At 39.9% G+C, this 144,179-nt stretch overlaps 1 protein-coding gene across 1 annotated transcript; it reads left to right on the top strand.

Moving 5' to 3' along the window:
• Positions 1-23,639: 23,639 nt before the first annotated feature.
• rbfox1 (RNA binding fox-1 homolog 1) lies at positions 23,640-140,583 on the top strand. The gene is made up of 12 exons (XM_070847298.1): positions 23,640-23,735; positions 90,518-90,811; positions 100,974-101,120; positions 101,286-101,339; positions 103,572-103,664; positions 108,806-108,866; positions 111,546-111,599; positions 114,015-114,147; positions 120,634-120,673; positions 127,141-127,205; positions 133,855-133,930; positions 140,025-140,583. The coding sequence occupies exons 1-12, from the start codon at positions 23,640-23,642 to the stop codon at positions 140,145-140,147; spliced, it is 1,236 nt and encodes a 411-aa protein (XP_070703399.1). The 3' UTR covers positions 140,148-140,583.
• The last annotated feature ends 3,596 nt before the right edge of the window (positions 140,584-144,179 follow it).

Raw genomic sequence — 144,179 nt, 5'->3', positions numbered from 1 at the left:
ACAGTGTCCCTCATTTATCAAACCTCCTTTAGAAATGAGCCCTGCTCCCAAGCTGTCAGAGAGATGTTTGAACCTCTGCCTGTCTGATTAATAAATCTCTTGCACAACATCTCAATAAGCAGTGGAGGCAGATTGATCAGTTCAGCTTTACAATGTGCTACATGAGGCCTTTATTTCTTATTTTCCCTACTTTAGAATATTGCACTGAACTGTAGTTGAGCAATCCACCAGAATGTACATTTCCATAGCACAACATAATCCTACTGTTTTCATGCACTAAATAATCACAGCTGTTCCTACTTTTTGAGTTTTTTTTATTCGCTGTCAAGCTACAGTAACTGAATTCTAACGCTTCTTGCAAGTTTCATATAAAAACATTCAGGCACATAATATCCAAAATGCAAGTTTAATTGACTGTAATATGTGACTATTGTTGTAATGATGGAATTAGTTGGAATTGACCTTGTGAACTATGCTCAAGAAGACACCATTCTTTATGCCCCACGAACAGTGCACAGTCATTATAAGGCAATAGTATGTATTACACAAGTGAGATAAATGGGATTCTTCACTTATGAAATACCTTGATATATTAATACCAGAGCAATGTCCAGTAATAACATACAGTGGGGCAAAAAAGTATTTAGTCAGCCACCAAGTGTGCAAGTTCTCCCACTTAAAAAGATGAGAGAGGCCTGTAATTTTCATCATAGGTATACCTCAACTATGAGAGACAAAATGAGAAAAAAAAAAAATCCAGAAAATCACATTGTCTGACTTTTAAAGAATTTATTTGCAAATTATGGTGGAAAATAAGTATTTGGTCAATAACAAAAGTTCATCTCAATACTTTGTTATATACCCTTTGTTGGCAATGACAGAGGTCAAACGTTTTCTGTAAGTCTTCACAAGGTTTTCACACACTGTTGCTGGTATTTTGGCCCATTCCTCCATGCAGATCTCCTCTAGAGCAGTGATGTTTTGGGGTTGTCGCTGGGCAACACGGACTTTCAACTTCCTCCAAAGATTTTCTATGGGGTTGAGATCTGGAGACTGGCTAGGCCACTCCAGGACCTTGAAATGCTTCTTACAAAGCCACTCCTTCGTTGCCCGGGCGGTGTGTTTGGGATCATTGTCATGCTGAAAGACCCAGCCACATTTCATCTTCAATCCCTTTGCTGATGGAAGGAGGTTTTCACTCAAAATCTCACGATACATGGCCCCATTCATTCTTTCCTTTACACGGATCAGTCGTCCTGGTCCCTTTGCAGAAAAACAGCCCTAAAGCATGATGTTTCCACCCCCATGCTTCACAGTAGGTATGGTGTTCTTTGGATGCAACTCAGCATTCTTTCTCCTCCAAACACGACAAGTTGAGTTTTTACCAAAAAGTTCTATTTTGGTTTCATCTGACTATATGACATTCTCCCAATCCTCTTCTGGATCATCCAAATGCTCTCTAGTAAACTTCAGATGGGCCTGGACATGTACTGGCTTAAGCAGGGGGACACGTCTGGCACTGCAGGATTTGAGTCCCTGGCGGCGTAGTGTGTTACTGATGGTAGCCTTTGTTACTTTGGTCCCAGCTCTCTGCAGGTCATTCACTAGGTCCCCCCGTGTGGTTCTGCGATTTTTGCTCAGCGTTCTTGTTATCATTTTGACCCCACGGGGTGAGATCTTGCGTGGAGCCCCAGATTGAGGGAGATTATCAGTGGTCTTGTATGTGTTCCATTTTCTAATAATTGCTCCCACAGTTGATTTCTTCACACCAAGCTGCTTACCTATTGCAGATTCAGTCTTCCCAGCCTGGTGCAGGTCTACAATTTTGTTTCTGGTGTCCTTTGACAGCTCTTTGGTCTTGGCCATAGTGGAGTTTGGAGTGTGACTGTTTGAGGTTGTGGACAGGTGTCTTTTATACTGATAACGAGTTCAAACAGGTGCCATTAATACAGGTAACGAGTGGAGGACAGAGGAGCCTCTTAAAGAAGCAGTTACAGGTCTGTGAGAGCCAGAAATCTTGCTTGTTTGTAGGTGACCAAATACTTATTTTACCGAGGAATTTATCAATTAATTCATTAAAAATCCTACAATGTGATTTCCTGGATTCTTTCCCTCCATTCTGTCTCTCATAGTTGAAGTGTACCTATGATGAAAATTACAGGCCTGTCTCATCTTTTTAAGTGGGAGAATTTGCACAATTGGTGGCTGACTAAATACTTTTTTGCCCCACTGTATATGTGTGCGGCACCACTGTTGCCTTTACTCCCCACATATTTTCTAGCTCCTCAGTCAGCCTTTTGGTAGTTTTCAAGCTTTTCATGTTCCTTCATACTGATGTTGGTGTCGCTCAGGCTTGTTACGTCCATCACCACTACCTTATGTTGCTTGTCCGGTTGGTTAGTCTGGATCTCGAAGTCCCAGAGGATCTTAGCTCGGTCTTTCTCAACCACTTTGGGAGGTGTCTTCCATTCTGACTGTAGGACTTCCAGCCCATACTTAGTGCAGATGTTCCTTTACACTAAGCCAACTACTTGGTTATGGCATCCCATGTACACAGTTCCTGCCTGCATCTTCCACCGTGCTATTATATGTCCAGGACGTCCAGGATGAAACAAACACGATCCAGGAATACATCAGAAAGATGGCCCCTGGGGATGAGCTGCTCAGTGAATACCTCAGGCAGAAATAATGATAATGCAGAAGAGGATGAACTAGCTTAACCAGCTTGTTCAGTGTGATGTCCTCAGCAGGCTTGATGCCACCACCCCAGCATACCACAGCAAAGAACAGAGAATTGGCTACTACAGCCTGATTGGGGATCTTCAGAAGTCTGTTGCACATGCTGAGGGACCTGAGTCTTTGTCAGGAAGAGCAGCCTGTTCTTCTTTTTTTCCTTTTTCTCATGTAGCAATTGGGACTACAACTTGCTGTAGAATGACAAATAAATAAACCATTTACTTTGTGTTGTGAGACCAGTCCAGTTATTGATTTGGACCTCAGGATACTGGTATGAGTCCACGCTCTTCACTTCCACTCCTTTGATGATTGCTAGGACATGGGAGCTCCTTTTCCTCTGGTAGTACACCTTTTTGGTCTTACTGATATTGATGGATGGATGGTGCTGAAAGCAGTGGAGAAAAAGAACATGAGTGTTACAGTACCTCCCTGCTTCTCCAAGTGCATAAGTGCCTTGTGTGTGATGAGAAAGCTAGCATGGTCACATGTGATGCAAGTGCCACCGGTCGATAGTCATTGAGAGTGACATCCTTTCTTTGGCAGTGGGATGATGCAGGAGGTACAATATAATCAATGGTTTAGGCACCTTCCTCACCCTTAAGGAAGCATTGGAAAGATGCTGGAAGGCTGCTGCAAGCTACCTAGCACACATTTCAAGTTACCTGGAGTTGATCTTGTGTGGCACACTTGCTTCTTTATTCTGAGCCTGGAGAATTCCCTCCACCTTGCTGGGGTATGGGATGGGTTGGGGAGGGTATAGTGAGTTATGACAAGCTGATCTCATACTGACACTTTTTTATGCCCCTTAGGCCCTTTGCACCAGCCACAGACTGTCTAAAATTGCCACAGGCATTCCCTTTGTGATCATAGTAACAATAATAAACATGTGAGTAAAATTATGAGTTACAGTTTCATTTGGTTTAGGCACCAAAGCTATGTGTTTAGGTTTAGGAAAATATGATGCTTTGGATTAAAATACGCACGTTAAGTATTACTAAGTGAAATATTACTTAATTTATGGCGGTTTCACTTTTGGTTTCACACAGGACATGAACAGCAGCCTTCTGGGTGAAAGTCCTGTGTTTGACCAGTCCACCCACTTTATTTATATGGCACCTTTTAACACAGTTTACAAAGTGCTTTACATCACATCAAGGTACCTTGTGTGCAGATGCCAAAGTGGGGTGAGAGAGCGTCGTATTTGACAACCTGGGAATGAGAATGGTCTGGTTGTGGTCCAGCAGAGATTGATATGTCATGGAGGGGGATGGGCATTATCATTCAGCCCCCTGATACAGTGTCCTCAAACAGTTTCTTAGTACAGTGCTTTGGAAATTGCAATAGTAAGCTAATTAATTTGTGATGTAGTTTTTGATGTCCCCACTGAAGCCCAGGTCAGTTGAATACAGCAGGTCAGCAGCTGGCTTTTTCTCCATATTGAGTCAGTGACGGACATTTCCCCAGTCGCACACGCACTGTGCTTTTACATTATTTCATAGCTCAAGGTCTCAGCCTTTGCTGCTGACATTTGAGTTCCACAAGCAGAGTGAATGACTGTTGCCGCTAGTGTTCAATTGCTTTGCTCTGCCATGCATGGCAGGTAAAAGACCACATGGCCACAAATGCTCGTACGTTCACACTTTCAATACACTAAAGACACAGTTGCACATATACAGTACACAGTCACTCTGAAACTGCACTCTGCATTGCAGAGGAAAGTCACTGTCTGTGGCACAAATACAAATAGTGGAAAGATTGTGTCAGCATTTCAGTATAGTGATAATAACCTCAAAAATCAAATAGAAACTCCCCAATAAAACGTAGGTATTCAAATGATGGTTGGCCTGAATGATTAAAGACTGGGAAAAATTACACATTGAGATAAGTGTGAAATTATTAAACTCAGAATCTTTAACAGCATTAAATCCACAACAGGGCCATGTCATACTCACACACTACACATACACACTAGGGTAAGTAAATTCCTGCCAGGACCAGGAGGGGCTGCGCCCTTTAAGGGCTAGAAGGCTTTTGATGTGAAATATACCTGCAGAGTATTGTGTTTCAATATAGCAACGGGTGGATAATTAGTGAATGAGAACAGTATTTGTGTTAAAAGGAGAAACTCCTTTTAAGCAGAGTGGTGACATGAGACTGTTGTTGCACTGAAGGAATTACTGATGTAAATTATTACTAAAATATAATAGAATATACATAGAAAACAAGGAGAATTAGAAATAATAGTCTTTAAAACAAACTAGTGAGGTTAAATGCCACTATTATGAGAACATTGACCTGTGCAGTGCAGCAGATTTTTGAGACTACTGAGCTGAAACCAATAAATAGATAAATAAATAGATAAATGATTGATTGATTTTATTTGATTGATTCCAGTATAGCTGGAGACTTATCAAGTGTCCTAAAGTGGCCTCTAGAGGCTAAGGTATTCATTACAGTGGTCATTCAGTCTGATGTCATTTTTTTTATAAAACCCTGAGAATGTTCAAATGCCATAAAGGTCATATGCACATCTTTGAATAGACATTACTCAGCATTATCCTCCATATCTGATTTCCAGGAACACAGTTAGACAGTTAGATTCGTAACAAGATTAGTAATTTGTTTGTTTGTGTGAGAGTCGGTGAACATTGTGTGTTATGTGAGACGGCTCTGGCTTTTTGATTGGCTGACTCAGCTGCACATCAACGCTCATCAACGCTCTCTCTAAATGTCACATCCCTAAAGGAGGAGCCAGGGCCTGCACACACACACATGTGTACACACACAAACACATGCACACCGAGACTCAAGAGTACACACCTTTTAAAGAAGCTTCGTGGATTAAACTCAAAGTGATGATGATTTTCCTCTACATCAAACTCACCAGCGCTGGTTGCTCCTCTAAAGGTAGCAAAGCAACATATACACATACAACAAAAACACACACAGGACCTGAACCTTCATGTTCTAATATGTTGAGAAGATGTGAAAATTAGACCCTCTATGTCTGACATTTACCTGGCTAACTTTACAGCAAAGCAGCTGCAGAGGGGGCCATGAATAAAACCTCTTATTTCTCAAAACGCAGACGAGGTGGAATGTGTATCAAGTCGGTATGGCCAAACATAAATTCTTATCCGAGGGCATCACATACTTCTCCTTTGGCTTTCCATACCAACATACAGGCACACAAGGCCATCAAATACTGATGCCATCTATATAAAGGTTGCAATATATAGTTTGAGTAAATTAAGTTTCACTTTCATTTTCCTATCACTCCTCCACCTTCTTGTACTTGATGCTTTCACGGGGATCGTGGCTGTCCACATTTTCTAACAACACGGACATGGACTAGGTGGAGAAAACAGTCAACTTTGAGGAGCTGCTGGTGACAGAAGTGAGAAACCAAAAGAAACCTGTACCAAGTAAAAAAAGCTCCAAATGAATCCTTGCCAGGGTTCCACGTCAGTTCATGTCCATGTGACCATCCATGTGGAAAGCATAACTGAGGCTTTGCGGACTTTCTTGTTCTGAAAAGGTGTCTAGTGAATCAGTCTCAAACGGCAAAGGGGGTAAAAAAAAGTGTTGATATGGGATGCCCCGGTAATGAGAGCAGATTGGGCCAAATAAACCAAGAGGACCACTAAAGGGTATGTAAATAGTTTGTGTCTGTACTTACCGAAGTAAAACATTTTGCATGGATCATTATGGGCGGTTTAGTTTATATTTACATTATATTTTTTATGTGTGGTAAAATTTTTGTTCTTTTCTTTGTGAAGACAGACATTAAGCACAGGGAGAGAGAGGGGTATGATAGTCAGAAAGGGTCCACGGCTGGAATGGAGCAGGTGACATTTTTATTATGCGATATAGGGTACACCCCCATCATCTTATTGTGTTTCACTGAAATACATGAAAGATCACTGAAACCTATGTATTTTTTACACTTCCTGTCATAACTTGCAGCACTTCTACTCACCGTGAAAGCTTTGTCATGTCTGATCATCAATCACTCCCTACTGCAGGAGTTAACAAACTTCCTCTTTCCACTGATATCCCTCATGTTCATTGAGTATCAGAGTAAAAGCATCACTTCAAAAATCACATAGAAACCAGATTTAAGAGCTGGGAAGGAAACAGAGGTTTGCTCAGTGTCTTTTAGTCTCCACTCAGCCCTCGCAAATTAGATTATCAAGTACTTCAACCAGCTTAAATAACTGCCGATATTTACCCAATGTATACACACATACACACACACACATGCCACGCTGCTTCGCTCATTACGTAGTGCCGTATTTATTTTGCTGGGAGAGTGCTGCTCCTTAGGTCTGCTTTACAAAAAGAGGGCAGTCCTTATCCCTGCTGCACTGTTGTTTAATTGAAGGAACAGACTCTTTCCCTCCTCTAATTACAAACCGTCAGGCAGGCAGAGGAAAACCCTGAGATATGGCCACTTTCTCTCTGCACAGACAGCCAATTATGGGAGTAAATTGGAATAGCTAGGTTGAAATGTTTGCTGGCTCTGCACAGTGGAAGCTCAGTGTCCAACACTTTTCTACCATTTATTTTGGCTTTTAAAAGTCTACCTCTGCAATGGGAACAAGCACCAAGCAGCTTATGTGTAGGCTTAATTATCTAGAAGATTATTTACTTAACATTCACTTAACTTACATTAGATATGAAGAGCTGTGTGTATTGTACAAGCATGCATTGTATTATGTTGCTTAGTGGTTTATCTGTAAATAAGAAAGATACATACAGGCAATGTTCTTCATGAAAAAAAAAAACATACTCAATTAATGATGCCCTGACCCTTCGCTGTCATGGTAACACTACTTGGTTAGGACTAGGAAAGGTTTAGGTTAAAATAAGTACACAACTTATGTAAGTAAAGTTTCACTTTTGGTTTCAAGTTGCACATGAGCTCCAGTCTCCTGGGTCTGATCCATCTGAGCATGCCAGCATCCTCCCTCCATGGACCTTCCTGCTCTTTATGTAATATTGCCATTTAGCATCTCATACAGATGCGAGAGGGTGCCCTGTTTGTCTGTATCAGACCACTGTGCAACCATATTTGAAGACTTGCCTTGCATGATAATTCTCTGGAGAAGGAGCAAGAATTTTGTGAGATTTCATGGTTGGCATGGCCAATACCTATCAATAATATATAAGGCTATTTGATCCACATGGTTTGTGGTTTCATTCAAGTTTAATTCACGAAAATGTTAGCGAAGGGTAAGAAGAAGAACGTAGTATAGTAGTACTACAGAAGACAAAAACTTACATAACATAGATTTCGTGGTGTCAGTAGTCAAAAGGAGCAGGAAAAAGTTAGAAAATATTAATACAGCAGCCAATGATGTGACATCAGAGTGGTGCTGTACCATGACAGACGTAGATAGACAATAGAATACTACACAGTAGGTGATTTAACACTATCGGTGCAACTGTCATGGTAGAGGTGATCCTGAGCAGATGATTTGCTGATAGACCTAGGGAGTTTAATCACCACTGAACCTTATGGCTGTAACAGCTGGCCACAACATGACCTGAAAGCCTTGGATGACACTCAACAAGAAACAGATGCAGGCCTTATTTGAACCCCAAATCAGCTCGACTAGCTGTCACCAGGTAGTCTACTCGCTCTCTGCAGTGTTTCTCACTCGAATGTGTGGTTGTGGCCAGTTCCTCCTCTTGTTTTAGCAAGCCTGCAATGACCTCAGTGTTGGTTTCAGTTCATTTAGGCATCTCTCGCCCCATATATCAGGAGGGATTGACTTCAGCACCCCCGACCCTGAAGGATAAGCAGTATGGTTAACAAATTAATGAATATCTTCTGGTGCCGTAGGAGTGGCACCCAGCAACAGTTGTTCTTGGTCTCTTTCTGCCCTTTTGTAAATTATTCTCATTTATAGTTTGTTTGTAGCTTAGTTGTGTGTTTGGTTTGTTCAGTAAGAAAGTCACAGAATGTTGTGGAGTTTTCAGTGTTCTTTGTCATTAGAACAGTTTTGTTAAACCATGTTTCCATTGTCACTTAACAATGGAGTGGGATGTACTCTGTAATTCACATGGAGAGGACATTGATGATCTGATGGATTGTATAACAATTCCTGCATAGATGATGCTTTTCCGACAAAGACTGTATGCTGTTTCCCAAACAATAAACCTTGGATAACCAAAGACATCACAGTGTTTTTGAATAACACCTTCAGAGATGGTGACAGGGCAAGCACAAGGCACATTCCGCAGCAGATAATACCACCTCCGTGTTGGTGAAAGTCTTCGCTGCTACTCATAGCGATGTTGCGCAACACTGCTGTAACATTATCTTCAATTTGATACAAACACAAAGGATCGTTGGAGGTGTTAACCTTCCTGCCTTTATTCACACACAATCTGTAACCTACATTCCACATTTACTGCTAAACTAACAACTCGACTGCCTCATTCTCTGCCTGCTCGCTGTCTCTCACTCACTCAACCAACCACACACTCACTGCACACACACCTTCCACATCGCTTTAAACCTGAAAGGAGCTGTGGCACTCTTCCAGCACAGGGATTGTGTTCTTGTCTGAACTTCGTCATTCACTGTAGATGTAAGGTTTTTAAAATTAATGTCCGATGTCGCGCAAGTGACAATTCTAGTGGCGTTTCTCTCTAACCAATCAGTGGTCTGCAGTGTTTTTACTCAACCTTTTAAAAACAGCTCAGCTCACTTGGAAGTTTGATGAAGGGGATACCAAAAAATACACTTGGAACCAGGTTCTATCCACAACTTTTGCCAATGGCAAACCAAAGCATGTGAGTAGAATGGAGCCTAGTGAGCACCGTGAACAAATCTGTTCATTGGAGTGGTTCTTGCATGAGGCCCCTTATATCTTTTCATACAAAGGGATGAAGAGGCCACATATGCACTGTCAGGCCTTCTATAAGAATGTAATGAGATACGATGCAGATTTACTACAATAAAAGTTATGGGGGCTCATTGGATGCTACTGAGATGTTTTTGTGAGGGCTGATTTTTCCATTCATTACACTGAGAGAGTGCTGCAGTCTAAGGAAAGCTGAAAGCTGGCCAAAGCATTTAGAGCATTAGTCATCAGGTTACGGCTAAACTCATGAGTCAGCCAAACACATGCAGCTCTGCTTAGTGCGGATCATTTGAGTTTTCTGAGAGTAAGTGACCAAAGCCTTACGTCCATTATATCCCACAGAAGTTACACCTTTCAGCTTACGTGATTGCTACGGCAGTAAAGGTTCGCTGTGGCATTGGCATTAGCTGCAGTCTGTACCACCAACCACTGGGTGACACATCTGAGCAGTCCAGGGTACATGATTTGGATTGTGATATTAAATACTGTAAATAATGTGAAATGGAACATGATGCTGCGTAACACACGGATTTTTAAAGGACAGCCAAGCCATTGCTATTAAATAAATTTGTGTCTGAATAGTTTAAATAAAATGTTGACACACAAATGTTTATAAAAAATATGTATGTGTTTATTTGCATATAGAGTGGCGAACTGGGATCCGATCGCAAGTTGCCACTTGAGATGCATGTGGGGATGCATTCTAATACCATGTGTGGACTGACGTACTTACAGCTGTCCACTTGTGATCAGACCACTCAAGGCGCATGTTAATGCCAGCTCCAAACAGGGCCTCAGCAACAGTCAGCGGGGGACTACTATGTCCAAGCAGGGTGAAGGCAGAGGACACAGAGTGTTTGATACCCCAGAACTGTGCTGTTATTAGATCGTACTGTGTTCAGTCATCATGTGATAGCTAGCTATGCTGTGTCACTCCAGAGCGCTCATGAGAATGAGAATCAATAACCCAATTATTAATTAATCGTCCAAAGGCTAGGCAACCCCATCCCTCCTGAAAGGTATTGTACTTAAAACTAGATTAATTTTATATAAGTTCAGTTAAATAAGCAATTATTTTGTTTCTCCAGAACACACTGGGACAAATTCACACATGAATCGGCTGTATTCACAAACATCTGCTGCTTGGCTTGGCAGATGATTCATCAACAACTGTACAGTAATTGTTATCAAAGATCCTAAAACCTCATAGAAGAGTGTTTATGCTATTATCATCATCACCATCATTAATCATCAACATTGTATCTGAACTACATGGCTAATGATAAACCAAAAGCAAAAAGCTGTGGTATGGGTCGAAACTGATGGCTTATAGCATACTTTCAAATGAAAAAGGAGAAAAGTCTACAGTATGTCCAAAAACAAAGAGAGGTGGATTTCCTCTCCTGCACCTGCAGGGGAACAGACTTTTTTTTCCTGAGCTGGGGAGATGCTGTTTTGTAGTTTGTGATGCTTGTGATGACGGACTCTCCCTGAATTTAATTTTATTGATAATAAAAGTTGACATGAGAATTAAAATATGCTCATGTAATGAAGAACATTTCTAATAAATGAGGAAAGCTGTTTATGTTTCTTTTGTTGTTCAGACCTCCAATTCACTCAGATTTTTAACTAGTTTGTTAATCAATAAATAAAAACAAAACATAAAACTTGAGTTTAATGTGATACCTTGAGAGGTCTTTAAATCATCTAAAAAACATATTTCTATTATTTCTCATTTAACTCCTAAACATTAATGTTTGCATTGATTACAGAACATTATAAACTAAATTAACTTACAAATGAAGCTCAAATTAAACTAGTGACATCTTTAAACAAATTAAATAAGTGACATCTTTTAATTACTATTAAAGGTAGCTATGAACCGTAGTAACAGCCTCTCTAAACCTCTGTTTGTTAGAGAGAAACAGTGAACCCTCTCTGAGCCCCCGAGCTGTATGCCTCTGTGTGTGTGTGTGTGTGTGTGTGTGTGTCTCTCTCCCTTGTCCTTTCTTTTAACTCCGGCTTTTCTGTTCTGGACCGTCAGTCGTCCCGGGACCTCTCTTTCCCCTGCCTCATTCCAGATGTTTTGGATGTGGATCTTTGTCCACCAGGAGATTCAGCCTCTCCTCTTGCCCCTCTCTCCCTTGTGTGTGTGTTGTCCTTGTCTCTCTCTCTCTCTCTCTCTCTCTCTGTGTTCTTGTTTCTTTTCTCCTGTCTGTATGAATGCTTGGGCTTTGCCACTTGCGATTTTGTGTAGTCTGTCCTCATCCATGTTTCCAGATGTAGCCCAGATTCTGTCTGACTTCACCTGGAAGTTTTTTGACATCTTCCATAGATGCATATTCTTCGTATATCTTTAGATATATCTACATATATATATATATAATAATATCTAAAACATGTCACCATGATAGTGTAATTTCACTAGGTGGGTGTATTCTGTGCACACATTTACTGCATATCTGTCTGCACTGAAGACGGATTCCTTCTCTACTGCTCAGGTTTGGTAAATTTTTTAGGGGAGTTTAAGAGTCTAAGGCCTGACGGTGTCATATGCTCCTCAGATTCCACAGCCCCTTAGGCAAATAAATGATTTGTGAGGAGATTAACTTTACTTGGCATCATTTACTTTTGAAACAGGGAAATTAGAAATAATGGACTGTTATTCAAATATACTTCCTTAATATACATCAAGCTTTTTCAAAAAAAAAAAAAAAAGCTTAATTCTCTCTGCAGTCAGGAAAAATAAAGGCTGGCCATTATTTGAGAAACTGCATTTATCATTAGCTACAAATAATAGACCTATGACATCATGTAATGTAGTAAGCAACCAAAAAGTAATCAGATTTGCCAGCAACAAGGATATTACAGACTGCATGTAAATTAAAACAATCACAATATGCACTTTTTAAATAGGTAGCTCCATTCTCTCTCCTAGTAGAATTCCCCTCTGCACAAGACAAGACCACAAGAGTAACTAATAATACAGAATCAGACGTGACAGAGATTCAACTTTTGTGCCCCATATTCTCAAACAACTTCACCGTAACTCAAATTATCAAAAAACAATTGGAATGCAGGGAACATGGGACATTTTGTACAGACTGACTGACTCTCAGTTAATCTGAATGCAGAATCTGTCAGCATGGGACAAGATTTTTGTATTTTTTAGTACTCCGTTTGTAGTCTGAGTGGTATTGACCAACTATGTTTGAGCGGGCTTTGGTTGCATCCCAGTAAACATGCAGACTGTTGTCTGACTACGCTTTTTATTTGCTATTTTAGTTTATCTGCATTCATATGGATTAAACACTAATTGGCACACAGAAAAGGAGGTATTGACCCACATATTTGTTATCCATTACATCTACTGGCAACGCCAGATGTCCAGAAACTTTGGCCCTTGCCCCCAGAAGTGAAATCATCGTCAGATGATAGCCGATGCAATAGCCATCAATTTCGAGTTCCAAAATTGACACACAGTTCACCCTGTCTACGGAATGTAGGACTGAATTTATCATTATGAATGTTTAACAGTGGGTCAAGTTGTTTTCTGTATAAATGTCAATCGGGTAGCATTGTATGTTGAGTTACAAAATGTCAGTGTGGACTAACTGAAACTTTTTTAATTGCTCAATAAAGGATTGTTAAAACTCTGCTCCAAACTTTATCTCACTCTCTCTATCTCCCTTTGTTTCCTTCACCCAGGGACTTATTAGCTGACTGTTTGCCCCCGAGACATCATGCCGCAATAACCCTTAGCAGGCTGCAGCCTCAACACACGCTTGCTCGCACCACGGTGTGCACACACACTTAAACACTAATGTGTACTCACACGCTAGTTACACAGAGAAACACACAGCACAATTTCCATCAATCACTGTCAGCTCCGATGGGGAAATGAGCTGTCAGAAACATGGTGCTTCAGAACTGATGGCGTGATTACACTTGAACTTCAGATGCAGATATGAGGGGGGGGAAGACAAATCTACTATATCACCACAGATACCTCTTACACTCTCAGCCTTTTCTCTTTGCATTTATATCACATTATAGTCACACATGCTCAACAGTGCAATCTAAACAAAAACTGCTTTGTGATAGTTTTGTACAAATAACTACCAATAATCTTGTGAACATTTTTTAGCTCCACATTCAAACCAAAATTAGCAATGTTATACAGAAACTATATCAAATGCGCAGTGTGAGCTTTCTGTCGTGTAATGAGAAATGTGACATATGGAGCAGGTGACATGTCTTTGCCCCCTGTGTTGAATATGAGTTTCATCATTTTTTTCTTTGGGTCTACACTCAGTGCCAAGTCAAACATACCCACAATGGTGCGTGACTAACAGTACATGCTGGGTCTGGCTAAAATCCACACAGTGGACTCTCAAGCAGTGACGTCTTCATTTACAGAGAAACATCTATCTTTACTGAGGCGTGTAAGGCCTTTCTGTTGTTTTTGACAGTCCCCCAATGTGATGGCTCAAACCTCAAAACACTGAGAAGCGTAGTGAGACGGAGAGCTTCAGTGGACTAGTTACATTTTGCATTGAGAATAAATGAACAAAGTTGAATGTAGACAAATGCTTTGATGGATGTAACTCCAAAGTTACATCCATCAATGCAAACAGCCATTGCAAACAACCACTGAAGTGTTGTGTCTGCATTATGCAGTGTGCATAAATTGTGCACGCTCTCTCTTTGCTGTAGTGTTTGTGTTTGTAGACTGCAGCTATTGTGGAGTTCAGATCGTCCGAACCTCTCAGTGCTGTTGGTGATGCTTTATTCTGCTGTTGAAGTGGCAGGTTATTTAATGTATGTAGCCTAATAATGCTTTTGTGTCCATTAATCTCAACTATTTCTGTGTGATTGTCTGAGCTCTGTCCTCTTTCTGATTAATTCTATTTCTGCTACACTCAGGAAAGTGGCCGTGTAACAATAATATAATATATGTATTAAAACATATCATAGCTTTTGCTCAGTAAAAATTCAACTGACCTAGTTTGAACTTTTTTTCTGAGTACATTTTTTTTACATTTAGAATGTACCAGCAGAGATCTTAAGGTGTTGTCTCAGTGACTCTGGTTAGATGTGTCGCATGAATAAGAAGAAAGTGTCTTAAGTCATTTTGTGGGTTATCACAATGCACATTTTGCTTTTTGCACGTCATTTCACTCCACTTAGTCTCTTCTGACCTATGCTGTGCAAAGACGGCTTGTCACTTAATGTGCAAACATTATTTTAAGTTATTTAACTTAACATCACGCAACGCAATGCGACTCTTATAACTAACATATTTGTTTGAATCCAAATCATCATCTTTTCCTAAATGTGAACGTGGAGTTTTTTACATAGTTTACATGCCTAAATGAAATTGCGACAGTCACCACAAACGTTCCTCAGCAAGCTTTATTTTGAAACTTTAACCAGACGTTGCATATTTATTATTGCTAATTTGACCACAGAATGCGAATGTTTGACTTGGCATGAAATGACACACATAAAGCTGAAACTGTGTAGACATGGCACGCAAAATGTCCTTGCTGTTGTAAGTGGTGGTGAAAGCTGAAATGGAGGTACTGATCTGATTGGGGGGATTTCCTGTGTACAAGGTCTTAATACACACTTCACATGAACAAGTGTCTAGCTTACCACTCTGCTCCTGTGTACAAATTAACCTGTCGTCTGGTTTAATTGGTGTTTTTGGTGAAGCTGAAAGCTTGTGAGCCATTGCTTAAACTGATGCAGTGTGTTCAGCCCAGCCCAGGGGGGATCCTGCCTCTCACCCACTGTCAGCTTGGACTGACTCCAGTCTACTCACAATCCTCTAAGGATAAGTAGTGGATGGATGGATGGATGTTGTGGTAGCTGCCTTAGATCTGAAGTAAGTCATATGAAAGCACATGTATTTGATTTCAATTGAGGTGATTGTCACTAGTTCCAAGAGTTGGGTTGGATACTTTTCAGATTAAGCTCAGTTTTAACCAACAACCGACTAACTTTAGAATCCGAATGAATTTCTGCTGTATGTGTTGGTGAGTTAGTTGTTGTTGGTTGCCTGAATGATTAATGATTCAACTCTCAGATGATCACTTGAAGGTCAAAACTTTAGCGGTTTGAATAGTTTCACAGTCAGGTTCCCCACGCGGCTGCTGAGCTCAGTTTGTTGTAATATTACTGGAGTTGTATTTTAAATGTTGTGGCTAAAACCGTAGTCCTGTAAAATCTTGATGTAAAATTGAACAATAACACAGACCAGATAAATCGATCTTTATCCTCCAGCAGTCTGCAGCTCCATATTTTATTGTTTGGCCTCTTGGTTTTCATTCATTGTAGAATTATACAAAGTAACGCTGCCTTTCCCTCTTTTTGTTAAGAACATGGTCGTTGTTCTTTGAATAAAAATGTAACATACAAGATTGATGAGAAAAAAACAACAACACGTTTGTGAATTTTGCAAGTTTTATCCCTTTAAGTAACACCAGTGTTATTTACATTACTGCTGAGCATTCTCAGAAGGACACCATAGGTGGAGGTTATTGCTTGGACAGTATGATATATTGTTTTTAATTTTATTTATTTATCCATTTATTATTAATTCTTGGGCTGAGAGAGAGAAAGAAATAAAGGAAGACAGAGATGTGAGCCAGAAACCTTGCGGTTCATTGCTGGAACCTTTAGCGGCACCCAAGTATGATCCTGTAATATGTCATATTTAATAATTAGATTTAATTAAGCTAATTATGATTTAGGTGAGTGTGATGAGCGTGATATACACATACCTCAGGGGTGGAGGGAAGTTATGCAATCCACATGGCTACAAAAAACATGTGAACCCAGGCAGAAACAGCATGTAAATTGTTATGGCATTGTATTGTATCTGCAACACTTAGGTCTGTCTGTCTGTCTGTCTGTCTGTCTGTCTGTCTGCCTGCTTGGTACATTTGCCAAAAACTGGAAACCAGACTACAGATGTTGTAAAGTAAACACTACTGAACATAATATCCTCACAGGAGCGCAGGGACTGCTGGGAAAAGAGCGGGACATCACACCGGCTTATATGACACACAAACACATGACAATGAATGAGAAATTTCTGCACTGACTGAACTAAATAGTTTGGTTAAATACATGGAAGATAATGAGATAATAATTAGGAGCAGCTGAGGCGGGAGAAGAAAACACGAGGGACATCTCGTGGACTGTGTGAGAAAGGCAGAATGTGGAGGGTCCAGAGTGTGTGTGTGACGTCACTTTCTGAGAGGACCCACTGAAGTCAGCATCTTAGAGTTACTGGTGGCTATTTCTGTCAGGTTCAGAAACCAGAAAATCCTAATTTGGGCAAAGAGGACAGGGAGCCTGAGTGGAGTAGAGGTGTGAAGGGAGAGTGGCTACCAGCACAGCTGACTGCGATAGGATGTGCAGTCTGTAGAACATGTTTCATGCCCCCCCGCCCCAAGACATCATATTTTTAAAAGTTGCAGCCATATAGTCTACAGTGAAATATGCCTGGATTACTGACATAACTTGTCAACTGGGCATTCTTTAGACACCGATTAGAATAAATAGTTGAAAACCACTGACCAGACCATTGAGTCTTCTTAGTGGAAAACTACAGTTAATATAAGTTAATAAGCCTGTCAGCTAGTTCAGACAGCCATCCAGCTTTCTTCACTACACTCACATGACATACTCCTCTCACTGAAACATGCATCCAACGCATTCTTCTAATCATGGCAGAGTAGTTGAGCGTACCAAGTAAGTCATATCATAGATGTATGAAGAAAAAAACTGCGTGGCTAAACTGTGTGCAGTCAGCAGGTATTGGTTCTGTAAACTCTGACCGATGTTTGCAGTGGAAAGTTTGGGTAATGGCAGTGCGTGATGTGTATCAAAGGACCACAGTTGCACCTCAGATCACAACATCCCAGTTGGCGTACCTTGAGTACATCTTCTGCCCAGCCGTCACATCATCTGCTACTTACGACACTCCTGGACTTGCTTCAGCAGTTCAGAGCAGTAGATGTACTATCTATGATGACCATGACCCATGGTCACTGGACTACTTCTTCACTTACAGCTACATCAGTGGGCTTTTGCTTTTAGCCAAGGCAGTTGGCTCTTTGTCCCAAAGTTAAAGATAGGTGAGAAGGTTGGTTCAGTTGCCGAGACACACTGTGAGGAAAGGGGCAGACCGAGTGAAGGACCGTGCTACATTGTCTAACACAGTGTCTTTTTTGATACTGCTATTTCCACAAAATAAGAAATGTTCAAAGCCTATAATGCAGTGTTTGTAGTCACATGGTTCCAAGGAATGGGTGACATTGAGACTGAGGGCAGGAAGTGAAAAGCAGAATGGATGAGATGCAGGAAAGCCTTGCCGGCTAGGCTGTAGATATAGATATATAAAAAACCTTTTCCTACAGACATTCTTCTACTCAAGAAAACAAATGGAAGCATATAAAAGTAAGGAGGTACACAAGTGCTTTGTTAGCAGCTGGTTCCACCACCTTGGTACTAAGATACTCCAGAATAACTGTTATTTGGTTTTTGCTAGGATGAGTGGCTTGTCTTTTATTACCCTGTGGATAAAGCCAGTAACACTGAATGCTGTGGCACCTCTCAGTGTTAATGTTATCACTCTCACCACTCAAAGGTCCAGCGAAATGCCACAAAAGACGTGGATCACAGCGAAAAGAAGACAGAAGTCATTGCAGCTTATTGCAACATTGTTTTTCTAAGGAAAACAAGGGAAACTGTTATTAAATGCTTGTACTAATGAGGTTGCACCCTGAATTGTTATTCAGTTACAGGGGTGCAAACTCCAACAAAGCAAAGAAAAAAAAGAATCTTTGACGTCACAGCATTCGGAAACAGTAATCTACATAAAAATACCCACATAAGTTACGTGACTTGTGACGAAGGGGTCACCTCACACACAAGCATGATTCCACTCTTCAGACTGCGGTGTACAAGCCACTGTGCAAGTGTTTTTTGGTCCGTTTCAACAGCAGCTTTTGGTACTTGATAAGAGCTCTTCATGGATTCTCTGTTTGATGGAATTGGTCAACCGTAAATGACACAATCCATTGGCATTTTGACAGTTTGTGACAGCGCTTCCAATTAAGTGAAATCATTTCCTGTCCTCCATCTGCAGTTGGTGCCATAGCAATGGTGTGATATCATGTCATATGCAAACAAGCTATTAGAAATTTTACAGAAGCACAGTGGTTGTAGGTTAAGCAAACATAATGACTCACTGACTGCCATAGCCAACCCGACCCACAGCTGCCTTTATAATATGTGTGCACACTAAGGTAATATTGTGATTAAATTAGGACATCAGAACGTTTCCTTAGGGCCTCAGCAAGCTTAGTGAACCATTTTTTTTAAAGGGAGTTGACAGATAGCATACTGAACTAGTAGGCATGCAGAGTGGATTATAACTAAAAGGCAATATCATCTGACACACATATGCTTAAACCATATGCAGTCATTTTAAAAGCTGATTGTGTGTGTGTGTGTGTGTGTTTGTGTGTGAGTGTGTGGTATTGAGAGAGCATTTAAGTCTACGTCCCCATGACTTCAGGTTGTATCCATTTCCTCATTTGCTACTAAATAAACACAAAATACCATCTTTGCCCCGTGGAACTATCCACTTTATTGGAGACATTGCTTTGCTTGCTCATTTCTCTTTTCAACATGCAATGATTCTTTCTGTGAGCCAGCCATTCCACTTTTGAATAAGAGTTTTGTAATCATCAACCATAGCACATTAGTGCCACATTTCAAAGGGCAAGAAATGCATAATTTAAAGCTGGGTAAAAATAATCTTTATTCAGTTTTAGAATATCAGGGTAATTTATGGTTTAATTTTGTTTGTATTTGTCTACCATTCATTTTCAAAATGTATTTTTTAAAATAGAAATTAGAAATAAATTAAATGTATATAATATATATCAAATATACGATTGTGAATTCGACATGTCAAAATGAACAATTGGATAATAACATAGATGTTGCTGACTACAGCCGAATCAGTAAATGGTCTCTACTGCAGAGAGAAACAGGACTTTGTTTACAGCTGCCTTATATAACAGATAAGATTCATTTCTAATGTCCCTTGCCTCATGTCTTAGTAGTAAAAGTTTCTGTTCTTCAGCAGAAATATTTCACACCTCTGATTTGCATTTTGCTAAAAGCTGCTAAGTTTCTGTCAGTTAAACTCATTTTCTGTACATGTGTTTCAGTTTAAAAGCCTCTCAGTGGGCATCATCCCTCCCATTTCTGTTTTTATGTTTCACTGACAGTAACTTAACAACAAAAAGTAGAAGCTATCACATTAATGAATAAAAAACATATTTCTGTTGAAAAGAGAAGCTGAGTATGGCATGACTGCCGTTCTGATGGAAGCAGTGCATTTAGCAGCATTTTAGTAGTGAATGTCCCATGTGAGTGATTAGACCACAGGCTTGAACACCACCTTAGCTGTAACGTCTGTTTCTGTCAATTCCTTATTTCATTTTTCCAATTGTTATGAAATGTGTTTTATTGAAAATTCTCATTGTAATAGGGAAATACTGAATAGTGGTGAAGGTGTTTGTGTGGATAAGAGCTCTGCCAATTGCTCTACAAGCTTGGCTAATAGCATGTGTGTGTGGTAGCAAAATAAAGATGTGCCCAAAGGATGGAGGTGGAAGAAAAAAGCAAAGAGTAGAAAAAAGGGAGCGTGTCTTTGGTCGAACGAATGGATAAAAGGCAGCTCCTGGCCTGCAGCCATGCAGTTGCAGTGTTCTGCTTCATCCAATAATACTCTCCGTTTGCCTCTCTCTCTCTCTCTCTCTCTCATACACACAGACATGCACTCACACATATGCACTTGCATTTCACCATGCACCACAGCAACGGCAAACACACGGATACTGTATCTATCTAGTTATCTAGCTATTTAGCTGTCAGCTTGGGCCATACTGATATCTTAGTTTGCTGTTTGCAAATATAAAAGGATTATATTTGCCTTTAAAACATTCAGCTCACCCAAATGACAAAAATGCCACAGCACAGGGTGTGGTGTTGCAATTCCTGCAGTGTACTGGACTCAAGAATAAGAGCGTCTGGCGTGGTTCACCGGCCGCCTGCTTGAAGCAGGTGAACAGCACTTGTGTTCTTTAATACTTTGGTCACTTTACTTGGTGAGGGCACACCCATGGAAAACCTCTCATGCAAACCTCTTTATTTATGTTTTGCTCACCTTTACACTTTACATACATAGAAAATATACCAAATAAACCCCAAAAATAAGAATGTGTTCAGATCTTGGCATTAATACAACAGCATATAAGGGCCACTGCATTGTGCATAAAAAAAGAAAGGAATAATGTAGCTGGTGGATGGAGATAATGTCTGAGAAAAAAGTCAGAATTTCCTTGCTTAAAGTTGTAAAAAAAACACCCATGTAACCTCTAACAAACCTCTTTATTCATATTTTGCTCACCTTCCCAGTTTCATTCTATGTATTTCTTTATGTCTGTGGCAATATTAGACAGTCAGGGGCATCAGTATTTGATGAACGGGAATGGGAAGCGTTTTAGAATGAAAGTACGGCTGGAACAGCTCCTCTGAGTGTCTTATATTGATGCAGCAAGGAGCCGTGTGCGTCGGTATCAGGTGCCAAAGGAGGTGATAAAGTGCTGGTATTTGACACCCTGGGAATGAGAATGGGTTGGAGCCACATTGTTGCACTTTGCAAAGCAGGATCAGCCTCATCGGCAATATCTCTTCAAAGTCCACATGTGTATGATCATAAGGTAGTATGGTGATAAGGTAGCAGGTGGGAAAGTATTTCATTTGATGAGGTCATCCACTGCAGCATAACACAGGCGTCGTTGTCTATGGGGTGATTAACTTGATCCAAAAAGCGAGTGATTCCTTCATGACAAAAACATTTACTGAGTTTTTAATTTTTTTCTCATAAATCTGTGACTTTTTTTTTGTGACTTTATTTCAGTTTTTCTCTCTGAAATATAATTTTTTTCTTATAAATTTATGAATTTAATCTTGGATATGTACAGTATTACTCTCCTCCTCCAACTCCTTATTTATTTATTTCAAATTACAAGGGCCCTAATATGCCATCATACATAAATGCCAGAGACAGGCTGGGGATTAATAAGTGCTTGTCAGCAGCTCTCTAACCCCGGAGAGTCTCCTCACAGCCATGAAAGCATCAGCTAACTGTTCCATCTGCACTCTAACTGGAGAGATGTTGCGCACCACTCTTTATTGTAAAAAACAGACTGAGGAGTCTCTCGCCACAGAAACAATCCAGTTGATCTCATTAGAACATTTTGAGCCACGTCGTTTGGAGTGGAAACGTCCAGCGGCTGCCAGATAATGACCGCGGTTGGAATGTTTGGAGCGCCACTTTTACACATAAAGGTCAGTTTACTTGTCTCGGTGAGTGTTATTTAGCCTGGGATATCGTGTCGTCTGTGGCTCTGGAGGAGTTTTCTCAAGTCTGGGAAAATGACCCTGATGATGTCATAGTGATGCCATCAGGGTTATCGTGGCTTGGAATTAGAAACTATTAATTTGTAAAAGAAATCCTGGCTACAAACTTGAAGCACGGAGTTTGAAATATGTTTGTGTTGACCAGTTAAGGATGGTAAGGATGGTAAGGATGAAGAGTTGCATCATGGGAAGTGTAGTATCCAGTAATTTTGGTGCTTGACCAAAAATAGGGACTTAGGTCAGGATATCATAGTCGCTGCCTCTTCATTTCTTTCATCTATTTTTTCTTTTTGTTTCCAATCTGTCTCTTAATCTTAAGGGTGTGTAATAATAATTCACTGTAGTGTACCTTTAAGTACATCATATCATTGTTCTAATAGCTCTGAGTAAGGGCTGCACAATCTAATGCTGAGAAGCAGCCCATCTTCTTTATATCATATATATATTCGCTATCATAAAGTGCCATTATCATCTCCATTTTTTCATTGTAGTTAAGAAATAAAGCTGTTGTCAGTAAACATAATGCATTCATCCATAAATACAGTGGGCACCTTTTATTTATAGCAATATCATTTTATTTATATGTCATAGAGACAAGATGAGTTTTTCCCGTTTGGTGTTTTGCATGACTCAAAAAGTTTTGCTAGCAAATGATGAGAGAGAGAGAGAGAGAGGGGGAGAGAGGAAGAGAAAGAGAGAGAGAAGAAGAGAGAGAGGGGGGGGTTGTGTTGTGGCTGCAGTCAGCATCCTCGATCGCCTCCAGTAACACATGTCAGAGAACTTCAATTCATCAACAGAATGAGAGAGAGGGAGAGAGAGAGAGAGAGAGAGATAGAGATAGATCAGCATTTTTGCAAGAAACAACACATGCACATACACACAGCTGGACTCTCTCTCTCTCTCTCTCTCTCTCTCTCTCTCTCACACACACACACACACACACACACCACATTAGAAGCACACAGACAATTTTCTGCCTCCCTCACGCTCCAACGATCGCAGTCACACTGACTGCTGGCTTGCCTCCACTCACACACACACACACGCGCACACTCTCTCTCTCTCTCTCTCTCTCTCTGTCACACACACACACACACACACACACACACACACACACGTACTGAGTCAGACTCACACTGACTCTCTCTCACACTCTCTGAGTCACACACACTGCAGCAGAGCGCTCCCGCTCTCTCTCTCTCCCTCTCTCTCTCCCTCTCTCTCTCTCTCTCTCACGCTCGTCCCGCCTTCTTGCGAGCAGAAAACACTCGGGTCTCCATCGTACGGGACCGGCTGCCGCTTCCTTTGAAGCTCCATCTCTCTGCTCACTCTCTCCCAATCATTCTTTCATTCTTTCTTTCTTTCTGCCTCTCTCTCTCTGTGTGTCTCTCTCTCTCTCTCTCTCTCTCTCTCTCTCTGCTCATCCTGCTGCTCGCTCCACTTCTCCGCTCAGACCAGGGCTGTGTATTGTCGGGGTTGAGGGGGTTTGTGTTGTCAGCCAGAGGAGGGAACATGCAGCATCCTGGAGGAACATGCGTGGCGTTACCCAACGTGGACGCCTGTCCTCAGCTGTCCTGCGCTGCCCTCACCTTCATGTATTTACAGCAGGTGAGTGTGTGTGTGTGTGTGTGTGTGTGTGTAAGTGTGTGTGTGTGTGTGTAATTGTATCTACATGAATTTACATCCTGTTTACATGCCATTGGCTGCTGCTACTGCTGCTGCTGCTGCCGGACATGAGGAGTGGAGTGGAACAGAATAAGTGTGTGTTCCCACTCACGGGGCAACACGAGAGAAACACAAAGAGTGTGTGTGGATAATGTGGCGTCTGTAAATGCGTAGTGTCAGTTTGTGCCAGTTTGAGAGGCATCAGTCCAGCTTGCTCCCCGTACAGCTGATACTGGGGCTCTCTCCTGTGTTCCTCTGAAGATGAAGCAGGTGGAAGTCTGCTTCCACAGAAGGTTCAGTGATGTGGACATCTGTTTGTTGGAGAGGCCACAGATCAGGAGCATCCTGCTCCACATTCTACTTTGTTTGTATCCTCTAAAACAGAAGGCTCAGCGCCATCTTAACAGTGTGTGTCTGGTGGGTTCTTTGGGAAAAGTTTGAGATATTGGAAATTGTAATGTATGTTTTTCTTACCTAATCATAATGAATACTGGCTTCTTTTACTGCAGGGTGTTAGAATGCAAACAAACCTTTAACAGCATTAGGAAACATGCATGAGTTGGACTTGGACAGACTGTTGTCCAGTCAGCTCTGGAGTCTCCGTAGGTTCCAGTCAGGGGTGAGAGGAGTGGTGCTGTGGGATTTTAGGCTGCTTGACTGTAAGGTTGGATACAATTATTTTTAGGTTAATATTCAAGTTAGGGTTAGGCCTAACAGTTTTCATTTAGATTGACTTTATAACCAGTAGACTTTGACAGATTTTGCAAAAGAGCTCTGACTTTTTTCTAAATTCCATTACAAATTAGACAAATCAGACTTTCAAACTCAAATATAAAAGTTAGTTTCCTTTACAGGTGTAGGTTGCATACTTAATACCAACTTGAAATAAAGAAATTGTGCAGTTATAATTCAGAATTGGACATTTAAAAAATGAAATAAAAAATAAATTGAATTTACAAAAAAAAGACCTTGATTCATGTATCATTACAAGATAATGCGTTTAGCAACTGTACGCTGCTTCAATCAAACAACATTTCATCTTAAAACATTCGCAAAAATGATATTGTTAATCAAACTGTAAAATTTTCTAAAAATTAACCACACAAGAAGGAAGCAGCCATCTTGAATTTCGTGAATAAGAGACCTCTACTTCCTGCATTGCACTTAAGCCACCACAGGCCAGTTAACGTGCCAGGGTGTGATGTCTCAGAAACTCATGTGTCAAATCTGATACAAACTGCCTTACAGGGTTGAGTGATATAATTCTAATAACGGGAGCCACAAACTTCCAGAAAGGAATGAGTGTGTCTGTGGTTTCATACATATAGTGAGGAAAACATTGCACTTTTTAAATGTAAGCACTAATTTCCTGTCAGATCAGGCTTGTTCATAGTAGCTGCATTCACCGAAGCATTACTGCAAGGGCACCTTAATTAGAAGGAAATAATTTAAATACTATTGCAGAGAGACTCAAGAAGAGCTTTTTTTCTTACATTTTGTGAACTAGTGCCATAAAGCTTGAACATATGAGAGTATAAAACAGTCAAGTCAGTGGTGGTGCAGGTATCGGGTAACATTTTGAAATGATTATTTTTAATTGATGGTTATATCAGAAATACATTTTTTCCTTTACATTTTGTTTACTGACACTTCCACATGTAAACAAGGCTGTGTTCAGTTCGCCTTTTTAGAGTTTCTAAGTGTCTGCATCTGCGTTTGTGTGCAGAAGGACGACTTTACAAGCAGCGTTTCTCCGACTGAAGAAACATGATGGTGTTTGCAGGAGCAGTGCTTCCACCCTGCAGGCTGCTGCAGCTGTACGCTGGCCTCATGTTCCTCCATCATGACACAAGCCACAGATCAATCATGAACTGTTATTAGTCCCAGTAGATGGCGCTACACTGTTACACATCCATCATGTGTGTTCCACACGGTATCAGACTTTTAGCAGGGACTTATTACATAACATCACCTGCACAAAATTAGCGTGTTTGCTCATGCAGGTCCAGTGCAGTTACACATTATATAGACTATATACACATTATGTACACTGCACTGCAGTGAAACAAAAAGCCAAACACTAGTTGGTTCCTTTTATGTAGTGTGAAAAAAAATGATGAGGAAAAATGTCTAAAAAATATATATATATAATAAAATCAAATCTTCATAATGAAATTAAAATTTAAGTGTAGCCTACTTGGATACTTTACAGAATTAAATGAGAGCAGAGAACAAAGGTGAGAAAAATCAAAAATACACATAATGATGAACCGGGTGGATCCAGGGTGGTCTAGAACATGAGAATGTGGGTTAATAAAGAGAAAAATACTCAGAGAAAAATACAGATTCAGGTTTCAGGTCCTGGGGATCCGAAAGAGTCTGGCAACCTTAGACGACCTAAGGTGGGGGCAGTGAACTAGTGCAGGGGATAATAGACGGACTGTAGTAATTGTGGGTGGTGAGAAAGACTTTGTAGTTAATACAGAATTTGCTGTTGCAGTAATGGAGCCTGGATGGAATAATAGCATGATAGTCTGGGTGGAAATCAATGCTGCAGAGATCGAAGATGGCAGCTTTTTTTTTTATCTGATTTAATTAGACTGTAATGACTTGAAATGTTCTACAGAAATGTACATTAGTTTAGCATTCACATATTGTAGATGAAATAACTGGGAAGGCCATCAGAGTTACTAATTATACTGAGCTTTAAAAAGGTGATCATGTGATGTAAAACAGATATATATTGTACAAGCTTTACATTATCCTGATATTTAGCAGTAAATATAAAAATGAACAAGTTTATATCTTTATATATCCTCCATTATTATTGTATCATTTCCTGTTTTTGTGTTTTCTTTTTTTTCACTTGTTTCATTATTCCCTTCTGTTGGCGTGCAAGATTTTCAAATGGCCTGTGAATATATGAATGCAAAAATTGCATAAGAAATAAACCCACATTGAGGAGGTAGGCGGACTTTCTCATATCAGTAGATTGGTAACTACGTTTGTGAATACAGCCGCACACTGGCCTCTGACTGAGGCTGCACTCCTAAACAACATTGCAAGAGTGCTTTTACACACAGTCGTGTCTGTTTTTTCTACTTGTGAGTGACAGCTCTGCTCTGTAAGGCTCAGGACAGCTGGACTTGAAACGGAGTCTTGGAACTGTTGGTTGAATTGAGTTCTAAGTTATGATGTTGGAGAGTTAAGTTGCTGTTTGTCCTGTCATCCTGTCTGAATATCTAGCTGCACCTGTTTACTCAGAGTGCTAATGATATTTTCAGTTAATTCAATCAGTTTAATGTGTGCACACGTTATTTCTTGTCATCACTGTGTAATTAATAACCTTGAATTTAAAAAGGTTACAGTAATCTCCAGTCTGCCATTGGTCTCTGTTTATCCTGTGTCACATATAGTCCTGGATATTGTCTTACTGAGACTTTAAAAAAAAATCTAATCTGAAATATGTGCAGGTGAGCAGATTATAGTTGTAGTGCAAGTAAAGAAGCTGAAAGCTTAACATTTTTTAATTTTATTCCCCTCTGACAAACGTACAAATGCCAACACCATAAATAGCTGATGATAATGATATAATAAGAGGAGCTTCCTCACACACAAAGTATACAGAAGAATACACTTGACACATCACATTTGCTTCCACCATGCAATGAAAGAAACTTTCTTTTTTGTCTGTCATACAGTGTTTGCAGTCAGAATGTATGGAGCTGGTGAGCATACCGATGTTTTTATGACCCAGTTTTCGAGCACTTCGGCATTGTGGGCCCTCTGCCGCGGCGTCTGGGAAGCAGAGCGAGAGAAAAACAAAATACAAGGGAGTGAGTAAGAAGAAAATGAAAGTGTGACCGAGCAAAAGCCTGAAGCACAGGAATATTTTAACGGCGCTCCGGGATGAAAGAGCTAAATGACGAGCAGAGAAAATGGCTTCTGCAATCTGACAATTTGTCATTAAGCAACTTTCCTCCATTAGTCTCATTCCTTTATCCAGCTCTTTCATCCTTCACTACACGCTGTGAGAGTGTGTGTGTGTGTGTGTGTAAGTATGTGTATGTGTGAAACAGAGAGAGAGAGCTTTTGTTTTCAGATTGCACTGTTCAAGTATTCCAGATTTTGCTAATGTGTTGGCATGTTATGCCACAGCATATTGTGTGTGTGTGTGTGTGTGTCTGTGTTTGTGTGTGTATGTCTGCTTTGCCTACATAGGGAATCTAGGTCTTTGAAGCTATATATAGTCGAGCCATGTAAGACATTTTGAATACATCTGAAGGCCTTTGGGGATTCTGTGTGTGTGTGTGTGTGCGTGCGTGCGTGCGTGGATATATTTTCTGGCAGTACCGCACATTAATTATTTCTTGATGTACACCCTTCAATGATTTCTCAACTTATTTGAACACATGCGTTACGCGTTTTTGTTCTTTCCAAAGAGCTCAATAGTCTATCACAGAAATGTGTGACAGAGTGGATTCATTAAGCACACACAGTCGATGCAGTCAATCTTGAATCATGCACACGCCATGTTCCTGCGCTCATGTGTGTATGAATGCGGTTGAGGAAAATCAATTGTGGGTATAAGCTTTCAGGCAGCAGGAGAGGGAAGACCAAAAGACTGCATGAGAAGAACTATGACTTTTCTGAAATATTAGCGATGGTGTCGTAAGAGTAACTGCACTGTGTTGTAGCTGTTATTGTTCCATAGGATGTTCCCAAGACTTGCAAAAAGCATGATAGGAAGAATTTTAGTATTGAAAAAATGGCTGTGTTTTAAATAAAAGATGGTCAGCAACAACAGAACAAATAAAGGTCAGCCTGTAATAATAGTCTCATAAGAAATAATGAGGAGGGTGAAACCTGCGCCTGTACTATTACAGCTCGCATGATGAATTTCACCTTCTCCTTTGAACAAAAATTATGTTTATTTTCATTTAGTATTTCCAGTTGTTTCTGCTTTGTTCTTTTTTTTCCCACATCAAGCTGCTATCAGTAAAACTCAGCACATGTAGAGGATTCACATCAAGAGCCTACCTGGAAATGGGACTATTTGCTTTGAGCTGCTGGAAGGATTTTAATGTGAAACACTACGGATACTTCACAGTCTTCAGGGAGAGAGCCAAATGAAGGAAAAACAAAGGGCTCCTGATTTTAAAATCAAGCCTTGTCCATTATTAGATCACAAAAATGTTGTGTTGTTGTGATTCATCATTGAACTCTATATACACATCACTCCACGACTTTCAATCCAATATATTAAGGTTAGCTATGATTTGTAATATCACCTGTGATGCAGAAGTGAGCTGGGAGGAAGACTGGTCACTGGGGTTTGTTAATGAGCAGAATCTCCAAGGAAATCATCTTGAATGTTCACCATGAAAGCCGGCTGCAAACTAGACTGCGCTGGGGGCCCTACACCCTCAGGGGCCCATAACGGCTACAGATTCAATTTGGCAGTTAGTTTGTGCTAATTTAATTAATTGTAATTTTGTTTGTCGATATATGCACCACTGAAGCACACTCTAAACTAAATGATAGGGGCCTGACAGGAGCACTGGTTTGCATGTTTAATCCGAATAACTACCATCCCCATTACCTTTTGTAATGTTTTGCTTAATTGTTTAAAATGCCAGTAATGATACTGTTAGATAGTGATTATTATTATCATCACCATCTATAATCATCAACATTATCTAATGATAACAGGATTGATAATAACAGTTATAACAGTAATAGCAACAATGACCATAATATTACAGTATGTGTTTATTAAACCAAAGTGAAAGTGTTTTGCTAGAGATGGACCCAATGGATGCAGTTAATTTTTCCATTGTAATGTGTTCTGTAAAGAGGTGCTTCCATATCCATGTGATGCTTTTCCAGGTTAAGAGGATGGTCATGTTGGTGACAGAGTGATGAGTACCACTTTTATGTCGTGGTTTAGAGCTGTGACTGATGATAAGTCAGCTAACAAGCAGAGTGAAATCGTAGCTGCTGAATAGGAAAAACAGTTTATCGGGGATGTCTCTCCAAAATGGTTGCATGGGTAGGCAGCACCAGATTGCAGATGTAATATTCTCAGGTGTCAGGGGGGCAGAGTGAGCAGTCACTTGATTCTGGTGCATTTGATGCATCAGTTTGAGTGTGAGGTGATGTAACTAAAGCCGACTGTAAAAAAAAAAAAAACAACTCTACCCATTTGGTGAAACCACTAGCAGCCGTGTTAACTCTCTCTGCAGTCACTAGCAGTGTCTTTGGTGGCCCACTGATGGTACACAAATCAATAAAATATAATAAAATAATAAAGGAACAGATACCATTTGAACAATATGTGGTATAGCCAAAATAATAGAGCATGATTGTATTTGTTCATTTAAGACAGAAATATCCAATAAATACTGAAATCTTAACATGATTTGACACTCGCAAAAACATGCACCAGAACAAGATTGAAAACCTATGCTTTTGTATAAAAAATGAAATGTATTCATCACACATGTACCCTACTAAGCCTCTAGCAGTCACACAGTCTTGGCGCTGATGTGGCACTCCTGATGATTTGTACAATGACATTTTTGGGTATGTCCTGCCAGTCTTTAATGAAGTCATTGCCAAGGCTCTGAACATTATCTGGAGGATGTTCTCCGCCTCTATCATGCCTGGATAGCATGTTCCAGACATCCTTGGGTTTAGGTCTGAAGACCTGGCCAGCCAGTCCATCACGGAGGTACCTTCGTCGTCAAGAAAGGTCATCAACACACGAGCGGTGTGGGGATGGGCATTAGCTTGCATTAAAGATGAAGTCATCGCCAGCAGCACTTCCTTCGTTACGGAGTCAATGCCGATTGTATTTCAACAACACAAAGTGATGATAGAGCGGTCTTGTCTATCGTGGTGCTGTCATGCAAACGACCTTGTCTCCTGCTGTACTACCCAGTCTCCTGGTAACGTCTCCACAGTCAGCTGACCACACTTGGAGTTACATCAAACTGATGAGCTTTGGCCCGAACACCTTCAGCTCCGGCAACTTCAGTCTGGTTCAAATGTCGTCTGACACTACCTGCAGCCATCAGGAGACGTCCAGCAGTCAGAACCCATACAGAAAACATCAACCTGCCCATAGAATGGATAATTAGCTATTGAGAGTAACACAATTTCCATTCCTTATATAGGGGTGCGTTCACACAGCCACTCATATTGGCATTGTCCTCAGAACATTCTAACATAAACTGTTCTGTAGCTAAATTAATCTCCTAATCACACATTCTGGTAGACCAGAGATGTTTTTTGTGGACAGTTTAGTTCTAGTTTTTCGTCTTTCCAGTACATTTTTTGTTGTTGAACCCAGTGAGTTGAACCATATGGGAGGTAAGTCTACTGGAATCGTGAAGAAAATCATTTTTTGTAGTGTTCTTCATCAGTCTAATGAGATTAGTTAATGCATCCATCTATTTGTGTCATTTGCTTTGATGAGCGGGTTGAAACTTAAGGGTACCAGCTCTCACAGCTTGGGGGAAATATTGACATCCAATGGCCTGCGATACAGAAATAACAGACTGTAGAATGCCATTATTGAACAATCAGAATTGAGTATTCAACAATGCTATGTAATGACACTTAATAATCCCTGCACAATCCAGAAAGAAATGGGCAGTTTTGTGTGTTACATTCAAAGTTTAGTAGAGGCACAACTGAATAAGTGTGAGGATTTTGAATTGTCAAAATCATTTGCCTTTGTTGCATCCGTCTCTCCTACTTAGTTTTACTCTTGTAATTAACCTATATGCTTTGTATGTTTTTATTCTTCTGTGTTTTGTAGTATTTTGATGTCTCTAACTGTTTTTTCATCATATTTGTTTTTCTTTTCTTTTTTTCCCTCCTTAAGCTATTCAACACAGCATTCCAGCCAGTTCAGGAACAAGTGGCTTTTCAGCCAGTCTCTTCACTGCAAGTGGGCTGTGTATGCTTTTCACAGAGCTGCATGTTGTTGTACGGGAAAGTGAGCCCTTGTTGAGAGGCAGCTCTTGTTCAAAGAGTGGATTAAAAGTACTATCGTCAGACCTGTAGAGAGAAAGAGAGAGAGAGAGAGAGCACAGGGTGAGAGACAGGGAGATAGTGCCTGTTACGATTTGCAGCAAAAGGCTCTACATGTTTTTTGTCTTCTTTTTAGGATTTCTTCTCTTAAGCTGAATTCCAACCGTTTATCAGTCAGACTGTCAGTTCCCTTCTTTACAACCCAATGCAGTGTGTTGTGGGACCGTATGAAAATAATTGTCTTTACCCAAAGAGAGCAACATATTCTTGGCTCAGTCATTCACACCACTATGTTCGGATCATTACAGATCAGGAAAAAGTCAAATAAAGTTATGATATACTTTATGTTAAGTTCAGCATTATTATTACAGTGGCTATGGCTGTTTACAGTTATAAAAATTATGGTTTTATCAGTTTTTTAAGGGTTTAGGCCATTAGTATTTTAAATGTTTCGTCTTGTAAACAATCCCATCAAAAGCCAGATACTGTATATCGTATCATAGAGGACAATTTTGGTAAAAATGACAGTGGCCAGCTAAATTAGCGAGATTATTTCAGACACATAAGACGCAAAAGTTCATTATGGCCTCATGCTTAAAAACCAAATGCTGTACGCAAAATCAGGGCTCCCACAGAGCAGGAGTGCAGGGCTACACACTGCTTCCTCCCTCTCTTTTGCATGTCAGCAAGCACATGACTGTCATCTCCTAATGATAATTAATGTGTTGTGATATTCTGGAGATGGATTTCAAACAAATTTCTCTACAACATCATCAGACCAAATTCACATTATTTTGTATTAGTGTTAGAGCTTTCCATATAGTGGCGATTGGTAACTCCACTTCCAAATGTTGTGAAAATGATTATTCTGTTGACATTATATATTCTTAACATTAGAATTAGGGTACACCTTCTTAAAGTCTCGTTATTAATATAAATAGTGCACATTGGTAGGTTTAGATTGGTATTTTCTTTTAGAATAGTTGTTTTTGCACGTGGAGTGAAATAATAATGGGAGGGATTTTGTAGAGGGAAATCTGAAATGCCATGTAGCCATTTTATAATATTTAATTAGAGATTTATTCCTCCAAATGAAATTGTGTAGCAATTATTGCATGTGTGTATGTGTCACTGATGCGGCTGAATGAGTGTGTATGTCCCGCTTTGAGGTGCTGTGTCATTTACTGAACATTGCACATGCCCATTTCATCTCACTCTCTTTCTCTCTCTCTCTCTCTCCCTCTCCCGTACACACACACACACACACACACACGCACGCACGCATGCACGCACACACACACACACACACACACACACACACACACACACACACACACACACACACACACACAGACAGTCCATAGTCGTGTTCATGTAACGACACGCGAGCACTGTACGGATGAATGGAGTGGAAGATGGAAAGAGAGAGAGCGGGGGGAGAGAGAGCCATGAAAGGAAGGGATGAAGAAAGCGGATTAGAAAAGAGAGAGAATAGAGAAGTAGGCCAAAGGCAACCATCTTCAGTTTTCTCTGTTCAAAAATGCATTTCCATGTGGTGTTTAAAAAGGCAGGTAGATAGCTGTGGAGAGTCGCTAGGCCACAGTGTCGCTAGAACAAACACAATGTTTTCTTCCCGTTGGATGCTGCTATCATACTCAGAGACCCTTTACATGGCAAATTACAGCCTTTACAATTAGTTACATACACTTAAAAAAAAAAACACAGTCCTCTGTACCAATGTGCAGCTCAGCACAGCATCCAAAATACACTAACACACCCACAACGCTTACACATCCCAGACTGACAGTTGTACCAGAACACTGGCGTTTGTCTTGAAGAAAACTTTATCAATCAGAACAGAATGACCTAAAAACACAACTGGCTTTTTGATTTGTTTAATTTATTTATGTATTTATTAGATAAAGATTCAGTTACATCGAAAGCATGGACTGTCCTGCCTCACAGTGTTTCTTACACAGTCTAAAGCAGCAGTATGCTTCAGAAGGCTTTACTTTCCTAAACTAAAGTCATCTCAGTAATTCAATACAAGAAAAAATGTCTTTATACATATAGATATATAGCAATGCTGTATTTATAGACAATGTTACAGTTTGTTCCAGGTATATAACATATACCCAGAACATATTGAATTTCACAATATCTTCTGGACAATGATTAATAATAACTCGTATGCCAGCAGACGGGTATGAAACACTTCAAACATGTAATTTATCTGAACATGTAACGTTATCAGTTATAGTGTTAGAGTTCAGTTGAAGAGAATATACGATCTAAGCGTATGGTGAAAGTTCTGCTACAGTGTGCCTCCACACATGTCTGTAGTGCTGGTCCTGTGTGTGAGCTCAGATGATGCTTATGATAGAACGTTACTGATGTTTGTGTTTATTGCATGCATTATTCATTTTTTGTTATTGACATTATGCCAGTGTTTTAACAAACTACATCCTTCAAAATGGCCGTAGAGTTGAATGGACACATTTCTGAACCAGTGCAAAGACAAGCTGAACATTAGGATTTATTGCAGGACTGTTGGGTCAGACTGCATTAGTTTTAGCTCGGTGGATCTAATAAATTGGCAACTGAGTGTAATTACTCTTTGCTGAGTCCCTCCCTAGAATGGCACCAGTATGGTAGGTTTGGTAAGGTTTGCTTTTTTTTGGTGTGTGGACGTCAGCTGATTTGGGCCGCCAATCAGACGAGAGGCGCTCAGGCCAGCTTTGGGTCAGTGTCGACACCCGTAATTGGGCCAATGTATCTGGTTTGAAACACATGAATCCGGAATGGGTCACACAGGCAGGTGTTCTGGATTTATCCAGCTGGGCCGACATAAGCACACACTGTGGGTTGTTTTCATTTTTTATTTCAGGTGCAGTTATCCCCAACCTGTTCCAAGTATACTATTGTATTCTATGTTTCTATGTGTCTGTGTGTGCGTACTCAACTGTTATATTTTTGGTTGGATGCCTAAAATCCATCTACCTGCACATCTCCCATCCCCCTCCCTCCACTGGGGTCTGCTAATATGTGGGTCAGACTTAAAAAGCATATGCACACACACACACACACACACACTCACATGCACGCACACAGAGACACACTCTCACACACAGGGAGGTTTTGCAAACGTGAAAACTGTAAAAAGAATAATACCACCTAGCGTGTGTGTGTTACATGTGTGTTTCTGTGTGTGTGAGGGGGTTTTCCTCACGGTGTGTCAGAACATCACCTCTGGACTGCATTTAGTGTGTGTGTGTGTGTGTGTGTGTGTGTGTGTGTGTGTGTGTGTGTGTATGCCCTGTTACTTTGCTGTGTATCCTTCTTGGACAAACAGTTAAACAGATTAAAAGCTGTTACAGCCACTGGTCTCCTGTCTGTTCAGTGATGAGGTAAAATGAAATCATGTGAGCATCATTTTTAGCTTCTAGCAGCTTTAGAAGGAACCTTTAAAAACTCTAACACCAAAAATCTTATTTTTTATGTACAAGCAAGACACAGCATGCTAATTAGTGAGCTTTAGAGGTGCTGCTAGGTATATTTTTGAATTTTGGACAGAGCCAGACTAACCGTCTCTCCTCTCTGTAAGACTTTGCAAGACATCCATCACCAGGGAACACGTCACCTCTCTGTCTCACAAAACAGATACACACACATTGTGAAAAACACATTTCTATCACACACACACACACACACACACACACACACAAACACACCGTAAGAAATAATTATTTTCATTCTCTCTCTCTATTTCTGCCACTCACAAATGCACCAACACTCTCCCAGAAACCTTCACACAGACATATGTGCTATGATAGACTAATTTCTCTCGCACACACTTTCACATGTAATTACCTCTCTCTCTCTGTTTCCCCACCCGACTCGCTCTGCACACACTTGCTTTTATGCTCTTGCTGACCTTATTATCTTGTGCCTTGCTGCAGAAAAAGGGATTTTTCTACAAAAGCGGATAGAGGGCAGTCGGGGAGGTGTTAGAGGAGGAGTTGAAGAACAGCAGCAGGTGTTGTCCTGCGTACATGGAAGAAAAGACCATCCTGCTCATCTTCAGATTCCAACCCTCTTTCCCATTAAACACTTTTTTTAATATCCTAATTGAGGCTCCAAGAAGAGAGGCTGTCCGAGGCAAATCGACATAAATAAAAGTGACCTGACTTCTCTTGCACATGTCTGGAAATAGAAATAGTCACATACAACCAGACATTCTTCTAGCAGGAGAAAGAGGATGTACAGTATAGCCTGATGTTGTCAGCAAAATTAAAAAAAAGTCTACTTAATGAGTATTTGATTATCTGCTTCAGGCGTACATCACACTGTGAGCTATTAACACTCCGGCAGAATACATATTCAAGCACGAGGCCATGGCCAATTAAAATCATGTGACAAATAACAGGTTGTTACAGGGCTGCTCTTTGGTCCTGTGTTGTTGTGGTGCTGAATGGACAGCTCCTTCGAACTGACCTCATATGCATTTATTCATTTGCTGCTGTGTTCATTACTGCTGACACTGAAGTGTTTTCATTGTCCCAGCTATTACTACTATTAGTGTTTCTCTCTCTGCATGTGTCTCTCTACCTCTGTGCGTATCTGATAAGACAGTGCTGTGCATATACCTACTATTCCAGACAGTTATCTTTGCCGCAGCCTACAGTCTGCAGTGATAAATCAGGTGCAATGGTTACTTGTATAGATTTATGCTCTTTCCTTCAAAGACAAGTCTAAGACTAATGAAAACAAGTAAGGCTGTTGAGTGGGTTAAGAAGATACATTGGCACTTCCAATGAGTGCTATGAATAATGGACAAAAAATTGTCAAGAAATTTAAATATTTTTTAGAATATTGTTCAAATATTTAAATTTCTTGACATATTTAACCCAGATCATCATCTTTCCCTATACAGAACCATGTGGTTTTGTTGCCTAAACCTAACCGAGTAGCTTTTTTGTGCTTCACCTTCACCACATAACATAATTAACATACAACACATAATTAATTTGGGTGCTCAGAAGTAATTAAATTGTGAGCGTTCCCTGAAACGTTTCTCAGCAAGCTTTTATTTTGACAGTGTAACCAGATGTTGTATATCTAATATTACTAGTTTGGCCACAGAATGAGAATGGCATAAAAAGTGTCAAATGCAATATATGTATGTTTTTTTTAACAACAAAGCCTTCGATACACTGGGTGCAAGAAATGTGTAAGCTGTGCACACCAACAAAAATATCAGTTGCATCAAGGGAAATGTAGGATCCACCATTGTTGGAGCGTGCTCCATATTAGGGACCAACAGTCAGGGTGTCTCAGCCTTTGCTGCTTCCATTCTGATCATTCTTTTGAGTGTTTTGTGAGTCCCCCAACTCAATGTGATATAAAGTAGCACCGGAGCTCGATGGCACATAGGAATACAATGTTTCAAGCTTTGATATACACACAATGTTTGGGTCTGCACATGGGATTTGTTTAAAATAAGAAAAAATATAGAATATCAGCAGACTTCTACACCACCTGCTTTTGAAAGAGAAAATGCAAGAAGAAGACAGAGCGGAGGATTGGAGCGAGATAGAGATGAAGAAAAAGGGGGGTGGGGGAGTGGTAGACTCCACAACCTCATTATGTCTGTTGGCATTTTAACTCCTTTTGATGATTTAGTAAGAAGAGGGGATGGAGGAGGAGGGGAGGAGGAGATGTGTTCTCTCCTCCGTCCATGACACCGTTTCAATCCTCCACTCACACATCCCTCGCTCTGCTCTACCCACGATGGAGAGGAGAGAGAAGAAAGAGAAGTGAGTGTCTTTAATTTAGAGGGATCCCGAATGCGTGAAATCCTTTATGCTATCTGGGTCACAGTGTGCCTTACAGGCTGAAGAAATACACGCGCACACACACACACACACACACACACACACACACACTAACCAGCCTGCTGGTTCGCTCATTTTGTGAGTGTCCCTCTCCGTTCCATGGGGTGCTTAGTATGTATTGTGTAGGTAGAAGTATTGTGCTTATTCACCAGCCAGTATGGTGCGTGTCAATCGAACCATCCGGCACTACAGCGGAGTGTTTAGGCAAGTTCATCAGTATCATTCTGTTTTGCCCATAAAAATCATTTTACTCTACACTTTCTGGCAGTATCATATACACTACATGGACAAAAGCATGTGAACGCCGAAAGAAAGTATGTGGACACCCAAATGCTACACCATGAACCATGAGAATTACTCCACTGCCATAACAGCCTCCACTCAGCTGGGAAGGCTTTCCGCAAGATTTTAGGACCTGGCTTCAGGGATTAACTCCCATTGAGAAAACCAATTTCAGACAGGAATTGTTGACATTGTGCGTGACTTACATTTGTGACTCTTCTCTATTCTGTAGCTGTTACACTATGTTTTAGCAAGTATATACCATAAAATGTACATAGATATATGTTGTTTCATGCTTTTGGTCCCATTCTCAGTCTCACTCAAGTCACCTAGTGGTACAGATTTTGAGTTTGAAATTTCTGAAAGTTAAAAAAAAAAAAAAGATCGCCACAGCTGGCAGCCACAACAAGGCTACAATGGCTGCAGCGTGATCCTTTAGGGCAACTGAAATCATAAAGTAAGTCCACTAAAAGTGCTTGTTTGTGCCAATGAAAGGTTCAGATTGCTATTCTAAGTGTTTTGTTCGACCAGAAAAAGTGGTTATGTTACCTCTTTTCAAAGCTACCAGACTCCATTAAAAAACATTTTACCCTGCAGAACACGGGAGTTGTTAGTCTACCACTGCCTCGATCCATTCGTTTCTTTGTGTTTTGTATGACTTCAGTGTTTTAAGGGGTTAGTTTGGATCCAATCATTTGTATGATAATTTGTAATATTTGTGTGAAACAACTACACGAACAAACCAACTGATCAAGGCATCAGGAAACCAGCAACTCCTGTGTTGTTAGAGGTAAAATTACTGTTTTTGTCAATGGAATCTGACTTGTAACCCATTAGCAGTCTTTTTGTTCCTACCAGTCATTTCACACACAGAATATGTTAAAATAGGGCAAAATGGCAGCACGAAGGAGCGCTCATCTTAGTTTGTGATATGGACCAAGAATTTCCCCCACTTCTTGACAGCAAAAGAATGGGTAAAGTGTCCGTGGCGGTCATCTAGAATTCAAAAACTGTTGAAACAACTCTCAATTTTGGTTCATTTAATGGTCACTATGAGAGCTACCATTAAAAAAAAATTTCATTAAAATGCAAAATATTATCTTGATTGCAGTAACATGTTACTCAGTAATGTCGTACATCCCCCCAACACTGGGAAAGAGAAGGTTAAAAAAAGACTTCTTAGACCTCCACTAATGGAAAGAAAATTTAATTAGTCAGGCTCTCTTTTTCAGACTCTTTTTTGTCTTTCTCTCTCGTGCTCTCTCTTTTTCTCTCTCTTCCACTTTCTCTCTCTTCTAGCGCGCACACACACACACACACACACACACACACACACACTCTCAGACAGGCACCACTGTGGTCATCTCCACTCTCTTTGATCAAATTATTTTTGCAGTTGTTGTCACATTATGTAAATTTGCTTTACTTTTTGATGCACTGGTACAGTTTATATCACTGTGAGTCAGTCAACCACTGATGCTGGTTGAGAGTAAAGGCTTCCAAAGGTCCACTCCATACTGGGCCGACTAAAGAGCTCTAGTCCAGTGGCTAAAGTTTAGTGCTGTACTAATGATGTTGGCATTTTCTTGATATTTCAAGGGGATTTTTGTGTTTTTGTGTTTTCTTGCTCAGCACACTGTGCATGGTGCAAAAGTGAGAGGAAGTTTTAGACAAATATGGCAGCATGTAGTGGCATTTCAACAACTGGCTACTAGATAGTGTGTTGAGAGTACACATACATTTACAGAGGGAACACTTGGTAAAGTTCCAAGTATAGCCTACTACCCAGCATGTTTTGTGCTCCAAAACACAGTTTTTCAATTGAAAACAGAAAGCTCAGTTTACCTGCATCATGCGTTTCTGTTGTTTATGTATTAATCACAGCATGTAGGTTAAGTCTCCAAAAAAGCAAAGGCGTGGCCAGCATGAACAAATGCAAGCCAGTCGCTAATACAGACCGGTTAACAACAAGAACACTGAAGAGGTGAAATGACCTGAAACCAACAGCAACAGTCCAGCAGGATATACATTTCCACATTTCCATTTCTAATATATACAAAAACTAAATCATGTCATATTCACCATTCACCACGTCAGTGAAAATCAAGGTTTCCTGCAGCTTTTTTTTTCTAGAAGAATGGAATACTGCTTGTCTAACTGTGGTCTAATGAAAACCTTCAGTGGTCAAAACATGTTGGCTTTTTAAATGATTTAGCAATTACAAAAACAAGGTTTTTAGCTCCTTACTAGTTGCATTTTTCTATTTGGAGTGCCTGGGTTGTATTCTTTTTTTTGTGCCTGCAGAGAGTGTTGAGATCCATTGACCTAAGCTTAACATTGGTCAGGCAAATGGAAAAATGAAAGGGCTGCAATTCACTGGTGAATGGCAACTGCATTTCTGTTTTGCAAAAGTGAGAGCAGCACAGAGATGAGTGCAATGTGACTCTGTTGTTGCACAGATGGAATTAGTGCTGTGGAAATACAGACAATAGCAACATAGTGGAAGTCATGAGTCTGCATTAACTGGGAAACAGGTGAAATTAGGAATGATTGTCCCTACAGTAAGCTTGGTCTGAGGTAAAGATTTAACCATTTGACAATATTTGACAATATTTGACTATTGAACACATCTACTCCATGAGAAGCTATCTTGCCAGAACTAGCAGGTTACATTTGATACTAAAATTATAAGGAATGAATTTATGGATGTTTAACCTCAATGGACATGGGAGCTCTAGCCGACAGAATGTGTCAGCTGACAGGTTAAAGATCTTACAAATATCACTGTACAACACACAGGCACATTATCTGATCATACAGTGTCAGTACTGAATTACATCTCTAGTCAAAGTTCTCTGTGCTGCTAGCTCAGGCAAGATGCTTAATCCCTCTCAGCCTCAGGATGCTGTTTTGAAGCTCAGTCTGACCTTTGACCTCCCTGTGAAGAGAGAGAAAAAAAATCAATGCGGCATCACATCATTTCTTGATATTATTTAAAGAAATTCAGAGCTCTGAAGCATGCTTTCAATTGAAATCCCGCTCTCCTCAATCGATCAGTGCACAGTTTCCGTCATCCCTCTTCACACACACAGACACACACACACCCTACAGCTTGGTGCACACAGATTCTGTGTGTGTGTGTGTGTGTGTGTTTGTTGGGCGACACTCGATACTTGACATTCAGTGATGGAAGAGCACTTAAAGCAATAATTGGAAATGTTCTTTGAGACAGAGCAGAGTAGTTTTAATGTGATTTGAGGGTATGGTGTGTGTGTGTGTGTGTGTGTGTGTGTGTGTTGGATGCGTAGGTGTGTGTGCAGCATATGCGAGACAGAGTGATATCTATAGAGTGAGCTGATACACACAAATATACACACAAACTCACAGGGGGAAATCACAGAGACGGATGACCCTCATGGGTGTATTGACATCTCTCACGGCTGAACAAATGGCGCAGTTGAGTTGCGTTCACTGACATCGATCTGAAAACTGTTTAACATTCCGTCTGTGGCCTCACCTGGGTTAGCCATGTAGCACAGGGATATTCTCTCTCTCTCTCTCTCTCTCTCTGCCTCACATGTACTGTCGTTAATTACATTTTAGCTGCTAAACAATAGCTTTCTCCTGTGATTGCTGATGTTTTTGACAATCGTTAGTGACGTTGATGACAGTGGCAACGATGGCAGTGATAAGATTAAGTTGTAAATGATTAGTCCATGATAATGTTTATGATAAGATGATAATGATAATGCTTAGCTCTCTGTAGGTGTTTCTGATGACTGTGATGGCGCTGTTGATGAGGATGTCTGTCAGCCAGGGACAGGGGGGGAAAGTAACAAAGTCAAGATTGTCTCTGTCAAGTCTTGTGTGTGTGTATCAAAGCCTGATATATCTTCTTCCTCTGGGCCCAAAATCTATCAAAAAAATCAGTGAGCCTCACTGTTGCACTGGCTGACATGTTCCTTCATCACACACACTGTAGTCTATTTTGAATCAATCCAACATACACCGTCCTGCTGCACCAAAGACTCATGAGCATCAAATGTGGCTTAAATCCACCTTTTTAAATCCAAATTTGCTCTAAACAAACGCACCATTCAGTCCTGTTTGTGTAATATCACCACACTTATATTTTAAGTATTTCTAAAGAGGATTTGTAGGATGTTTTTGTTCTGATACCTGTCAGTTTTATTGAAGGATGGAAAGAGGATGACTGCGATGAGGTTAACAAATTAAAAGTTTGGGCGATACTTTTCTGCCAAAATAGTGGTTTGGATCTCATTTGGGATAAATGGATGAATTATCTGAACAACTATTGGATGGAATACCATGCAATTTGGAGCAAATATCCATGTTCCCCTGAGGGTGAAATAACGGTTTTGAACCTCAGACTTTTTTATCTTACGCCATCAGCAGGTCAGGAACACTTTAATTGGAACAGCTCAATAGCAGGTTTAGCAGTTTCATAACTGAAGCTGTTGAAAAGCAGCATGCAGAAGGTGGATGCTAATGGCTCCAAAGTCAACAAATATATTTGACTCCTGTTCATGTGCTTTTGTCTTTTTCTGTCTCCCTCACACACACACACACACACACACACACACACACACACAGACAAAAATACGCAAAAACACCAGCAGGCAATTAACAATATCTGCCAAACCTGCTGACATGACACAATGCAAATTTGATGTTGTTATGGTCTTTGAGTAATGGCTTTGAGGCTGCCATACATCCTCTGCTGCTTTCCTACAGCTTTCCTTGATTTTAATTCATTTCTTTCTCTACCCATCAGTTTCTTTTCGTTTTCCCTCTATTGTTTCCTCTCATTGTATTCTGTTTCCTTTCCTTTACTGTCTTTTCTTTTGTTTTGTCTCACTCCCTTTCATTTCTTCTCCGTGCCCAGATAGTCCTTAACATGAAGGTGTTTGAGCAATTGTTTGAACAGATTGACTGTTTAAATGAAATCCTATACAGGTTTCTCTCTCTCTCTCTCTCTCTCTCTCAGTCTCTCTCTCTCTCCAGTCGATGGAGGGATCAGGAGTTCTCTGTCTACTTTCTGACTCTATGTCAAAGCACATCGATCTAGACATACTGCTTTACCTACTCATGTGGTGGATTAACACATGCATACATACACACATATGATCCTGCCTGTGTGTGTGTGTGTGTGTGTGTGTGTGTATTATTAGATGGTTGATGCAGATTTGCTGCTCCACCTGGTCAGAGTTTATGACAGATATACAGGACCAAGTTTGGACACACCTTCTCATTCAATGGTTTCTCTTTATCTTCATGATTTTCTACATTGTAAATTAATATTGAAGATCTCAGAACTATGAAGGAAAACATATGGAATGGCCACCTTTTGCTTTGATGTTATCTTTCCCCACCCTCGGCCTTCTCTCAATCAGCTTCATGAGGAGGAAATGGTTTTCAGTTAATTTGTGGAATTTCTTGCCTTCTTAATGTCTTTGACACGCTACGGTGAAACTGGCTGTTATGAGGACCACCTCAGGAGAGGAAGACCAAGTGTTTCCTCTGCTGCAGAGGATACGTTCATTAGCGTTACCAGCCTCAGAAACTTGACAAATGAACAGCACCTCAGATTAGAGTCCACATAGATGCTTCACGAGTTCAAGTATTGGGATGGTTTGGAATGAGTTGGACCGCAGAGTGAAAGGAAAGAATCCAACGACTCCTCAGCACCTCTGGGAACTCCTTCAAGACCGTTAGAAAACCATTGAAGGTGACGACCTCATGAAGCTGATTTAGAATAAAGGCACACACAGTGTGTGAAAAAGATGGCTACTTTAAAGAATCAAAAATATAAAATATATTCTGTTCTGTTTACTATGTAATTCTGTATGTGTTCCTTCATAGTTGTGATGTCTTCAGTAGTAATCTACCATGTGAACAAAATAAAAATAAAGACAAAACATTGAATGAGAAGGTGTGTCCAAACTTTTGAGTGGTACTGTATGTGTCTTGACAGGTGCGGAATTAGGTAAATAGGAATTTGTATTTAATGATTTAATGATGATTTAAAGACATCATGTTGATGATGGGGGTTAGCACTGTTACCTCACAGAAAGAAGGCTCCAGGTTCAAATCCAGGGGTCCAGGCTGAACCAGGTCCAGGTTCCCACAGTACAAAAGACATGCTAGGTTGGTGACCTAGGAGTGTGAGTGTGTGAATGGTTGTGTCTGTGGGTTGGACCTGTGATTGACTATCAGCTGGGATTGGCTCCAGCCCCTGACGCATAAGCGGCATAGAGAGTGGATGGATGGATGTCATGTATTTTGTTTTGGAAAAATACATGATATGCACTCACAACTGATCACTGCCATTACATGGGGTGATAACATTTGAATCAGGTGGTATAATAGACAAATGTTCATTCATTGTGATAGAAAACTTTATCATAGAAGAAAGGAGATGCTTAAAATGTCCCCATGAAAAATAAACTAAAAATAAAATGGTAGTAATCCCAGCTCTTAAAAATGGAATTAATGCACTGAGGACTTTCAGTATGGCCACCAGAAGGAGTGATAGAAGATGGAAAAAGGGAGACCTTGAATAGACTACAGCTTGGACCTTAATGGACCTTAAATAGCCGGGAATTAAATAACAATTGATTTGTAGCATTGCTTTTCTTATTACTGTTCAGACAGCGAAGCTCCTCTGAACACAGGTCACACGCACATATTCCTGAATTACAAATGGTGGACCACTATTTCTACTTATGCTGACAAAACAGAAATGAAATAGAACAGTTATAGTAAAGGTCTTTTTTTATAAGTGCAAAAATGTTTTTTGCCCCTGGCCAGCTGATATGTTAACTATGTCTGCAAATACAATGATCAAAAAGAATATTAAGGAATTGTAATAATAAGAATTCATTGTTATAATTTAATATAAATGATTATAGATGATTTACCTTGTTAGCTGGTGAAAACTGACATATCCAAGTAACTGCTCTGAAAATCTTAATTGTAATGTGACGGCAGAATGTGTATGATATGTGAGTATTACTTATTACGTATTACTCAGTAGGATCATTCACTTGGCTTGTGTTCTTTCCTGTCCAACTACGTGTCACTATATGCTACTGACATCCATTATTATTTAAAAGTCCCATATTATGCTCATTTTCAGGGTACTGAAAATATATGCTCATATTTAAGGGCGTTACTAGTCTTACTAGAATAGGTTTACATGGTTTAATGTTCAAAAGACACTTTTTCTCATAATGGGCATGGCAATTACAGCCCTTTTCAGCCTCTCAGAAACCTGTCTTGGTCAGTTCCCACGAGCCTGAGCAAGTACTGCCACCGTGTTTCTGAAACCACAGAGCCAGGTATCTGACTGTAGCTGCAGTTATGCCCTGAATATCGCCGCAATAACCGCCTCTAAACCAAAAACTTAACCGCCGCACATGCTTGTGCAGGAATATTAACAACCGTGGAAAAATGACCAACTTCAGCGTTCAAGACGATGCTTCTCCATGACGCTTGCCTCAGGTACATACTGCTAAAGTTATTCATGTCTCTCTGTCACATGATGCCAATTAAGTATTTATGTCTTAACTCTCTAAACCCCCAACCATAAAACTCAAAGCATGAAAAACTGCAGGGGGTATCAATAAATCAGTGGAGACCAATTTCATGAAATTGAAACATATATGTTCCGTGACTAAGAAGCTCCTATAAATGCTATCGGACACACACACACACACACACACACACACATTAGTATTACAGTGAGGCTAAGTGTGCTATATGTGGCTTGACTTTAGACTCACTGTCCAGCTCCACTCAGAATACGGCACACACACACACACACACACACACACACACACACACACACACACAAACACATACCTGCGAGCATAATGAAGTAAAACAGGCTTCTGTATAACAGCCAAGCTACTGCTAGCTCACAGCTAGTGCTGCAATGTGACGCTCCACAGAAGGAAACGACTGTCTCAATATTACAATATTAACCGCTAAGTCCAACATTGCTCGAGCCGATGCAACACACGCTAACCAAATTAGCTGTGCAACATGCTAACACCAAGTTCAATGGATAAACCTACTAAATAGAATCGGTATACATCCATCCTTGAGCCTCAGTTTTGTTGCGTGTCCTGCTTTATATTGGCCCTCATTCTGAAAACAATCTGAAGTGAAATGGTTCGTGCAAACATGCAGCTGTTTTCCCGTCCTTGTGGGGACATTTCGATTAAAAATAAAGTTAATCCACTGGGTCTTGACTTCCTCAGATGTTGGGATTACGTGAATTTTGCACAATATGGGCCCTTTAACAGTGGACATCAGACTTTTTCAAAACAATTTATTGTCATTCAAATAATGCCTGTAATTTAAATGAAAAGACTAAATATCAATAGCCCAATTATATTTCATATAGTAATATATAACAGTCATTGTGTTTGCTCACTACACCCCCTTATTCAATAATGACAGCCCTGCTTGTGTCATTTTACTAAAAATAGAAAAACACCTCATGTTCTTAGTATTGAGTGATGCTAGATTAAAGCTTCACAAATTCACACATATGATCAATCATAAAGGGACGACTTTTCTCTGTTATATGCATCAACAAATTGCACTTCTACAGTTTTAAAAGTCTAATAAAAGTCTGAAATGTTTTTGGGTGATTAATTTAAAGGAATCTTATGGCTGACCCTTTTATTTCTATTTCCTGTCATAAAATTCATAAATGTAGTCATAAATGTAGTCGTAAATACTTATTATGTCCCTGCCTTCACACACATGACTGACACCAAGTCATGTTAAAGGTGCTTGGTTCCTTCAGCATATAGCCTGCTGAATAGCCCCCTTGTAGTACAGGGGGTGTGTCAGCAAGTTGTTCATATCCCTACTTCAGCCTGGAGGGACAGTGCTGTGTATGGAACACACACACGTATATACAAACACACACACACACACACACAATGAAGCATATAATATTGCCCTTGTGCATTTGGTGTTTATTCTGAATTACTTCATTGCGAGCAGTAACGATGTGCTGGTTCTTCTGGATGATCCACAGATCTCACTTTTATCCCCTCAATGCTTTCATTGGAACTAGTTTCTCATGAAAAAACAGTCCCTATGAAAACTGTTGACAGCATGTTGACACCTTGTCTGCTAACACTCTGCTGGAAAGCTGGAGGGAATTAATGCCTGAATTAATGACAACACTCACTTCACTTAGACTTGGTATTTCCAGAAAAATAATGTGTGCAAGTGCCACAACCTGATCTCACATAAATACATGAAATGACCAGGACCCCCTAACATCACATTATCCCATAGTCTGGGTGAATACTGATATTCTGGTTCTGTGGTCTGGTAGAGAGAGATTGAGAGAGAGCGAGAGAGAGAGAGAGAGAGGTGTAGCCATAAGTAGGAGAGAGAGAGAGAAGAGCTCAGGCTTTGGGCATTACTGGAGCTGGAGCCAAGGGCTCGAATTGATAACAGCAAATTCAGGGGATTCTGGAGGGGAAAAGTACTCCTCCTCAAAGGAGCCCTCTGGACGATTGGTGCCTTACAATTGCACGTCCATTTTTCTCTGACCATGCGATCATATCACTGCACAACTCCTGCCTCGCGCAACCACACCCCCTTGCCCCTTGCCCCGTCAGCCCATTGTCCGCTTTTTAGCTTTTTTCAAAATGATGCAGTGGGCAGAGTAAGGCTAAGGCTAGGGGTGAATTTAAATATTTCATTTACAGTTGTTATTCTGCAAGAATTTCTAGAATCAGTCAAAGACAGCAGTAAAGCACAGGATGTCCTGCTTTCAAAGATTCTGCAGATGTCACAGAGTTTCACTTTACAATTGACATTTGTCTCTCATCCATTTGTGAATCTATATATACCGTATTTTTCCCCTTGTCTGTTTGTGTCTGGGACAGACAACAGTGTTAGCAACAGCAGCTCCTCCAGTAGCTCCCACTGTGGCTCAAGATCTGCTAAAATTCAACTTACCCCATTTGTCTGGCTAAAATATGGAATATTTACCTCTCACTGGACACAGACGGCCTCTCAAAGGCTGTGTGTGTATGTGTGCGTGTGTGTGCGTGTGTGTGTGTGTGTGTGTGTGTGTTCAAAGGCGACTGAGGTGAGGACAGATGGGGAGCAGAGCTGAGCCACTCCAACTCTTTCATCCCTCATCAAACTATTAATTCATCCTCACTCACACACACACACACACACACTGCAACCATGTCCTAAAGCTTTTAGAGGGGAATATTGTTTTACAAATGTGCACAATAGCACCTGGCAGTTAGACATGATCTAGTGGTAAATCTGGTGTGATATTCAGTAATAATATACAGTAAAGTGATACTACATTACTTTTCTTTTTTCCTCTCATTCCCCTCGCACGTGTGTGTGTGTGTGTGTGTGTGTGTGTGGATGTCTGTGTGAACGACACAGGATAATCAGCACATTAAAGGAAGGGCCAGAACCATATGTTAATTATGTAAATGATTGACTTTAATCAGACTCAGCCATGTAGCAAGTTAGTGGGGAAGGAGATCCAGCACAGTCCCAATTAATATTCATCTGGAACTCTGTGTGTGTGTGTGTGTGTGTGTGTGTGTGTGTGGTCGGTTGGAAGGTAAGTAAGTAGTAACGACCCACTCTGCTACAGTGATGAGAGTATTTCCAAAGGTGGTTTAAATATGAAAGTACAAAAGGCAGCCAGTACACAGGACGAGTAGTGCCTTCAGTGTGCCAACCTCCTAAACCTTTCCTACATTTCACATTTTTGCAGCCTGAATTTAAAGGGGAGGTGAAAACGCCACTGTCATCAAATGTGTCATTATGAAATAAAAAGAAATTTATATTAAACTAGTTTCATTTTGTCAGCAAAATAATGTTTCATAATAATGAGTTGACATTTATATTACTATTTTTCTTTTATTACTATTTATCTACTTTTTTATCTATTTATTTATTTTTTTTTGGTTGTTTTTTTTTTAACTCTTCAGTTCTCAGTTTAAACTCTGCTGCAATGCCAGTGGTGGCTTTGGGCCTACCGAAACATGCATCTTGCCAATGCAAAAAGTTTGGGAAAAAAAAGTTAATCCAATAGAACAATAGCACAGGAAATAGTATCTTTTTAACTTCTAGTGGGCATCCTATAGCCCTCCGCCAAAGTCGCCCACTGCCCAGCCTCTGTTGTGTTCATGTTCAGGCACAATCGCAGAGAGCAGCCCATCTGTCTGCTGCACAGAATAGGTTTGCATGAGATAAACTGCAGCTTGCAGAAAATAGACGACGGAGGTTACAGAAAGCCTGCGGTCAAACAGCTCATAGTCGGCTGACTTGACTTGCAATGGCTGAAGTAGCATTAGCACTCTGATCCCACTGTTATTTTATGAAGATGAACATGGTGAATGCTGTCCATGGAGATAATTACTAGCAATACATGTAACGGTATTATACCTTGTCCTCACTATACAGGTCACTTCATTTGTGCAAGAAACATTTGACAGTATTCGGTGTAAACAATTACAGTTCTGAGGCCAATTGTAATGATTGATTGTAATAATATGGTTGAACCTTAAGGGTACATCAGAAATGCTATGAGTCACACCTCACTGTGTGTGCTCATTGGAAAACAAATGAATACTATGGGTACATACTGCAATAAAAGGCACAACATCTTACTTTGCCTTTTCTAATCAATTTTGGTCAATGTTTTGGACCAACGTTCTGATTTTGCCGTGTTGGATAAAAGGCCTATACTATGTACGGTCTACCTTCTGCTGTTGTGAATATTGGTTATGGTGAGAAGTCTCACTGGATTTTTATTTTTATTTGAGTACTAAGAAACCAGGACATGTTATGGGGTTGATTAAGGTAAAATTAGGATGAGAGACTTTATTATTATTTTAGGGTCAATGAATCTGCCTTCCACTGACTCAAATCATAGGGTAGAAGCAAACTTAGAAATGCTGCTTCACCACCTTCCTATTTATCTGCTTCAGGCTGCTTTTTATATATTAGAATACTTTTATTTATCACCTTTGGGGAAATGAATATTTTGCATTTAACCATCCAAACACCCCATACATAAACACACAGCAATAAGCTAAAGAGGCCTACAAGCCTAATGACAGGAGCAGCTGTCATTTTGCCAGATTTTGTGTCATCTGGCCAAGGATTCAAACCAGCGTACAGCTTACAGTTTGTTTTTGAACAGCGCACTGGACCTTTTTTATTCACAATGGGTGAAATTATGAACTGAATGACTTCTGTTTTCCGAAGTAAAACCATGGATGTATCACAGGGGTACTCCTGAAACTTTTTACTACTTCACTTCCAATGACAGATTTTAAAAAAGAATTTTTAAAGCCGAAACAGCAGAGGTCGAGATATGCTGACTTTTATTCCCTAGTATGGGCCAGCACTAAAAATGCTGAATCCTACATTTCCCTTAACGGAACTCTAGAGTATGCTTTTACTCTTCCTGCCTGATACTTGCCCATGTCTTTCAAGGTCTGTACCCACGGGTGCAGATCAACCTGATGACATCACTATAAGTGTTTCTCAGACTTGCTAAAACTCATACAGACCCACAGCTGAAAGTTTATATTGCAAGACAACATGGAAATTGCTTTTTACTTAAATTTCAACACAGAGTGAATCTTTATTTTGGGAGCAAATCAATCAATCAATCTTTATTTATATAGCACCAATTCATAACAGCGTTATCTCAAGACACTTTCCATAAAGAGCAAATGACTGATGATGTAGCTCAGGGGATGAAGGACCTACTGCTGGCCTGCAGTTACAGTTATTACTGTATCTGATTGAAAAGAAAAAACACCTCTGTAAAATATTAATGTTAATTAAACTGATTCAGAGTTGCATCACTCCCATTAGCAGAAATTTCACAGATTATCTGCAGTGCAATTGCAATCAGCCTCACATTACAAGATTAGAAAGCAACAATAATCACTACAACTACACACTGTTATCATTTATTAGCTCCTCTAGCTTTCCCTCTTACACACTTATCTCTCCCTCTCTGTCTGTCTTGCTCTTACAGGAAATGTCAGAGAATCCATCACAATTAGCAGAGATTCTGTGTTGATCATCAGCACTGACCAAGGCCCTTCCTACAATCTGAGCTTCCCTTAGAGCAAACTTAGACTTCAAAAGAAGGTTCTGGTTACTATTGTGATGTGTCTGTGACAGTTGTACTGGAATAATACGCCAGTGGCAAATGAAAGGAGGTCTTTGTGTTGCATATGCTGGATTTAAAGAAACATTTTGACACACCAAAGCCTTTGCACCTTGTGTATCCTCTTGGAAGTGTCATGACACGTGATGTCACAGAGTCAGTGTGAGGTCTCACAAAGGGTGTCGTGCTATGGTCACAAAATCTTCATAAAAAAGAAATGGCTGCCCATAAAGACACAATTCTAATAAATCTGACACAGCTTCTTGATTTATTGCCCCTGCACAGCACACACCTGAGAGCCAGTGAGGAGGTCCATCGAGAAAATGCATTATTCAGTCAGTGTATTATTCAGTCCGTCCACTCTTCTGCTGCTAGCCGCACAGATCTCCATACATATACTGTATAATGGCTGTGGTGTTTGGTTTGGTTTTATTTGATCATAAAACAGCCTACACATAACGCACCTACCACACACTTTCTCTGTCTGTGAGAGGAGACTGGGTGCCTTTGTCCACGGTGCTGACCTGGACTATTGTTCGTAATGTAAGGGGCAGTTCAGTGCACCTCAGTGCCCTTCCTGCTCAGTCAATGCATGTATGCATGTACTCTCGTTTTCCTCCAGGCCCTCTGCGTTGTGCTCCTGTCTCTGTACATTCATGAATTGAGCTCCAGTTGTATAACTGTACTCAAAAGTTTTGCTGCGCATTGCATAATGCAGCTGAGAGGCAGCATTCTGCCAGTTTGCGTGCGAGTGAACAGAAGGATGTTCTGTCGCGTGAGTGAGGACCATGATAAAAAAAAAAACCCCAGAGCACAGTGATGACTACATTTCTGACTCCATCCTTTGGGTTCTGCACAGGCACCTCACCTAAGTGAGAATCACTAATATGCGGCAGATGGGTACCAAAGATGTTCTAGGCAGTTTTAATCACCACCTGCAGAGTCATGGGTTTCCTTAAGAAATACAGATGTTTCTGATCCTATTATATCAATGATAAATTATCATTATTATTATTATTATTACCTCACATGTATTTACGTTTTTTGTCATTTCTACTTTCTTGGCAATAATGGGCCTCCGTAGGATGGACTTATTTATGTGCCAAAGCAACTGTGATGTGAACACACAGATGAGAATTTTCAGGTCATTTGCATTCATTAGCTGAGAGACAGTAGAGAGGAGGAGGGTGCAGGTGTGCATCACTTTAACTCTCTGTGTTTGAGTGGGTGTGTGCACACAGAGTGATCATTTTTCTGCAGCTGAATATTGACTGTCTCATAAGGATCTGTGTGTGTGTGTGTATGTGTGTGTGTGTGTGTGTGTGTGTGTGTGCGTGCGTGTGTGTGCGTGTGTGTGCGTGTGCGTGTGTGGTACTGCTGTTGCAAAAGTGCTTGCATCGGCAGGTTCATCCTGAGAGCCTCTCAAATCAAATGACCAAGAATAATGTAGAGAAAAATGCTGAGGTCGGCAAGACTGCACACACACACACATTCATGCAGTTGCACAGTTAGTTAGGGTTAGTATGTATTTTTAAATGAAAGTGTTTCAGTAATTTTTCTGTCTTTCCTTTGTTCTTGCATTTTCTCCTATTTTGTAAATTTCCCCATCGTGGGACTAATAAAGGAATGTCTTATCTTATCTTTTCTTTTTCTGTCATCCTTTCATTCTTCTTCCCTTTCTTTTTTTCTTCCCCTTTTCCACTCTGACCATGCAGCATCTGCAGCATTTTTTGTACTGCAACATCAGTTTAAAGGTGCACAATCAAACAAATCATACAAAATCAAATTAAGATTAGGGATGATAGACGGTTGAAATGGGGATGCAAGATAAACCAAAGTTATCAAATTAGCCCATGTTTTGAATCTCTTCGTGACCATAATTTAAGAAAAAGTCTAAACATGATGATATGGTGTCTGTTCAACTGCTGCAGAAAAACAGTACTGTTTTACAATGAAAATATCTTCTAGACAAACATTAGCTAAAACTTGATTTGATAGCACCATGCTTTTTACAGTATGTATACTCCAAGGGGTTTAGCATTAACAACAAGACTGAGTGCACAATGAATGCAGCATTGTGGAAGCAGTATAACAAATAGGACCCTTCAACCTAAAAGGGCAGAGGGGAAGAGAGAGAGAGAGAGAGACCCTTACGCTGAGCTAAGGTGCTGATAACAATGCTTTGTCCCACCAGACTGAAGCAGTGTGTTTGGATGCTGGATGCAGGATGCTGTGTGTGGAGGAAGAATAATTAGGAGCAGCGCAACACATTAGACCACAGACACACACAAACAGACACGATACAGAAAGGGAATTAGAGAGATCATAGTAAGAGGGAGGGAAATACATGCTGAGAGGGGAGCAGATGTTGTTCATATCTTCAGTATCTCTGCTAAATGAAACTTATGAGTCATTACAGGAAGAACACAGACTTTGTAAGTCTGGCTCCATGCACCACTGGCCAACAGTTATCTGCAACCACAGTGTAGTTTGATACATAAGCAGAGCACTTTTTTCGGGCATCAACAGCAACACCAGGTCTAACTGAGCAAATGAAGTGAAGTTTACACAAGAAATTTGTCTTAGTGTTTTGGTACATAAAATACACACATTAAGGGAAAATAGAAAGTACACATAGAAACATTTACCACTAGAAGGTCACTTGAATAGCACAGACCTCCACCAAGGCTTATAGTCAAGAACAGCTTTTAATTGCTTGTTTAATTGACTTGAATTCAAATTGGTTCCAAAATGTAATGGGTTCCTCCTTGGCGCACTCTACACCCTTCCACCATGTTTCATGAAAATTGGGCCAGTTGTTTTTCTGTTATCCTGCTGATGACCAGATAAAACAGACAAACACCAAAATCATAACTTCCTTGGCTGGGGTAACAAGAAAACTATAATAATATATATATATATATATATTAAGAATATGTAAAATACATCAATTTCTAAAATGAAAAAGCTGCACAGAATAAATGCAATATGTGAGGACACATATTGCAGATATTCCAGAAACATGTGCATCACTGTAATGCATTGAGACGGATGTGGAGACTGTATGTTAATGTAACGCGTAGTGTCTGTGGGGGTATGATAAGAGTCCATAACCAGGGGGTCCCAGGCCTTGTTGATGAAGCCAGCTGCAGACAGGAAGAAACTGTTCTTCTAACATTAGGTTTTGAACTGCAGCCTTGCGCTGGGGGGTACTGTCTGAATCAGTTTGTGTCCAGGGTGGGAGGGGCCAGCCACAGTCTTTCCTGCACACCTCAGGGCCCTGGAAGTCCTGGAGAGATGGCAGGTTGCAGCCAAACATCTTCTCAGCAAAAACAACAGCATACCAGATCCTGTTGGAGAAGGTGAGGGTGTGTAGAAGCGCACCAACATTCTCTTTGGCAGAACTTCTTCAGCTGCTGTAGGGTGTAGCTGCTGCATCCTCTGTTAAGCTTTTATGATGATGGAGCTGATACTCAGCTCCCACTTGATCACGTGCGCATAGGAAGCAGAAGAGCTCCACAGTGTTGACTTGAGAGGTTAGTGGGTTTGGGTTCTTACTGAAATCTACAACCCTCTACACTTTCTTCACAGCGTTAAGCTCAAAGTTGCTCTGTCCATACCAGGTCATGAAAAGGTCAATCAGCTACCTTTAGGTGGACTGATCCTTACTAGAGGTGAGCCCATTGAGGATTGTGCCATCTACGACCTTCAGGAGCTTGACTGGTGACTGGAGGGGTGTAGCTGTGTACATGGAGAAGAGCACAGGGAAAAGGACTCAGTCTCGAAAGTGTTAAAATATCTGTGAACACCAGAGACAGGTGAGCACCACAGGGCTTCAGGGTGGATGGAAAGATTGAGTCTTGACCATCTGCATTGGGTTCCATCTCTTGAAGAGAATCTATCTTGTGGTGGGGCAGGAGGGGACCTCTGAGCTGGGCAGCTGTGGTCCATGCCACTTCTGTGCACACAGTATGTGCTGTGCCTCCTGCAGGTCGGCCTGCGTTGGATTGTAAACTCCGACTAGAATGAATGAAGTGAACTCATGAAGGGAGCAAAAGGGTTTACAGTAAGGAAGATTCCACATCAGGAGAACAGTGCTGTAGGATCAGTGCCACATCATTACACCTTCAACTGTTCATGTTGAAGCAGATTCCTCCACATCTGTCTTGCTTTAACCCTTTATCAGCCGAGGGACCATATTTGGTAACTTAAGTGGGAGTTCAAAATGCCGGCCCTTGCCTCACCATGAGGCAGTAGAACTACAAGATTTCTCCAAGCCAATCAGCAACAATCAGGCTACATGACAGACCAGCAAGAAACCATATATGGTAACTTCATTGGCCTTGATTTTCACCATAAAATTTAAATTTTTTTGAAAAACTCTCAAAAGTAAAAAAGTCTTGTAATGACCACCAGTAATGGTCTAGGGTTATATTCAATGAGTGCCCTATAAAGGGTTAAAGTTGCATGTGGAGATCTGTTCTGAAGAGTCAGATGCCTGCAAGCTGCAGCGCAGATCCCAGTATCAAGTTCATCCAGTCCACAGTGAAGATTTGGCAGTGATGCACAAGTGCACCAGCATGTTCCCCTCTCTCCAGGCATTTCACTGTGTGTACAAAGGTGAGGGCCCCTTTGAGCAGAGTGTTCAGTAATTCCACAGATGTGGTGATAAAAGTGGGAAATAAATCAGCTGTTGTTGTTTATGAGCTCTTCTCTGGTGAAAGAGCTCTCAGTGTTGTAGCAAAACAAAGAGTAGGACAAAACAGAGAAGTTCAGGGTAGTAGAGGCAGATGTACATTGGTACACACTATTTTATAATACAATAGTTCTCAAGGTTATTTTTATTTCACTTCTTATCATGCTTCTTTCAAGGACAAAGAATGGCAACACTGGTATTGGTAACATCCACCCAGCAACATATCAGACTGCCATGAAATAGATATTTATACTACTCAAAGCAGACTACTGGGCCTAATACCTGTTCACACAGGACCTGAGTCCAGAGTCAAATAAAGTTGTCTGAATCTGAGTCTCACTGCTGGATCTCAGAGTCATACAGTACAAGAACTAATATAAATGTATCTGCTAGACAGTGGATATTCAGTTCATTAAAAGTGTTTGCTGCAGTGAAAAGTGGCAGACAGTATATACATAGAATGCTTATGAAAAGTTAATACAGAAACAGAGACTCAGAGCAGAAACGTTAGTTGAGAAGGGCATTTGCTGACAATATAAAGGGTTACAGCAGGACTTTACAATGGACATGCAATTTACATTTTCACTACACTAATTTCATCAGTACAACAGCAGAGTCAGAGTCAGTGTGAGCACCACTTTGCTGCTCTGACTTTTTTTTTTTTTTTTTTTTTTTTTAGAGTGCAGTGGCCATTAATTTGGAATACATGCTGCCCGTTTGGGGCAGGCTGATGGCTTGGCTCCCAGAATTGCTGCTTGCAGTGCCATGGAGGACTGCATTATGGTTGCGTGCAGTGTTCTCGAGAACCACTGACTTGATCGACTTCACACCCTACATTGCACTCCCTTGGGTCCTTAGCAGTACACCCACCAAGTGTGAAGTTGATAGGATGAATGATTCTTAAGATAATAACTAAGAATCCGTTTACGCTCAATCACTTTGTGACTCTTGGGCAGATCAGATATCTATTTGACCTCAATCAAGCTTAATCAACTGTAAATTCATCCCAGAACCATTCAAGAGAAAGGAAATTTGGAAGTTCAAACCACTTCTGGTGACACTCTTCTCATGAACATACATGTAATTATACAGCTTGTAAGTTTAACTGCATCAGTAAGCACCGTCTTTCCCCTACACTAATGTTTAGTCATGAATCTGCCTAACTTATCAAAGCTGATCATAAAGAAAGTGCACCAAGCTGTTGTAGCATTTATCTGATATTGATCATTTTGACCACTGAATTATCTGCATTGATGATGTTCTGAAAAGGTAAGACAGCACTGATCTGTATGGGTGACGGAGGATTGATCTGTATTGGCGAGAGGACATTTATCTGAACAGGTTAATGCTCAGAAACAGCAGAAATAGTCTTTATTTAAAGTATTTATGTTAGAATAGACATAGACTACATGCTGAAACGATGGTGAAACATTGCAATAAACAACCTGTAACTAAGCAGCAGTATCTAATAAATCTATTTGAAATCAGGATAAAGCTGACAATGTAGTGGTCCACAATGGCAGGAGCATCTGCAGCAGGGATGGTCACGCCCATCTAATTAGCTCCAACTCTGTATGCAAATGTGCGTTTACTAATTTACATGGATGCATGGCAGATGGACACATTTAAATATTATCAGAAGAAAATGTAGGATTCTGCATCACTACTTTCATGCTTTTTGTATCGTACAGTAGCTTGTGAAATAAAACAGTGGTGTTTGTCTCGTGTGTGTGTGTGTACATGCAAAAGTAATGTGTTTTAGTAATGTATAGGATGAGGGAGGGCTGGCTTTGTGCAAGCCAATCAATCAGTCTGAAGAAAGTAAATACACACACATGCACACACTTGATGAGAGAAATCAATCAGTGAAGGAGATAGTCCGAGTCTGTCACTCTCTCTCTTTGTTTGTGTATCTCTGTCTATGTCTCTCGCTCTCTGCTTGCTGTGATAAGTGGGTTAAGCTCCTCTGGGTTAATTAGACTGTTTCAGATGTGACTAATTTGCTGGCTGCAGGCACCACAATATGCTAAATACCCTGCAAGTGTGTTTGTGTGTGTGTGTGTGTTTGGGCAGGGCAGGGCATCCTTCATAATGGACACTTTGACATGTGTATATAAGATAACACATTATGAAGCTGTAAGCTCTACATTGTTAAATGTTCAGTATGTTTGTGTCCTCATCCATCTTATTTGTGTTTAATACTGCGCCCCATCATTTCCAGTCTTCTTTAACATCGTGTGACGCAACAATTTTACATTTTCTTGATTTCCAACATCTTCCCACAGAGTGGGGCTCACTGCTTCTACCTGGTTGAATCATGCTTGTCAATAAGATCCAACAGAAGCCTGACGTCACCAGTCATTTATATAACAATGACTTGTTGAAATGCTCATGCTGTATGTATGAAAACATGATTGGATGGGAGGACATTCTTTTAGTAAATGTCAAAAACCTCAACTTCCCACACTTTCAGTTCTTTCTTAGTGCAGTGTGGTTCCTTTTGAAACAAGATGGCTGAAAGCTTTCTTGTTACTTTGCAGATCAAGTTTTAACTTCTAAAATATGATGCAGAGTTGTAGACTGAACTACACACCACTGTGCAAGTGAATTTAGCTTCACTTCAACCACCTAAAGCGTTAAAATGCTGCTTACATGATAATACATCAGTCCATAGTATATCCCTCTGACGGGGGGGATTTCAGCCACCTGATGAGTTCTAGTACAATTCTGATTGTGCCACTTGTTTTGTAATGGAGTATTTTATAATATGGTATTGCTTAAGCAAAAGATCTCCAAACTTTATCCACTAACTTCACCACTGAAGTGCAGCAAGGAAATGTCCTCTCCATGAAGTACCAGTTTCCTAGTAAGTCTGTACTTTCAAATGCAGGCAGTTTTATTTTTTCCAGGCCAATGGCTGGTCTTCATTCTTTTCTGTGGTTTTTAAAATTCAAAAAGCATCGTAGTAACCAAGCCAATGTGGTATCTACTATCTACGTTCATATGTGCAGATGTTGGTTATTTCATGCCATAGCAGGAGTCACTTTGTGAGAATTTATTTCAAAATAAGTTATATTTACAGTAATTTTTTTGTTCCTCCTTTCTCGTTTCCTCTCTCTCTCTCTCTCTCTCTCTCTCTCTCTGCTTGGCTGAGTGCCAGTAGAGGAGGCCGAGGTTAACAGTCTTTTGAGCAAAGCATGCACTCTATCATGTGTCATTCTGAAGGCTCCAACACACACACACACACATGCACGCCAGCACACACACACACACAGACACACACACGTAGAGGTAGGGTTTTGAGTCAGGGTGTGTGATCGCATAGCAGTAGATTTAGTATGACAGGGTCACTGCATCATTCAGGGCATTAATATACACTTACAGAGAGAGAGAGAGGGAGTGAGAGTTCTTACATACAGTGACATTAGAGTGATTCAAGTTGATTTTAATCCACGTCATGCTTTACAACACTGGCCTGATACAAACAAAAAAGATACCAACAAACGACTATCTACTGCACAACTCGATGGTACTTGATAATAAGGGCGATAATCTATATTTAGTCTTATCCAAAGCTGGGTCTAACTTGTAGGTCTAACTCTTTCCTGTTGTTATTGGCTTTGAAATCACATCTGATGTTTGTGTTTTTGTGCTTGACCATATCAATCACATGCTGAAAATGCTATCTGAATGACATAAAAGCTGAAGTGAATGTTCTATTATGGTCACTGGTAAGCAGAACAATAACCTGTGTGTAAAGATTAATGCTTATGTTTCTTCTCTCTCTCTCTCTCTCTCTTTCCCTGCTGGACGTGATGAATGCATTCGACTCCATAAAGGTATGACCAAAAGTATTTTCTACTTCACATTTCCCACTGTTTGTCACACATCATGTCACCACTGGGCTTTAATTTTGTCTGACAGCTGACTTATTGATTGACTGACTGGTTAATGACTATGTTTCAGTGGTAACAGACTGCTTTGATGACAGATGCTGGATTGATATACGATAAGACCGACTGATTTGTTACATAGATAGTTTGGCTTGACGGTCGACACCTCAGTCGTTGAACATGTCAACCACGAACCCGGAAGCTCCCCATCTTTCTGTTTCTAATTGTGCATGTGTGTCCTAAATACAGGAAAAGTCATTATATTGTTAAACACAATGTGGGGTCCTAGAGTTTACAGAAGTGGGCTACTGATTGAAAAGTCGCAGATTTGAGGACCAGCAGGATTAATCACCAACATATCTGCCCTGCTGTCCCACGGCAGAAAATACACTGTGGATTCTTTTTTATTGAAGAAATGCTGTAAGCAAATCTGAAAGCTGCAACATGTTGATACTAAATGCATTAGTACATTTTCACTGACAACATATTCATTTGTTTTTTTTACAATATCAAGTCATAGTGCCGAGAGCATGATTTAACGTTTTAATGTTTATGGTTTGGCATTCACAGGGTTTGATTAAGTTTAGGAAGAGAGCACGGCTTTGGTTTATTACAGAAAATGTTTCACAATCATTTGAAGCACAACTTTGAATATGTTTTCTGTAAACGCATTCAATCAAAACAACACCAGAGGTGTTGGTAAATTCTAGTCTGTGAAAGTTTGTTGGGAAAATGAGTTAGTAGTATAGGAGACAGGCTTGGACTCCAATTTGGCGGCTGGCCAGTGATGCACTGTTTGAAAAATTGAGCATTCCTTATTATAGTGACGTGTCATCACTTGGGTTAATATCTTATGACATTAGAGACTCCAACCTGCTCTCATGCACTGTGTTAATGTGATTGTATCCTCGTCTGTGTCAGTTGTAACCAGAAACTTCAGATTAAAAACTCAATGGTTGCCTTTGTTGATTGATAGACTGACAGAAAAGTAATGCCCAGGTTAGGCTCCACACTGATGTCATTTCTAGACACTGGCTCTAATGTCTGGAGTGGTACCTCTGAACAAATGATCTTTTCTCTTATTACACCAAGTGATGGAGCATGACAAGGACTGAGACTAAAGGAGAACAGTGCTCCGGGCTGCCTCAGAAAAGAACACATTTAGCCTTTTTCTTTAGCAATAAGAGTGGGATTAGAATGTTGTTTCATGCAGCATGAAGGAGCAGAGAGAAACTAATGCTGCACATGTACAAGTAAAATAGTAACAGACTGACTGCTTTACTGACTGACTTGCTCTTGTTCAGCCGTTTTGTGAGCATTGCTTTGTGTGTGTGTGTGTGTGTGTGTGTGTGTGTGTGTGTGTGTCTGAGGCCTCCTCAGCATCGTGTTAGACAAAATGTGAAGTGACAGATTCACTAAAGGATAATGTGGCCAGTGCAGAGGCTGATATTACTACACACACACACATACTCACACACATGCATACACACAGCATCTTTTACAGCATGGGTGATCCATTTCTATATATTGATCTGTGTCGCCTTCATTTTATCAAATAGGACTCCTGTGTTATCAAGCTGTGACTGCTGTTTGTTTTATATGTGTGCATGTCTGTGTATGTATGTATGATTGCATGGAAAAGTAGAACCTCATTAGCTTTTAGCTTACTGTTTGGCTAGTGGTCATGCTCAGAGGGTAGTTATGACTTTAATGCTGTTATAATATGATATTATATATGTGTCATAAGCATGCAATGGGACATTTTGAGCACAGTCAGTGCTCAATAATATAGCATCCACATGAGTGTAGTCCTGTGACCAAGGGTTCCACTGCAATGTCTGATTTACTGATGTTCCACAACATCTTGTAAAATTTCAGATCTTTTCCGAGCAGTTGATTAAACTCATGTAGTCATAGATACAGTCTCTGATTTGAGAGAAGGGCTGTGCATAATGGAGATGGCACAGCAGCAACAACGTCATTAATTATGAATATCTCTCGATGCAGTGCCGGGATGGTCTGGATCTAAAGGTGATTAATGTTCTGTGTCGTACTGAAAAGCTTTTACTCAGAACAGTCAAATCTTCTGGAGCAACACGGCTCATGGCTCAGGATGCTGTTGGGGTAATCAACGGCAGGAGATAATAAATGATGATGTTTTTAGACTAAATAAAAGCTCACTGATACGTGCAGATTGTGGAGGCAGGAACACATCCATGTTTTTAGTGGATTATGTTTGCTTGTGTTTCCTTTTGCTCAGAACGGCAGAGGCACACTCTTACACCTCTCCAAAGTCCTCCATGGCTTCAGTCACGGTTGGCAAAGTGGGGAGAACTTCATTAATTAGATTAAATCGCTTTGTATTTTTTTTTAACACTAACTAGGAAATCAACTATCCAAATCAAATCCAAGTAATTTGCCTTTGTTTGTGTTAGACACTGTTCCATTTGTATTTTCCTTTTTCCACTGGGTAAAGAAGGACCGATATATTACAAAGAGACTTGTTTATGTTCATTGGGCTTTAAAGCAAGAACCGCATACTCTAAACGTATTAATTAGCCCGTTGGTTGTTTGCAGCAGCTGCAGCACCAACACACTTTGTCAACACCTGTCTGCTGATGTATTATAATATTTGGGGTGTCGTGTATTTTTTTAATTTTGGAACTTCTGGTGCTTCATACAGATTGATTTATTTTTTCTCTCTCTCAGAGACCTCGGCTTCTCTACTCGTCTTTCACCTGTCACTGACACTTGTCCATTAGTTCATTCTGTATTCCTCTTACTTATAATGCATTCAGCCTCTCCTCCATGCTGTGCCCAGCCTGGTCTGTCTGCTGGCCATGCCCATTCATTTTTGTGCCTGCACCCTATTGTATTTCAGGAAAATAGAGCCCAGAATGTTCTTGGCTCTTCAGCTGTCATCTGTGTCAAAAATATGCACTGTAGCACCATCAGGTGTCAAATGTTCACACAAGTTCAGGTTATAAAGAGGTACTACACAGACAGGGATCACAACATATAAGTATAAGTATTAAATATTCAGAAGTGAATGACTTACCAGGGAAGGACAACACCTACAAACTATTATTTTGAATGTTACACATTATTTGTATTGCAAGTGATGTAATCTGCAGATACTCCAGTTCAAGTCCAGACCAAACTTTTCTATGGATGTCAGTCTTTGAGCCATGACAAAGACCGTCTAGGTAAGGCGTCAACCTGACATAGTTGTTGATGACTTGTGGCCCCTACTGGTCAGTGAAGGGAGGGGGGGATGTCAGCAGACAATAACAATATAAAACAATGAATGAAACAGTTTTTTCAAAACTTGTGAATCATTGCAGCTGTGAGAGGCTGTTCAGCATACCGGCATTAAGGTGCACAAAAAATATCAGGGTAATCTATCCATTATTTTCGGAGATTAGCAGCAGACAGACAAATGCACACCCACACACACACACACACACACACACACACACAGAGGACCAAACACATGATCACTGCCAGGTTTACACCTCGTGGGGATAATTAGTACAAAGGTGATAGAAACAAATAACACAAATAATATAAAATAAACAAATATTCATAGGTCGTCCACAGGATCACATCAGTCCTGTGCTGTTGCGGTCATAATTCTACTGTATTTCATATTGCAAATGGTTACATCATATATTAAAATCTGACACTGTTGCATTTGCTTCCGAATGCATCTCAGGAATAAAACATGGAATGCTTAATTCAAAAAGGAGAAAGGAAGAAAGGAGGCTGTGATGCACAGGTTTAATGAGCTAACCGACCAGCCTGCCGTTGTTTGCACATGATTTAATGAAGGTAAACACGGTGTATAATGGCACTGCGCTCTACTGCGGCACTTCTTGAATTAGAGGCTGCAGATTTATCAACATATGTGTCCTGCTGCCTTCAGATGGCTGCAGGGATTTAATGACCTAAAGTTAGCTGATTAACTGATTAGTTTGATCAGCAGAAAATGAATCTATGACTGCTTCCATGACAAATTAATCATCAAGCATTGCTGGTTACAGCCATGGCCGAAAAAGTGCTAGTGGCCCAGGGGCACAAATGAGCTGCTGGGCCCTGTTAACCCCCTCATTCCTCTCAGTCTCTGTGCAGTATGTAGGTCTATAATTGGACACTGCCTGGTCCCAGGTTTTCTGTGTGGTGTTTCATTAGACACACATTCATTTAGGACTGACCCCCCTTCAAGACCTATCATGTTCTATCATGTCAAGTGATTTATGCTTTAGCATTTCATACTATTTCACCAAATTTTCAATTACATTAGTACAAACCAGTTGACGCGCAGTAAACCAGGACGTTAATGTGCAACTCAGGGGAACTGGGTCTGTCGCACTCTGTGCCCGGTCGGTAATCCAGCCTTGGTTCTGCTTTGAAAATGTGACAATTGACTGCTTCTCCCCATACGTGTGTGTGTGTGTGTGTGTGTGTGTGTGAGGCTGATTGCATGGGGACGCTGGACTTAATGACAGCTAATTGGAGCAGCCGGAGAGTTCTTGTTGTTGTTGTTTTTTGGTACGGCTGTGGCCGCTTGCTTACATTGATGACGGGCTTTAATGATGATAATGACATTTGCATTGTAAATGTGCCTCTTCAGCAAACAACAACTGCACAGAAATCACAGGGATAATTGGTATAGTTGTATTAATATGGTGGAGTTATTTAGCCTGCTGGGGTAAATAAGCATCGGAACTGAACTGCACACACACTCGTTATTGGTTGACTTTATTCTGTCATTCATTACATAGATTTTAAAGCTGTAATGTCACAGTAGTCATGTAGCACATAAAGTCATAATATTAAAAATACTAAATACATACATGGTGTATGTATAGCACAACACACATTTAAATGATCTTCTGAATCATACAAAGACGTAGAATAAATATATGTGACCATCAGTCACGGGAACAGTCTCTCCCTCTTTTATTTCCCTTAAGAAGCTTTAGAAATTCAGTTGATTGGGTTGTATGTTGTGGCACTAGCCATCAGTTTTATCAGTTATGATAACAAGGAGAGGTAAGAAACACGAGCAGTCAGACAATCAGACAGGGTGTAAACAAACAGTAAAAACTGTTCAGCCACATTAGCAACCCTTTATTATAAAAGTAGAGCTAATTGTAACACATAAAAATATCACCAATTACAGTAAGTGCAGTTCTCCCTGTTCATATTAGCTTTAACATACCTATTGGCTAATCGGTTCACAAGTTGACGACTCAAAATACAGGCACACGTAGGTCAGATCACTCAAACCACATTTGGAGGTGGTCTAGACGCACATAAACACTGTGAATGTGTCCTAGGCCACACTGAAGGTGCACCTACTCAACTGGCATCCTGTGGGAATGCAGAACTACGTGCGGTGTACTATGTGCATGTCGAAAGCAACAAGAATAACAAGAGGAGAATGAATTCTGGTGGAAAGAGTACACATGAAGTACGCTGTCTGATTTCCATTTGGGCTGAGAGAGTCAGTACAACAGAAACTGGAATATTCATATCACAACCAGGCTTCTGCCCAACACTCTCTTGGGCATGTGCCCTCTTTTCCCTTGTATCAGCCACCGCCAGCGCTACTGTCACAGTCTGTCCCCCCCGGTCCAAAACCCTCACCAAAACATTTTATATACACATATTCACATATAGAGCAGGGAATCACCCAAGATGCATGTGGTGGTGCATTCTAATGCCAGGTGTGGACTGATGGACACATGGCTTGGGCCACGCTGGCCAAAGTTGATAATCTAACTGCTCGTTTCTGGCTGTGCTGGATGTGTTTGTAGCGATGTGGCCTCCCTGTCTCTTACCAACAGTGCTTTTATTCCCTAACCTTAACTGGGCTGTTTTAGTTGCTTTAACCTAAACCAAATTCTAACTGCAGTGATGGCAGATGAGATGCGTCTGTGAATCATTGTTTTGAGTCCTTCATGGAATGGAAGAACGGGGTTGTTTTCTACTCCACCCAAACAGGTGAAAGAACTTCAGACAAGAAAAGACAAAAAAAAGAAGAGAGTTGTTGTGGCCAACAGCTTCCCAATTCTCTATGGTTCAACCTTAATAAGCTAAGACAATGCATGGAAACACAACATTCAGAGATGAACTCCTTTGTCATGTGGCCGTATCTTAGCAACATGAGAAAATAACTGTCCAAGCATGGCTGAGTATGGAACACAAATACACCTGCTTGTTTGCACATATGTGAACACAACATTAGGTATTAGAACACTACAGTCTTAGAATACTAAAATCTGATCATGTCATTTGTTCCAGCCAACACATTTGAATTGTGTGCAACTAGCCACCTGCTATTTCTGCTAATGCTATACTAAATGTAAGCTGATCATCAATAGTCACTATTGTCAGCAACTAATGCAAGGAATTACACAATAAGGCACATCTGAGTTACTTTACACACACTACTGATTTACAGACAGTATGTCTACTGAGAATGTTTGTATGTAAAGTTTTGTGTTGATACTACAAGTTGGATGTTAATGCAGCCTCCCGTTCTGTTTTCTTGTGCTTTGTATTGAGTCTACTGTAGGCCACAGACACCTCGTGATATTCTAATACAGATACACGGCTCTGTTTTGTTTATTCTCCTGATCTGAATTTATTAGTTTTGTCAGCTTGTGAACGTCAGGCAGTTGACACGAGAATTTTAGCCGTCCAGATATTCATACCAGCACATGACCACACCAGACAGACACAGAGAGTTAATGCTACACATTACATTGTCAAGTAGACAAGAGAGGTTCCAGGCACAAAACTGAAATGATTGTGACTTACTTTGCTCAGGGCTACTAACCTGCTGTACAGATGTAGAATATTAAACCATTCACAAAGATGTGCTTGAATATAGAGTTCTATACTTGTTATCTTATTTTTGTAATCTGGTACATTTACATTTTTATCTGCAAAAAAGTTTTGTGCATACTTGTAAATTCAGTCTAATACTTAAAAGTGTAATTTGAGTAACATCTCCATAAATTTGTTAAGAAATCATATCAAAAACACTTCCTCCGATCTTCAGATCTCATCAGATCAGTCATGAATAGCAGATTCAAACTTCAGTACCAGACTGATCCAGGTGGTTTTTGTCTGCACTGCATCGGCATGAACTGCTAGCAGCCAACGCAGCAGACCTTTCATGACACAGATGTGCCAGCATATGAGGTTTAAGACATAGAGCCATGCTCACCCTCAATAACTTTTCATCAGTTTTCACCAGATTAGTTGTGCAGTGCAGTAGAAAGCTGACTGATGCTCAACAGGTGTTATTTTTCCCCCAGGATCTGATAAAGTGAATGCTAATGGACCAAGAGCGCCTTTCAAATTCCTCCCAAAATCCTTCCATTCCTTCGATTCAATAGAGCCTCATGAGCTAATATGGCTTGGTTTTTTTTCCACCAGTCACATAGACCTACACAACCTCCAGATTTTAAAGAACATGTAACATGGTTCAAAGCAATTCTTATTAATTTCTTAGCAACTAACGCCCTGTTATATTTTCCATTTTTAATTTCTACTGGGATATTAACTGTGTCTAAATAAAGGTTATGAAACAGTTATATATATGTGTGTATGTGTGTATGTATATGTGTGTGTATTTATATATACACACACAAATGTTATATATACAAATTTCATATGTATTTTATATATATTTTTTGTTGTTTTAAATTGTATCATTATGTTGTAAAATGAATCATTTATTTGGGTATGTGGTGTAAATATTTTTAATAATTGTTGTTAGCTTGACACACACACACACACATATATATTAATCACAAATTAGTAGTGTAGATTGTTTTGGAATAACAAGTAAAAATGATCATCTACAGTTGTTAAAGGTGAGCCCGCTGTGTGAAACTAAAATAGAAAAACAAGACTTAACCACAAGAGCCAGAGTTGTTTTTCTGACTACAGGTTTCAATTATTCAATATTCGGCCGACTATAGCGAATCCTGGACTGCATTCTTTTAAATGTAAAAAGGTCACATATGTGCATTTAGATGATTGAGAATAGAAAATAATGTTCGCCTGGAGTCTGCCTGTAAGAGAATCTGCTGGAACATTCTACACATATTCTCCAAGTCTGTTTGAAACGCTGTATCCCAAATTATATGGTTTTGTTTCCAAGACGACTCATTTTAAAAAAGCAGGGAGGCTGTGTGTGCGTGCGTTCTTGTCCTGACATGCATTATTTACAGCCTGCCTGCGCTGCTTGGGAACCCTGCTATTTTCCGTGGGCGTTCAGCGTGCACGCGGGGCGCAGCTCAGCTCTGTTCATCACAGCCGTTGCATAACGTTTCTAGTCCCGCGTGACTTCAGGGCTGTGGCTGTGTGCTGCTAACATTGCTGGCTTTCTGCTGCAACACAAATCCTCCTGATGTCTGCTGATGTATTGCGGCTATGCAGAGATGAACACTGTGTGTGTGTGTGTGTATGTTTGTGTGTGTGCGTTATTATTCAAAGCTGCATTCCGCAAGATTTTATTGGCAGTGGTGAAGTGGTGAAGCCGAGTCTTAAGTAGTCATTTGTCAAATGGCCTCTAGATGTTAAGATAAAAAGCAAACTGTGTTGATAATAGTTTATTTATATTATTGAGGAGGGATTATAGAATTATTACTGTAGGGTGTGTTTTCTTGATTGATTGCTGCACCGCCTCAACAGTCTTGTTCGTGCCATGACGCTGCTTCCTGTGACGCCCATAGAGATTTCTATGAAATCGATATCTGCTGTTTTTTCGACCTTCCTCATTGTTTATCTGTTTAAATCCGTTCATTCTCTGATTTCTCAGTCTCTGATACATATATTTCAAACTGGCTTTTCAAAGCAGTCAACCCAACTTCGATCACCAGTGTTAGGATGGCTTGTGGTGACTGCTCTGCTTATCGAAAACAGCTCCGATTCGCTGCAGTGGAAAGTGAAAAATACCTGTTACCTGTTTCTGTTTCTTGCAAGGAGTCAGGACACCTGCTGACAGTAAACCTAATTTGTGAAATGTCCCAGAAAGCACCTGATCTCACACCTGGCTCACAAAACAAAATGTCACTACTACATCTCTTCATCGTAACATATGTAGGCCACCAAAATCATATACTAATAATAGAATCTTAGAAGCCCTACTGATCGGCCGATTACTGAAAACTTCAACGACACCCTCAAGTTTGGTTTTACATCTGGTTCTGGATGGATTGCATAATCTGGATATGATTATCACATCTGAAACATGCCTGACCATACTGGGCCCCATCTTGCTTGGGCCACTAAACAGGGTTGAGGTGTTGCCCTAATCTATAAACTACTTAACCACCAAATACATATATACCTCTGTAGCCAATGCAGTCCCAACTCCCAATTTTTTTAAGAATTTGGAGATTTTATTTTAGGTCTTGTTACTTATTCTGATTAGTCTGTTGATGAGCCTACTCACAGGAACGGTATCGTGTGGCTCTCCTCTCCTCTGGGATACAGGTGTCGGCCCTGACGTCTCTTCTGTCTCATCTGTGGTGTCAGACCGCTGTCTATATAAATCTGAAGTGACACCACACACCACATTGGCCGGGCAACTTTAACTGCACTTAGTGAGGTCCTGACTAAGGTCCTGACTCCTTTCAGGACAGCGACAGAGCCAGAGGATAAAACAATAACTTAAACTCAGTCCTCTCTGCCCTCCTGGATTCATTTGCACGTCTTTCTACTAAAGCTATATGATTAAAGAGCTCTGCACGCTGGTTTATAGATGAAGCATGTCATCTCAAACAAATAGGTTGCGTTGTCGTGATTATGCGATACCACAATACTCCGATACCCGGATACTGACAATCCAACCGCAGTGGATATCAAGCAACTGCACTGCAGGAAGAGGTGGTGCTCACCTGCAGCGGCTTGAGGGCTGTAGCCAGCAGGGGCACACAGGGGGCCTTCAGACATATACACTCCCCTCCAAAAGTGTTGGAACAGTGAGGCCAATTCCTTTATTTTTGCTGTAGACTGAAAACATTTGGGGTTGACATCAAAAGATGAATATGAGACAAGAGATCAACATTTCAGCTTTATTACCAGGTGTTTACATCTGGATCTGATACACAACTTAGAAGTTAGCACCGTTTGTTTGAACCCACCCATTTTTCATGTGAGCAAAAGTATTGGAACATGTGACTGACAGGTGTGTTTTGTTGCCCTGGTGTGTCCTGTTACATTGATTATTCAAACAATAAATAGCGCTGAATGTCTGCGTTCAGTTTCAGATTTGGGTTTTGCCTGTGCAGACTGCATTTATAGTTAGAGGTGTGACCAACATGAAAGCCAGAGAGCTGTCCATGGGTGAAAAACAAGCAATTGTGAAGCTGAGAGAAGATGGAAAATCAATCAGAGTCATTGCACAAACATTGGCCATAGCCAGTACAACCATTTGGAATGTCCTGAAGAAGAAAGAAACCACTGGTGTACTAAGTAACAGACGTCGAACGGGTAGACCAAGGAAAACAGCAGCAGCTGACAACAGAAACATTGTGAGAGCTGTAAAGAAAGACCCTAAAACAACTGTTGACATCAGCATCAACCTCCAGAGAGCAGGAGAGAAGGTGTCACAGTCTACTGTTCGCAGAAGACTTCATGAACAAAAGTACAGAGGCCACACCAGAAGATGCAAACCACTCATTAGCAAGAAGAATAGGAAGGCCAGGCTGGAATTTGCCAAAAAGTCCAGAGACAAGCCTAAAAATTCTGGGACAAAGTTTTATGGACTGATGAGACAAAGATGAACCTTTACCAAAGTGATGGAAAGGCTAAAGTTAGGAGAAAGAGAGGATCTGCTCATGATCCCAAACATACAAGCTCATCTGTGAAGCACAGTGGCACATGGCTTCTTATCTATTTTAAGTCTATCTGTTCCAATACTTTTGCTCACCTAAAAATTTGGTGTCCCGTTACCAATAATGCTATCTTCTAAGTTGTGTATCACATCCAGATGTAAATACCTGGAAATAAAAGCTGAAATGTTGATCTCTTGTCTCATATTCATCTTTTGATGTCAAACCCGAATGTTTTCAGTCTACAGCAAAAATAAAGGAACCGGCCTCACTGTTCCAATACTTTTGGAGGGGAGTGTATTAGTGATTGTTAAATATATGGAGGCGAGCCAGGGTCAGCACAGCACAATAACAGAAGCCCATGTAGCAGTAAAATCAAAGGTGATTACTGAGGAGCTCCTACTTACTGTACGACAAGAAAACACTGATGTAGGCACGTCTGCGTCTGTGCAACTTTGTCATCTTTGTCAGTTCAAAAGCAACAATATATCAGCTATTTTATTAAGTTCCCTTTCAGCGAAAGGCTCTGAGTGTTATTGTCTCTGCAGCCAGGTTCACCTGATTGTTATTTCAGCCCTGACTGTGTGTTCACGTGCTTGCGGCTCAGGTGTGTCTCTGTAGCCATTATCGCTTACTCAGGAGGCTCCATGTTATTATCTTGATCATAGCCGCAAGTCATAACCCTCGGCAAAATTTAATAACAACTAACAATTAAAGCTTATTTATATATCACTAGAATCTGAATAAATGGAGTCATTTGCGGTGGAAATTCCGTCACTGTGCGAGCCATGCCCATAGGAGATTGGGATGTTAATGGTATGAATCAAAACACGACCTGAGATTCCTTTTTGACTCAGTAGCTGAACTTTGTCGAAAGCTGCCATCTGTCAGCTGTGCACTCTTTTTGGCTCATGGTTTCCCAGACTTTCTCTATAATAGTATAAATAGGATTCGATAAATTACCTCCTCATCTCGAGCTACTTCTGCAAATTCACTCATAAAATATTCACATGTTGATATCACGTTAGTCTTAGTTAGGCTCATTTTCGATTATTTCTCTTGAGACATTATCTCTTCTGGTTTCCACTTCAAAATCAACTACCTGCCTCCTTGACCCCCTGTCATCTCTCGACCTACAATGCTGTCTACTCTTTCTGTCTTTCTTTCATTGTGTGACGTGCTCTTCTCGGTCTCCATGTTGGGCTCTGGTCCACAGTGGTGCTTTCTTAAAAACACGTACATTAGAGACCTACCATGATATCATTTTGAATGGCTTCTGTCTGTTAAGAATTTTAAGGACAGAACATATTTCTTAAAATTTTCTGTCACTTATGCCATATTCTTATCAGTCCCATCAGGAAGAACAGATTGTTCATACATGTGATTACCATCTATGGATGTTCCGTCATAACTGTGTAGTATTTGAACATTAACGATTCTAAAACCAGGTCCTGAAACCTGCCTATAGGGAGATTACCTCTAACAGCTGGACTGTGGGGAAACAGTAGACTGTGGTGGATTGTGGGATACATTTAGCTCCCTCTGTTAGCAGGTCCACTAAGTGCAGCACTTGACTCAGTCACTTGTTTATTAAAAATCTATAATTTCTCACGACTCCCCGGCCGGCGGACTTGTGGACGGTCTCCCATCTGGTCGCTAGCGGACGGCCCGTTCGATGGGAATGACATGGGGCACCTTTAGGGAGGTTTGCTACTGACATGTCATTGCGTATTTTCCATTGGTTGTTTAAGGGGGATGCGGTTGCCACATTTTGAGACATTGCTGTGGAGTAAAGTTTGTCAGCCCTCGGGGGCCCCCTAACCTGGGGCTCCATGCAGTTGCCTGCCTTGCCTGTCCACAAGCTGTATGTCTGTGTGGATGTTGGGACAGACCCAGACAATACCTGATAACACACACACACACACACACACACACACACACACACACACACACACACACACACACACACATACATACATACATGTTACAGACAAGATATGAAGAGACCGCAGTACAAAGGCCACAACACCCAATAACCACATGCAGACACACACACATACACACACACTCTGGCTCATCTACGCACAGTGAAGGAATATCCCTCGTTTGCATGCGAGAGCTGCTGCAGTGGAGAGAAAAGCCTGTTTTTGTAGATTATGGAAATTACGTATGGAGATGAAGTCTCTATGTTTGTATGTGTGTGTGTATGTGTGTGTGTGACTGTGTGTCTGTGTGTGTTGCTGTTGCGGACAAGCTGTGTTGTGTTGACAAAGCAGTTCCCAATGAACCAAGTCCCTGGTTACACAGTGGCTAGCTGAGTGTGTGCCAGAATGTCAGCTTTCTTTGTGCGTGTGTTTATTTTAGAACAAAAAAGCTTGAGTGTGTGCATGTGTGTGTGTGTGAAGGAATACATATGTTCCTGCTTGTTCACATATGTATCTTCACTTCTTTTGTGAATGTGTACACAGAGATGGGCTGTATTTTTGCTGAATTTATTTGAAATACACATTTTGAATACAAAATGATATATTGTAATTTGTATTTGGTGGACTTGATAGAAATGGTTTTGTATTTTCTATCAACCGATTTGAGTAGTCCGTATTTTTGTATTTCAGAAATACTGAAAATACTTTCCCCAAACAGGACGTCTACATGTATCAGCAAGTTAAACTGAGAACATATTAAGATTTAATATTAATAATTTAAAACTCTTTAATTAAATTTAGATGAAGAAGAGTCACACTCCCCTGCGTAAATACATATGCTGTCAGTTCAAAATGATTAGTAGAGCAAAACAACAAGAACTGGTTGAGTTAAAGGAACATTTGTCAAAATATGTTTGTGGGTCTTTTGTCCAAATATCGGTAGAGTTGGACAATTATTTACTGGCGGTTATTATTTACATTGTTCCGTGTGTTTAGACCCTGAACATGTAAATCACCAGGTCAGGCTGATGGGAGCGTTGACATGAAGGAGACTCTGAAACGCTGGATATTTATGGCTGAATGAAGCCCTGCAGAGAAAGGGCCAGTGACAGGTAATTTAACCAGCTAACACCAATAAACCTATAAACGCACATTACATACAGCGTTCAGTGGAGCCAAATTGAATTCAGCTCTTCAACTGATTTTCAATGTTCAGACATTTTGTTAAATGATAAATACACATTTAAGACCTTCCCAAACAGAAGCTTGGACTATTCAATACTTTTTAAAGGCCTTTTATTAGTTCATGTGAATTTAACACATTTTAAGACTTTCTGTATGATGATGTCACATATATGCAAATTCATGCATTGACAATTGGACAGTGTGCCCATTAATTTGCCCAGGCCTGTCTAGAGACATGACAATGGAGTTGAAATGGTAAACTAAGCTGTCCTCAAAGCTAACATAAAGCTAACATTAGCTTTCATAAACTTCGGTCAGGTGATTTACCCAGGCAAGAAGAGAAAAGCCATTTCAGAATTGTTGTATAGTAACTTTAGAATGCCACAGGAGTGCATAATTTGTTTAACGCATACATGTATTGGGCTGCATTGTCAATGAAATGTAGACAATTTAGGCTTGTGTGAGATGAGTGGAGACTTGCCTAAAAAAGTACACAAGAGTAGCTGATTACAGTTGGGAGACATTCTATGTTCCTGATTAATTTGATGCAATTGAAGCTCCATTACTATTGTATGGAGATGGACATGATGAACATGTTTCAATGAAGGTCATTGCTGTCATACGGTCAGTACTGAACTTCTGTAGGTCATCTCACACAGGCTTAACGTCGTTTTATGGTTACCAAACAAATCAGTTTATTTAAACAGCGCAGTGGCCCATAGTATCACTTGGAAATGCATGCTGCAAATATCGCTTTCCTGCATTTAGCCTCTGGTAAGCTAAGAGGAGAAATGGACACAGGCAGAAAAGGAGGGTAATGAGAGAGAGATGGGGCAAGTTAGAGGAGAGAAGGGCAGAAAAACAAGAAGAGAGGTCAGGGGTTTAAGATCAAGTGAGCTTGCATACTCAGAAAACGCAAATGAAAAAAAATTTAAAATCAACGAGTAGAGCAATAGCAGTGGCTAGATATGTTTTGTAGCCATTCCATTCTGAAAAGTGCACTTTGGTGCCAGAATACTGCCCAGGTAAAGTCAGCTAAAATATCTTTTACATATCTTTAGGAATTGATCCTGAAGTACTTAAGCTTCCCACTATATTTTCTGTTTTTAACTGGACAAGAGGAGAGGTGTGGTTATGAAATCTGTGTTCCTCAGGCCATCTCACAAGATCTAAATAACTTCAAGGAAAACAAAATAACTGTGTAATAAAAGTGTAGTTTATTGATATTATGATACGACATGAACATGGACAACATGTGAATAAAATGACTGATGCTATATCATTTGTTTTGAATAGTTTAATATTCTTGTGTACACACAGTAAACGTGTGTGTGATGCCCTGTTTGAAATGTCCTTTTGTAATTTTCAAATAGAAAAAAATTATACTTTATTTTGAAACATTGCATGGTTGCTATGCATTTTGTAATTTAATTAGATACAGTTGTTGTTATAATTTGATGGGTTTTTTTGCCCCTTGTGTGTCTATGTGTGTGTGTGTGTGTGTGTGTGTGTGTGTGTGTGTGTGCTGTTGGAGTTATAACAATAAAAATAGCAGGTCAAGGTAAGGTAGAATGTCAAAATAAAGCAAAGTAGATGCCTTGTGTGTGAAGCGTGTGTGTGTGTGTGTGTGTGTGTGTGCGCGCGTGTGTGTGTGTGCAGCAAGGATTATGTATAATGGAGAAAAATGCAAATCATGCAATTACAAGCCCCAAAGCCATGTATTAGAATTAATGCCTGCAGCAGATGTGATGGAAATGAAGTAAATTTCTGATGTGAAATTAGCATACTGTACTGTATGACAACCCCCTCTCCCACCCCCCTTCCCCACATATACATACACACACAAAGAGGGCTTATTGTCCCTTTATCACCTTCATCACATTTTACACTTATGTATACATAAATTAAAGGCCTCAGCTTTGTGTGTGTGTGTCTCTCTGTCTGTGTAAATCAGTGGAGGTGGCACCAGCCAGTGCTGTGTGTGTGTATTTAGTGTTAAAAAATGTTTTATGGTCCAGACCCATGCCAGTGGCCCCCAAAGGCTACACTGTTCACTGTACCACACACTGTCTGTATTGGAGCTTAAGATATGGAGTTCATCCTGAAGGTGGCAATATAGGAAAAGCAAAAGTGCCCATTATAATTATAATGGTGATCATGAGCATGAATGTGCTCCGTAAAACTAGTTAGAAGGTTAGGATTATTATTATCATTATTATTATTAGTAGTAGTATGTAGTGCAGTGTAAGTGTTTTCCATCAACTTGAATTAAAATGCATGCCAATCAAAATTAAATTAAATCATGAATTCAAATGTTTTCAGTAAAATGTAATAAAACTAAGGACTCATACTTGATTAAGGATCTTAAGATGTTCGGGCTGTTCCTCTCCAGACTTGTTTGTCTTAACTGTTGGTACACTGAAAGCTGGAGTATTTGATGACCTAAGGAGCAGGGAGGAGTTAGATAAATATAGAGGAAATAACCACCACGAGCTTTGGAAACAAAACTTTTAAATCAATTCTAGAACAAACAGGAAGACATCGTAAAGTTGCTAAAATGGGTGCGGTATGGTATATTTACTTGATTTGGTTTAAACTCTGGCAACTGCATTTTACATAAGATGAAATCTTTTCTTCTGGTAATCCAGTTAAAGGAGCATTGCAATACTGCAAATGAGGGGAAAGTATGATGCAGTCAGCATGTTTATTAAGCTACTATGCTACTATTGTTCATGGTGACACCCGGAGTCTGTTAAATGTTAATAATCATAGTGTTTTTTTTCTTTCAGTTCAGCATCAATAGGTATGATTTTTGTTTTGTCCTCATTTGCAATCCCACAGAATTTCAGTAAAATAAATGTCTGTTAAGTCACTAAATTAGTTAACGCAATGACAATGACAATGACAGTCTTTGCATTTACAGTCTTCTTTGGTATTACAAACTGCGCGTTGAGTCATTCTTAGGAGAAACAAAAAAACATCTGTCACCCAGACCTCCACTGGAGGTAACTAGTCTTATATAATGTATGAAAATGTACTGCCCTGTAAGATGATATGGGTTTATTTTTCCTTTTTCTACTTTCTGCTGAGTCTTGTAGTGTAGTACTTTGTGTTTTCTCTTTTCCCTCAGAAAAACATCTAATGTAATGAACATGTAAAGCACATACATAATTACATTCAGCTGTTTTCCCGTAAATGGGCCCATTTGTAGAATTCCCAACCATTCCCTGATAGTCGCACATTTATTAGATTCCATGATCCTCCAGGAATTCGTTGTATCTGTCAGTATCTGCAGAAATTCCTTCAGCTCAACTCCTTCTCTCAAAGTGTTTGGATTTGTCTATTTTTATTCTCCTGCTCTCACTCACCAACTCATACATACTCTCTCTTTCACACACACACACACACACACACACACACAGAATTGGGTTTTGGATCAGTTTAAAGCATTGGCCATGATGCTTTTGAGCAAAGTGAGTGGAAGCTCATCTCCATGTTGCCTTGGAAACGTTGTAGGAAGAAAATGTTTGATATGTCCTTGGAGGACCTATAATGTGTGTCTGTGTGTGTGTGTTTGAGCGTGCCTTGTGTTTATGTGCATGCATGGTTGTTTACATGTATCTGTCAGTTGTACTGTGTGTGTGTGTGTGTGTGTGAGCATGTGTGTGTGGAGGGGGAGTTATGTTTCCAGCTTTGTTGCATAGATTTCCTCTTATATGCAGTATATTATATTTATGCTCATCCTTTGAAAAGATACTACACAGTAACAGATTATGTTTTGAGCCACACGTATGTGAAAAAAGTCGTTTTTTTTTCAGTGACAGCACACAGATCCATTACAGATCCCTTACGTTACAGGTCATGAATGGGGAAATGCATGTTCAATATTATGTCAAATGTTAGATTTTAATTGATTCTCTGTCTGCGTAAATGGAGAAATTTGTTACATACAGCAAATCAAATAATTAATTTACAATTTTAAATTGTATTGTCATCAAGCAGTAACACCACTGTTCATCCTCTTATCTTTAGACGGTAGGTTTCAGTGTTATGCTGCCTTGGTATTCCCAGGTCCTACCCTCTAAAGTTATCCAATATTCTGTCCATATACTGTATTGAGCCTACAGTGGGGCAAAAAAGTATTTAGTCAGCCACCAATTGTGCAAGTTCTCTCACTTTAAAAGATGAGAGAGGCCTGTAATTTTCATCATAGGTATACTTCAACTATGAGAGACAGAATGAGAAAAAAAAAATCCAGAAAATCACATTGTCTGATTTTTAAAGAAATTATTTGCAAATTATGGTGGAAAATAAGTATTTGGTCAATAAGAAAAGTTCATCTCAATACTTTGTTATATACCCTTTGTTGGCAATGACAGAGGTTAAACGTTTTCTGTAAGTCTTCACAAGGTTTTCACACACTGTTGCTGGTATTTTGGCCCATTCCTCCATGCAGATCTCCTCTAGAGCAGTGATGTTTTGGGGCTGTCGCTGGGCAACACGGACTTTCAACTCCCTCCAAAGATTTTCTATGGGGTTGAGATCTGGAGACTGGCTAGGCCACTCCAGGACCTTGAAATGCTTCTTACGAAGCCACTCCTTCGTTGCCCGGGCAGTGTGTTTGGGATCATTGTCATGCTGAAAGACCCAGCCACGTTTCATCTTCAATGCCCTTGCTGATGGAAGGAAGTTTTCACTCAAAATCCCACGATACATGGCCCCATTCATTCTTTCCTTTACACGGATCAGTCGTCCTGGTCCCTTTGCAGAAAAACAGCCCCAAAGCATGATGTTTCCACCCCCATGCTTCACAGTAGGTATGGTGTTCTTTGGATGCAACTCAGCATTCTTTCTCCTCCAAACACGACAAGTTGAGTTTTTACCAAAAAGTTCTATTTTGGTTTCATCTGACCATATGACATTCTCCCAATCCTCTTCTGGATCATCCAAATGCTCTCTAGCAAACTTCAGACGGGCCTGGACATGTACTGGCTTAAGCAGGGGGACACGTCTGGCACTGCAGGATTTGAGTCCCTGGCGGCGTAGTGTGTTACTGATGGTAGCCTTTGTTACTTTGGTCCCAGCTCTCTGCAGGTCATTCACTAGGTCCCCCCGTGTGGTTCTGGGATTTTTGCTCACCGTTCTTGTGATCATTTTGACCCCACGGGGTGAGATCTTGCGTGGAGCCCCAGATCAAGGGAGATTATCAGTGGTCTTGTATGTCTTCCATTTTCTAATAATTGCTCCCACAGTTGATTTCTTCACACCAAGCTGCTTACCTATTGCAGATTCAGTCTTCCCAGCCTGGTGCAGGTCTACAATTTTGTTTCTGGTGTCCTTTGACAGCTCTTTGGTCTTGGCCATAGTGGAGTTTGGAGTGTGACTGTTTGAGGTTGTGGACAGGTGTCTTTTATACTGATAACGAGTTCAAACAAGTGCCATTAATACAGGTAACGAGTGGAGGACAGAGGAGCCTCTTAAAGAAGAAGTTACAGGTCTGTGAGAGCCAGAAATCTTGCTTGTTTGTAGGTGACCAAATACTTATTTTACCGAGGAATTTACCAATTAATTCATTAAAAATCCTACAATGTGATTTCCTGGATTCTTTCCCCCCATTCTGTCTCTCATAGTTGAAGTATACCTATGATGAAAATTACAGACCTCTCTCATCTTTTTAAGTGGGAGAACTTGCACAATTGGTGGCTGACTAAATACTTTTTTGCCCCACTGTATGTATTGCACACTTGCCAGGCCACAAAAGTGCAGACTGTCGTGATATGTATATATCGAGTGGAAGACTTATCCCGTCAAAATATCAGGCTGTAGCTGTAGGTTACATAAAGCTGATGGCATATAATATCATGTGTTTTTTTTAACATACTGTGATAGTTGTGTTAATGCTATGTAATTCTTTAAGTATATGGACAGTAGATGAATGAAAATTGACCCTTTGGTATGTTTGTTTTATCACAACATCAGCAAAAATAAGAAAACAATTATGAGCCAATTAAATTCAGGATTCTTGAATCCTGAATGTTGAATTCCTGAATCGTTGGGTCTCTCTCTTAATCAAAGAGTTTGGTCTACACCTGCTCTTTAAAGTAAAGCGTCTTGAGATATCGCTGTTATGAATTGACGCTATATAAATAAAGATTGATTGATTGAGTACAGGTTGCAGGTCAGCACGAATTGGATCCACGAAGGACAACAAGTACGTGTGAGAGTTGGTATCGGCAGCAGCTGTTGAGTCAAGCCAAGTTTGTCCTGAATGGTTTTAGCAAATACAGTGAACCCAGAGGGGAAAACCTGTCATTCAGTCACACATGCACTGCTTAAAGCCAAACTTTGTCATGTATTACTGAGTGAGTTTGAAACACAGTCTGTTTCAGGCTGTAATGCTGCCATTTATGACTGGCTGTTAACAATATATAACAAAAAAATAAAAAACAGTGAGTAGAAGAAGGCAAGTGCCTTTGTCAGGTTGTGAACTAAAGAAGATCATACAAACCGGGACAGAATCAAAATCCCAAAAGAATCAGTAGCAAACACTTATTTGACTAACATTGCTCTATTGACTTACATTGTAGTGTCACTCATAGGACTAGTTAGTGGGGATGGCTACACTCTGGTCACCCCCAGCGGTCCTCTTATTGTGTTGATGGCCAGGCACTGAGCTCAGACTATTTCAGTTCATCTAGGTAAACAATTACACTTCGACAACAAAATGAAACCAAAAGACCTCAGGGGTGAGGGTTGTATTCATTGTCCATCACGGTCTCAGTGATAAGTTGCTCTGTCAAGCATCCCCATTCTGCTCTCTACTCACTCACCTTTTCCCCCTTCTGTCTGTCTTCTGGTAAATGGAAACCTGTGATTGTGACATTTAGACCCAAGGTGAACCAGTAGAAAAAGAGCAGGGCCCCCAGGAGGTACAGTTCCAATAGTGGCACTTTGTTAGCAGGAATGCTAACACAGATTTTATGTGGCGTTAATGTCATGTTGCTTTTAAGGCCCGGTGCCAATCATAAAACTAGCCAAATATTGTTTGGTATTTCAAATGTGAATGATGACACAATATTTCCTTCAATAAAAAAGAAAATATTGAACGGTGTATTAGCTAACTAACATTTAAAGTTTAGTAAGTAAGGAAGTCACTACAGATACTACAGAGGTCTAGTCGGTCCCTACTTACACCTACCCTACATGAGCTGTGGGTGTGCAAAGCTGATGTCAGCTGTAGCACATTGAACAGCTTTAAAATGTACCTACAAATATCAACATCAGTCAATTTAGATGTTAAACAGTGAGGTATAGCACTACTAACAAAACACTGTCAGTGTCACTGTCAGTCACTGTCTTTTGAGTTACAGTTGGCCATCCAAGTTTGTTTACATGCTCTTGCAGGATGAGTTGTCAATCAAACACATACACAGGAACACCCGCTCTGAAGCTTGGAGGTTAAAGTAGCATTTCTAATCAACCTCCAAAGAGCTTTTTCCTATTTTAAGTAATAAAAAATAATAACATAAATTGAATCTCTTTGACATCAGTTTGACTAAGGACATACAATACACACTTGCCCAGTCCCACAAAGAGTGACAGTGTGATGCCCCCAGTAGGGTCTGTCTGACTGGAGAATGAATTAGTGAATAGATGAAGTACTTGGTAGTTGAAAATCCTCAAATGACCCAACTAAAATACCCTCTCTCTCTCTCACACACACACACACAACACAGCCCAGAGAGTCTATTGTACAAAGTGTGTATATATGTGTGTGTGTGTGTGTGTGTGTGTGTGTGTGTGTGTGTGTGTGGGCGTGTTCAGGCCCATCTGCATGGCAGTTGTTGCAGTCAGCCAAGGTCACACCACAGTTTATGACAGGGCTCTCTGTCAGAAATCAAATTTTAAATGGGTGAGATGAACCTTGAAAACAGGCCCACACATTCTGAACAGACTGAAAAGAACTTCAGCCATGTCCTGGAGTATCAGAGAAAAGCACGGGCTGCAAAATACTGACTGACTTGTTCTGCATGGGCCTATTTCTAATACTGCACTATGTAAATGGCTCTATATACACACGTCTATAGACAAGGTGGTCATTGCAAACGCATTGTTCATCCTGCATGTTTGCCCTACCTTCAGTACCAAAGAAGGTATTAGTACACCATTCATCAAAATAAAACAAGTGGATTGCTGTTAGAGTTCATGTGTACAGACACAAACAGTAGATGTGTTGACTGTATAGACATTAGCTATAGCTATTAATCACAGCTACCAATGCCAATAAAAGCTAGTCACTGACTGATCTAGGACCTTTAAAGGAACTCTCAAGAAGTTCTTCAAACTAAGCAATAACCTTTGAGACTGCTTTTGTATTTTGTCAGAAACAGTTACCATTACAAATGTGATTCATGAGCATTTTCTGAGCTGCCACCACTGTGGTTACAGATTGGTTAGGTTTAGACAAAAATGGTAATGGTAATGTTTAGGGAATAATTGTGGTCATTGTTGAAAACCACAAGATGGACTGTTGGTAGGAGACAGGTAGTAAACAGCACCCTCCCTTGGCAAACTTTCACTTTCCCACTACAGGAACTTAACCTGTAACAATTCATCTGTAACATGGCAAACTAATAAAGCAGGACGTGTTCAGATAAGCACTGCAAGGACGTGTGTTTCAATAAAGAGGCGGATATGATTCATATAGTATGCAGTGTTATTGCTAAAACAGGGTGGTAAGGAGGCAGAGCCTACTGGTTCAGACTATAGGAAGCTTGTGGTTATAGGTCATTACATGGCTGTAGCAGAAATGAGCTATTTGATGCTTTCTCAGTAGCTCGTCTGATGAACTTTAAAAAGAAAATCTGATTCTCACAAATTTGATAAAACAAATCATACTGTATCTTCAGGACACTCTGAGAAAGTGGAATGCAGAGAAGATTTCCAATTAAGTCCACTTCTGGGACATTGTGTAAAAACCACCAAATCTGTTTTGCCTTTTAGTGACAGAATGGATTTTGCAAATGGAAAACTGCAATTATTTGATGCAGTTTCAAGAAAATCCTGAGAATTTTAGAAGAAGTTTTAATGGCGCCATCCCACTCTTAATGTTCAAACAAGAGAAAAACATACAACTGTGGCTGCAAGGCGAGTTGGGCCATCTGTCACATTGCTTTTGATTCAGTAAGATGTACTTTGAATTATGTTTTTATAATAGTAGGAATTTTAATTGCAGCTTTATAGCCCACAGTGCAATACATATGTCTTTCTGTAGTACTGTGGTGTTATACATGCATTACTTGAAAGTAATGTTGAATAATAAAATGTTACCTAACTATACTGGCTGGTCATAAAATGTGAAAACAAAACAGAGCAAAAAAAAAAAAACATTTACGTGAGGTGATTTATCAGGATTGTTCACAGTTTTGTGTATGAGATATAAACACTTCTCTCCCAATGACAACACCCAACAGATGGGTCTATATTACTGAGCCATCATCTGTGTTTTCACAACCACTCGCTCTCACTCAGCTCACCGTATGTGTCAGCGTAATGGCCTTCAGTTACTACAAAGTGCAAACATCGGTGCCGACAACAGAACAACATCTGTGGGCTTGTTAGGCAAATGAACAAGTGATGAACACCAAGAAAGAGAAGCTGATATAACACTGACAGACTCTAAAGTTGCAAAGTCATACACACAAATTCATGAAGAAAGTAATATGAACAATGTTAAGCAATACACACATCCTCCCTGTGAGACACCTCAGATCAACACACTCATCCACCTTTAATTAGAGCCTTCAGTTCTGATAGAAAACTTAATAGGGTCAGTAAAGAGTAACACTGTGGTAGCATTTATCCATCCATCCATCCATCCATTGCAAGGTTGAATGTTTAAGTTATATGCTTTACGGGCATCATGTTTTTTTCTGCCCTATAATTCCAGTAGTCTGTGTCCACTGCAATTTATCACATTTTTATCGATACACCGACTTTTACGTGCCCACCAAACATTTTGTGCTATATTGTAACTTAAGCAAGCAGGACTGAACTCCTGAAATGGATGAAATAATCAGTTTGGAGCTGTCCAAATAGTGAGTGTTAAAAGACATGCCTACCATTAGAGCTTGATCGTAGAAGGATAAGGTTTAATCTGCATTCTGGATGGGCCCGGACAAGCCAGTTGCTACCGTCACTTTAGACCTTAACAATTGCTTTTGCTTTAGATTTCTTCCACCCAGACAAAGGTGGACACAAAGTTCATATTAAACAGTACACAGTAACAATCATAGATAAATACATATTGTGACTGATGGTGGGAGCCTGGCTGACTCATGACTGAGATGAAGTTCTGTCTCAACGACTGAATGAACGAACAACCGAATGAACGTCTGGCCTCGAGTGACTGAGCAGATCTGCCAACCAGCCCAGCAATGCTGTGTGTGTGTGTGTGTGTGTTTTCATCCTGCCTCAGCGGTGTTGCTTCGGTCACACCCTGCCTCACATCGCCCCAAACCATCTGTCAACTACATGACCAGGACACACACACATTCACACACACATCTGGTTGGAACTCACCCTACCATACTCTGTCATCCAGCTTCTCCTTTCACACACTCCAAGTCCTTGTGTGTGTCTGGGCGATCAAACAGCTAGAGGGCCATGGCCGCTTAGCAAACTATTGATCTGTAGATGATACACTGTCTGTGTATTTGTGCGTATTTGCGTGTGTGTGTGTGTGTGTATGTGTGTGTGTGTGTATGCGTCTTTCATTTCTTTCTTTCTCTGTGTTGTGATTCATGGTTGACTGATAGGATTTCCTATGAAAGCCACAGCATCACAGAGAGGCTGAGACAGATGTATTCAGTTTTTCACAAAGAGAGAACCTGGCATTACATAAGAAGAGTGGGGGGGGGCATGGACCAGCCACTAAAATGATCTAATGATTATCATTTTCAATAGGAAAGTGAAGCAAACATTGTCTTTTTTATTTGATGAGAAAAAATGTAATGTATTTTCTAGCATTTTGGGGGCTCGATACCACAGTTATCATCAGCTAATGGATGGTTCAGGTGTCATCACGTGACCTAGGTATGGGACTTTAGGACATTAGGACAGGTTGTTGTTGTATATGAACGGAGATAGTAACCTCTGTCTCTGTCTGAGATGCTCTAGTGTCAGATATGAATGTCCTATTGGATGTTTTGCTATATTACTGTAGCACAATTGAATACAGGCCTTTATTTGATTTTCTTTTTTGACTGAACATCCTGCCAAAAAACATAGACAACAGTATTGTCATTAAGACGTTTCTGTGCTGCTTTTTCACTAAGTACTGCACTACAATCAGTGAAAAAGTCTGTTCATAGTTTCCCCATTTGAACTACTTATCAGTTGAAATAAAATATTCCTGTTGTTGTTTTCACTGCTGCATATTTTACTGTTATATGCAAAGTAAAGCAAGTGCAGGCTTATGTTGTAGCTACTATCTTAACCTGGCAACAATTTAATGGGAAATCCTGTATTCAGTAAAACACAAATATCTATCTATCTATCTATCTATCTATCTATCTATCTATCTATCTATCTATCTATCTATCTATCTATCTATCTATCTATCTATCTATCTATCTATCTATCTATCTATCTATCTATCTATCTATCTATCTATCTGTATCTATCTACCGATATATACAGTGTGCTTATATTGTATGCTGTGGTGTGTTTCCCTTCACTGAAGCTAAAGGGCCTAAACCAAGAAAAACAGACATACACTGCACAAAAAGCATGTGGACGGGGGTGTTCATATACTTTTGCCTGTAGAATTTAATTGTGCAAATTAAAAAAAAGGGAACAAAAATGAGGTACGAGTAAAGGAGAGGAAAAGGACTGTGAAAGAGGACAGAGTCGTGAAAATGTTTTTGGGGAATGCTGCTCTCATTCACAGTGGCACCTCCTCCTCTTCCTCCTCCTCCTCCTCCTCTTTCCCCCACTACACACACATACACACACAAAGTCATCCATAATTGATGCTAGCTGTAGGCAGACACTGGCGGGCTGGACTTGCAACTTAGCGCAGCTGGATGTGCATGGAGGAAGGAAGGCTGAGGCAAGATGGTAGAGCAGGTACTTCTGAAACACTGTCTTTCCCCTCTCTCTCTCTCTCTCTCTCTCTCTCTTTCTCTCTTTCTCTCTCTCTCTCTCTCTCCACCCTCTCTCTCTGCCTTTCTCTCTCCTTATTGTCACTTCTGCACTCGCTCTCTCACGCTGCACTGTATGTTTGCAGCATGCTGCATGCCCCTTTTGTGGGCTGTGTGTGTGCTTATGAATTGTATGTGAGTGTGTGTGTGTGTGCTTATGCAGTATATGTGGGTTTGCAGGGCTGCGTGCTCTGTTTATATGGGTGTCGGTATGTCTGCATGCACTCTTTTTTTTATACCTCATCCATGGTAGGAGCTAGCAAGCAAGCGAGATGAATTCACGCATTAGAGAGAGAGGGGGGGGGCTGCTTTGGAAATGACACCAAGAAAGCCTGTACACTGAAAAAGGTTAGCTGTGTTTGTTCAGTAGTGAAAGGAAGAGGAACTAAGGACATTGAAGGAGAGAGAAAGAGATAGGGAAATATTACTATTCATATGATTTCAGATGTAAGGGAACATGCACAGTATTAAACATGCACTATATCAATTGGTATATTGTCTGTTTTATTACAGTACTCAAATGTATGTTCAGAGACCTGTACTTAACTCACTGTAATTACCCCTGTACTCATACTTGCCATAGGGGTCCTTGCAAGACTTCATTGTAAAATATGGGGGGAAAGATACCCCAAAGTTTAGTAAACTGTAACATCCAGGTTCTGTTCCAGAAAAAACAGGAAACAACGTGGATCCTCACTAAGCCTTAGCTTCTACCTTTAAGGCACTGAGGACCTGCAGCTCTGTACTGTATGTCATCTGGTAACATGTTCCACTAGAACTGTGCCTTTCACAATGCAGTGCAACAGAAGTCTGCGGCACAATCTCTGGTTGAAGTCAAGTCAATCTAAGATTTGGTGGAGTTCTCAGGAGTAAGTCGAAGAGTTAATAGATGGAGGAAGGATCAAGTCATTAAACATTTACTACACAAGACACACATTTGATTCGAATCACCAATTTGCTTTTGAGAAATAGTGAGATAGTTCTAGAGTAAACATGAAGAGTAATTTGTTCTATCTCTATGCGCTTATTCAGAATTTTAATTGTATTTCTTCAGTCGTGTGTGTGTGTGTGTGTGTGTGTGTGTGTGTGTGTGTGTGTGTGTGAGTGACTGTGCCTGTGTGGATGGGGGGTGCAGTACTCTGCCACGTAAAGCATATTTCAGCCTTCTAAATGTGGTTCTCATTACACAGCAGAGCATTTAGCCAAGACTCACTGTCTGCATCCCTTTCTCTCTCTCTCTCTTTCTCTCTCTCTCTCTCTCTCTCGTCCCTCGCTCACCCTCTCTTTCTTTTTCCTACATATTGCTACACCTCTCTCTCTCTCTCTCTCTCTCTCTCTCTCTGTGTGTGTAATGGCTGAGATATAAATGTCCCACAGGAGTAACCTCTCTCACATACTCTCACACATACTTACACACCACACTCTTTAAGTGTTTGGGGGCACATTCACTTTCTGTCCTTCACTTTTTCTGTTATTGTTTTGTGAATTGCAGCTACAGCCAGCTGCAACCACATTTCTAAAACACATAATTCTCTCCGAAATTCTTTTTTGCTGTTTGTCTTGAACAGTCATTGCTGTATTCAATAGTTTGGATCTGTGTTTGGTTGTGATATGTGGGGTTTGTTGTTAAGGTATAGTTTCCTCCTCTTACTACAAATATGGGATTGCTAGAATCTAAATACTGGCCATATACTGGCTTCACGTCCCCTACGTGTATGTCATCATATTTTGCAAAATTCCTGTCTTAAGTCGAGGGACTTTGCATCTAAAAATACCTACACCTTACTACATCTTATAAATCGTGATAAATGCTACCATTGTATAAAGGGAAACCATTGTTGTACTGATTTCTACGAGCATCTGATCTCAGGTCTGTGAATTAGGTCTATGAGCTGGCACACTTATCAACAAACATGACACTTCCCAGATGAAGAGAAGTGTTGCTGCTGTATGGGCTCAAATGATTCTCCTTTCACAGAGAAAGGGCTTCGCTGTAGAGTTTTGATGAGCAGCTTGCGATAAGGTGAGGTGGAATTAGATGACCTTTCAACTCGTTTGATGGATTATGTTCTGAAGAATGTAGCTTAACTGTACAGATGTCACTTACAAGTATTTGCAAACCCAGACATCTGATCATTGGGCTTTGGCATTTATTCTTGATTCTTGCCACATTGTGATCAGATATGCAAAAGGGGTAGGCCTGGCTGGCTGGCTAGCTAACAAGCATGGGATCGCCATAACATGAATGCAAAGGGTCACATGACAGAGGAAGTCAGATAAAGGCATTTTCAGTAGTCTTGCTAACTAAGCTAATATTGCATATACTTTAAGAAGGTAATCTGGGCTGATGGAGAAGCTGGAGAACATTAGCCTTACATCCATAAAGTGTTGTGGCTGTGTGAGCTCTGATTATTTTCCCTTCGAAAGAAGAGTTTGCTTTTAAATTAATATTGTGCACTAGCAAGGAGCTAGATGACCTTTCAGAATTGCTGGTTGTATGTGGATACATTTTCCATATCCAGAAAAGATATCACAACAAGTCCTATAAACTAAATCATATTGTACCATTGTAATTGCTTTCAATTGCATACATATACACCTATCTATAATAAATGAAATGTAGTTTAGCCCAGAGAAGTTCAACAAAGCATATTTATTGTATATTACAGTAGCAGCTTGCCATACTAATGTTCTGAATAATCAAGTGGATAAACCAGCTCTCTCGGTGATGGATAAATTGGTTCTTATTACGGAGCAGCAGCTCTAACAGTGTGTGTCTAGAAGTGTGTTTTCCTCTATATAGAGTAGACTACTGTGTGAATGTGTGTGTGCACGTGTGTCCTGATGGTTCAGTTTATTGTCTTATGACAGTCAGAAGTAGGGGACTTTACATACAACAAGACTATTGAGGGTTACAATAAACTAATATTCCTAAGGATGAAAACTTTTTTAGTAAATATACAGTATGGTTGATGTATCCATCTATAGTTGGATGTGTTAAAAATTATGCTAAACAGGTATTTAGCTTGAGAACAAAGTGTTGGATAGGCAGAACAACCAAACTCCCAACCCAAAAGACCTGCAGCAAGACTTGGTGGCAGCAGGCACTGAGGTTTCAGTTTCTACGGTAAGGCTCATACGGTAAAGCCGCCCACATTGAGCCTGGGTCTGTTCCAGGTTTCTTCCCGTTAAAGGGGAGTTCTTCCTGCCACTGTTGCTCAATATAATATCTGATGCTGCTCATGTGGGGATTCTTGAATCCTTAATTTTGAATTCCTGAATCGTTGGGTCTCTCTGTAATTAAAGAGTTTGGTCTAGACCTGCTCTTCATGGAAAGCGTCTTGAGATAACGCTGTTATGAATTGGCGCTATATAAATAAAGATTGATTGATTGATTGATTGATACTTATCGCTGACTGCCTCTACGCCTGAATTCCAAGACGTTCACCACTACTGACTCAAAAGCACAACACAAGTTAGCTCCAATATGTTTCAAACCATATAAATAAGCCACAGAAGATTTGGGATTTTCTTCTGTGGAGCAGTGAAACACAACTGGTCTATGGATCAACGGTATGTCTGATACACTGAAAAGAACCCCCTGCCTACAGTGAAGCATGGCTTTGGCTCAGTGATGCACTGGAAACCTGCAGCATTTGGAGGGCAAGATGGATTCAATCAAGTATCAGGAAATCCTAGGAGAATCCATCATGCCGTCTGTGAGGAAGCTGAAGCTTGGTCGTCACTGGACCTTCTAACACGACAATGATCCCAAGACCTCATACTCCACCAAGACTTGGCTTTAGAGAAAGTCCTGGAAGATACTAGAGTGTCTGTCAGAGTCGCCTAATATAAATCCCATAGAAAATCTTTGGTGGGATTTGAAGAAGGCTGTTGTAGCACACAAAGCCAAGAATATTAGAGAGCTGAGATTCCTGAGGAACACTGTCAGAACCTGGTGTCTGGCTATGCATTACATTTTCAGCAGTTCATAATTGATACCACAGTAGTCATTAAAAGTGGCATATTGTTTGGAATTTGAAGAAACCACATGTAATATTAGTTGTATTGAGCTATTTCAATTGTTCTTGTTTGAGCTGTTCTTTACACTACTGCCAGATGCAAGATAAGATAAGATGAAGATGAAGAAAACACTACTGAACACTACTTTTGAACACTACTTCCAGTACACCTAATTTGCAATGTTGGATGAATAATAATAAAGAATGCAACTGTACATATACCAGATTTAATCTGGTAAGATCTGTCCAGTAGTTGTGAAGTTATTTCACTCTGAATGAAATTTCTTGGTGGTAATTCTAGATTGAAAGTCTGGGAGTCACCAATCATTAGGATTCATCCTCTGGGGACTGTACAGAATTTAATTGTAATTGCAGCCAGAGTCTTGCCACTAGCATGACAAAACAATAAAAGAAGATGGAATTTTTGAAAAACCATATTCAAGTGATGTTGGAATCTTTGCATGGTCCTCTAAATTAATTAAGTGTATCTCTTCGTCCATACAGGGTAACCAGGACACACCGGCACCCCCGGATCCATCCATGGCACAGGCTTACCCATCAGCCCAGTTTGCCCCTCCTCCCCAGAACAGCATTCCAGCTGAGTTCACAGCTTCACACCCCCATCCACATCCACACTCCCACCCACATCCACACCAGCACCCAGCAGCACCACAGGACTTCGCCGGGGTCCAGGCTTCCGTCAGCGAGCATCCACTCAACATGTACCAGTCCTCACAGAGCCACAATGAGCAGAGCGGGTCAGACTCCGGCAGTCAGACGGTCACCGGCACAGCCACAGTAAGTCAGCATGGAAGAGGTTGATGTTAAAGTTGGCAATAACTGGGTTTTAGAGTTAAATGTTTCCGTGCTGTGTATTTATTTAATTATTATTTCTTTTGGATATCTAAATGCTATCGTATATACATGTTGTAACTTGTTTATTTAACATGAGAATTTGTTCAATTGTAATTAAGCCTCCACATAGAGGCTTGAACGTTTGGTTGTGACTTTTAGAGGGGTTTCGGCTTGCTTCTAGTATTAATGCTAAGCTAGGTTAAACATTCCCATACCTACAGTATCTTACTGGACACACGGATATCTTTGAGTTTGATGATGAAGATGTTCCTTTGAGAAACTTGAAGAAATTTGGTTCTTACAAATAGAGTGCAAGCTTCTAAGATATTAATAATAGTGTGCTTTGAAAGGCAAGCAAACATGGATAAAACACTGAGACCTGAAGACATAGGAATGCAAGACTGGACCACAGCCTCTAGGTCTAGTAAAATGTAAGATTGGATCATGAGCAAAGGGCTTTGTGGAATTGATCATGATCTGAAAGTATGGTTGATGTGGGCTTGTAGGACTGAATCCTTGAATTTTGAAAAGTGGAAAAGGATACTTAAGGTCGGTTTCTCACCCATAGTCTGATTCAGTTAGTTAAGACAAAATGACTTGCTGTTATTACTTTCTACATTTACATACACAAAATATTGGCTTTTGCCCTTATTCTCAAAAAGACAATATTGCTACTAAGCTGTTTATATGGCTAATGAAAATCAATACTACTAATATTCACATTTACATGCAGCTGTGCATACTCCTATTAGCATACATTTCCCCCATGATGTATGTCCTACAGCTACAATATCCTGATATCCAAGTCTTTCAAAATGTCTTTCAAAATGTTTAAAAGTCTGTGTGTTTCTACCTCCAAATTTTTGGCTAGTTGGTGTGTTCACATTGCACAGAGCTGACCGTAACTGGCCAGAGGCTGTGTCACAAAATGCCAGTTGAGATGTATGTTCCAAATGCGTCATATACATGTCCAAAGAATGCTCCTAAAACTCAAAATAATATCAGCATTCCCCGTCAATCCGAGAATGCTATGTTCAGAATAACATCTAATTCAGAATATCCAAATGGAATATGTTGTTTACATGGCATGTATTACATTTAGAATATAGATATTATTAGAATAGTATATTCAGACATGATTACCAGATTATCTTGAATAATTCTATAGATCACTTCAAATCACATACAAATCACCTTTTCATGATAGATTTAATAGTCAATAAACGTTTTTTAATTTATGTTAAAATCATGTATCTAATATAAAAAATATATAATGGGTGTTTCAATGCACTATTGTGCCTTTCATAACCTTTCGTAGTCAGTATCAGTGGCTGCTGATGTCTGTTATGTTTTTCTACAGTCCATGGTTTACATCAATCAATATCTGTCTGAAAAATGTCCCATTTAAAACCATTGCTCATCTAACTATGCTGAGATCACCATTTGCAGGGCAGGTGATGGTGAAATCTGCTCCAACTCCCTTCCAATCCCCTCTATTGTGTATTTGTTCAGCTGTATAGTGCAACTAGAAACCAGACCCCACAGTATTTTTTTCTGAGTGTAATCTGATTATCACTCGACACTCCAGCTCCCCCAAGACAATTGCCAGTGATCTGTGGGGGCCATTTTTGAGTTACTGTTCTAATAGAATTCATATGATTTTTAATGCTGCATATGCAAGTGCAGCCTCGCAGGCGACAAAACTTCTGCTAGTCATTTGTTCTCTGGATTTATAACTCAGTTCATTTTCATAAATATTTATGATGCCATTGGCCTTAAGTGTCATAAAGACGGGTATTATTTTGCATAGTAATAATATGTTCCCTCAGCACTGGAAAAAAATGCTTAGTTTTCTTTTTCTTTTTCGGCTGGACTTTCAAACTTAATAAATATTTATCTGAGTCAGAGATTAAGTTCCATTGATAAATGCACATATATACAGTATATATGAAGGAGGAATACATATAGAGTTGACTATGATATCTAAACAAAAACACAACTAACATTAGCAACACAACACAGGATTTTCTATGACTTATGACTTATGTCTTACAGAAATAAAACAATGAATTTAGCAGTATTTCCACACAGATCCGGTGAAATAGTAGGGGCAGAGTGACCTGAAACTTACTGAACTTGTGTTCAGTTCAGCCATTCCAGACACTCCATGGCTGGGGTGTCTGGGGATTCTCCCCCATGAGATTTTGAGTGTCAGACACTTTATTGCCAGCATTCTGGTGATTTTTATGCACCAATTTATGTGTAAATGCATAAATTTCAAAGTCCTCTGCTACTCTCAAAATGAATGTAAAAGAGGCTGAACAGAATGTGTTGAATCTAAGCTCGGAGACATCCTTATTTACATGTTAAAAAGAAAATGTTCCGAGAGTTCAAACCCTGTCTGGATTTAATGCAGTGATAGAGAACAGATAACTTCACAGCATAACAAGAAGACCTGACCTCACCTGAAAGTACCACAGCACCCATTATTACATTTGTACCCAGTATTACATTAGCAGTTAGCGTTTACAGCTGGTCATTGATAATTGATTACAAAACTGGAAAATCACTTTTCCAGCTTTCCTTTAATCTTTCCGAACTTTCATAATTTGCTTTATCAGAAACGCAGGTCTTGTTTGTGTGCTAAGAGTGTAGTGTGAGGATTTCTTCGCTGAAAACCCTAAATTCTTCTATGGTAGAAATGAGTGAGAGAGAAAGAAAGCATGTTGGCAGCAAGAGGTCGGCATTTCTTACATCTGGAAGTCTCATCAGTTCTCCCTCTTGGTCAGTCTGTCTCCTGCACTCCTTCCCCCACATCACCGAACCTTCTTTTCACTGCTCTCCTCCTTTTAGCCACGTCTACTCTGTGTCTCTCAGTGTTTCTCTTACTCCTGCATGCTTCAGCTGTTCGCCACAACACCAGTGCTGGAAAGTTATTAAGTACGTTTAGTTTCAATACTTATGTACTAAGTTGAGGCTCTACTTTACTATAGTAGAGGCCTATATATTTTCTGCTATTTCGGACTTCCACTGAAAATAATGCACTTTTTAATCCACTACATTTATTTGACAGCTTTAGCAACTAGTTACTTTACAGATTTGGATTAACAATAGGCTACAAAACATAATATAACGTGTCAATAATTCAGATTTTACTTTTAGTACTTTCGTACTATCTTCAATGGTGGACTTTTACTTGTAGCAGACTATTTCTGCAGTGCATTATTCCATGGACTGTTATGGATCTGCTCCTACTGCATCTATTACTATTATTGGTCATTACCCATTATTGTGTGTGTGTGTTTGTAGGCAATTCATTGTCTCTCAGATTGTAGCATGTTGATACACACTGCTGTCTCTCTGTAGAATCAGTTCTGAGGTTCTCTGCAAATTAAAGAGTATGGTCTTGAGATGCTCTACATGAAAAGTGTCTTTAGAAAATATCCCAGAATTTCCCCCCCGAGGATAAATAAAGTAATGTACATAAAATCATATTATTATATTCAGATACTTATTGGGCATCTACATGAGACATGGCTATTTTTCAGTTTATTGTATGCTTGCAATCCATTACAGGGCAGACATCATGATTAAATGTGGTTCTAATCAAAATGTTTAGGATAACAGTGAGCTTCACAGCCAATCGTGGAGGTCCTGATGACACATGATGATGTGAATGGTGAAAGCACAGTTATTAAAATACAGTGCATAAGGACAATTTAGTGTTAATTGTACTACACTTGAGGATTCCCATTTAGATGACTGACAGCACTGACTGGCTGTCAATTACTCGACAAGTACCATCAATAACACTGACGTTTTATCTCGACAACACTATTGCTTTTTTTGAATGGGAAAACACACAGTGCACTCCCATATGTTTCCAAATGTCAAAATGTAGCAGAGTGGTGTTCCTCCCGAGACGAGCCATCTTTGGCCATCGGAAAGCATACAGATACAGATATGCAGGCAGCATTTTCACAGTTTAAGTTTACAGTCGCACCATTAAATAGCTACAGCTGTGTAAAATATGCCTGTGATAGTTTTAACATTTAGTCAGTGATACGTCTTAAATTTGTCTTTGTTAAGGCATTGATGCAACTTTTTATTTTGTTATTTATCTTAACTTTATTATTGAATTTACTTCATGTGTACGAAATACACAACTCAAAACAGTCATGGATACAACAGTTCTAACAATTAGGGTACTGGTTAAGGATGACAATAACATTTATTAAATCAATCCCATATCAGTGGAATCCTAATGTAATATAATGATCATTCATGTAATCATTTTACTCATTTCTGCTGGCAAAGTAAAAATATAAAGTTTTGTATTTACAGTCCATGTTATTCACACCACCCTGTTATTTATGTGTGGATTTTCACTGATTTATCTGATTCAGTATATTATAATTGCAATCAGCCTGCGAATTAGAGGTTCTTGGACTCCATAACAGTTTTGGACAACAATGTAACAGGTCATAAAAACATATTCATTGGTTAAAAATATTTTGCACGGCAAGCATATTTTGTCACAGTAATGAAAGCAGCTGAATAACACTGTGCGTGCTGCATCACAAACGTTTAAAAAAAGTGAACCCATTATTGGGAAAAGCTTCTAACAGACCTTTGACTTGTTGGTGTAATGTCTTGTAGCTGAAGGTGGGCATCTTTCGGCCTCTCTCTTTCTCTACTAGTGTGAGCTGTGTGCTGTGTTTGCATCGTGGAGGAATGACCTCATCTGGTCTTAGTGTTTATAGAGCAGCGTCAGCCTCCTCTCTCCTCACTGTGAGCCCCAAGTGTGTGCAGTGAAACAAAGTGAGGGAGTTGAGAGAGAGAAGAATAATGGGAAAGTCATTTTATTCTTTGTTGAAGAATCTTGACAGAAAAATTTCTGCCTATTCTGCTGTTATGATGGATCTGCACTGTTCCATATGTCAGAGAACCCAATGGACTAATTGCCCTTTACTGAAAACATTCATGTTCCCCAAAGGATGAGCCTTTTTACATTTTGTACCCAAAATGTAAACTTTTCACAGTATATATCATAATTTAATGGGCAGATTATCTGACTATGCATGTTTCATACCGGATTAACCACATCTAAATTTAATAATTCCACACTTCTTTGCCCCACTAGTGTTGAGACTGTACATTAGATGGCATTACATTTATTTAGCTGGCAATCCAAAATGACTTACAGTAAGAAGAGTTTCTGTTCTGCAAGCAGTGGTGATTTTGTTGAGCGACTGCAGCCCCCCCCCTCGTAGTGAGAAAATAGAAGATATTTGACTGTAGCAGAGTGTCATGGAGGGGCTGGGATGTTTGGTTTGACCATGTCCTGATTGTAGCATCGCACTGAGCCATTTACAGTATGGTAGACTTGTACCAGTCTCTTGAATCAAATTCAAAGACTGGCTGTTGGGATAGTATTGACCATTGGTCATTTGGTCCACCCCTGTGGTCCAAACCCAAATATCTGATGAAGTACCATGTTTGGTACGGATATTCATAGTCCCCAGAAGACATGACTGTGGTGGTCCTCTTTTCCACTAGCACATTCAGGAGGTCAAAGTTTTCACTTACCAAATGAAATATGTCCACAATGTACAGAATGCACAAAATGTGTTACATTCATGGTACCCAGAAGATAAATCCAAAAGACACTGGTGATCCTGACTTTTGTTTTGCACAGGTCAAAATTTTAATGGCTTCAATACTTACAAAATACTTAAGTTTAGTGCTGATTAGTAAACATTAAAACCATGGTGAACATCACTATAGTACATAAGTACAGCCTCTTGAAGCTGTTGCCATTGTGGCAGGCTTTTAGACATCCCCTAATTTAATGGACGGACTACGATCAAATGTATATTCACTGAAATATCAGTTCAATTTAGAATCAATAAAATCAAAACGGCTCTTCCCTTTTTGAGATGAATGATTCTGTGGTGCCATTCTCAGCACACTTTTAGCTCCTTCCTCTACAAATTGTGAAATCAATATGTTTTGACAAGAAAATCTTAACTGAAGGTCCAATTACCTAATTTTTCCAGAGCTTGGCATGATGTGCGGTCTGTTCAATATGTTAATATACTTAACACTGAGTCAAAAGCTCTTGTGAGGCTTTTGTTTCAGCGTTATGCTCTTTTGTTCTGCTTTTCTTCCTTTCTTCTGTTTCTGAACAACAGGTGCTAACGTCAACAATTACTTTCAAACTAAATGTTTTGAGCCAGCCTTTTAACCGCACTGTTTCTCCAGGTTCCACTTTAATGTCTCCTCTCTGAGAACCTGATGTTAGCCATCATCTCTGTTATATCCAATATGTCTGAAACCACTCTACATTCAGTCTGGCCTCGCCTCACATATCAATTTCTGGTGCCAAAAGGGATGAAATGAGATGCTTTGTCTCACAGTTTGTTTGTTTTATGTCTTCACTGCAAGTGTAGGTGGATGTCGCCACCGACGAGGAGCTTTGCACAGATGGCAGTTGCTGCTGTGTGTGTGTACACTCCTTTCCATATGTGCCAGTATATACCTGGGCGTTGCGTGGAAGACTTGCAGTCTGTTGGCCTTATGCTGCTTCTTTTCAAACTCACACACCCACACACACACACACGCACGCACACACACATACACACACGTATTTTTAGCTGGCTTGGAGGTTGGGACTATTTGTGAGCAAAATAGAGAACGGAGGAACAGAAAACGCTGTCTATCTTGTAGGATCATGATTTCGGTATGTTACACATGTCTATGACAGCAGTCTCCATGTTCAATAAATTTTTGGTACAGCCACCACCCTCCCTACAAAATAACGTCACATTTATGTCACACTCTGCAGTGAATAATCAACACCTCTTTGGAGCAACACCTTTTTTCACGGTGTGAGATGTGTTGCTTCAATTAAACTGTTACTTTTTGAGGCCAGTTTGAGGTGTTTTCAATGGGATTATCCTCCCATGTCTCTAGATGAGGGTATTAATTGATTAACAGACTTGCTCATAAATGAATTAGCCCTATTGCCAGCAAAGAGACACACCAACAGTTTTTGTAACACACACACTTGCAATGTAACAGGAGACTGTGGAGTCCTCTCTTGTGTTTAACGGACATTGATCTCACTCACACTGAGAGATAAAGGACAAACACAGACTGCTGCTGGTACTCTGTCTATGTGTGCATGAGCATCTATTACGTTTGCATATTTTAACTCTTTCCTGTGCAAACACCTTTTTGTCTCTTGCACCATTCATGACTTCTTTCTAATTCATGGGCTTCAATCCAGAATCCATGGCCTCAGGTCTGTAACTGTGTATGGTAGAACTAGCTTGATATTAAAGAGCAACGTCACAGACCACTTTTGCTTGAACATGCCCTCTAAATAGATTCAAAAATGCATTCAGTGTGCGATCAAATCTCACTTTCTCTTTTCAAATCACACTCAGAATGAGAGTTATATTTATTTCACTGGAAAAGGGTAAAGAATTGGAAAAGAATTGCTATTACAATGGAAATTATAAGATGTGATCAATGTACAGTGGTGTGAAAAAGTATTTGCCCCCTTACAGATTTCTTCTGTTTTTGCTTTATTGTCACACTTACATGTTTCAGATCATCAAACAAATTTTAATATCAGACAAAGATGACCTGAGTAAACACAAAAAGTAGTTTTTGAATGATGATTTCATTTATTAAGGGAAAAAAGCTATCCAAACCAACCTGGCCCTATGTGAAAAAGTAATTGCCCCCTTCTTGTTAAATCATGAATTAACTGTGATTAACCACGTTTTTGAAAGCTGAGTTCAATTTCACTTGCCACACCCAGGCCTGATTACTGCCAGAGCTGTAGAATCAAGAAATCACTTAAATAGACAACATGAAGTAGGCTGAAAGATCTCAAAATGCAACACATCATGCCCCGATCTAAAGCAATTCAAGAACAGACAAGAAACAAAGTCATTGACATCTATCAGTCTGGAAAGGGTTACAAAGCCATTTCTAAGGCTTTGGGACTCCAGAGAACAACAGTGAGAGCCATTATCCCCGAATGGAGAAAACATGGAGCAGTGGTGAACCTTCCCAGGACTACCGGCCTACCAAAATGACTCCAGGAGTGCATCAACGTCTCATGCAGGAGGTCACAAAAGAACCCCAAACAACATCTAAAGCACTGCAGGCCTCACTTGCCTCAGTTAAGGTCAGTGTCCATGATTCAACAATAAGAAAGAGACGGGGCAAAAATGGCCTCCATGAGAGAGTTCCAAGGTGAAAACCACTGCTGACCAAAAAGAACACAAAGGCACATCTCACACTTGCTAAAAAACATCTTGATGATCCCCCACACTTTTGGGAAAATATTCTGTGGACTGACGAGACAACAGTGGAACTTTTTGGAAGGTGTGTGTCCCGTTACATCTGGCATAAAACTAACACAGCATCTGGGAGAAAGAACATCATACCGACAGTCAAACATGGTGGTAGTGTGATGGTCTGGGGCTGCTTTGCTGCTTCAGGACCTTGACAACTTGCCGTAATTGATGGAACCATGAATTCTGCCAGAAAATCCTGAAGGAGAATGTCCGGCCATCAGTTCGTGACCTTAAGCACAAGTGCACTTGGGTTCTGCAGCAGGACAATGATCCGAAGCACACCAGCAAGTCCACCTCTGAATAGCTCAAAAAAAAACAAAGTGAAGGTTTTCGAGTGACCTAGTCCAAGTCCGGACTTAAATCCAATTGAGATGCTGTGGCATGACCTTAAACAGGCCGTTCATGCTCGAAAACCCTCCAATGTGGCTGAATTAAGACAATTCTGCAAAGAAGAGTGGACCAAAATTCCCCCACAGCAATGTGAAAGACTCATCGCCAGTTACTGCAAACGCTTGATTGCAGTTGTTGCCGCCACAACCAGTTATTAGGTTTAGGGGGCAATTACTTTTTCACATAGGGCCAGGTTGGTTTGGATAGCTTTTTTCCCTTAATAAATGAAATCATCATTTAAAAACTGCTTTTTGTGTTTACTCAGGTCATCTTTGTCTGATATTAAAATTGGTTTGATGATCTGAAACATGTAAGTGTGACAAAAAAGCAAAAACAGAAGAAATCTGTAAGGGGGCAAATACTTTTTCACACCACTGTATATAATTACTGTGAACATAATTTGCTCCTTTTCGTCCAAACTGCGGCATAAGTGAGATTATTCATCCTCTGCAGAGCATTGCACACAATATATTTCATGGCAATCCGTCCATAATTTTGTGATATTTCTTTATTTGATTTAAAATTGGTCTAATCCTGGTTCAAGGGAAAGGGCAGGGTCATCTTTTGGGAATCTTGAGTAACAATCTGAAGCGCATGAGGACCATACATTTCCAGGGTTTGATTCCTGGTGGTGCTTTCTGTGGCCTGGTTGTGCATTACAATGAATACGGTGGGCCATTGAATGTACAAGTTCACTCTTGACAGTAGGAGTGGTAATTTGGAAAAATAATCATAATTCACGTGCACTTACCAGCTTTTTCAAGAGCTTTCAACTGCCTCTCAATGACTTTATCAGTGAATGGATTTTTCAAGTCACAAGGTCAGCACTTACCACAAGCCATTCACCACTTTAAGATTCTGCTGGAAGACATAAAATCTGGTTTTGTCTCTAAAATTCCAGTTGCTATTGCTGCTATGGTGAATACAACCAAAAAGCTGCAGTCCTTATCTGTTCACACAGCCTACTATACATTTGTAAACATTAGGAATATACATCCTCATTCATGAGGATATGAAGTCTGGTGCACAGTTATGTTCACCATTAATATACAACTAGCTCAACTAGCTCACTTTGTGTTAAAGCAGCGGCTTGATGAACAGCCAAAAGATGTAATAGAGTTATTAACATTATTCGCATTTGATGCATTTGCATCAGATATTTGATCAAATTCAGCTAAAGGTGATCACAGGCAGCGAGACAAACAAATATTTTAAATAAAACATACAGATGCTAAACTGGATTTATAGTTTTATTTCACAGACTGTCACAAATGCATTCACAGTTGCTGGAAGTGCCTTTGTTAATCTGTCATTTGTGTCCTTTATTCTGTGTTTTTCAGCAGACAGATGATGCCGCCCAGACGGACAGTCAGCCGCCAACACAGACTGTACCTGAAAGCACAGACAGCAAGGCCCAACCCAAGAGACTTCATGTTTCCAACATCCCCTTCAGGTTCAGAGACCCAGACCTCAGGCAAATGTTTGGCGTAAGTACAACGATATCTGACCTATATGACAAGAATAATTGGGTGAACAAAAAGAAAAAAAAAGTTGGGTTTTGAATTGCTATTGAACTGAACTAAAAAAGAATATGTCAAGAAATGTAAAAATCAGTCACTCAACATTCACTTTCTTTGTGTGTTTCTTTACAGCAATTTGGCAAAATCTTAGATGTGGAAATCATCTTCAATGAGCGTGGTTCTAAGGTACATGGTGTTTCTCTTTTTCCTAAGTGTGTTTCTAAATAAATTCTATTTAATTTTCCATACTTTTGTAATAACTGTTACAGACTCATCTGGTCTGGAAGAATCTATCAGCACTCATGTTTGCAGAGTTCATTCTGCTTCTTGGTGTTTGATGGAACCTTGTCCTTTCTGTGTGCGACCATACGTAGAGAGCTGGAATTAATATTGCTTTTTTCATTGTGCTTCTAGTAAAAGGCGAATTACTAATTGGAATGTCCCTTTTATGTCTCACTATTGGATCAGCATAATTGATTCATTATGCCTGATTCATCAGTGCATTCACAAAATGTATTAGGCCTTTGTCAATATAGTTTTTGCAAAGTTTGAAGTTATGCCCTTGGGAGTTTGATCTTTGCAAGTTGAACTTGGGTGTCCAAAGTCACAAAAGCAGAGGGACGCACTACCCTCAATGTGCAATGCAGACAAGACCATTCTTGCTGACATCACCAGCTCAGCTAGGCTGAGCTATGTACTTGGACGTCCTCCACCATGTACAGTAAACAGAATACTTGTCTATCCAAAGTTCACACAAGTCGTGTCTCAAAGTATCATCGAACAACTGTTCAAAGCAAGAACATCTTAGGGCGTCTACATCATACATGGCTAAATGCAGATCTTGAATTGGGACTGCACTTAAACCCCGACTAATGACTTTCACAAGTGCAGACACATTTGCTGATTGAGAAATACTTGATATGTTAATGTGCAAATAAAAATGCTGAGCTACACCGCAACAAAATATTTGCAGTCAATGATATACTCAATGATAATCTACATTAATGAGGGAAAATATAAGTTTGATATCGATGAAAATGTTGTAGACTGATGTTCAAAGTTAATTAAGTATCTTTCCACTCTATTTCATTAACACACCAAAGAGTCATGGCTGATCAATACTGATATATTAATATGCCCTCCTTAGAACAACATCCTCCTCTTATTCTGAGGTAGACTATTGTTTATCAAAGATGATTTTCCTTTTAAAGTCCCATAGTTTTTTGAGATTTTTACAACAGAATGTACTGTTTTCATGTTCTTAGTTTTTGGCTGATATGCTTTGCTTCCTGTTACTACTGTAGTCCATTGTCTTTTCTTATTGCTGATGCCATGCCATAAATGAAGTTCATTTTCCTTTCATTCTTTTGGTAGATTTAATATTCTCTATTATGACTTCATCAGAGGAATCTATTTGCCGTACCACCTTGCAATATGGGAACATTCTAGTCTATGATTTGTGTCTGTCTACATTGTATGCAATTGTCATACACCCCTGCTATAAAAGCAGTCATTTATTATTGAGGCCGTTATTAACCCTTGAAGCCTGAATTTACTGGAACAGTGTTGGTAATGAATGGAAGAAAACAGTGGACAATTGCAATAACCAACAGTTGTGAATAAAATGTGTTACACACAGTATTTTCATTGTTAAAAAAAAACGTTGTTTTCTTTTTTAACTTACACTTATTTGTGTTAATTGACGTTCTATATGAATTCGAATGACTATTCACTAAACCCCTCCCCCCAACAGTGATTGTCCAATCTTAGGAAATTTAGCAACCTGCCGAGCAACTGTAACATGGGATGGCAGGCCTGTCAAGCTTTGGATTTCTGAACATGACAAAACAGTACAATACATTGTACATTACTCTCTGCAGTAGTACCCCTGCACTATTTCTAAGGCTAACATAATTTGTTGCCTATATCATTTTGTGTTTGTCATACGGGTAAAACTCCTAGACAGAGTTTTCAATCAACTTGCACAACTTCCAGGCAGCAAAATTATGTTCACTAATTAAGAATGAGATGCTTGCTTTTGCCTATCCGTCCTCTTTTGCCTATATATTTTGCCTAGCCTGAAATCTGCCTAAGCAGGCACCAAGTGTAGTAGAAACAGTAGTCTGTGCAGGGCCCTTTCATTAGAACTGATACGTGCCATGAAGGAATGGAAAGCTTGACAGGCATAGCCAAGGGACAAGGCTTTGCGAAGGGTCAGTTTCCTCTAATCAATGGATTAGACTTTTTTTCCAGACCTGTTATATTTCTAGATATTTGTTAATATAAAATACTGAAATGTTAGCAGAAAATTGTGCTATCCACTCCTATTGACGCAAGCCATTGTTAAGCGTAATGTTGATTATAATATGTAAAAAATAATGTGCATGTTGTTCTTGCCTCTTTCCATCCTGCATGCAGGGTTTTGGGTTCGTAACGTTCGAGCATAGCGTGGACGCCGACAGGGCCAGAGAGAAATTACACGGCACCGTGGTAGAAGGCCGTAAAATAGAGGTGCATGTTCTTAAATATTTATTCCGATTTGTTCCTTCTCCCTGTCCTCCTTTTCCTATTTGTGGGTATGTGTGTTTGTGTATTTATATGTGTGTTTGTGCGTGAGAGCGTTTGGCATTCTACTGTCACATCCCACCTTGCCATCCTTCTCATGACATCAAACTGTCAGGTCATCCAAGACTCATCATTTCCCTTTCCTTGTGCAGTTTAATTAACCCCAAACACCAGTAAATGTAGACTTATAACTAGTCCATTATTGTATGTGAGAGACTTTGCTTGTTTTATTTTTTTGTTTCATTTTTTTTTGTTCTTTGTTTCTGTTTTATTTTTAATTTTTTACTGTCAAGAAAATTGACCTTATCAAAGACTGAAAAGTAAAAATCCACTCTGCCCAGCATTATAAGTAAACATATTTGTGTTTTAAGAAGTTGCAAATATTTCTTTGGAGTTTGGCCATAAATGTTCAAAAGAAACCATGTTTATATATGTTTAATGAAGAAAGGAGCTTTCCCCCAGATAAAGGCCTCAAATCTTGCTTATCCATGGACAGAGGAAGTACTTAGGAATTTGATGACACCTGGAGAGCGAAATGCAAGGTTCACAATTAACCTGATTCAGTAGCATGACAATAGCTAAGTGCTTTTTCAATGTCTTGTGTCCACTCAGAGGAACAACAGCTAGAGACCACCAGCCTTGAAGCATAACTCTTTCCATTTTTTGACCGAGTATTAGCATGGCAGTATCTAAACCTGTTTTACCTACAACTATAAAAATCATCTATTTCTCTGATTGTACCTTGACAAAGGCTATAATACTCTGGCACCACAGCAAGGTTACGGATGCAACCATTCATCCACCCATCCATCCATCTATCCACTCTCAATCTTATCTGATTCTTATTATGGTCATAGTGGCAGCATTCCTAACTAACCACATCCTACAGCTCTTCCTGCCCTCCAGGCAGATACAGAACCACCTAAACTAACTATATTTGATGCAAAGGAGAAGCCCTACTGCTCTGAACTCCCTGCCGAATTCTTTCAAGGATGAACTCAGCCGCCCTGCAAAGTCAACTCATTCTTTTATTACCCAAAGCTCATGACCATAGGTGAGGTTTGGAATGTAGACTGAGTGACAAATGGAGAGCTTTGCCTTCAGGCTCAGCTTACTCTTCACCACAGCTATCTTTTTTAGTTTAGTTTATTTGAAAGGGGACAATACAATTTCATAAAACACATGATTAGCCAGAAGGCTAGTTTTCATCTGTATGTAGTCCCCCTTCATTTGCAGATGCAGCATCAATCCATCAACTGGTCTTGTGCTTCATCTTAGGTTCTCTTATTAACGAGAGCATGACACACTTGAACTTCCTCAGGTAGTAAGCCATAATAAAAAGCAGTCAAGTTTCTACAAGACCTTCCAGAGTTGGATGGAGCATATACTGCATCTTTGGGAGGAAGCCTTCTCCACAGCTGCCCCCTCCCTCTGGAACTCTCCCCTGACACTGTTGATACATGCAATTCCAAAACGTTGTCATGACACACAGGTAATCCACCCCACTGCCATCGAATCTAATTGCCTCTTTGAAAAATCGAAGTAATCAAATATACTGTCAGTTACTGGATTGTAGCTCATTTTTAGTGAATCATATTTTTAAACCAGATTAATTCAATTCTTCACAGCGTCCAAAAATGTGTTCCTCACATTTCCAGGTTAGAGAAAAGATTACTTATAAAGGGCAACCAACAATACCTGTCCCAGACCGTCAGCCTCTCTTAAGAACACTGCTTCATCATCAGTCATTTTAAAGCAACAAACAGTCATGTGGGGCCCATACAGGGACCATCTTCACACCCCTGAGCCTACTCCATCGCCCTTCTCTTGATTTTTATTTCTGGATAACCCTGTGAACACATGAAAAATCTATGTTCACAAGATAGACAGATCGCAAGAGATTTGCTCTCATTTCTATATCCACTGTATTTTCAGTCATTCTGGCACGTCTTTGACACTTTGTTTCTTCTCCCCTAAAAATTGCAAAGATCTCGTCACCATCTAGCCACAGTGGTTCATCCCAGCTTCCTTGTTTCACACGCTGGACCATTTTTTCCTTACCTCAATTCTTCTTCTATCCTTCCCAACACCATACAGTTTATGTTGTGGCTCTAGGAGCTCATCGCCTTTATTATTCCTTAGCCACAGCAGTACCGTCCAGCTCTCGCAATACAACCTGTGTTTTGCCTGCACTATGACGCTTCATTCTTTTAAACAGTTCTACAGACCTTACAAAGCCATTTCAGTCCCTCACATCCTTCTTAAATACCACCGAAGTACAGACCAACTAAAGCTAAATTCAGTTCTGCCACAATTTACCACCATGATCCAATCGACTCACATCCTCAGAATTCACTTTTAAAATCCCCCTCTGACACTTTGCTCTCAGTATATCTAGGCCCACTGAAGAGCCAAAAACTGCACTTGGCAATTATCTCTCCATCAGGCTTTACACTTCAAAAGTACAGCATTCTGCTTTAACCATTTTCCACAGCAGGAAGCAACCACTAGAGCAAAGAACATTCTGCATTCCAAGGTTTAGTGTAAGATCTGGTACCTTATCTTTTCACTTCAATCTTTCCCTTTCTCTCCACATAGTATTTGTCCTTGACAAAATATGTAGTACGGAGCTGAAACAACGGCCAGTCACATTCTCAAAATCTGTTGCAGTTCAAATGCACCTCCTTTGGACAAAAACATTTACAGAAGCACAGCTGACCACACACCTTGGTGATTATCACCCATCTATTATAATGCCCCCACATCAACTCATCACTAGAATCTATGTTCTTCCTGCTTAATATATGATCTGTGTCTGGATCAAGAAAAAACATGCTGAAGCAAGGTGAATAGACACACAAAACACACAGACTGACAAACAAACGAATGCTATCGCACAGACCACATCTCCACCTTTTCCTGCTGTATCAAGCTGCCTGTTGAGAAGGTACGCATGTGCGCTTCCACTGCAAAGGAAAAGTAACCAAAGCCCTTATAGCAACATCACTTATAGAGTATTCAGACAGTCCTGTGTTAAAACAAAGCACAGATCTTTGTTGGTGGGGGTGTGTTGCTTCAGCTACCAGTGAGACAATGCTGACAAACAAAACTGCTCAACTTTTTTGCCTGACAACCCAGCATTGTTTTGTCAGAACCCTCTACATTGGCAACTCTGCTGTGTCGTCAGACTGGCCTCTTTCAAATAAATGACGAGGCTGTTTTTTTTAAGGACAGCTGAAGATCGTCTGAAGTTGTTGCTGCCTCTGCTGCCAGATCAGGAATCTCAGATACAAAACCACAAAACCATCTGAATTCTGCCTTGTTTTTTAAAACAAAGCATCACAATAGCAAATATTTCCTTCAGATCAGTAAAGTTCAATCATATTATCATATTATTATCTAACATTGCTCAGTGGAGTCTTGACTTTGGCTTGCTCAAAGCTGAAAATTTAAGTCAACCGTCATCAACACCCACTCCTCTCAGCCAACTGCAATACAAAACATTTATGCTTGTATTTTATCTTAACTAGTTTTCACTTTCCTACTGAGGGAATACCATGATCTGACAGCTTTAGATTTTAAACTGTATCCGTGTAGCAGTAAAGTAGTATGTCAATACAACGCTGCTTCAACAAAGAAATGCTGAAGGAAGAAATATTATCTTAGATGATATTCATTTCTCAGTACAGATCAATGAAGCTATGTGTTGAAAAAGGAGAAAAAAAACGTGCTCTGGGTGCCTTCAGAGTGTTCACTGGTTCTCCAGGACTCTATTTGATAGCTGAACCAATATGTAGTTATGTCCATAGTGAAGCAAATGAGATGTTTTTGGTCTAACTCAATCAGTATGATGGATGAAGACAGTTTGCCGGGACAAAATGGTCAAAGTTATGCTTTAAGAAACCATCTAGCTGCTTGTAGAGAGAGAGCTGAAAGAGAGAGTTTGTGCAGTGGAATGATTGCAAAGTTTTCTTGGCCACTTGAGTAAGATGCTGCTTATTCCTTTCTCATCCCCTCCTCCCCCACCATCTTTCCAACGGTAGCTTGTTTAGGGCCCCATCCAACACAGTTACAACGGTAACAGTACACAAACAAGTGGGCGGGGCCAAAAGGTTTGGGAATGGTAAGTGTGGGCGAGCAAGCCATTCTGCCAGCATTTCCTCTCTCTCTTCCTCTCTCTTTGGAACGTTTGCAACGCTAAAACTCACGTGACATTTCTTTTTGAATTGTGGTTGAGTTGATGCTGTATATTGACATACATATTTTCTTGCGTGTCGGCGTGCGTGTCCATTCACTAAGTGTTCTCCTGAAGCTACGTGTGCGAGCGATACTGACTGAGATATGAATTCGTTTGCACATCTATCTGAGATTGTTGGAAACCCATTTATTAATTTGTTTTATTTTACTTTAGAAAACAATGCACTCTTCTTTTAATTTACCCCGTTAGCTGTCGTTTGAATTGGGAATGATTTAATTGGTTGATTGATTGACTTGGTTGATTTGTTTGAGTTCATCTGTTTTCTTTGGTTGTTGATCTTAATAACTATTCTTGCTATGAATTAGAGAGGCTGTTGTCTGAGTGTGAATGCTTTGTGTTGCTTTCATCACAACAGTTCTTCTCACATTTTAAGGTTGACTTGATGTTGCATAATGCTCCCAACATATTCTCTTCTCCCCTTCCTCCAATGACATTTTCTTTGTCGTTTATTCTCCTCCTCCCCCTCCCCACCGCATGCATCTACACATTTCCAAAACATAATTTTGCCAAGTGCATCTGATGTTTCTTTACTTTTGTCTGTATGTTATTGAAATGTCACTATAATTGGGGAGAGCATGCTGGAAAACGTCATAAGATAGAAAATATGCAAATGAGAAAGAAAACTGATTTGTTTTGGATGTGTTTTTAAGTGTTTCTGAATGCAATTTCGAAAACACACAAATGACATGGGTGTTTGCCATGATACAGTGTACTGCTTTCTTCGTTTACAACATTTGGAAATTATGCATGCAGATTTATTCTTTCAAGTATAGCCCTTACTAGTAACGATATGTATCATAACTCAGGGGCCTCTCTTCATCTGCTGTAGGTCAACAATGCAACAGCCCGAGTAATGACAAATAAGAAGACTGTCAACCCATATGCAAATGGTAAGGTCAAGTCAATATTTACATTTTTCTACTTTTTGAAAATCTGGGTTGAGGAAATAAAAAGATTGTGGCCACTATTCATGCAGGATGTCACACAGGTGATGGTTCCAGTGATGATTCGCTCTGACCAATCAGTGGTCTGCGGTGTTTTCACTCCATCTTTTAGTACCGGCTCAGCTCGATTGGAACCTCCAAAGGAGGTGAGAGTAAAAATATACCACACACCAGGTACTATCTGCTACTTTTGTGAAGGAAAACTAAAGAAGGAACTGTTAAGAGCGAGCAGAGTGGAGTCACGTCGAGCTGAGCTGAACCACGCAGTGAAAAAGAGGAATAAGTAGGCCTTTTCTAAAGGCTGGTCACTTACATTCCTCGTTCAGCCTGACAGAGCTTTAACAGCTTTGTAAAGAAGAATGTGGAGCAGTGTCTGCTATCAATGCTGCAATTGCTGCCAAAGGTGCATCTACGAAATACTGACTTAAATTAAGATTTAATATTTATAATCAGTTGAGACTTTATAGAGATCTGTTTTCACGTTGATATTAAAGGGTCCATTTCTATAGACCAGTTTTGGAAAAGCCACATGAACTCTATTTTGATTCAATGTAGATTTTAGATGTTAGACATAATAATGTCATTTTATATCCCATTTGGGAGTAAAAAATGTTCCAAGTGCTGTGATGAATTACAAATGAAAGCTTGCGTCCAACTGTGGATTTCAGGCCTATTGACATCAAGTCACACATAGACCATAGTAATTCCTGGATGTTGCATCTGTGACATCACACAAAGCTTTCTGAAATGTCATTTGGAAGCTTGGATTTTAATTTACTGTAGCCTGGTTCCAGCCTCCTGAATCACAGTTCACTTCAGTTCAGTTGAGTCCAGATCTTAACAAGAGGATTTTTTGCAGCATGAAAGCATAAAAACACAACATGAAGCATAAACACAATAAGATGGCGTACGGCAACACGAGGAATAAAGATTAGAGAAATAAAAGGCTGTCTGAGGGACTTTAAAGAGGACTATTAAGAGCGCTCATTGCACATGAGATTAATTAAAACTTGAACCTGTTACACCTAATTTTTGGAAATCTGCATCTTTGACTTAAGGGAAAGGTGTCAGGCTCTTTAAAGAGATGATAGACTGGATTTGATATGCCGGATTTAGCTTTCCATGTGCCTTGGTTGGATCTATGAAGGATCTGTTAAATAACACCAGGTGTCTGTCAGCAATGAAAAACAAAATCCTATTTTGCAAATTGCCTCAATGTTCACATCACATCAGAATGTCCACATTTGAAATTTCTTGGGCAATTACAATCAATTACATCTTGTGTTGTGCTTGTTTGGAAGAAAAACTGAGCCACTTCGGGGATTAAAAGTTGGGACATCATCTTTCTGGATCAGAGTCAGATAAATAGTGACAGACAAATGGCCACAAGGCAGCAAGCATGGATCAGATCGACAGCAATGTCAGACTAGATAATGAGGTGGAGAAAAAATTCAGTCAGGCAGTCCAGTCTCATTATCAGGCTATGTTAACCACACCCGGGCATTTTTAATATGTACTAGAGCCAAATATCCTAATTTGTGCAAAGGGGAAGAAGTAAAGAAAGCCTCTGAGGAAGCAAGATGAATGGGCCAAAGTGGATGAATTATAATTATTTTTTTATTCTAATTGTTGATTTAGGTCAAAAATGTAATTTGTCTAAATCTGTCTGATTCTGGTTTGATAATATAAATTCTAAAACCTGCAAAACTAATGTCATTCCCATCAGACTCAGCTAGACTCTGTTTAGTGCTAATTAGTGCATTTGAACATACTAAAACATCTAACTAAGGTAGTGAACCGCTACATGGTGATACATGGTAAGTATTATACCTGTTTAATATATGTATGTTAGCATTGCCATTGTGAGTATGTTGCCATGCTAGTGTTAGCATTTAACTTAAAGAGCTGCTGTACCTTGGCACAGTCACATATAGCCACAATATTACATCCTCTGCTGATTCAATTTTTGAATGTGTCTCTCAAAAGTTGCCCAATTTTATGGAACTGTAATACTAAATCTCTGGAGTACCCCTTTAACCAGACTGATTCTACAGAAATGACCAAGACTGCTTAACAACGTTGCATTGTGGTGGCACCCAGGAGACAGCTGTCTGTGTTCCATTTGAAACCATAAGCAAGTGCTGACTTATTTGAACTTACATAACATACTCTAACACACTTACTTCAACCCAAGCTATTATAATATATAATATTTTCCTACGCCTAACCAAGTAGTTCTGGTATCATATTTAATGTTTCTGTGGTGCTGGCACATGAATTTAACACACCTCTGCGTAATACGGTGTTAAGAGGCCATGGTCATTTCACTTACCTCTGTAAGAGCAGATTGCCTTTAAAGTGCTCGGAATTGCCTTTACTTAGCCAACAGATATGTTCGATATAAACACGGGGAATATTTTCTAGCATTTAACTGTTGTGACAATACGAAATGGCTCGGCGACTGACATGTCAAGGGAGTAGAAACTCAAAGTGGTTTGGTCTGTTGATTAAACGTTGATGTGACCTCAGTGTGTTCTAAATATCTGAATACATTACTAATCCTATTAAAAAGCTGTTCTCTGTCTCTTTCTCTTCATCTCTGTCTGTCTCTTTGTTTTATGTCAGGCTGGAAGTTAAATCCAGTGGTCAGCGCTGTCTACAGCCCAGAATTCTATGCAGGTAGGAGGACATGCCCTTCTCCATCTGTCACCATCTCCTTTGTCGTTATCTTCCTCCTCCTCATTCGTTTTTTCTTCAGTTACTTTGACATCTTCATTTTCTCCTTCTCCTCTTCCCACTCCCCCACCCCCCCCATTTATTTTAACCTTCGTCACCTCTCCCTCCTCTGCTTTCCTTCCAAGCAACATGCAACCATGCAAAGTCTGTTTATAGCCTGAGAACTATGCTGAGTCGTACAAATGCAACAACAGACTGTCATCTCTCCTGCAAAACAAACACACATTGTGCAACCCCCACTGCCACCCACAAGCCATCTTCAATCTCAGCCATCCTAGCATTCACCTCCCCCCCAATCTTCGACTGCCCACCCCCACTCCCTTACCCCACCCTGTCATTAGACTTGGCCATTAAGGTGAAAAATACCTGGATTTTGTGATAAGAGGAACAGAGACAGATAAAACAGTGTGACAGAGGAGAGGTGGAGTGAAGGAAAGCAAAGGACAAGAGAGAAGAAAATTTAATTGTCCATTTCTGCAAGGACATTAAAAGGTATGAAATATATTTTGTAAATTAAAATCAATATTTTCAATTTCTCCAGGCAGTCGTTTGCCTAATTCACCCCCACGTTCTTTTAATTACAAAATGGCTATGTATTGATTTACCTTTGTTTCACTTTCAAGTACCCAAAGCGCCATTGGGGCGTGTGTGCGTGTTTTGCGTGTATGTGCACTTGTGCAAAGAGCGTACAAGCTTTTCAGGCTTTTCCTGTATTACTAATTTGTGCTATTATGGTTAATGGGTTATGATTGCAGTCGTTCAGGAAAGAAGCCAGGGTCTGTGCTGCTGGATAATTGGTTCAGAAGTTTTGATAGCATACAAGATTAAAATTCACAAAGCAATGTTTAAGACTCATTAAATTACCACAGCAGATTTCTTTGTCAAAAGTCCAAACTCTTTCAGAACAGAATGCGCGAATAGCATCAGATTTTGTTTGCTGACTTTTATAAACTCTAATAGATCATAGGGTAATCAAGCATGATATATGCAGGGACAGATGCACTGATGGAATTGCAGCGTCTTTGCCAGCAAACTTTCAAAGGCAGGAATCTACTGAATAAATAATGAATTGACCACATACTTTATGTTCACATTTGTAAATGTATTATTTGTTGTCGATGTTTTAAAAAACACTATTAAAAATAACATTTTTCTCTTTAAGTACCGCGTCACGTTGTGGCTTCTGCCTTTTCCATAAAGCAGCAAATTGTTATTTCTGTAAATTATTTATTACCAAAGCGTTCATCAGTAATAGTAAGATGGAAAAAAATATATGAATATGAATGAATTTAAGTGATGCTCCAACATTCTGTGCTGGTGATCCTAAAATTTCAGTAGGGTGCACCAGAGCTTCTACAGGGAAAAGTCCTGGATGGAGTCCTGATCTGGCAAGCACTTTGGTACATATTAAGTCCTTAAGTTAAAAAACCAACAAAAACTCAGAGAGAACAATGTTCGTATAGTCAGTAATCAGATTTACATTTTGAGCCTTGTGAGTGGACTTGGACTTGCCCCCCAGCTCTGGCATTAACCCAAATGTGCAATGTCAGTCTTTTTTTCCAACACAATACATTGGTGCAGCCCCTCCTCAGTATACAGTATTGCTTCTTCTTCGCAATTTCGAATGAGTCCTAAGTTGTTAGTAGTGTAATGTAAGTAGTTCCCTATCTGTGTATCCTAAGCATTCCTTTTCATTTACGCCATATGAACAGCAGAGTGGAGTAGTGTTGGGCAGAGTCATCAGTGTGACTTTAAGGGCAGCCAGGCCACTCGGTTCTAAAATCAAGGTGACAAAAGATGAATAGGAACAATTACCAGCCTCACTCCTCTCCTTGTCTCTCTTTGAGAAACTCTTATCCTTTGGCTCAAACCTTCCATTTTTCATCAGGTCAATGAATGATTCACTGTTTCTATTAGCATTTTATTAGATCTCCTTTTTGAAGAGATGTATAATTAGGGTTGGAAATGGCACCTCGATCTCCTTCTCAACCTTCACTCACCCCAGCTCTCAAATTAAGCTTTGTGTCAGTCGTTCCCCATTAAGATTAATGATAAGTTAATAACAATACCACTGCAATAGCTCCACTCCACTGACACTCTCTCTCTCTTTGTTCTTTCTTTCTCCTCACATTTTTCTTTCCACAACTGGAAATTGGAGAGCACTTTGCACATTTTCTCCAGGATTCAAATGCTAATGTTGGCTACAGGTGTACAGCTCTTTGTGCTATACCACATATATTTATATATTTACAGTATCTAAACAATTTACCTTGAATAGAAATTATGTGTGCTTTTCTTTTCTTTGGGACATTGTGACATCAGTGAAGGCGTGCATCACTTTCTCTTCTCTGTCTCCAGTACCAGGTTTTCCCTACCCAGCAGCCAGTGCAGCAGCAGCATACAGAGGAGCCCACCTACGAGGTCGAGGACGGACCGTGTACAACACATTCAGAGCAGCTGCTCCGCCTCCCCACATTCCAGCTTATGGAGGGTGAGCATCCTCTCTTGCTCTTGTCCTCTTGTCATTTTCTTTCTCTTTGGTCTCGCCTTCTCTCTTTCCCTTATCCAATGGCAAGTCCTAAATCTCAGAGTCAGTGGAGCGGTGCATGCCAGCCTCGCCTCACAGTGATGACACACTCCCCCACTTCCACAGCATGCTAAATCAACCAACAGGCATGCTCCAAGACATGTGCCTTTGCACGGATTCATGGGAAATAACTGTCAATTTGGCCTTGTACTGTGGTGGCATTGAGTGAGGCTGTGTTCGTGGTGGAATGGGAGGTCCCTCAATTAAACAGCAGTTTACCCAGTTTCCAAAAGCTGAAAGAAGTAGGAAAAGAAAACATTTCTTCTTCTTCTCCTCTGGCTGACCCTCCATGGCTGAATTATCTGGAGACAAGCCAAGCAGAGCTGTGCATTGTGGGCAGTCAGATCTGATTTGCCATTATCCTGTCAGATCTTTTCATTTATTTTGCTCTTTATAACTGCAAGCAAATGGACACTAAGGAGGCTGGCTGGGAGTCTACTTACAAATAATTTTTTACCTAATTTCCAAAAAAATGCAAAAGAAAATGCAATTTAATTTTTGATACATTACTGTTGTGCAAATACTAGAAGTATGTGGACAGTGCGTGGAGCTAATTCTCCGATCTGGTGCTATTAAACTAACACAGGAGAAAAAGGAGTAACGAGATGATGTAATTAAAAGTCAAATTATGAAAAAACATGTGGGAAACATGACATTTCTTGAGCTCGAGTAATGTCAGTGATTATGTGGCTTCATCTGTCCTTATTTGGTCTGTTTCCATTGCACTTTGTCGCATTTTGTTTTTATTCATACATATCCTTGAAAAAGCTCATACAAATAGTTAGAAACACACAGTTTGACCGCAATTTATTTTGATATTCAATTTATTTAACAGCGTTACAAGCTACAGCAATTTTACCTCAACACAGACCATTCTTATTCACAGGGCATCAAATACCACTACATTGTCATTCCCTTTGGCATCTGCTATCAATAAGCAAAGCACCCTTTAGTGCCTGTAGGACTTAGTAGAAAGTATTAGGTGTATAAGTTGAAGGGCAATGTAGTTTAAAGAGTGAAAAAGGCTGCCAAGGGAGAAGGTCGAGTAGACAGATGGTTTAAAAACAGGACTTTCTTCTGCAGTTCCTGTTTTGTGTTAAACTGAAAGTGAAACTCAATTTACATCACTAATGTACTTATTTTAACCCAAACCATCATCATTTCCTAAACCTAACCTAGGCAGTTTTGTTGCCCTGTGCATTGCTATCAGATGTGATCAAATACTACTATTATACTATAACTAATACTACTAGTATTATAATACCAGTATTTGAACGGGTTGCTCAACACCCACTTGTTCTTTTTTGTATTGTTGTACTAAGAAAAAATACAAAAACCACACAGGCTAAAAGGATAGTTTATTATTGTCATATCTCAAGCCATAAAATCATTTTTAAATCATTAAAATCATTTTTTAAGACAGTATTTAAAACAGTACGAAGCTGTGTAATACGTGGGATAATGTACAGCATGCGGCAGCCATTATTCCAAAACAAACCCTGACAGGGCGATGCAGTCTTGAATCATCCACTTATCCTCAAAGGGTCACAAGGGGGCTGAGACAATCCCAGCTGACACTGGTCGAGAGGCGGGGTACACCCTTGACTGTGCACCAGTCAATCACAGGGCTGACACATAGAGACAGACAATCATTCACTCTCACATTCACACCTACGGGCAATTTAGAGTCACCAATTAACCCAACCTGCATGTCTCGTGGACTGTAGGAATAAGCTGGAGTGCAAAGAGACAACCCAAGCAAAAACAATGTGTAAATGCAAAAGCATGTATGAACCTTTTCTTCTAAGTTAGAGAAAATTAATCTTTTCTGTAGACATTCGTTTGTGAATTCAAACCATATTTACCGTTATTTTATGCTGTGAATCGGCAAATCATGGTGCGTCGCAGCACTTCCACCTCCTGTGTGTCTCAGGAGTGGATTTGTGAACTATACTCCACATAGCTAGAAACACTTTTTTTCATTGCTTGTGGTTGTTTCCCAACCATTATGTTTGCAAAGCTTCCTATGAAGCCATTGCTGAGTAGGTGGCTACACAGCGTACGCACGAGTAGTGATCGACACTGCTGTTATTGGTTGTTTTCATTCAGGCGCGATTCTAGATTCTTGCAAATGCCATTAGGAGTGCTAGGAGAAGCCGAATGAACCTGCTTTTATTCACATAAGCACATCTCATTTACTACTGTTAGGATATAGTGACAGCTTTGGGAAATATGACCAAAAGTTAGTTTTATAAAGGTTACCTACTTGAACCTTTAACAGTAAATCATCACGCAAAAGCTGATATTGAAATAATACCAGAGTTTCACATGATCATAGTCAACACCAGCAAATAAAGGCAGATAAATATTTGGGGGAATTACCTGTTGGAACAGCCTGAAACTTAGTAAGTGATTGCGATATTTCTTTTAAAAAGAGAAGATGAGAGCAGCAGAGTCGTGAGGATGACATAACTAGTGTTGAACTGATGAAATTAGTGCTGTAGAAACGTACATTATACTGGCTTCGGAGGGTACGGGGGAAGTGTAGAGTTTTTGTTCATATCAAACAGTATCCAGAGCAAATGAAAATGAAAGCAGCCTCTTACCAGAATGTAAATTATACTTACAAAACAGGGAGGAAATACAATCCTGTCCATAATATCAGTCTGTTTCAAAAGGCCTGCTTCTCTATTCAGAGGAGGCCACTTTTCGAAAACATATTATTTATTAATGTATGGAATGGAAATAACCCTCAATCCAACACAGTTTTCGAGAGGGTCTCAGTTGGATAAATGAACAGTACCTTCACCCACTAGGAATGCTGTCACTAGCATATCTAGCAGCATCACATATGATAGGTGTTTTGGGTGAACACTCGGGCATGGTCTTGACAAAGAGATTTGTGCTACAGATTGTACTTTCATTAGTGCTGCTGCACCACTTAATTGCCCCGGTGGCAGTCGGATGGTGAATTATTAATGTGGGCCGTGATGTATTTTTATTAAAGCTGTCTCGACAAGTCGACTCCAAATAAATCCTATGACACAGCTGGGAAACAAAGTTTGCTTTGTGTCTGTCTGTGTGTGTGTGTTCATAAAATGTTCCTTCATGTCTGTAAGGGGGCTTGACATGACAGCCTGTAGTATCAATAAACCAATATGTGCACAGAATACATTTAATGAGTCAAACAGCTCTCTGGGCCACCTTGACATTTGAGAAGTTATTGATTATCAGAGATAGCACAAATGGAGTGAAACCAGTCTTTTGGCTGGTGGATCTCTATCATAATGCAGTGCTGACAGCAGTATCTTGCTTGTTTTATTGGAAGCTAGATGCTGAATACTCTCTCACACACACACACACACACACACACACACACAAAGATGCACAGACAGGGAGGTTTGCAATCTCAGTAATCTCAGCCCTAATGGTCATACAGATCTTCATATCATCAGACAAGGGATTCCACTGCAGATCAAGACACAAGAATCACACAGAAACAAACACATAGTAATGAAATTATGATCAGATGTCTTGTTTGTCATTTTTGTCAATGTCATTGTTTCGGCCACCTTATCTCCAGCAGCCAGTGTGGATGTGAGGTATTATAAGTATCTGAAGATACACTTCTAGATTTTCATAGAGCAATTCTTGAAATTGGTACAATTGACACAAAAAACTGAGAAAAAGGCTTTGGTACTCCCTAGGTAGACCACACAACAACCAGAATGCACTGTGCCACTATCCTCGCCGGCTGGCAGTGTTTGACTCTCGTCTGTGGTGACCTTCTCCTCCTCCATATGCTGTAATTCCTTTGTACTATATTCTACAAGTAGCCCTGAATATCTGATTCTTGCATTGAACTATTTAAATAGTTTTCTTACAGTGGGCATAACAAAATGTGGAAGTACAATCTGTTGTTCCAACAACTGCACTACATGCAAAAAAAAAAAATGGTGGCGGTTCAGCGGTTCTTTGGGGTGGTTGAGGTGTTATAGAACACCACTGCTGTAAAAGAACCTGTTAAGTCCCTACATGGTTCTTTGAGGTTCTCTACTGGCTCTTCAGCTGAGTTTAGTTAGGAAAAGGTTTTTATTTGACAAAGGTGCTATGTAGCATCTTTACAGAAAGGTACTATATAGCACCAAGAGTGGTAGAATAAATAATGAATTATGATTCTAATAAGTAATGACTAAGCATGGTATTTCCTGTTGTTTATCTAGTTATAAACATGAATGATTAAAGATGTATTCGGGGGTCGTACTAGAATAGATTTACATGCTGTCATTTTCAAAAAACACATTCTTTTTTCATCTGAACGCTGCGTTTTAGCTCCTGTCTCTTTGTGGCCCCTCTGTCTGAAAAGCCCAGTCTGGTCGGATTGGTCAGCTACCACAAGCGTGAGCAGGCGCTGCCCAACAGCTTCCACATTTGTCGTGTCCAGAGCACAGTCTTCGCTCGGAGGGGGAGCCACATTAGCATAATAACATGTTAATGCTAAGTTCAACAGACTTACCTGCAAATTACACAGCACAACAACATAAAACATGGCCAAACCTTAAAGTCTAAAGCCGCGTCACAGACAGACGCTATCAGTCCGTCCTTGAGATTATATTGTTTACAGCCATCGTTAAGAAAGCAGTCCTGAGTAAATACACAAACAATATTTTGCATTTTGCAGTCGCTGTGAGGACATTTCCATCACAATTCCACACAAAATAAGTAAATGTGCCTTCACTTCCACAGATGGTGGGAGGACATGAAGACTGTTGTCTGGCTTTTGGCAGCCAAGAGCAGCACAATTTGTGTGCTCTGCTCGTACCTTCGACACACACATTTACTAAAAGCTGGAGCACGAGAAAGAGAGAGAGAGATGGTCTTCTGTCATAGTGACAGTTTCTCAAGACGCACAGCAGGGACACACGTTTAAAAATGAGATGAAATGGTGATACACATGGTAAAATGTGGTTATAGCAACAGCAAAAACTGATATTCAACAAGGTGAGGTGTAAGCAGTATAATCACCTGACTAGATAACTAAATTAGAATAGGATCAGCTGCAGCAACACAAGAAATCAATTCTGAATATTAAAAGTAAGGCTGTAAATGAGCGTGGGAATTATTGTCTTATGTCTTCAGAATAGACTGAGTATGTTTTGCTTTTTTCTCAGATGATGATCTGTCATGAAAATGTGATGCACAAGTTAAAATTAATGTAAGAGCAGAGAAGAAGAGAGAAGTAGTTGTAATGCTTGATGAGGTCTATCTGACCCAAATGTTCCATTTATAAAACAATAGAGGATATTCTATTTCCAACTATCATCACGGTCACCTCATGTCACCTCAAAGACTCTTTTGTGCAATTGAAATGTAGCTATAGTTGTCATTATGTATGATATTGACCCACAGGGTCAGTAGAATCATGCACTTTATTTCATAGTCACTACTGTTGTCCATGTCAGGATCCTGGAGGAATGATGACTCCTTTTTTTCCATGGATTCAGTGGATTGGTTGAAGCCAGATTTTCAGCTAGTCCTCTGAAGCAGATTAGCTATGCAGCATAGGTTACCATGGTGATCTAAGTGAGCCATTCTCATTATACCAGAAAACCTGAGTTAAACCCAAAGGTAGCTGGCCAACCCACTAATCTGGCTTCATGGAGCAGACCCCAGTGGAGCTGCAGCGCTGTTTGAACTCCATGATTCAACTTTAGAAATTGAACCTACAAAAAAAGTAACAAAAATCAAAATTAGCATAATCTGCATTAAAAATGGCCGACACTTCCTGATATCTGTTTTATACACTTTTTGTATTCTGTAATACTCAAAAAACTTTTGGAATACAAAAACGCACACTGAACAAATGAATAATCAAAATACATTAAAATTTCAACAATGTTTATATATGCATAAATGAATGTTTTATTAGTTGAGTTATTAAAATAATACAATAAGATAGAAATGGATAAATGGAGAGGACATTTTTTTTCTGCTTTATTATTTTTTCTCCAGATGCTTGCATTAGGTCATCATGCTAGAAATAATGTTGTTCTGTTTATCTTTTTTTAGATACAATATGAACCTGTTAATGGTGATTGAATTGTTTTGCCTCAAATTATTTGTGAATATGTAGCAATACAAACACAGAGTGTTTTTGGACCTTCCCAGCCTCCTTACCCAGCCATTAGAGAGCAGAGGGGGTTGCCTGCTGTTTTTCCCCTTTGCCTCTGCTCCTCTTACATCATTTGTTTTGGTTGTTTTTTTGGATGGTGGAGATGGGGGCTGGTTGGTAGCTAGCCCAGTGCCTGCATGTCAACATGCACTAATATGGATGTTTTTGTTTTATTGTCTGTTTGTTTGTCTGTTTGTTTGTGTTTGCATCCTCTGCAGTGTTGTTTACCAGGATGGATTTTATGGTGCAGATATTTATGTAAGTATTATTTACTGGTATGACATTGCATGCAACACCGCCATCTCCGTAGTTCCTGCCCTGTTGCTACGCACATGCACATGCACATGTACATGCACATGCCCCCGACCCTCCATATTCATACAGCTTCACCTTCAGCTGGGGGAGCAGATAACTAGTCATGTCACAGCCTGATTAGATTAGATTATGGCCCCAACAGAGACACAAAAGGATCTCTAACCAAGAGGCAATTAAAACTGTTTTTTACAGGTGCAAGAACACATAAAGTACCTCCCAACACAGGGGTAAGAAAATGATGAGACTTTATACATTGAATAGTGACTTCTTCTCAAAATTTGATCTGATTTCCTAGTGTTATGATTTAATTCAGAATCATTCTTGGCTCAGAACAAAATAGAAATGCTCTTTTTTCAAGCCTTAGCTCCAATATACTGTGTTCCAAGCCATTCACTTTACATGAGTGAGTTAGTAACCTCAGTGTGACTTCCCTTAATTAATAACACGTCTGAGGTTTTAACCCAGAAACAAGGACTTTTCAAAAATAGAACAAGCTATTAAGATGTATCATTGCTAGTTAACGAGAAGCAAAAGGTTAAATTTTTAAATCTTTAGTCAAACAAAATTTCAAGACAAATCATGTATGCTGACGTGCTTTAGGCTGCGAAACATGACTGTCCTCACTCTGCCGTGACTCTCTGTTGGTGAATTTATTTACATATCTCAAGCATAGCTCAGAGGAAATGTTTAAAATCAGAATAATAAATAAAAGGGGAAAAAATAATGCTTGTGACAAGACAGGCATGCATGAATTATTTGGAAATCCAGGAAGAATAGAACTGATACCAACCAGTGCACTAAACACAAAAATTCACTTGTCAAGGTTTATTGTAATGTAATACATTTGTCTGATACCTTTACTTCTAGATTTGTAGTTGCAACAGGCACATTGTAGATTACAAAAAAAAATCTTCTCGATTTTCAATCTCTAAATGTTCATTTTGAAACCTGGAAGATATAGAAATACCTTCCGAAATGAGAGAGCACAGCATGATTTAAAAATGGAGCAGACTTAATGTGTAAACACGTGCGATAATATGTTTAGTCTGTGAACCACCAATGAAAAGGTTCTCAAGCACCAATTGTTACTGAGTGTACTGGTGAACAATAGAAGCACAAGCACACACTTGGTGGATGCTTCAGGGAGATAAAAGACTAATGATGCACTGTCTTTGTGTGTGTGTGTGTGTGTGTGTGTGTGTGTGTGTGTGTGTGTGTGTGTGTGTGTGTGTGTGTGCGCGTGTGTGGAGGAGGTACTTAGATCCCAAAGCTCCCATAACATTTGACCTCCTTGCCTCCCCATTAGCCCCCATGCCCCTGCCACAGGGATTGATTGCCATGCTGCAGTCAGAACATTTAATATTCATTAGCAAAGGGATCAAGAGCCCCTGATGCTGTGTTTATTTTTATAGAAAAATGGTACTTTCGAAGTGTTCAATCAATTCAAATAGCAGATTAGATAAGATAGAAAAAGAGCCAAGCCACACCATGGAGGTTCACATTAGTGGAAAACATGGATGAAAAAAGGAACTACAGCAAATGTTCTAATTGTGGCCAGTCATTTGACACAAGCTTACACTGGAGAGAGGCCTTTATTTCTAATTCCTGTTCCCTGACAAACATACCACAAATTCAAAAAATCCTCATGAATGAAAAATGCATGCTCACTATTAAACTGCTGTCAGTGAAATGCAACACAAAGATGTTAGCAGTAAAGTCCTTCAGTGGGTCAGTGAGCATACTGGTAATCCTTTCCTTCCTGGAAGCCTTTAAAAGTGAAAAATCTGCAGGAAATGTTACGTTTTATTCAAGTAGCTTCACAGAGATAGAAAAATGGTAGAGAATAAGTCACCAGAAAAAAGCAGCAAATGAAAACTACAGTGTTTAGTAGCAGGGCCAGTCTGAGACGTCTCATTCCTCATTCCTGAAAATAAAGCTGAGTTTTGCTATGCATTGATTGGCCCAGCACACGTTTACCTGAGCGGGAGTCTTATCTCTTGCTCTCTTTCTACTCACACATCCATATCAGGGCTTTGTTAAGTTAAGGATGTGAACCCAATATTTCCTGCTGCTGATTCAAATCAAAAGCATATTTTATTGTGAGACAGCTATAGGAAATGCAATGTTTTTTGTTTTTTTTTACTAAATTAACTGATACACTTAATAGTGCTATTCTTCAATACAAACTTGTCTGCACAACATGATAGGGACACATGGAGCACATTTAGCCAGTGGAACAATCCTAAACATCACAGGGAGGATTAATTGAAGACGTTAGCTGTTAGCTTACAGCTGAGGCTCTTACTAACCACAGCACAGGTAAGAACAGGCCTGTCATTAATTCTTGGTGGCCACAAAACATAGCCATGATTTAAATAGCAGCTTTTATTTGAGATATTACTCAAGAAACGTGAACATACAGATCATCGTCATTCCCGGGTCACCTTTGTTACCAGTCTTTGGTGTCTGATACCGACATACAAGGAACTCTTTAGCATCTGTATGAGACAATGTATGAGCATCTCTATGAGACTTTAAAGGACATTTTACTTTAAAGAGCAAGAAAGTCCTCATTGGGAGTAGTCAAGGTAAATGGATGGGTCAAACACAGGACTTCACACAGGAGACTGCTTTTCATGTTCCATGTGAAAGTGAAATTTTACTTGAGTAACCAACATTATTTTAACCCAAACCATCATCTTTTCCTAAAAGTAGTTTTGGTGTCTAAATCTAACCAAACTGTAACTATTTCAGAATTTTAACCAGATGATTGTCATTTTTAACATGTTTTAACCTGTGGCAAAGTCAGTGGCTGATGTGTCTCATACAGACGGTAAAGGGTTCCTTGTGCATCTGTATCAGATGCCATGAACTGTGACAAAGCAGTGTTAATTAGGATCCTTGAAGTGAGAATGGGTTGGAACACATTATGTTAAAGTTGGGACTGTTGTCAATAGCCACTGAGGATTTTGCTTTTCAGTAATTAGCTGTGCAAAGGCAGCCCCACAGCATGAGTGTGGGCCTGCAGCCTAGTTGCCGAAAACAATAGACAGGAAGACGAGTTCTGCTTGGCCTGTCTCTCTTACAGTGAATCAGCAAATGTGATGGATTGGAAAGTTCCCTGTGTGAGATTGTGTGTTTGAAGTGGCCAAACTTTGACGACACAAACACACACACACACACACACACCTGCACACACCGCTGTAGGGTTGCCATTAGTCACTCAGTCAGGAGTGACAGTCCACGGTGGCTGGTGACTAACACAGGCCAACCTGTTCATCTTCCTGCCACGTCCCATCATCACACACACTGAGTATCACTTACTCGCCTCCACGGTTTATAGTGGTAATAATACATTGCTCATGTCAGGACAGACACACTGTCTCAGTCGTAGAGCATGGAAGGGTGGAAGGTGAAATGATGTGAGAAGTGCTGGAGTTGTCACTGAGCCTGGGAGAGAGAAAAATGGCTTTTGTTTTATGATAAATTAAAGTAGGGGTTCTCAGCTATCTGCCATTTATAGCCCACACCTTTTAGTGAACACACAAAGACTGCCAAGCTGTAATGTAACTGCTTATATTTTAGCAAAAAGAGAGTAAAACAAGACTAAAACTCAGCCAGAATACAAATGTAATGGATGGAGTCGATGAAAATGAAAGGTGTAGATACCCTCAGGGTCTCAGGGTGACAGAGAGGGCTCAGTGCACTATAGCATCTGGAAAAACAAGACAGAACACATTCACCAATTTAATTTTTAATTTTTTATCTATTTTTGAAGAGTTAGAGAACAGTTAGTGTGGTGATATTACAAAAGTAATCAGTTTTTTGTTTAGAATTGGAACTTCCAAATAAACTTGACAGCAGTTGATTAGTTGGGCCCTATTTTTTTTACATATTTTGGGTCCTTGAGAATGGTTCTTCCTGTTAAAGGGGAGTTTTTCCTGCCACTGTTGCCTAATATAATACCTGATGCTTGCTCATGTGGGGATTCTTGAATCCTTAATTTTGAATTCCTGAATCGTTGGGTCTCTCTCTTAATTAAAAAGCTTGGTCTAGACCTGCTCTTTATGGAAAGTGTCTTGAGATAATACTTATGAATTGGCGCCATATATATATAAAGATTGATTGATTGATTGAAATGATGATACATAAAAGAGTTAGCAGACCCAGAGCAACATTAGTATTCATTCAGAATCATGTTTGTCTTCACTTGATGAATATGATAAAAGTTCAATATTCGCTCTCTTTTAGCTCTGTTTTTGGTCTCCATCACCTCTTGAGGGAAATATCTATATACGTATATCAGCTGAATGCTCCACTATGTTCACTGCACAGGCAGTACGGTGGGTTTTTACAGCTTTCTCACTGAAAACAGCTGCTCGCTGCATCTCCCAAGCAGCGGGAGTGAACCACTACAGTAAAATTGTCATGAAACCAAATCATTGAGGTAAAAGAGACGAGTTGATGATAATCCTCTGTGGGATCATCACAAAGAGTTGCCCCTTCCACATTACAGATAATCATTTGAGCAATAGTCGAATGAAAAGATCGATTAGTGCACCTTTAATGCTTGCTCTTTGTCTCTGTAATGACAGATAGCTTTCTGTTTGTTTATGTGTGTGTATGCTGTAATTTGATGAAACATGGAACTGCTGTGTGTGATCACTGCTGCTGGCATGTTGTGTGTGTCTGTGTGTGTGTCAGTGTGTTGTAATTTGTACGTGTGTGATATGTAGAGGAGGGAAGTGCTCTGTCAAGTCTGGAGACGGTGCAGGATTCACGGACTATATGAGATGACACTGTGATGCTGACACTAAGCAGGACTGTCATGTAGTATGCAGCACTACAGTGGGACACAGTGCATGACCCCTACATAAGCATTGGGCATTTTAACCCCCTTAAAGAATGACCACTTATGACATTTCCACTAGAGGGATGGGCTGCACAGATGCATGATCAGATTAGGTTAACCTTAGCATACATACAACCAACATCATAGGGCCACAGCGGAAAAGTCTTATCTTGAGACAATCCTGGCGGCTTTTTGCTTAAATGCACAGGGGAACAATGAAATTGTAAATCCTTCTCAAACTTAGCATGTGTCCTTTGTGTGAGGACCGTAAATCAAAGAATAATTGCGACTGAATTGGAGTGCTAGCCTGTGTGTGTGTGTGTCAGCTTTGCCAGCAGCTGATTTCACTGTCAACCCCAACCACAGTTTGTCTCTGGCCATGTATTCACCTCCAGCTTCAGGAGATAACACAGCAGAACAAAAACAAAGTTACTCTCAGAGAGTTGAATCATCACCTACAGTATCATGAGTGATAGATTCTCCTCATATTGTGTTAGAATGAATAGACTTGATTAGAGTTCATATTTTAGTGTCTACCCATTCAGCTTCTTTGTGCTCTTCTTTTAGCCTGCTGGATTGTTATGTATCATCTTACATGTCTTTCCTGCCCAAAACGTCTTTTCTTTACATCCCTCTGCTGTAATTTTACACACTGACACACATCTCGCTGAGCACCTTTACTGTTACTACCGTTGACATCATCCTTCCTTATTTTCTCATTATCAGGGTGACCTGCAGATCAGTCAGTGAGCTCAGCAGCTCAACAGTGAGGCACAGGTTCATTTAGGGATTTCAGGGAGCTAATTGGTTGCTTTCACCACAGCTGTAGCTACGTTTGAGAACACTGAGGTTATGTCCCTAGTATTATTTCCAAGACTGGGAGCTTTAACAATGGAGTACTATTTTTGTAAAGGTGAAGTTGACTAATTTAGGCTACTGGTAGGTTATCTCGGCACTTTTTTGTTAAGGGAGCTTTAAAAGAGCTTTTAGACTTATGTGTTGGGAAATAAAATTGATGAACTTTTTTTTTAATAAAAATCAGGCATGTATCTTTAAGGAGCAAATAATGGATCTACAGATTTTTTGCCTCACAAAAATAGTTATAGTCATGTATGTATTCAGGTGAATTTGTGGATCTGATTATGCTTACATATTATGTACCATACTTGTAAATGAGTGTTTATGCTGCACCTGCTTTGATAAAGCGAACAGCTAGCGGCACAAATAATTACAGCCATTTGGGATTCATGCTCTCAAAGTCTACAAGAAATTAAAAATTAAAAAAAACTGCTTTAGAAATGATGTATTTTGTTTGTAACACCAGTATTGAAACATTAGCATCTGATACATTAGATAAAAACATGTTCATTATGTTACTTGCTTATATACTGGTATGTGTGTCTCAATGAATTAGTGTCTGCCATTTAATAAGATGGAAATTGTTACAGAGAAGAATATTCTTAACACCAAATTCACAAACTTAATTCTTTTGTGTGCTTGTGTGTGTATGCACGTGTATGTGTGTGTGTGTGTGTGTGTGTGTGTGTGTGTTTTCCAGGGTGGTTACGCTGCCTACAGATATGCCCAGCCTACTGCTGCCACAGCTGCTGCATACAGTGACAGGTAAGATATAAACTGTCACTGACAGTTTAGAAGATTCATTATTATTATGTTTCATGTTCAAGACAGGATATAATGACCTATAGACAGTAAAATAATTAAACTGTCAGTTAAACAAGGCTACACTGGGTTTATTTACACTGCAGTGACTCTCAGGCTGCATTCACAAGGACAGTGAACTGCAGATCAAAGTGTACCTGTGTGCTGCTTTATGGTGATACGTGCCTTTTTATATTTGCTTTGCAAGATGGAACGTGCAAACTTGGAGGGTATTATAAACTGAGCGTCCTATATCTCCAGAATAGACAACAGTGCTGTGTTCTGCTGTACTAATATCATGCAGAGGATAACTTTCCCCCTCTCCCCTTCCCTTCCCTCCTGTCTCTCTGTCTCCCTCAGTCCAGTTGATCCACATTTCTTAGTTTTCTGTTCAGGTTTAGTCACATCTGCTCTCAGGACCTTTCTCCTTTCCCTGCAGTTGTCCTTCAGACCTGCAGGCTGCTGCTGCTTCACGGACGCTAATGTTCTTTAAAAAAACAACTGCTCCTTCCTCCTCTGAACTGTAGTTGATTTGGACGTCCAGATTCATGCAAATATCAAGCATGTTTGAAATTACATTTGTGGGCTTGTCAATGCAAAACTATTCATCTTTATTCATTGTTGTGGTTGGGGCTGGTTCCATGAATAACCCTGTATCTAAGCAGCCCTACTGCTGCTGTCCTCACCTACGGTTATACTGCCACATTTATTTCAAAGAGCTGCAAACATCTGCATCACAGGTGTCTGTTATACTGTCCTCTTGTATTCACATGCAAACAAACATTTAATAAACATTAGACAAGTAGCATACAGCATGTAGCACACTGTTCAGGCTCAGAACTCATGGGGTTTATGGAGTTGAGCCAATGAATCAATCTTTGTCACCACCCTGTCAAAGTTTTAATAAAACATAACATTGAAGCTTCAGGATGTTTATTACAGGGCTTCCCTAGAGACGTCCTTACTATAAGATTTCACTGTGTACCTGATAAATATAACATAGAGTCACAGCTCTGGTTAAATAGTTGAAATGTGCTAAATGAACACAGGAAAGGACTTAGAGTTGAAATAGTGGTTTTTAGGGCAGAAGTGATATTTGAGGGTGTTTCATCTCTCATATTCCCCATGCTGTTTAATTAATAATAGATATATTCATAACACAATGAATAATTTGTGTTAAATTTGTAAGCACTGGTATATAATTTTAGTTTATAATTGCAATGAACTTGCAGATGTATTTCCTTTTTGATTCATTATTCATCTTCTGCCTCACTTTCCTCAACTTCACTTTGGTTTGAATTAACAATCTTGGGTGGCAGAAATACCATCCATTTGGTTCAGGAGCGTGATGTAAAATGACTATAGAGAGGGATGTGGCTCTAGACAATAGAGCAGCTAATATTTTAGCAGACAAAGTACGTACACACTGGTTCACTTGAAAAGAAGTGATCATGCTTTTGAGTGATGACAGTGGATATATTTGCCAAGAGCAAATTAAGGAAGAGCCAAGAATAGAAGTGGAGAAGATACTAACTCAATAATTTTGTTCAGGCAAAAAAATCAAAAAAAGTGGTCCTCCCCTTCATAAAAGCATTTACATCACACGCTCATGGACATAAATCTAGAAAATACATGCTATTGATGCATTCATATATCATCCACATTCGAATCAAATGAAAATTCACAATCTACTGTGTTTGCTGGTTTTAAAAGAGAAACATCAATTTAGACTTTCAATCTTTATGTAATCTATAAACTGTATATGTCATTATAATGACCTTATATGAAATTGTTCACGTGCAAAACAGAGCGTTTTGAAAGTTGAGAGGATTTTTTTTACTATCTTTTAACATATATTATAGCTGATAAACTATTTACCTCATCGGGTCACCCACCAATCAGAAGATTGGAGAATCGATCCCAGGCTCCTCCAGTTTGCCTCTCAAGGTGTCCTTGGGCAAGACACCGAACCTCAAACTGCTCCCGTAGCACAGCCATGGAGTCTGCTGTTGTTAAAGAAGCAGACAGGCACATTTAGAGGCGAGCTAGTGAACGTAGCATTTAGCAGTTAAATAGACTTTTCTGAGGAGTTGGTGAAGATCCTATATGAGCTGTAATATTGGACTTACATTCATCAGGTGGACTACAAATGAGTGCTTATCTTGCTGCTGGTTGTGAAAACAGACAGCATTACTTTATGAGGTATGAATATACCAGATGTTTTGTGCCAAACAATCAATCAGTGCAGCTTTAAACAAACCCTGAGCAAAGGCACAGGACTGTTGGGATGTTTCACCTAGGTCTGGAGTGGCAGTGAAGGCTTGCTTGTGTACCTGTGAAGCCTTGATATGCCCATCTGTGCAGGGCCACACTGGCACCATGTGGGTCATGTTCATGCCATGAGGGTCACAGATGGGAAACTCTAACAGCTGCTTTCATGAGGCCTGACCAGACCCAGTCTGGCTCATGTGGCATACAAACCAATGCAAATGTAAATGCAGTCACTCATGCAGATATGCTCATACAAGCACATTATGAGCATTCACAAATTACTCCACATGTGCACATGGACGAGCACTGACTTTTTGGCCATTTTCCAGCGCAGGAAGTTTTTTTAGAATCCAGAAATTAAAAGCAAACTGCATGTTGGCATTTTTTGTAAACATTAATAAAAGCTTGGTCATTTATTTGGCCATCATGCTTTCAAAAGATATGCTCCTGCCATCTTAGTGTCTGGACCTCAAAGAATGCACACAGCACACACACACACACACACACATAAAGTACATACATTACCTCAAACACTGCCACTTGAGACAGGTGTTGACTGTTGTGAATCTTACCTTTGAAAAGCGCCAGGTCAACTCACATATCTTAACACCTCTTAAGCTACTAGAGATAGTAAACTGGGAGAGAGGAGGAGAGGTGGAGGCATGCAATTTCACAGAATCTGCCTTGGCAGCATCTCCATCTCCATGAGCGATATTTCTGTGACATTATTCTGTTTTGTTCAACAGAATACATTTCAGGAAATAAACTTATCTGCTTTTTTCTGAGTGTGAGATGAGAAGACTGATATAAATCTTATCTCTGTGTATTAAATAAGGAGCCTGAGTCACAACGTGGTCAGTCTAGTTTAGATAAACATTTGGAAACAAGATGAAACAGCTAGCCTGGATCTGTCCAAAGTTCAAAAATACCAGCACTTCTAAAGAGCACTAATTAACATTTTGAAATAGGTACACAGAGAGCAATGTACAAATACTGTTTGCAGTTTGTAAGGGTTTGTATGCTGGAACTATCTCTTTACTAGGAACAGCTAGATGCTGTGAGGTCTTGCTGTCACAGTGAAGTTTGATACCTGTGGCCGGGCAGAACTACACCAACACCAGTGGTCATTTTTTCACAATGTCCTAAAACAACCAGTATTTATGTAGATGACCTCTGGTGGTCATAGTGATTATGAAAGGAGGAAGTCAGGTGTCATTCATAGACAGACATAATCTTCCATCAGGAAACGAATCATTCACACACACACAGGAGCAATTTTGGGTTCAGTGTCTTGCCCAAGGACACTTCAACATGCTGATTTTCTGATTGGTTGACGATCTGCTCTACGTCTGAGCCATAGCGGCATAGAGAAGAGGCCATGGTGGATGGATCAGTCAAACACTGGACATTCACCCAGGAAACCGCTGTTTACCCAACCGAAAGTCACCATTGAACAATTCTAACTTCTATTATGAACACAAGCACATAGAGAATATTTCTGCACACCATCCGCCCTGACATATGAGATGACAGGTAAGGTTACACATAAAATCAACACATTAATATTTTGCCTTATTAAAGGTTGTGAACAATTTCCTGGTTGTATATTCATACAATGTTATCATCCAAAAAGGAGTCCAAACAACCTGTATGTATCTGTTCCAGTTTAATGGGCATGTGGACACAGTTCCTGTTAGCTCCGTTTCATTTATTCCTGCATCAGAATCAGCATACTCAGCTTCTTGCCAGAAGCAATGCAAACAGAAAGACCAGCACATAATCCTTCCCCAGTCAGTAAGCCTCCCCAAAAGCAAGCCCTATAGGGTCTTTTTGCAGCAATACCAGGAAACTGACTACCCCAATTAGGATAAAGTACACAGGGCTCATGGTCCCTAGACACACTGCACAAATGGAACACTAGCATGTGGACATGTTCTGTTGTCCAGTGACCCAGACCAACAGCTATGGACTGAATATCCATTGCATAATGGTGACATTTGTGGTTCAGATCAACAACTACTGGATGGATTTCCATGTGTTTTGAGACATTCACATTCCCCTGATTTTGTTTTTCAGGATGTTGGTGATGCATTAACATTACATCAAGACCCACCATCAGGTCAAATCTGAAGTTTTCCCAGTTCTTTTGTGTTAGGCCAAATTTCCCATCAGTCTCAGCTGCACTGGGTTTTGGGCTAATTAACAATTAGTGTTTACCATGATCACATGCAATCCTGTATAACATTAGTTTGTTTGTGTTGTCAAGGTTGAGCATATTAGCATGCTGATATTATAATGCACAGACATGAGAATATATAACAAAATATTATATATAGGTTATTGTTCTGCACAGTGGCCACAATGACACAACGACAAGACCAGTTTTATGTCATCAGACTGCAGTTCTTTACATAGTTAAAAGACAGGATTATGTTGCATAACAGTGCATTTTTGGAAAGACCTCTTCCCTAAATATTCACTCTCTGCATTTGACCAAGCTCCCAACCATTTTGTAGAGCTGTTGAAAATGTTGTTTCCATGTTTATCTTTTCACCTCAGGGTCATTTTAAAAATGCATTTGACTCAAATTGCATTTGAATTTGTGTTGTAGTTGCAGCTTACCAGACACTGTCTCACATACACACTGTCACACACACACACACTGATGATGGGTTAGGGCTCTGCGCTGTGAGATAAGATAGGTCAAATGCAGTGCTGGGCTGAGTGTGGGTGTTGAGGGGGCTGCATGGTGAATAGCAATGTCCAAAACTAATCGGGATTAACTTCTAATCGCTTCAACCACTGGGCTGCTATGCAAATCAGCTCAATTATGGGCACAGGCCCTGGCCCCCGATTGGCCCTTATCATGGCTGGGCTAGGACATGCAGGGGAGGAAGGGAGGAGGGGGTGGACTGGTTGGCCACAGCATGGCTGCTCACTTGGAATAAACACTGCTGCTGTCTATTTCTTCCTAAAAATAGAAAACTCATTGTTTCTTTCTGGTTTTTGATTGTTTTTATATTTAGTTGGTTTTTTTTCATGATGCTTTATGGTTTTATTTGCTCTCTCTTTATTGTGTGAACTCTTTATTGGCTAATTTCCTTTGACTATTTCCAGAATGTTTAATCACAACCCTTGAGGTTATTAAATTGAATGGATCTGTACACTAGAGGTGAACACAAAATGCCAACAAAAGTGTGGGCCTATTCCAGACTCCACACAACACATACCTCCACACACACTGTATCTCCACACTACTGACCAAACTACCATGGACTTTGCTTTGAACAAGAATGTTCCTGAGAGGAGGATTTCCAATTATCTTAATGATTCCCTGGCCTTTTTTTGTGTCACTATCAGAAGTATACACATGTACCAAAGAAATATCTTAATTTAACTGGCTGATTGCCATGAAATTTGATAAAGACTTCAATGTTTCCCACATGATTCCCTATTTTGAATTTAAAGAGCATCTCCACCCTAAGTGCTTGAAGCCTCTGACCACACCCAGCATCACAGGTGACTGTAGTCCAGGTTAGTCTGCCAGCTGTGATGTAGTGACCACCACCCTCAGTGCAACCTTTATTTATTGTTGTTAGAAATATTTCCAGGTTTTAGCTTTCTTGTTTTTGCCCAGTGGAAATGGGCTTCCATATAAAGAAAATCAAAACCAAGCAGAACCTGAGAGATAACTCCCAGTGACATTACGAGTGACTTTTTGTCAACCTGATATTGTTCTAGCCTCTTCACATCAAAAAAGTCAACAGTGTGTGTTTAAAATGACCAATATTTAGGTGGAAGTCAGGTGACTTAGTATAAAGACTAGCAAAGTCTGAGTAGGAAAGAAGTCAGGTTGAATGGTCAGGTGAAGCACAGATCACAGATCTAAGTCATTGTTGAGTTATTCTGACTAACTGACTAACTTACTTCACGTATGTCACATAACATAAGTCATGTCATGTACATAATATAACATCACTAACCTACTTATTTTAATCCAAACCATCATCTTTCACTAAACCATAGCAAGTAGTTTTGGTAAATAAACATAACCAAACTGCAAACGCTTTACAGTGTTAACATCATCATGTACATAACAGTAGAAGTTGTTTGCTCGCTCTCTACAGGGCCCTGAAAATGCCCACATGTTATTTTGGAAATCGGCCTATATTGTCTCTTCAGTATGAGGACATGTTGTATAATTGAATATTAACATGTCTCTGTGCAAATGAAGTGAAACCTACCTTTACATTTATATTAAATCCCAAAGTATGGTAAGTAAATCAACTAACAACCAATGCCAGAATGTAAAGTGACCATCCTCTTTTATTTGTTTCTACAGTTACGGACGAGTATATGCTGCCGACCCCTACAACCACGCACTCACTCCAGCAGCCACATACAGCGTTGGTGCCATGGTAAGACTATCATGCCTGCCACACAGTTGTTCTCCATTCCTGGGTCTCTTCACATCATGCATCATCCCACTTCTCATTTGCACCTAAGTACCTAAAATCTATCCTTGTTTTTTTTATCTCCAAAAATACACAATATAATTGAGCTCCTCTTTTGCAGTGCATGTCACTTGTTTGTGTTCACATTCTTAGAGGTGCACTTGAATGCAGTGAGATCAATGAAGGCTAACCAACCGATTGTTGTATTTGGGGTTATTGAGTAGGGCAATGGCAAGATAATTCTGATAAATTACTGTGGCAAGTGTGTTTTGGTGGCCATACTTATATTAAAACATTGAAAAGCATGACAAGAGATACCAAATTCTAGGGTAACCATCAAAGTTTTAGTGCTAAATGAATTTCTGATGCTTCACCTTGGTATTTTAGGTATTTGTAGACCTCAACAAACTGACAAGGGATTAACAAAGTGGCCCATTGATCCCTCAAAGGAGTCAAACATCTTCCCAGTTAGATGTCCATGGAACTTACACTGTCGCTTTAAATGAGCCCAGTCACTCTGTCAAGGAAAATCATTTTGGCCGCTTGTATCCATGAACATGATTTGGATTGGCCAGCCCTCAAGCTGACCTCCCTCATCACAACAACAGTGTGTTACAGCGTCCGCATTAATTGCATTCCACCTTTCCCTCACTTGTGAACAAGACTCCGACATACGTGAACTCCTTCACTTGTTTCTGCACTGGACCCTAATCCTCTGATGAAGCCATCAGAACTACTTTATCTGCAAAATGCAGGGTCACAACCCTGAGGTAAACATATTGCTAACCTCTCTGTCCATTCTGTCCAGGAAAATTACAATCAGCCCTTCTTCAAGCCTACAAAGCACAGATAGACTGGATAAAGTATACTCCCCTCCACTATCCTTGCAACTTAAGAGTAAGCAGCCACCTTTAGCTCAGGGTTCGATAACATTTTATCTAATCGTATTGATTATTGAACCAGAATCCTCTCCTGCCCCTTTAACATTTGCAAGTAACAAATTATAAGTAACTTAAATGTATAATTGCCTGGTGTTAGCTGAGAAGGCAAAGAAGGCTGGAGTGGCAGCTGAATTGATATTCACAACCTTCAACTACAACTACTACAAGTGCAAAAGGTATAAAACGATAATTAAGGATAAACATTCTCTTTGTAACGACAAATGTAAAATGAGTGCTGAGACTAAGTGCTGCATCTGTAGAACCCTGAACCTCTTCACCACATTCACTGCCTGCAGACCCCCAACATGAATTAGCAGTATGAATGTCACCTGTCAGGATTCTTCCCTCCACATTGGATTGCCAAAGTTTTAAATTGACAGTGCACCTTTTAAGCACTAGCGACTACAGACGCATTGCATTTACTCTTCGCTGGCAATGTGAATTCGACAGACACTGCATCTTCACTTTTTTGATATATCTTTATTTGTCTTTGTTGCATAACAATTGACACATAGTACACACTGACTGGCAGCCTGTGTTCTCTTCTGGTACACATACATGTTCAGCACATTGCTCGACACCAAAAAAGAACCAACACAGGAGGTGTTATATTAAGGGCTCAAAAAAGCGTATACTTATACTAATAACTCATACTCATGACTAAGGTCAAGTCTGTCATAGTATGATGCTTATATAGCAAATTGTAATTTTGTAATTCTGTAATCATTCCAGCGTGGTGGCTGTGAGGTAATAACTTCCATTAGCGACTCCAATGTTCTAGATGGGGTATACATACACAGTCATTGTGTTGTGCAAAACTGTATTCAGCCAAAGCTAATATGGCAATTTCAAAGTCTGAGTTAGCCAAGTCAAGTCAGTTCATTGCTAAAGTGTCCTGACAACAAACACAAGGGACCATTTATAAGACAGTGGATCCCTGGTCATATAACACTGGTCTATTTAATGTTATATTTGGCAGATCCACCTAATTCTAAAGTGCTGTTGTTGGTTTAAAACTGCACCTGAAAGTTATGCGGGAGGTAAAGAGAGGCTGTCTAAGTCATCCATACTGACACTCCCTTCCATAGATAACATGCAACACACCATACATCATACATACGGGTTGTATTTTTTTTAAGTATTTCCCCCCAAAAAGATTTGTAATCACCTTGTGTTCACTGAGAAGGCAGAAAAAGTTGTCACAATCTTAAAATGAGGTGAGCAGCCAAAAAAAAATTAAATGATTATTAAATGTATCTGAGACACATGGTGACACCTATTTGTCACTAATTTCACATCCATCCATCCATTGTCTATACTGCTTATCCTTCAGGGTCGCAGGGGGGCTGGAGCCAATCCCAGCTGACTTTGGGCGAGAGGCGGGGTATATCCTGGACTGGTTGCCAGCCAATCACAGGGCTGACACATAGGGACAGACAACTATTCATGCTCACCTACGGGCAATTTAGAGTGACCAATTAACCTAACCTGCATGTCTTTGGACTATGGGAGGAAGCAGGAGTACCCGGAGAAAACCCACCCAAGCACGGGGAGAACATGCAAACTCCACACAGAAAGACCCCAGGTTCCAACCTGGATTTGATTGCTGTGAGGCAACAGTGCTAACCACTGCACCACCGTGCTGCCCACTAATATCACATGTTAATATGAAATGCACTGAAGTTTGGTAACTGGGAGATTCACTTCTCCATCATTTCTCCATAGAAGACTGTTGGTCTTGTTGAACCACAAAAACACACAGTCCACTCATGGTTGTTGCGTGATGTAATAGAATGATGTTTCTTTTTTTTTTTTCTCAAAAACAATCTTCCCTGAACATTACACAGACAACAGGAAAAAGTCAACTGAGGACCAGATTTTAAATGGAACTAGCTGTTCTAAGGTAGCTGCACCCTACCTTATTGTCTATGTACAATATATATAAATAACTCAGTGCTGTGTTAGCCTTTTTAACCATTTAGCATACTTCAAATCCTTTTTATTATATTTTATTTTATCCTTTTTTTTTATTTTTTCCATATGTATTAATTTATTTATTTATTTATTTATTTAATAGATACCTGGTCATTTCTGATAGATGGTTTATGTTCTACCCTTTTATAATAAAGTCCATAATCGTTCCCAGTAAGACATTTCACCATTTTGGATTCCATCGAACACAAACAAATAAAGCGTAAATCATGTGCAGGACTGTGGGATTTATAATGACAACCACTAATTTTGATTGGTATTTTAAAAACACTGTTGAAGATAGCTCATCAGTAGCATTACAGTTGAAAGAATTAATAGCTATTGTTATATCTGGCTGCCACTGAGGACTGTGAAACATGCAGCCTTGTATACAAGTGTGTCCAGTGAACAGGCTTTCCCTAATGTCACCTTTTTGTAATTAGTCTATTGGTTCATACACTAGTAACAATTGCATTACTAGCTATATATTGCATTTCGCCAACTGTATGCCACAATCTCCACACACGCATCATCTTCTCCATACTGCCCCCCCTCCCCCACCCCATTCTCTTCTTCAGTCGCTGTGCATGAGCTTTTCTGCAGCGCTGACATCTCCTCACTTAAACTTAATTGAATTTGTCTGTGCTGCTAACGGCAGTCCAAATGACACATTAATCCCGCCTGTAAAAGGTGATGAATGTCTTCATGCCTTGGCAGCCCAGTCCATGTTAGTTATTATATTTCTAATTTGGTGGATACCACCTCACCCCGCACTCCCTGGTAATGAAATAATTAGTCATTTTGATAATTAAATCCCTCGTGGTGCCACAGCCGCAGGGTGGAGGCGAGGGAGGAAAGAAGTGAGTAAGAAAGCTGGGCGGACTGGAGAGTAAGATTGTTGGAGCTTACTGGTTGGCCACAAACAACCCGCTCCAAACTGAACACAAATCCAGAGTCAGATATTAGTCACTTAACTGTTTTATGAATGTTTCCCCAAAAAAAAAAATCTTGCATCAAATAGTATGTAATACTTACACCAATACACCAATATTTCATGTTTGAAGGCCATTTTAAACTCTTCTTATTCCATCTGTTACCATGTGCCACTGCTATAAACTAAACACTTTATATCAATATAGTTATATTTCTTAGTTTTGTCCATTATTCCTATCAGTTATGATGTCATTGTGAATGGCTACATTGCTAACATGTATCGCCACACATGGAGAAATGTGCCATAAATTGGGTGAACATTTCTACAGAGGCCCATGACACAATGGTAAATGATTTCTAAGCCATCATTAGACCCTGCAATAGGTGTCAGGCTCTGTTTTCCCCAATTCCTGTATTTGATATCTCCTCGCTCCTCAATTGACCCTCAAATCATTCCAGTCCGCCATCATGAAGGATGTTTCAATTCCCTTGTTTCTGCCCTGAGAAGAGAGCACGAACTCCAAGGAGACATGACTTTGTGGAAGTCTTCGCCCTGACTGACACACTTATCATTCTCTTACTTTTAATCAGGGAGAGGAGGATATTTTAATTGTCTATCATCATTTTGTGTGTTGGGGAGAAATATCGAATGAGAAAAATTAGTCAAGTTCCATTTTCCTGAAAACATTCAAGGCATCTTTTCCTGCATTTCCTGCTCATGTCATCAGTGGAAGGGACGAGGATGAAAAAAAAGCAAGTGAGGGAAATGTGGATGCAATTAAAGGAACTGGGACGAGCCCTTCGTTCAAAGTATCAAAAACCCTTTCACTGACCTGCTGCACCTGTTAACTGTTCTTGTATCCAACCCGTACCTGTACAAAGGGAGCAGATACCCAGCTGTTTAATCACACTTTATGTCTACATTGCGACTGCTGTAGTGGATGGCACAACTGGCTTGAGAGGCCGTTTCATCTGAGTGCCATGACCCACTCAGTAGTCCAGCCACCATCACTGTGTATCTAGTTTCACTAATCTTACAAATATCAACTAAACGTGCTTCCAGTCATGTCCCTTGACCTGTCTTACCAACGAAAACAACACAACTTCCTTATGAAGTAATGAAGTTTGCAGGCAGATCTACGGGGTTATCAGGTGGGCAGCCTCAACAGCCTTTTACCTGCACCCACACACACTGTTTGGCAAACATCTGTCTCACAACCTGTGCTGGCAAAAGGCCTCTCCCTGCCGGTCATCAAAGCACCCATACCATCAAATGATAGATATAACGTTGCTAACATCACCATGCCAAGAGCATTCAAAGTCTATGTTATTATTTCCCCCAAAAAAAGGTTAGATTACTACACTTTTGGAGCTCTAATCCTTAATCTTTCTGGAGCAGAAAGAGGTTGAATAAAGTCGATAAAATATTTCTAAAAGTAGAAGCAAACGTGTATCACTGAGAATGTTTGCCCAGTTAGTATTTAATTCTGGAAGCTTGATAAATTCTGGCCCTGGAGCTGGTGTTTAGCAGCAGCTTTCCAGCTTGATAAAAAGCTTGGAAAAAAAAAAAAAAATGCAGTTTCATCTGGACACACACCGATGAGCTGTTATCAATATTGCCTTTCAACTGTGAATTTCACAGAAACAAGGCACTTTTCATAAAATATCTAAAATGTCAACAGCTGCATCGATCCCCATCACCTCCACCCAGTGAAGATCAGTATGATCTGTCCAAAAGATGTAGCTCGTGCTGGTTCACATTCTGCTTAAAAATCACCTTTTCACTTGATTTCTTTGATTCATCTTATCCTCCTCTTTTCATTGGTTGTATTGACTGGATTTCTTTCACATAGCTGTTGGCATGTACCCCTGGCATGAAGCGTCTCGCTGTGCTTGCTGCATGACGGTTGCTCCGGTCATTGGTCTTTTCATCCCCCATGGGTTTGCACTGGAATAACGGTAATGTAATGTTGAAACTCTAGTTGTAGTTTGTGCTAGACTAAGGGAGGCTTATGTGTGTGTGTGTGTGTGTGTGTGTGTGTGTGTGTGCGCGCGGGTGTGTTTCCATGTCTTTGTTTGTGTGTACCTTGGTGTTTCTATGAATGTGTGTGTATGTTTTTACGTTCTCTGGTGTGTATATATGCCTCTGTGTGTGTGTGTGTGTGTGTCGTTGTGTTTGTTCGTGTGTGTGTGTGTGTGTGTGTGTGTTTCAGAATGCGTTCGCCCCACTGACAGATGCCAAAACTCGGAGCCATGCTGACGATGTGGGGCTGGTGCTGTCCTCTCTCCAGGCTAGTATATACCGGGGAGGCTACAGCCGCTTCGCACCCTATTAGCAAGAACTCCAACCTGTACTCAACCTTCCAACTGGACAGAAAGAAAGTGTGTGTATGTGCGAGTGTGTGGGTGAATGAGAACAACAGAGAGAACGAGTTATCAGAGGAGAGATGTATCTGAGGCCTGGGTATTGCAATACATGCAGTTTGTGCATCACTTCAGCATCTCCTAAGAGAGAAGTACAAAAAAAAAAAGAATAAAATGACAGCTGATATTTTTCATCTTATACCTCAGATATTTTGTGCTGTGTATTTTGATATTGTGGGTTTTTAATTTCTAAAGATTTAAACATAGATTATCAGCTGTAGAGGTTTTCCATGGTTCTAATAGAGAGCTGCTAGAGTAATGATTAGGACACAAAGGAAATATTTATCAGATTCAGATTGTTAGGGCTTGTATAGAACTCCAACCCTGTAAGATAGGTCATAGTCACACTTTGGGGTTTTTATTATTTGTAAGAGTGTTAAAGTGACTATGCTAGTCAAGTGTTGTTTTACTTCTCTCAATTTTGTTTGGCACTTCCTCTGTCAGTTTAGCAATGATTGAATGGTGAAGCCTTGGAAAACAAGGACATAGACAAAAAGTTCTGCTCTGAACTTCTGAGGGCAGGATGGTTTTATTAGAGAGGCTGATGATTGCTATTTTTTAAGTCCAACATCTTAAGATCTCAACTTTTTTTAATCTTGTTACCTTAACAACAAACTGTTTACATGTGAATGAAACTTAACTATCACATGCTCATAATTATGATGCCAAACCAAGATGATATTATTTCCCCAGACCGTCTGTAGTGTCTGCATAACCATGAAAATTGTAGGTATTATAGCCCCCCTCATGTTGCACTCATTCATTTCATTGAATGCAACATGAGGTTTCTTTTCTTTTTGTGCATTTACAAAGAAAGAAAATGTTATTTGTATTTTGACTTTGTATCCTATAATTACAAAATCATAATCGAACATAAAAGTTGTCTAAAATCCACAGACATTGATTTTTGTGCCAGATCAGACTCGTGCATGTTGTTTAGCCTGAAAACAGAATATACAAGTTCGGCTATAGTCAGTCTGTTTAGGAGCACATTTATGCCATGATATAGCCTCACTAACTAAGCTTGTGTTCTGTGTACATAATGTCCAAACCAGCCTTTTTCTAATCGTGTTCTGCTAGTTCTACATGTTTGGGTAACATATGTGCCCATAACCGTTCACATTCATTCAATATCTCCCCCTCAGTTCGCTACTGTAGTAATGATCACTATGTGGCATCTTTCAAATATGTAAAATCTTACTCACACATACATTGTGGCTCTTGCTTTTGCAGTGTTTGCTGTTAACAGTTGGCAGCAAGTAAACTTGGACCCAAGATGTTTCTGTAGCAGTGCAAACCATTGAAACAACATTGTTTGATGTAGCATCTGATCTTATGAGCTCTGTATAAGCTGACTGATACAGTATTTCTTTAGTTAACAGCTCACTGCTCAAATATTACACTAAACGTAGCCATTAGCATTAAGCAAAAACTCAATGCGTCCCTTCTTAACTGACCCAATTACCATGACAACCTACAGAATCAGTAACTATGGCTACATTGATTAGACAGGCTAACAATAATCTCTCATAATTGCAAGTTAAACGTCTCGTAATTATAAGATGCAAAGTCATAATTACAAGATGAGGTCTGCAGTTCTTTTTTCCTTTTAGTGAATGCAGTGCATTTTCATGATATCGAGATTGTTTGTGGTTATAACAGGATGTTTCTCTAGTTATAATTACAAAATGTTCTTTCATAGGTTCTCTTGAATAGTGAGGTAATTAAGTCATGATCTTAAAATAAAATAAGACTACATCAAGGATTAGCAATCACAGCTGCTCTCAGCTTCCTCAGATACTAAAGGTGTAGTTTAGTTTTCTTTTTAGGGAGAATGGTGAGAGAATAATAATAATGCGGTTATATCTTACATCACTTCAAGCCAAAGGTTGTGGTGGACATATCTGGTGTGTGTATGTGTACAGACAAGACTCTACATAGATATGAATTATGAGATAACAAAAAAAAAAAAAAAAAAGAATTGCGATGGCAACTAAACTGTTCAACAATGTAATTGCTTAGTCCACACGCTGGGATATGAAAAAGAATTAGGGCCACATAAATAAAAATTTTTAAAAAGTAGGGGATAAATTAAATGAACTGCAGAAGGAAAACGTTGGGATGTCGGGGAAGAAAGTCAAACTTTAATCTTAGAATTCTGACTCCGAATTTGAAGATTAAATAATAATTGGCACTAATCCTCTTCCGTACTGAGTAGTGTTGGCCAACCAGAAGTAGATGTTTTTTATATAAACTTCCAATATATTCATTGGTATAACTGATGATTTTTATATTACAGGAGAGATTTAAAAAAAATATATTTAGCAGTGGCAAAAGCTGCTGTGTCTATTTTATCTTTTTTGTTAATTTTGTTTTGCCTTGATTTTTTTTAAATTTTCTTTCATAATTAAAATTTAAAGGGGGTAAAGTATAATAATCCAACAATGTATTATATTTGAACTGTGCAGTGAAGATGTTCTCTTATATGAAATACACAATGGTATAATGTTTTAGATTTAGATCAGTAGATCAGTTGTTAGGGCGAGCTATCTCATTTTCTATCAAATCATATTCTGATTTTTATTAACTCTTTACAAATAATGTAATCACAATGTAGATACTCATTCATTTTTTTTTCAACTGTCAGTTGTACCTTTTTGCACATAGAACTTGTAATTTTCACATAAACCTGAGACATATCAGTGCTGTAGTTGTAATTTTATTAGATTTTTTTTTTATCAGTTCGTAATTTCTGATTCTTTCTCTTTCCTCTCATGTCTTTTTTAATGTGACATACTTTCTGTTATTTTCTAGAACTCAACCTTTACTCTTTGAAAATTAACTGTTTGAATATTACAATACTAAATAAATATGAGAAATAAATTATTTGTGAACAGGCTAATCTATTATGTAAATAAAAAGTTAATGGAATAATTCTGTAGTGTATTTGAAAAGCGCTACATGGGTAACAGGAGCTCTGCTACAGCTGCATTGCAAGCCAGCCTGTGGGCCGCTTCCTGTGCCAAATTCTGTTTACAACTATTCCCAATTAGTGGTGTTGTTAAATATCTCCCTTTTTGTATTTATAACAAATTAGATAGGAAAAACTCTCAGATGCATCACATTATAAAAAAGGCAGCAGTAAGAGCCTCGGGGCTGCTCGGCTCTGCTGGCTCAAACCTTCGTCTGTGTGCTGTGTGTGAGGACAGTCGATCCGAAATTGGACGACTATCAGTCCTCACTATGCTGAATGTCTGACTCCGCAACTACTTTATACAAGCTCTGCTTCCAGTAGGTGTTGTGGTTCAAAACAAGGCTTCCTACCCAGTCATTGTATGTGCATGTACTATGGTTCTTCCACTAATCAATAACCATCAATAAAGTTTTGTTTTCTCAAGATGTTCTGGTCTGTTTCCTCTTTTTTGAGCTTTTTAGAGAGGAAAGCCACAAAGAAGTTAGAATGGAATTTTTTTGTCACTGCCAAGAATTCACAGATTTCTCTCTCTCTCTCTCTCTCTCTCTCTCTCTGTCTCTCCTGTCGCTGTGAGGCAGAATTCACTAAGCTTTGGATTGTTTGCCCACTAATAGGGAACATGCACAGAGTGTCGACCATCATGAGGCAGGTTAGTTTCACCCGACTGCTAATGTCCTACTGTAGTAAGTCATCCTGATCTGCCGTGTAATGTTGTTAAGAGGCTGAGTATGATTTAATCTGTGTGCTATTTTACATTTCTTCCCCAACCAATCTGTGGCTCTCAGCTGCGGGTTCATTGGCTCCAACTGAAGACGTAAATCTTTAAAAACGGGCTGCAAATATTTTAGTTTCTCTAAAAAAGGCTTAGTAATTTCCTGTTGTTGCCGTCTATTTTTAACTGTGGATTAATACATGCTCTTATTACTCAATACTCGTGCTTATTGGTGTGTTTTAATAGTTTTTTGGGGTA

The sequence above is a fragment of the Pempheris klunzingeri genome, chromosome 17 (genome assembly GCF_042242105.1).
Source record: "Pempheris klunzingeri isolate RE-2024b chromosome 17, fPemKlu1.hap1, whole genome shotgun sequence".
Lineage (NCBI taxonomy): Eukaryota > Metazoa > Chordata > Actinopteri > Acropomatiformes > Pempheridae > Pempheris > Pempheris klunzingeri.
Note: the sequence above shows the minus strand (reverse complement) of the source record. Positions and strands in the feature narration are given on the sequence as shown.

What these genes read in the sequence shown, in the direction of transcription:
- rbfox1 (XM_070847298.1), top strand. Translation starts at nt 23,640, where the DNA reads ATGCAGCATCCTGGAGGAACATGCGTGGCGTTACCCAACGTGGACGCC. An exon ending in CCTTCATGTATTTACAGCAG is followed by an intron (nt 23,736 to 90,517) that starts GTGAGTGTGTGT and finishes TCGTCCATACAG; the next exon opens with GGTAACCAGGACACACCGGC. An exon ending in GCTGCTGCATACAGTGACAG is followed by an intron (nt 127,206 to 133,854) that starts GTAAGATATAAA and finishes TTGTTTCTACAG; the next exon opens with TTACGGACGAGTATATGCTG.